This window comes from Zootoca vivipara, chromosome Z1 (assembly GCF_965207765.1).
Source record: "Zootoca vivipara chromosome Z1, rZooViv2.hap1.1, whole genome shotgun sequence".
Taxonomy (NCBI): Eukaryota; Metazoa; Chordata; class Lepidosauria; order Squamata; family Lacertidae; genus Zootoca; species Zootoca vivipara.
In genome coordinates, this window is record NC_142583.1 from 29,013,933 (window position 1) to 29,158,111 (window position 144,179).

At 42.8% G+C, this 144,179-nt stretch overlaps 4 protein-coding genes across 6 annotated transcripts; 2 read left to right on the forward strand and 2 right to left on the reverse strand.

Annotated features, from left to right (window-relative positions):
* Positions 1-21,323: 21,323 nt before the first annotated feature.
* On the forward strand, positions 21,324-34,582 carry SCRG1 (stimulator of chondrogenesis 1). Its single transcript, XM_035113200.3, has 3 exons — positions 21,324-21,459; positions 27,524-27,794; positions 34,378-34,582. Exons 2-3 carry the CDS (start codon positions 27,559-27,561, stop codon positions 34,430-34,432), a joined length of 291 nt encoding a protein of 96 aa, XP_034969091.2. The 5' UTR covers positions 21,324-21,459; positions 27,524-27,558; the 3' UTR covers positions 34,433-34,582.
* A 9,868-nt stretch (positions 34,583-44,450) lies between these two features.
* SAP30 (Sin3A associated protein 30) lies at positions 44,451-50,790 on the reverse strand. Its single transcript, XM_035114022.3, has 4 exons — positions 49,814-50,790; positions 47,606-47,728; positions 46,380-46,478; positions 44,451-44,746 (listed from the first exon to the last, which is right to left on the reverse strand). The coding sequence occupies exons 1-4, from the start codon at positions 50,150-50,152 to the stop codon at positions 44,624-44,626; spliced, it is 684 nt and encodes a 227-aa protein (XP_034969913.3). The 5' UTR covers positions 50,153-50,790; the 3' UTR covers positions 44,451-44,623.
* Positions 50,791-61,078: 10,288 nt separating this feature from the next.
* Positions 61,079-65,196, forward strand: HMGB2 (high mobility group box 2). Of its 2 annotated transcripts, none has more exons than XM_060278707.2 (5): positions 61,079-61,145; positions 61,683-61,866; positions 63,163-63,305; positions 63,433-63,607; positions 64,082-65,196. In XM_060278707.2, the coding sequence occupies exons 2-5, from the start codon at positions 61,717-61,719 to the stop codon at positions 64,247-64,249; spliced, it is 636 nt and encodes a 211-aa protein (XP_060134690.2). In that variant the 5' UTR covers positions 61,079-61,145; positions 61,683-61,716; the 3' UTR covers positions 64,250-65,196. The 2 variants fall into 2 exon arrangements, with proteins under 2 accessions (XP_060134690.2, XP_034967558.3); XM_035111667.3 differs by having other exon boundaries at positions 61,103-61,246.
* Positions 65,197-67,765: 2,569 nt separating this feature from the next.
* Positions 67,766-116,353, reverse strand: GALNT7 (polypeptide N-acetylgalactosaminyltransferase 7). Of its 2 annotated transcripts, none has more exons than XM_035111666.3 (12): positions 115,938-116,353; positions 91,428-91,888; positions 84,433-84,599; positions 82,526-82,656; positions 82,201-82,280; positions 80,195-80,377; positions 77,916-78,033; positions 76,278-76,400; positions 75,467-75,685; positions 73,810-73,908; positions 71,879-72,007; positions 67,766-70,377 (listed from the first exon to the last, which is right to left on the reverse strand). In XM_035111666.3, exons 1-12 carry the CDS (start codon positions 116,061-116,063, stop codon positions 70,240-70,242), a joined length of 1,974 nt encoding a protein of 657 aa, XP_034967557.1. In that variant the 5' UTR covers positions 116,064-116,353; the 3' UTR covers positions 67,766-70,239. The 2 variants fall into 2 exon arrangements, with proteins under 2 accessions (XP_034967557.1, XP_034967556.1); XM_035111665.3 differs by lacking the exon at positions 80,195-80,377 and adding an exon at positions 79,859-80,041 and having other exon boundaries at positions 115,938-116,318.
* Positions 116,354-144,179: the final 27,826 nt, after the last annotated feature.

The window sequence follows — 144,179 nt, forward strand, 5'->3', positions numbered from 1 at the left end:
CTCTGGATAATATGAGTTAATCAGTCTTGTAGAGAAGAGTGCCAAACAGGTGTGTGTTTAAATGGCCTCAGTGTAACTACGATATCAGCTTTGTTTTGTTTCCAAAAGCACATTATGTACACATTTTCACTCCCTAAGCCACTTTCCATCACCTCTAAAGCAAACCAAAAACAGCTGAATGTTTGTCATTTTCTGCCCTTTTACAAGTTCCTGGCCTCACATTTGCAAGTTGCCCCTATAATAGAAATACAGTCCTTTACTTGTATGCAGTTATGATGTCAGTGTGTGTGTGTGTGTGTGTGTGTGTGTGTGTGTGTGTGTGTGTGAATTAGGCAACAATCCTTTACCCACTTACTGGGAGTAAGCTCTGTTGAACTCCACAAAACTTACTTCCAAACTGAAACATACAGGGTTGTATTCAGCTAAGTCCTGTTCACAGTCTACCCACTGATATTAATAAACTTAAGTTGGCCATACCTATTAATTTCAATCGGTCTTCTCTGAGTCGGACTAACATTGGATTCAACCCACAAGGCTGAGGAATAAAGTTAACAGTGAGGATGAACTAAGATGGGGTGGTGAATTTGTAGCTCTCCAGCTGTTGTTAGAATCGAGCTCCCTCAGCCCCAGCCACTCAATGGCATGGACACTAAGTATGGGGGGGCTGTGGGGGCCAAGGGTCCCCCCAAATTCCTAATGAGGCAGGGCGCACTGACATCACGCACGCACATCATGGGGTGTGCATTAGGGTGATGACTTTTTCATTCTCCCCCCCCCCTCAAAAATTATTTCCTGTAGCACAAATGGATGAACTTTTGCCTATTAATGACTAAAATGAGGTATATTCCATTGAAATATTTAAAAAGGTTACGCACCGACCGTTTTTAATTTTTTTGTATGCCGTTTTACCATTTCATAAAATTATATTAACAATTCTATATATATTTCGTATCAAATTTGGACACAACGCCACATTCCACAATGGGGAATGTTCTTAGCAACACAGAGTATACAAATGTCACACCCATGCAAGGTAAAAGTCCCTTTTTGGGACCTAAAAACTCAGCCTGCAGACCCTGCCAGACATGCTAGGAAAAGAACCTACAAGAGAGGTAGCAAAACATTGTCGTCTAGCGGTGTCTATACTGTTACTGCAGCTAAAAAAAAAAGCTTCCTTGTGTGTTTGATGACCCTATATAATGTTGTATATATGTGACTCTAAAGCTTGGGTTCAATTTTATATCTGCTTACAGTGACTTCAAAAATGGTCAAAAAACAGATAAATAAAAATTTTAAAATCATTTTGTGCGTGAGGTTTTTTTTATCAAATCCCTTTGAAAGTAATATTTTATCTAATCTTTAATGAAAGCTCATCAAATTATGATACAGGGAAATGAGGTTGTAAAAAAGTCATCACCCTAGTGTGCACGTATGGTGTACTGACATCACACGGCCCCGGGGGCAAGGTGGTGCGCATGTGCAATGGTGAGAGATAATGGGATATCGGGAGGGTCAGAGGCTCCCTATTCCTGAATTGAAGCTTTCACCAGAGATTAACATCTATCTTCCCTGCTATCCAGCAACAAGCAATGACTCTATGGACTTTTTCTAGAGTCTGTTACCAGGCAAGCCCACCAGGAGGCACACTTTTCTGGAGGCTTCTTCAAACCTCCAGCCAGCCTAGTTTGTTACAGACCCTGCACATTTTAATAGTCAAATTCAGTGGCTTTCTATAACATTACTGACAACTTCAGATCTCCAGGGAAGTGGAACCAAAACGTTAGGGCTAAAAAAGGATCTCTCTCCCACCACTTTGAAACTGACTTGTAGTAAACAAACAGAAAAAGATATTTTGTGTATCATTTTTTTTAAATGTTTACATAATTGTCTCTGCCTCGACAGTTTGCTCTGCTACATAAATCAGGGAGAACCGGAAGCCAGATTCTCCCCAATCTGCCACTTGCCTCTGTTCACACACAGAAAATGAACTAAAAGCAAGCAGAACAACACACTCACACCCAGCCAATTCCTGTGCAGCAAGGAATGCAGAGATTCTCCTCTCACCAGTAAAGATGGGGAATAAATTCAAAATACCGTAGCTTGCATTTAAAGGCAACCTACCTAATTTGCACCTTAAGAAACAATGCAACCTTCCTTGGAAATTCATGCTTTTCTGAATTTCCTCCAGCCAAATAATGTGTACAAGTCCAGCCATGCATATACCAGGGTACAGTGAGCATAAAAATGAATATATTCATGAAAACAGCATGTCAAATGTGTTATATTAGGAAAAATGGCTTTAAAATGTGTATATTAAGCATTGCATACAATGTGTATATGAATTTTCATTAGGACTTTTTTTAAAACAACCACGACTACGACAAACTGATGTCGTATAAATGTGGAGAACTGATTTAAGATTGGAAAAAAGAGAAACCTTGCTGTCTGGGTGGATTTGCCAATCCCTACGCCCAAGGAATCTCCCCTCCTAGATGTACCTGCATGTACACCCCCAAGTAAGTGGCAATGAATAAAACAGAAACTTGCTACTTCACTGGTACTCACAGAACAACTCCTTCCACCTTCAGTGAAATTAGGAGGGAGGGAGATGAGGTCCTTGCTCTTCTTCAGTCTTATCAGCCAATGCCAGGACGATCTGTTGGCCACAAATGGAGCAGGATGCTGATCTAGATGGGACTTTGGTCAGATCCAGCAGCACTCTTCTTCCAGAGATGTGGGGGAAATAAAAATGTGCCTTATAGCTTGTTTAAAGGTGGGTGGGTGTCGTCCCCCCCCCCAGATCTGTTGTTTCTGAATGTATAGAGGCCCTTCAATCTTTTCAAGCTCCTGCAGGAGGAGTCTTGTCTTGTACCGGTAAGCACTGGACCTTTTCCTACTCTTTGTTTCGATTCTCATGGTGCTTCCTCCCGACCTGTCTTCCTGCACATGTGGCCAGTGTGGGAACAGGATGCCGGACTAGGTGGTCCCCTGGCCTGTTCAAACAAAAGCTAACAGCGAAGCTTAGAAAGTCACACACACACACACACACACACACACACACACACAAGTGCAGGCAGTGTGCTTTCCTTCTTGAGGACTTCATGGCCAAGTGGAGATTTGAACCCTGGGCTCCCGGGTCCAAGTCCAACACTCTAACCACTAAAACCACACTGGTTCTCTTCTGCCTTACCAGTCCCAAAAAGCACCAATAAGTATCCCTCCCCCCGCCCCTGTAATCTGTGAAAATACAGTAGATACAGTTGTGGTAACCCTTTAATTTGAACGTTCAGAATCATTTGGTTTGGTATGTTGCTATTATAGCCATTTTGGTATGTTGCTATTATTGGCAATATTCCATCTTTCCAAGTGTTATGAAAAATGAATGATTAAAGATGACTTTTCCTTCTAGCAGTGAATGGCAGTTTCTGGTTATGAAACTATCTTGCGTATTCCTTCAGGATCCTCAAAGACAGGCCTTCAGTGTGGTTTTGCAATATGCACATTTTTTTTCAAAAAGGTAATAAGTGAGTTAATTGTCTAAATAGGTTAGAAACCAGACAGTTAATTATCTTGGGGGAAGGAATCTTCAGTGGATTGAATTCAGGCTAAATTAGTCATGGCTAGCTTGCCCCATTAGTTTAACTGGCAATGGTGCAGCTAGTTTATTTTAGACCCTGGACTTACTGGCCTCACAGTGGGGTGGGTGGGTATTAGGTGACCATGTGTATTATGTATTAATTCAATTCCAAAGCACACAGTTAACCTTTTCCCTCCCCCCCACACTTCCGTGCTTTACAACCGCTTCTACATTCTTACTATATTAGAACAACAAATGAATAAAAAACAATCAACCACCCCAATAACAAAAAGCATGTACAGTTTTGCATTTTATGCTCACTTAAACCATAGCACTGCTGTGACCGTGGGAATCGAACTGGGTTTGCTTCTGCTATCCAGACACTAAACACATTTTACTTGGCAAGTATCGCTTTGTTGTGGAGAAGCAGTGTGTGTGTGTGTGTGTGTGTGTGTGTGTTCTGCCTGACTATAAAGTATTTTTGAAAATAAGAAGAAAAGATACCGTAGCAGCAAGAGCCAGGCCCCGTGTCACACATCATGCCCATGCCCATCTAGGTGCTGATTGGGGGGGGGTCCTGTTTGCCACTGCCTTCATAATCTACATCTCTTTGGCTACCCATGTGAGAGACCCTAGGCAGTGGTGACCTGGACCCCTCAGCACCAAGGTCTAGGTCTAGCTTCAGCACTTTCAAGGTCCAGGTCTAGCTACAGCTCCCAGTACGTTTCCGAGCACAATTCAAAGTGTTGGTAGTGACCTTTAAAGCCCTAAATGGCCTCGGTCCTGTATACCTGAAGGAGCGTCTCCACCTCCATCGTTCAGCCCGGACACTGAGATCAAGCGCCGAGGGCCTTCTGGCGGTTCCCTCACTGCGAGAAGCAAAGCTACAGGGAACCAGGCAGAGGGCCTTCTCGATAGTGACACCCGCCCTGTGGAACGCTTCCCATCAGAGGTCAGAGAGATAAACAACTACCTGACATTTAGAAAATACCTAAAGGCAGCCCTGTTTAGGGAAGTTTTCAGTTTGTGATATTTTAATGTATTTTGATGTGTGTTGGAAGCCGCCCAGAGTGGTGGGGGAGACCCGGCCAGATGGGCGGGGTATAAATATATTATTATTATTATTATTATTATTATTATTATTATTATTATTATTTCTTCAAAGGAGCAAAGGCTGCATACACACTGTATGCTTAAAGCACATTCCCGCCCACCCCCCTTCCAAAAAAACCAGGAAACCTGGGGCTAATTTGCCATATATCCTGAGCTCCTGTTTGAAAATTATTGGGATTCAGTTCTGGTCTGAGCTCCCTCCGTTTTGATATCAGTGGAGGTTCCAACTGAAAAACAAAACAAAACCCAATGCCAGAATTTATTGAGCAGATCAAGTTGCTTTGAAAAGCCTCAGTTGGTGTTTGGCCCAGAAACAATAAGAACATAAGAGCTTGCTGGGTCAGCCCAATGACCCATCTCAGCCAGCTTCCTCTTCCCACAGTGGCCAACCACTGACTGTGGGAAAGCAGCAAGCAGGATTCGAACACAAGAGCACACTGGTATGATGTGAATGGAATATAATAAGGCATACACAGTGCCTCCCCCCCCCAAAAAAGGTGCCGGTACTCACTATGAAGTTGTTACAGTAAGTGTCACACTTTTTAACAACAAAAAAGAGGTATTGGACACCCTTGAGTATCCTCTGGAAAAAAGCACTGGACACGCAGCCCTCAAAAGCTGGAAGCAGCAAGGTTTCTAAAAGGGAGAGGGATCTGAATGCTCCTGTGTATCTAGAGAACAGCTGTAGAAAAAAAAATAGGAACTTGCCCCTACTCCCAAATGTTGGAGGATTCTGATTCCCACTTCAAAACAGCACACTAATTTGGCTAGTCCTAAAGGTCAGCATGGCATTGGTCATCATAGGGTGAAGTTTGAGAATGAATTAGAATTCCAAATAAGGAAGAATAGGTGATAAGCAAGGGTTGCATATAAGAAAAGGATGCCATTGCATTATTTCAGAACCATCACTCGACCCCAGAGGCGTGTATACGGTGCTCTCCCAGTCTTTCTCCAAAAGGGTTCTCTGAAAGGTTCTCTAGATCTTCTAATCTAAGACTCTCCGAATATTTGTACTCACCAGTAGTGTGAGTGTGGTGAATATAAATGTTGGGAATGAATGAGATCCATGTCTTACTGAATGCTATTTGAAATGAAATGAAAGTTTCATGGATAGTTGTTGTTGTTTAGTCATTTAGTTGTGTCCGACTCTTCGTGACCCCATGGACCATAGCACGCCAGGCACTCCTGTCTTGCACTGCCTCCTGCAGTTTGGTCAAACTCATGTTCGTAGCTTCGAGAACACTGTCCAACCATCTCGTCCTCTGTCGTCCCCTTCTCCTAGTGCCCTCAATCTTTCCCAACATCAGGGTCTTTTCCAAGGATTCTTCTCTTCTCATGAGGTGGCCAAAGTATTGGAGCCTCAGCTTCAGGATCTGTCCTTCCAGTGAGCACTCAGGGCTGATCTCCTTCAGGATGGATAGGTTTGATCTTCTTGCAGTCCATGGGACTCTCAAGAGTCTCCTCCAGCATCATAATTCAAAAGCATCAATTCTTTGGTGATCAGCCTTCTTTATGGTCCAGCTCTCACTTCCATACATCACTACTGGGAAAACCATAGCTTAAACTATACGGACCTTTGTCGGCAAGGTGATGTCTCTGCTTTTTAAGATGCTGTCTAAGTTTGTCATTGCTTTTCTCCCAAGAAGCAGGCCTCTTTTAATTTTGTGACTGCTGTCACCGTCTGCAGTGATCATAGAACCCAAGAAAGTAAAATCTCTCACTGCCTCCATTTCTTCCCCTTCTATTTGCCAGGAGGTGATGGGACCAGTAGCCATGATCTTAGTTTTTTTGATGTTGAGCTTCAGACCATATTTTGCGCTCTCCTCTTTCACCCTAATTAAAAGGTTCTTTAATTCCTCCTCACTTTCTGCCATCAGCATATCTGAGATTGTTGATATTTCTTCCGGCAATCTTAATTCCGTCTTGGGATTCATCTAGTCCAGCCTTTTGCATGATGAATTCTGCATATAAGTTAAATAAGCAGGGAGACAATGGACAAAGACAACAGGCATGGATAGTAGATAATGTAAAAAGTTGTGTCTGGCTCTCTTTGGTCATCTGGGGTGTTTCAAACAGCCAGAAGTTCCCCTTGAATTTATGACACCAGAGAAATGTCCTGGGATGGAGCAAGAACTGGAAATAACTACAGGGCGTTGTACCATCCAGCACATGCTTTGTGAACTTCACCGGACCAAAGCACTACTGGACATGGACCATTCCTGAAACCTAAAGTCTCTGGGATGCAGTTGCTCCTGCTAGGTACAAACAGGAACGTGACAGGCAGCTGAAAAAAAGGCGGCTTGTGAGGCTGAGCAGCTTTTGGTATTTGGCCGGCACCAGTTTTGTGGACATCTGCCCAAACCAAGTGGCTAAAACTAATATATCACAGGAAGAAAAGTAGAAAACAGAGCCACTCCATTAAAAGAAGGAGAAACCAATAGTACAAGTTACACATTTTTATTTGCACAGAAAAATCAAAAGTATTCCTGGTTCTTCCTGCAGGGATCTCACTCTCTGCTCTGTGTGTGTGTGTGTGTGTGTGTGTGTGTGTGTGTGTGTACACAATATATGATGTAGCAATACCAAATACAGGGAATGTTTGGTTTGTTTCCACTTGTTGGTGACCTTTGATGGCCTCCTAGTAAAATGTACAACATTTATGACCATGATAAATTGCTCTTGAGGGAGCCATTTCCTCACCCTCCCTGCCGGCGGTAGAGTTCTGCAGTTAACAGAGCAGGCTTAAGGAAAGATACAGAACAATAGGTAAAAGAAAATGGAGCCTGACCTGAAACAGAGTGGGTGGTATGAGAAAAGTGAATAATGAACTGAAAGATGATTTACTGCAAACCGGAATCAACAACGGCAATCGTGGTAGGACTAACATGCAATGAAAGGCCTCCCTGGCCCAAAGTCTTCTCAACTTCCTTTTTAATAGATTGTCAACCCATGAAGGGGGCGGCCAGGGAAATATACTCATTCATAAAGGAGAGGTGTTCTTGATCAAACACATCCCCCCATTAGTGCACCTATCACAACACAATTAGGTTCCCTGCCACCAAGCTCAATTTCATTAGGCCTTTCAATCAATAAAAATGAGGGCACATAGGAAGGGAGAACGGGAAATAGAATTCGGCAAGGGGAAGGGGAACTTGGTGTGTTACTGGCCAAGCACTTTGTAAGTTGCTGGCCAAGCATTTTGCAAGTTGCCTGCAAAGGGCATAGATATAGTTACAAGGAAAAGACATAGCAAAACCTGAAATCAAGGTCCTTAAGAAGTTTCATCATTTTGGACACTATCAACAAAACAAAATGTCATCTTCTGAAATAAATTGTCCTTCCTATCCAGCTTTTGTACTCATCAGTAGTCCAGAGATTGGAAGCACAGTTGCCAGGTACCACCAGCAATTTCTCCATAGAGAAATAAAAGGCAGCCCCTCCAGAGGACCTGATGTATTGCACATGATGGTTTGTGCTCATGATGGTATTGGGATGGTGATATGTGAACCTGCTTTCAATAGTGTTTGTACCTGCAAATATATTTGGGGGGCAGCTAAACTGTTTCATTTCCAATTGCTGCATAACCTGTAGCTTGCAACTGAAATCCTGTCGCTTTTTATAGCAGAAATGTTCCAGGGTGGGCAGTTGTCCTGCTTTTGTTGCGCTATAGTGCAAGAACGCCCCTCCAGATGGCGATAATGTCATTAGACTGAGTAAGCATTGCAGAGCAAAAATCCAAGCAGAATGATCAGAAACATCAGTTGCAGAGCTGTGAACTAGATGGACCATTGATCAGACTTGGGATAAGGCAACTTACTCTCTTCCTACTGCTTAACTATGCAATACCAGGAGAGGAAACACAGCACAAAATCCTGCTGTAGAAAGAGCTCCCTCTTGTCGAAACACGACAAGGGCACAGCCATAGAAATAAAGCAGCTCCACATAAAAATGCCCTATAAATAGAAACAGGCAGAGATCCAACTGAACTGTCAGGGAAGCAGACATCTATATCCCCCTGAATTCAATGGGAACTATATAATCTGATTAAAGTTTAAGATGCTTTGGAAATCAGCTGCTAATTAAAGCTTGGCAGAAATGCCCTGCAATAGAATCCAAGTCGGGGGGGGGGATTCAGAGGGCTGGTGCCTCATGAAACGAAAGCTCGTGCTCGCAGCAACCTCTTAACCTGTCTTTAATAATCTGTCTTCAGGGAGATGTCAAGCGAGTGAAATTATCTCTTTTATGCAACCAACGATTAGCTGTTTAAAAAGTTACAAGCTGTCACGCTCACTTGTTCTGCTTTAAGACACAGGTCCTGGGCAAAACAGGAGAGGAGGGCAGTGACACAAGCAGGGCAAGGAGGGCACATCATGGAGCAGCTTTGAGGGCATCAACAACTTCTATGTTTTAGAACCAAAGCTAACCTCTGCCAGGCTGATGGCAGCCATGTTGAACCTATTGGGGAAAGGATGGGTAGGCCCCACACAAGCATGACCCCCATGAGATTGGGGGTTTTTGTGGGGTTTTTTGCATATTATAATTATGGAAATTTATATTTTAATGTATAATTTTGGGATTAATTTATTGTGTGCTTTAATTGTGGCACATTTTTTAATTATGCTGTAATTATTTGAACATTGTAGTGCAACTGGTTTTCATCATCATTCTCTTTTATTTATTTGCATGCCACTTCTCCACAGTTGCTCCCAAAGAGGCTCACAGCAACATACTAAATCCACAAAACATTCTATAAAACAATAACAGTTAACCTAGTTTAACAGCTTGACACTAAACAAGGGAGAGAATAACACCCAACAAAGAAATAAGATGTTTTGTAAGCTGTTTAGAAACATAGCTATCAAGTTCTCCCTTTTTAAAAAGGGGAATTCCCTTATGCTGAATAGGCTTCCTCGTGAGAAAAGGGAAAACCTGACAGCTATGTTTAGAAGTCTATTTTGACTAGGAAGAGGAGGAGGAGAAGTATAAAAGACTTGTCTCCAAATGAGGAGTCCCTGAGAAATGTACTTGGCAAAAATAATTAGGGCCCCATTGTCCAAGCACTACGCTGCTTTTAAAAATGCAGAATCAAATATAACAAACTTGGCGTATCACCATTTATGCTGGAACACATATCTGGGTGGTTGTTTTTTCTATACACAAGAAATTTAACAATGAAATTGGGAATATAGACCCCATTTCACCATGGCTAAATCTCTATGCATTTTTTAATAACAGCCTAGTCCTTAGACACTGGGGACAAGAGAAGGTGTTGGAGAAAATTAGAACATGAGATAAAAGGTTCATATTTTATAATAATAAATAATAATACAAGAACTGGGAAGAAGTGAATGTGAAAGGTCTAGGGCTGTTTGGGGATCCCCCCCCCCCATTGCTAGTTCACTACAATAATAGAATGATAGAGTTGGAAGGGACCCCAAGGATCATCTAGTGCAGGGGTCAGCAAGGGGTCCCTTAGACCTTGTGGAGGGTCGGACTATATTGGGGGGGGGGGAGAGAACGAATTCCTATGCCCCACAAATAACCCAGAGATGCATTTTAAATAAAAGGGCACATTCTACTCATGTAAAAACACGTCTGCGGGCCGGATTTAGAAGGCGATTGGGCCGGATCTGGCCCCCGGGCCTTAGTTTGCCTACCCATGATCTTGTCTAGTGGATCCCCCTGCAATGCAGGAACATGCAACTGTCCCATTTGGGGAACCAACCTTGGCATTATCATCACCACATTCTAACCAACTGAGCTATCCAGTTGGTCAGCAAGTTTTTTTGTTTGCTTATACTTGTGCAAAGGAAACCATTGGGTTTCCCTGAGCCTTCTGAGACCTCTCTTTCATGCACTCGTAGCACCATTTTAGCTACATATCCACTGGCACTTACCTCTGAACCTTAGAACTTGGGGGAATGTTATAGTAAGATGAAGTACAATATGAGATAGACAAAGAGAAATGAGCAATGTATTCTAGCAGTAAGTCTGTCTATTATCGGAATAGGAAATATGGTCAGACTATTTATTCAGAAATATTACGTTGCTGATGACTGTGAAATAATGGACAGTGAGTATTGCATATCTTGCTCCTTATCATATACATGGCTATAGCTATCTCTTCAATATACACGTCTGTCTACATCTCATTATTATCCACTAGGACACAAAGATGAAGCTTTGCAAATATCTCTCTTAATAAAAACATCCTTCTCTTTTCCATTTGGCTGAAACCATGGACATAATTCTTACCATGCCTTGATTTAAATTTGGTTTGGCTGCTTTGCAGCTGATGAATTGTATGTTTGCGGTGGAATTGTATGTTCTGGTCCATATTCCTGCTATTCTGTTTCAGATTCTTCTCACATTTTCCATACTACTTTCACTTTTCTTGTTTCCTTCCAGAAGCCGCGATTCAATCTTAGATTGGGTTCCAAAAACGTTGCAACTCCTTTGATATGGAGAAAATGTGTGTGTTATTAAGGCAGATAATAAGGTTTCCAGTGTTTGCTAGGTCCAGTGGTAAAGAGCCGCTGTTTTGTTCTCCAACTCCCAGCAAACTCTATATGCCAGCTAATTTAAAGATACTTATAAGGGAATTCTATTTTGCTTAGGTTTTTAATTTAAGAAAATAATAATAATTGCAGGCGTCCCAATGCTAGCCTTGCCTTTGTGGAAAGCCCTTGCCCCCGTGCAAGTCACGACATCCAGTTTTCACTGATCCCCTTTACTTCTGTGCCATATCTCCATCTGTTCTGGAAGGCTCCCTAATAATCCGGAGCAGCTTTTTAGGGTGGGAATCAACAAAAACCAGTTGCCCCAACTTGGGTGAGCAGAAGTGGTTTTGATGGACCTAAGCCCAAGTCCGGATCTCAGGAGCAATGGAGTCACACAGAGAGACAAAAGTCAATCAGATTATAACAGGTTTATTGTCAAGCATATGCATGGCAAGGTGCAGCGCAATAAGCTTGCAATCTGCACGCCTTCTGGTGGGTGCACGATCCTTTTATACACAGTTACAAACAAGCATCACCTGATTCCCCCGAAAACACATGATTTCCAGGAAAACGAAACTTATAGTTTACCTAGGAATTTGAAACTTAAGTACAAAAAGCACATACATTCCAGAAATCCAAACTGCCACACTCCCTCCTCCCTTCTTATCTCGTCCTGTGAGCCTAGCTTGTACTCCCCTCCTTGCTTTTTACCCGGGGACTAAATGTCTAACTGTCTTCCCTCTTTGTTCTCAAGTAGAAATTACAGCAACAGTTAAAATACATACATAGGTGAAATAACTGTAGGAACTTAAAATGCTCATGTCAAATGGCACAGGCTGTTTGATACATTATAAAATAATACTGTAGTTGAATTGTACTTTGTAAGACAGATGTATGATATGAACAAAGCTTCAGTGTGGCATCCTGGAGGTGTCTGTTTTAACAAACAATAAACAATGAGCTTCTAATGCATGACTATATAATAGCAAGGCTTTTATATGCACAAAGATGGAAAGACTTATACTTAACTTATTGGACAGGAAATCATTATTTTGTACAGAACTCTTGAATAATAACCGCTCTCTGTCATGGGCCTTCATTTTCTGCTAATGCAAAGCCACCACTGAATACAACCCAACAAATTTAGAACTACTGTACTACTACTAATTTATTATTAACTATAACTGCCCATGTATATGAAAAAACAATGATGCATAAAGCTGCTGGCCTCAGCATGGAGCCACTTGGGTCTGTCTGCAGCCCCAGTACAGAACTGCAAGGAGTAAGTTTGATGGAGGGCAGACACGTGACTCTCTTTCCTCCATCTGACCAGACACACGCTCTGTTAGGAGGAATGAGTCCTTTCAGTGACAAATCTGGTGGTGCTCTAGGGCAATGTAGGGGACAAGGGCGGTGGCTTGGATATTTCTGTCTTACCTGCCGCTGAGCAATGATGCCAGATGGGGTCCTGAATGGTGAGGAGTCACCATGCAAAAGCATGCTAAATCAGAATATATATTTCTTAGCAGGAGAAACATTCTGATTATTCCATTGATTCATAATATTAGTCAGCTGCCAAAAACTAAGCAAACATCTAAGTGCTTTTCTGGATTGGGGCCTACAAGCTGAGTTTGCAAAAGGCCCTACATTAATCTACGGTACGTCGGTGAGTGTTTTTGCCGTTGACTTCAATGGCAGGCCAGCATTTCTCTGCTTTTGAGCCTTCCCCCTTGGGGAGACGTGCCGAATGCTCAGTGTTACAATCCAGTTCTATTAGTTCTTTTTTATTGATGCCGTATGATGTCTTTAGAATGATGTCATCTACTTTAGTATTCCCCATTAAATAAAAGTCATGAACTAGTAGCCAAGGCCTCTGTCAATTTGTGAATGGTGCTGTGGGAGCCAGGTTAGCCTGTTCTTCTCTTAAATCCAGCACTTGCCATCAGGGGATATGAGAACCTGGCTTGAAAAGAGGTTGGATGTGGTGTGTGCGCGCGAGAGAGGAGAGAGAGAGAGAGAGAGATGGGGAGGGAGGTTATCACACAAATGAGAACTGTGGTCACTTATCTGTCTTCACCCAATGCCCCACCTTGCGTGCTTTTTTAAAAGGTCAGACAAATCCACATGTAAAGTGTTGAGTACATACCAGCCTCCCATCCAGCAGTGGATGGCATGATGGAGAGCTATGCTACTCACCTAACCTTCATCCAGATGAGTTGCTGAAGGATACTGGCACGGAAATGGGCAGGGGGGTGGTGACTGTGAAGTTGTCGTGGTGCAAACATGCCAGCAGGGGCACTGGATTGGCTCCACCAGTGCGTTTGCACTGTCCCAACCTCCACCCCACTATAATTCCCAGAGTGGCTTAACAATCAATTCCTCTTCACAGAAACTACAGCTACCAGAATTCTTTGGGGGAAGCCACGGCTGTTTAAAGTGGTCTCATCAGGCTTTAAAAACGTATGGTGCAAATGTCACCCAGGTGTCAGTTTCCTGCATGGAATAGCAGCTTGGACTTGATGGTTTCTGAGGCTACCCCCAACTGTGTGGTTCCATAAAGAAGAGAGGAAGGAGATGTCTGGAAGCTGGGAGAGTTGCTGGACTTTCTTCCATAATCTCATCTCTTCTTCTTCTTCTTCTTCTAATTATACTGACAAAAACAAGGAAAAACGCCCCACCCCCTTTTTAGAGCCTTTCCTTTTCATCTTAAAGGTACCCATTTTATTTGGCCAAACGATAAAACCTGAGACTCAAGGGACGTGGGGCTGTTGTATTTGTGCACAAATCGAGCATGTTTTACGGAGCTGTTAATACACACCTTGAGTATCTTAAGGAACAAAGACCTGCTTAATGGCCTCCTAACACATTTACTGCTACACTTTCAAGGAGTTTTGCATAAGTCTGTTCTACTTTAAGAGTGCAGTAACAGTATGCGGGGGGGGGGGACATAAGTTGTGTCATGCTTTAAGGTATGACGGTGGTCACTAATTTAAGAATGAAATATCAAAGCATTGAAACCCCCAGGTACACACTTCTGGAAATCATTTGGAGCTCATAACTACTTGCTGTGATTCATGCCCCCTTCTCCTTCCTGCCAACATTAAACTGAGAACCAGTTTGTAGAACTGTTTCAGTGCCCAGAAGTCATAGACAAAGTCCAAATCGTAGGGATGACATTTTTGTATTTGGAAAACCCAGATTCAATTGTTTGCTTATCTAGGTCGGGGGGGGGGGCTTGTTTCAGGTGATCCCACCCAACAGGGTGGTTGTGAAACTAAAATGCCATTCTGCACTTCTTGAAGGAAGGTTATACCATATAGTGGCTAAGGAGATGACTACAATGCAAGAAGCCCCTAGACTGAATCACAGAACATTGCAAAACTGCCATTTTCTCAGTCCTCAGACCGAGCCACAGATAATATTACTGCAGCGCTGGAATTTTTACAATTAATAATAGAGGGGGTTCCCATTTTCACCAGAACCACAGTGCATGGGGAAAGGAGGTTCAATACTTCCTTCACTATTGAATAAAGCTGCCACGGGTGCCAACTTGTATTTGATATTTTGCATCCTGGGTGACTAACAAGTGTGTATTAATGTGGCTTTTCCTAAATCCACATTCTGAAGTTTGTAGGTATTCTCCTTGAAAAAAGGGTGAGGATAATCTCCATCACTGTGGTATCGTTATTCGGTGGGCATTCTGTAAATCAAAAAATAGCCGCATCAAGTAAGACAAAACTGAGAAAGGTGACAGTTTGTGTTGCATTTGTGAGTCTCTCTGTGTGGAATTGTGTGTGTGTGGTGCTGGTTCTGTCATGAGAGGTTCCATTGGTTTGTACTACACCGATTTTCAGGTCATTTTCAAAGTGATTCCAAGTGCATATATTTATTTTGGAGGGGGGCAATTACAGTGGTATTTAGAGAGTTCATTAGTGACCTCTTCTGGCTATGTGAGTGAATGGCAAGGGATGTTTCTTTTAAAAAAGAAGCCCAAATTGTCTGGCGTGATTTCTACTAATTCTGATGGCTACAGACCTGTCCAAGCCAACTCCTATGCCTTCAGAATGATTACGTACTGTTACATATTTCACCTTTCTCTCAAGTTGCTCAAGACAGTGTTTATCCTGACAACAGGTTAGACCGAAAGTGCCTGGGACCAACCCTGTGAGGTAGGTTAGGCTAAAAGCCTATGATAGGCCCTAGTTCACCCAGTGAGCTTCAATGGCTGAGTTAGAATTTGAACCCAGGCTTTCCCAGTTGAAAATTGCAACCACTGCACCCCCCCACTTATCCTCAAAAGGAGCATCAGATACCACACAGCTAGATGATAGCAGATTCCGGCTTCCTCCACCTCACATATGGGACTAGAATTAGTAAATAATTGTCCCCATCCACTATATCTATGAAGTCATCAGCACTGGACCAGGACTATCACGAGGCCAGCAAGGCAGAGGGGTGCAGGACTGACGTTTGAGGGTCACAGTTTCATACAGAGTAGTATTTCCTGTATATTACACATCTCTGGTAATATTTAGATTTTATTTTCTATTTCAAATAATTTTATCATTTTTTAAGTAATTCATACATTAAAAGTGTTGTCTGGAAGCAACTAGTTTCTTCATTTCGATTCAACAGACCTATGATGATTTACCTGCATCAACAGGGAAATAATTATTGCATTGGCAAATTCTAACTATCCATGTATCAGACTTAGGCATAAATGTTAAGCCACTGAGTGAAAGAGTAAGAGCAATGCTTTGAAACTGCCAGGATATTATCTTGGTAGCATATATGGTGCTTTAATAGAGATATACAACTACTTATTAGAATGGGAAGTGAAAGAAGAGCAAGTTAAAGCTGTAATGGTGAGATGGGCACAAGATCGTGGATATAATATTTATATGGAACAATGGGAAATATTATGGAAGGATATAAAATTCATGGTGTGCTACAACCTTAGGGAGAATGTAATGAAAATGCTTTTCAGATGGCACCACCCCCCAGCAAAACTTGCAAAAATGTATAAAGGTAGATCATCAATTTTCTGGAGGTGCAAAAAAGAGATAGGGACATACTTACATATGTGGTGGAACTGTACAGTCATCCGGGAATTTTGGGACAAATTATATAATGAATTTTAAAAAGCTATTTAGACTTACATTCAGAAAAAGACCAGAAGCCTTCCCCCTAGGAATCATGTCAGTGGAAATCAGAAAAGATATAAGACCATTGTTTATGTATGGAACAACAGCAGCTAGAATATTAGTCGCAAGAAATTGGAAAAATGAAACAGCACCTACGATAATGAATGGCAGACACTTATGATCAAATATCTTGAACTGGCAAAGATGTTGGGGGAAGTAAGCGGGCTTTTAAACCAGAAAGTATATAAAGAATGGAAATATTCAAAGATTATTTTAAAACATATTGTCCAAATAACAATCTCCTTGTGGAACTAATGATCCTTGTAAAATACAATGTGCAAATGTTAATTTATAAGAGTACACGAAAATGACTTAAGGTAATAGAAGGCTGGGCGCTAAACGTAAATAAAAACACAGGTACAATGAGAAGAATTGGAAGCTTTTTATTTAGAAATTTAATGAACGATTCCATAAGATTGTAATTCATGGTTTTGTATGTTTTGCTTCTTTTTCTTTTCATCTTCTTCATTTCTTGTTCTGATCCTTTTTTCTTGTATGTATGTATGTATGTATGTATGTATGTATGTATTAACTCAATAAAGATGATTTAGACTCAACAGAGATCTTTGATGACACAAGCCTAAAAAGTTTATTTGGAAATACTGAAGCTAAGATCCTTGCTGATACATTTTGTAAGTTTGTTGTGTCCCTTGTTACATGCTTCCCTGAAGCTGAAACACACATTAATCAAATTAAAATATGTGGTAACAGAGCCCTGTAGCAAATGGCATGGCATGCTTGTGGTTCTGAGCTGGAAGAAGTGTCCCACCTGCTTTAGCTGCTACAAGCAAATTCACACAAGCAATAATTCCTGACGGAGTCAAAAGATGTGCAAACGATTTTTTAAAAACCACAATCTATGCTCCATTATAGCACCAGGTGGCGCCAGGTAACCTGAATTGTGAGCTTCAAGCTGCACTACTAAGAGTAAACCAGGCAATTCCTCTTTCCTTCCGCCTGTGTCAGGAGGCGATCTAAAACTTTTTGCAGTTCCTGGTGACTTAAATATTACCCCAGGACCTTTTGCAATGCCACAGGCAATGCTGGAAAATAATTCTTAAGTGCATGTCTTCATCCATCCAAGCAACCAACCTATATCCTACCTTTACATTTGCTCATGGCAGCTACCGGTAACAATGTCCTACAAAAAGGATGTCCTACAAAATGCTGTTTTCCATATTTTGGGGCAAGATACCCTGAGCACCTACTGGACCAGCTCTGTAGTTTGGGAACAGGTGGCACTGTGATATGATGGTCCCACTCCTAACTTCAGGGTCAGATGGTAGAATCATGTTGTTCAGGTTTGTGGTGCTTGTGCTATAAGGTACTGGAAGGTTTAATCTTGTCCCCTGTGCTATTCAACATCTATATGAAGCCACAGACAAGATAGCCAGTAGTTTTGGAGTTGGGTGCCATCAATATGTTCGCAACACCTAGCTCTGTTTCTCATTGACATCTGAATCAAATGAGGCTGTGCAGAATGTGGACCATGTTGGGTGAAGCTGGATGAGAGCCAATAAACTGACACCTGGCAAAAAAAAAGAGAGCATGCCCTGGTGTGGAACTTAGGTAGAAGACCTATTCTGGGTGGGGTTGCATTCCCCTCGAAGGCCCAGGGGCCTTGAGTAGCCAAGTATTCCTTTCACCAGCATTGCTCACTCGGTGAAGGGCGGGCTAGAAATCCTTCTAATAAAGAAATACTCTAAGACAGCAGGTCAAACATTTCCCTTCTTCGCTTTACAGGCCTTATGAAAGGTGAACAGCACAGGACAGGAGCTGAAGAAACTCATTCTTGTGTGCTTATAGTCTCACATCCTGCATATTTTCCATTGACAGCTTTCTTTCTGATGCGGTTGTGCACTCTAGTCCAAGCATGGCCTCCTGGTTAGAGATTTGGAATCAAATCCTGTAGCTATTCTGCCCTTTGTTTGAAAGTGCAACAGACACAGGACAGGGTTGCTAGCAAGGGGGAGGAAACCTCAGGCCCATGTTACTTCAGTGACTAAAATATCTATTCACAACTATGGCTTTTCCTAGACTGGGATAGTCTGGTCACAATAATCCATGCTTTGCTAACTGTTTGCTAATTTTGTTCTGGACCTGATTCAAGTACCTTCTGGACCAAATTATGAGTTGGGCCTCAAATATCTGAAAGAAAGCATCTTCCTTTACCAACCTGCCCATACATTTAGATCTGCAGAGGAACCCTGCTTATGCGCCTGCCTCAAGTGGGGGCTGTGGTACCCGGGTGCCCTGAAGGGCCTTCTTGGTGGGAGCCCCTCACTTATGGAATAACCTCTCCTCTGAGGAGTGTCATTTCATTGATGCGTGTGGCATTGATGAGTGAAGACTCGCCTTCTTTGTTTTATTCCCTTCCTGCTGCCATGTAGATTTCCACTGAGATTTCAGTTATGGTAATGCATTATTTCTTTAAGCTTTTGAAACATCACAAATTATGGTTTTAATGTATATGCAGTCCTGTTTAATGTATATATAATGTATATATAATGCAGTCCTGTTTAATGTATATGCAGTCCCCAGGACCATTTGGTGAAGGGCGAGATAGACAAACTTGAAACAAACATACACAGTTGGGCATGTTAGTTTGGATTCCTTCTTGGCAGGTTTAAAAGAACCAATTCAAAGGACTGGTGCGTACTTTTAAAGCTCTAAACCCCATTGGGACCAAGTACCTTTTTACCATGGACTCCTGGACTTAGGACCACCTTCTTTTTTGGATTGTAAATTGCTTTAACCAATTACTTTTATGCTGTTGTATTCTGCTCAGGGACCTCCTGGTGAAGGATGGGTGAGAAATCAAATGAATAGCAAGGTCACCTGAAGGAGCCCCACCTTCCATGGCCACCTCTCTGTGCTCATAGTTCATCAGCTGATGGCCTTCTTCAAATGCCTCCGTAGAGAAGAGCCATTTTGAGCTCAACTATGGAAGGGACTTGCTCCAAGCCGCTTGCCTGATGGCACTTTCTTTTTGGTGCTAGATGAAAATATTCTTATTTATTTTACTTTCAATACTGCTCCTTTCTTCATAAATAGCTCAGGCAGCTTTTGATGTACCTTTAAGTATTCTTGACTTATTTTCATCTGCCAACTCATAGTCTGTTTGCAATTTTATGCATTTGTACATTTTGGGGAGAGGGGAACCTTGTAACCAGCTGGAATCAAAGTTGAAAAGCAATAAATAAAAATAAATGGACAAGTAGCAAAATAATAATGACAAACATGACAGCTTTCTCCAGAGACCACAACCGTGTCATTTCTTCCTGACTGGATCTATGAATGCTGAGTTCACGATTACCGTATTTTGAGCATGTGAGCACATATAATCTGTAATTTTAACATATAATTTTATTAGGATTATTTGTGTTTTATTTGTACTTTTTAGGTTATTTTATTTTATGTCTGTTTATTTTTAATGATTGGTATTCCCAGGTTTTTTTAATGAGTATTTTAGATTGCTTTACGTTAACCACTTGGTAGAGCAGTATTCTTCAACCTTTTGAGACGTAGATCCACATCTGGAGACCCATTTCTTAATTCCCCACCCCCATATTTGATGGTAGCAGTGCAGCTGTTGTGAACAGCTTTAGATCAGGCAAATGACCCAGTAGAGTGGCTACTGACCCACTAGTTGAAAACCAGTGACTTACAATACTTTTTATTGAAGTAGTAGTACAGTAAGTCCGCAACTTACAAGAGGTTACATTCTGGAGCTTGCACCAAAAGTCAATTTGGTGTATAGTCATACCTCGGTTTAAGTACACTTAGGTTTGAGTACTTTCAGTTTAAGTACACCGCGGACCCGTCTGGAATGGATTAATTCACTTTCCATTACTTTCAATGGGAAAGTTCGCTTCAGGTTAAGTATGCTTCAGGTTAAGTACGGACTTCCAGAACCAATTACACTCATACCCCGGGTTACTGGCTAGTACGCTTCAGGTTGAGTACTCCGCAGACCCGTCTGGCACGGATTAATCCACTTTCCATTACTTTCAATGGGAAAGTTTGCTTCAGGTTACGTACGCTTTAGATTAAGTACTCCACAGACCGCCTGGAACGGATTAATCCACTTTCCATTACTTTCAATGGGAAAGTTCGCTTCAGGTTAAGTACACTTTAGGTTAAGTATGGACTTCCGGAACCAATTGTGTACTTAAACCGAGGTACCACTGTATAGTAAACACCCATTTGGTTCAATGGTGGGTGGGATGGCCAAAGCCATTTTTCCTGGAGCCCCACCCCCTTTATATTTTAAATAAATATATATTTGCCACGCCCACAAAGCTGAATGTGCACCAAGTTAAATGCACGTAAGTTAGAATCATAGGGTTGGAAGGGACCTGGAAAGGAATCCTTCCCACAGCCATCCCTGGATGGGCTCAAACCACTAACCTTCTGAAAAAGTTTGCTGCATTGACCTATTGCATCACGAGGCTTCCTTACTGTATATAAATCTTCCAAGTAACATAAGTAATGGGTGGTATTCAATTAAGCTTTACTCATGGCTAATTAATGAGCATGGCTAATCTTAGTAAGTCTACTCTTGAGTAAAGCTTAGCTGAATACCACCCAATATGCCCGACAAGGGCACTATGGTCTGCTCACATTGAGAGATGATTGCACGAAGAAGCCTAAGGTTGCCTAAAGGGCACCATGGCTCTCAGTGGACTTACTTGTGAGTAAACATACCTCAGCTCATGCTTCCCAACTCTGATGCACACACGTTGCTATTTATTTGCTTTCACGTTGCGATATATTTTCCCTTCCTGTCTTTGGGAATCTTTTTTTAAGAAACATTTTGCTTGAAATTGTGTGTGTAGACCAATTGCTTTCTGTTGGAAAGGGAGAGCTCTTAGTTTCTCTTTTGCCAGCTTCCTTGCTGTTCTCTCCTTAGCGACAGTTTACCACAGAGTCAGGACAAACAAAGGAGCATTTATCCGGGATTTTCTTCCAGCCCTCCTTCCCCGCAGCATCTCCCTTTAGCTTGCTTCAATGTTTGAAAAGACACAACCGGCAAGGAGGCAAGAAAAAGAAGCAAACAAATAAGGTATGTCTCTTCCCTGCCCCATGCAAATGATCCTAGTTAATTGGTTTTCTCTGGGCTGGTTCTAAGAACTAAAACTAAAGCCACGTGCACTGAACCCAGGCAAGCGGAAAGCAGCCCCAGAAGGTGGAGGTGACCTGCACCTCAGAAGTGGTGGATATGAAGAGGTATTAATTTGCTTAACAGCCTTGACTAAGTAGCTGAGGAAAGGCAATCTCTTCTCTTTGTTATGAATCCAAGAAAGAGTTTAAAAATACAGGGTGTGTATGCAATACTACAGAGCAGTGCTGGAAATATTAAATTTCAATGTGTTTAATATAGTGAATGTCAGCAACAAATGCATTCATTGAACTAGAATATCTGAAAATTGTATGTATCGCCCTCCCTTTCAGTTTGCCAAGACAGACAGTACTGTTGTGTGTGATGGTGAGCAGAGCAGCGAATCCACCAAGAAGGGATTCCATGAATTGGCTCTTTGTGAAGGCAGACCATCAATTCCATGATTCTTTAGAGGCACTAGGGTTGTTGTTGTTTTGCATTAAACCCCATTTAATTTCTCCAAAGAAACCAGAATGTACATGGATATTCATATTTGTCATCTTCATATCCATCCTTTGCTCCATAATAATTTGCAGCACTGCTCTGTAGTATTGCATACCCTGTATTTTTAAACTCTCTTTCTTGGATTCATAAGTGGACACGGACACACACACACACACACACACACACACACACACACACACTAGAGGGCGGGGGAGGGGGAGAAGACAGCCTGCCTGCTTGAACCACAGCAGTACCAAAAATGATTAGCACACCTTTCTGATTCCAAGAAAACAGATGGGTGTAATTCACATCACATCACTTACTAGAGAAGCCTGAAAATAAGACACGAGTGACAAGATATGCACTTCAGCATTGTCAATGGACTTCCATAGTAGCTAGAACGTGGATACAGTCCAAGTCACCCTTGTTACTGGGAAACAGAACCTTTTTGACATGAAACAGTTAAAACTCAGTATTTGAAATATACCTCTTAACAGAGACCAGTACTCCAGCAGAGAGGGAGACAAGGGAGCTTGGGCAGTAAGATGGGAGGCAAAATACACTGGAAAAATATTGAGGGCAGTTTCCATTGTCCAAATTCCCACAATTAAGGAATATACAGGGAAGTTGGATTCTTCTCCCAAAACTTTTTCTTCTTCTTCTGTTACTTTGCAATCATTTCTTATCAGGGTCATTCCAAAAAGCCCTGAGAATAGACTAATTTCTGAATGTCTATTTCTCATGCTTTTATCCATCACCACAATCCATTTTCACATTAATCTGCGATTTTTAAAAAAACTATCCTATATAATAATGTCCATGTTGTCCCTGCGTCCAAGCTGTCCCGTGTGTCCCTGGGTCACTGCGCATGTGCCCCAGGGATACAGGGATTGGACGGAGGGACAACGGCCAACCGCCGCTCCGCCAACCGCCGCTCCGAAGCCCAGTCTCTTGCTGGAGGTGCGCGGCGAGGCGGCGGGGGAAAGAAGCGCTCCCCCCGGCAGCCTTGCCGCGCACCTCCGGCATGGGACGGCGCTTCCTCGGCCGAAGCGGCAGCGGGTGCCGAGGGAAGCCGGCTTTGGCTTGGCGGCGGCGGGAAGAAGAGGAATTCCTCCTCTTTTTCCCGCCGCCGCCAAGCCAGTCCCCAAGCCGAAGTGCGGCGCGGCGGGGGCTTTTCGCTGTTTGACTTCCCGGAGTGAAGGGGGAGGCAAACGGCGAAAAGCACCCGCCGCGCCGCACTTCGGCTCGGGGACTGGCTTGGCAGCGGCGGGAAGAAGGGGAGGAATTCCTCCCCTTCTTCCCGCCGCCGCCAAGCCAGTCCCGGACCCGAAGTATGGCGTGGCGGGGTTTTTCGCTGTTTGCCTCCCCCTGGGGGGAAGGCAAACGGTGAGAAGCCCCCGCTGCGGGGTTGCCGGCTCTGTCGGGTGGGGGGGAGGGAGAAGCAGAAGATCTGATCGGTCTTCGGCTTCTCCCTTCCCCTGCCCAACAGAGCCGGCATTTGGCTCTGTCAGGTGGAGGAAGGGAGAAGCAGAGGATCGGATTGCTTCTCCCTCCCCCCACCCGACAGAGCCGGCAACCCCGGGATCTGTGCTTTCTGTCGGCAGTGGTGGGAGGGGAACGAACGGAGAGAAAGGGCTGCTTTCTCTCCGTTCGTTCCTCTCCCCTCACCACCAACAGAAAGGGCTGTCGGCGGCGGAGGGAGAGGAAGGAAGGAGGAGAAAGGGCTGCTTTCTCCTCCTTTGTTCCTGTCCCTCTGCCGCCGACAGCAAGGACAGGTCCGCGGCGAGGCGGGTGTGTGTGTGAGAAGCGCTCCTCCCCCCCGCCGCCTTGGCACGCAGCGCCGGCATGGGACGGAGTTTCGGAGATCTCCCGCCCCCCCCCCCTCGCCGGGCACCTCCCGCATGAGACGGGGCTTTGGAGACCTCCGAAGCTCCGTCCCATGCCGGCGCTGCACGAGAGCAGCGTTCTAGCGCCCGTTTCTAAACGGGCTGAATTCCACTAGTATCCTATATAATAATGTCCAAGATGTCCCTGCGTCCAAGCTGTCCCGTGTGTCCCTGGGTCACTGCGCATGTGCCCCAGGGATACAGGGATTGGACAGCAGAGACTGCGCGCGCGCACTCTCCCCCCCTCTGCCTCCTCCAACCGCCGCTCCTGCCGGACACCGCCTCACTGCAGGGCACGTCAGGGAAGCGAGGGTGGAGGCCGGTGAAGGCCTCCTCACAACCCTCCCTGGCCGTGAGGAGCGGCGGTTGGAGGAGGCAGGGGGGGGGAGAGTGTGCGCGTCCTTCCTGTCGGCGGCTGGGGGAGAGGAACGGAGGAGGAGAACGCAGTGCTTTCTCCTCCTCCGTTCCTGTCCCCCTGCCGCCAACAGCAAGGACAGGTCCCAGGGTTCGGAGAAGCGCTGCGCAAGTGCTTCTCCGAACCCTGGGATGTCTCCTTGCTGTCGGCGGCTGCGGGAGAGGAACGGAGGAGGAGAACGCAGCGCTTTCTCCTCCGTTCCTGTCCCCCTGCCGCCGACAGCAAGGACAGGTCCCAGGGTTCGGAGAAGCGCTGCGCAAGCGCTTCTCCGAACCCTGGGATGTCTCCTTGCTGTCGGTGGCTGCGGGAGAGGAACGGAGGAGGAGAACGCAGTGCTTTCTCCTCCGTTCCTGTCCCCCTGCCGCCGACAGCAAGGACAGGTCCCAGGGTTCGGAGAAGCGCTGCGCAAGCGCTTCTCCGAACCCTGGGATGTCTTCTTCCTGTCGGCGGCTGCGGGAGAGGAACGGAGGAGGAGAACGCAGCGCTTTCTCCTCCTCCGTTCCTGTCCCCCTGCCGCCGACAGCAAGGACAGGTCCCAGGGTTCGGAGAAGCGCTGCGCAAGCGCTTCTCCGAACCCTGGGATGTCTTCCTGTCGGCAGCTGCGGGAGAGGAACGGAGGAGGAGAACGCAGCGCTTTCTCCTCCTCCGTTTCTGTCCCCCTGCCGCCAACAGCAAGGACAGGTCCCAGGGTTCGGAGAAGCGCTGCGCAAGCGCTTCTCCGAACCCTGGGATGTCTCCTTGCTGTCGGCGGTTGCGGGAGAGGAACGGAGGAGGAGAACGCAGCGCTTTCTCCTCCTCCGTTTCTGTCCCCCTGCCGCCAACAGCAAGGACAGGTCCCAGGGTTCGGAGAAGCGCTGCGCAAGCGCTTCTCCGAACCCTGGGATGTCTCCTTGCTGTCGGCGGCTGCGGGAGAGGAACGGAGGAGGAGAACGCAGCGCTTTCTCCTCCTCCGTTCCTGTCCCCCTGCCGCCGACAGCAAGGACAGGTCCCAGGGTTCGGAGAAGCGCTGCACAAGCGCCTCTCCGAACTCCAGGATATTCTAGCGCCCGTTATTAAACGGGCTGCAATACACTAGTATTTAAATACTACGTTAATAAATGTGTGTTAACTCAAAGCATATATTCAGATCTCTCTTTTGAAACATTTAAACTGCTGAGAATGTGTATAAAAGGGCAAAATCTGTTAAGATTGCCTATCTTTATGTGCACATCTGATATGAGAAATTAGGTTGCTTTTGTACAGGATCAAATTCTTCAGACAGATGGAGTCTTGAAGGAGTCTAACCTTGAACAGAAAGGAGCCTTGAAAACACTGCACAGGGAGTGTGTTTTTGAAGACATCATTTGGGTAGTGTACCATCCATCAGTGGACCATCACACTCAGCAATTTAAAGCAGTACAGTTGTACCTTGGTTGACGAACACCTTGCGAGTCCAACATTTTGGCTCCTGAATGCCGCAAACCCGGAAGTGAGTGTTCCGGTTTGCGAATGTTCTTTGGAACCCGAATGTCCGGCGCAGATTCTGTCCGGTGCAGATGCAGGAGCTTCCTGCAGCCAACTGGAAGCAGCGCCTTGGTTTCCAAACGTTTTGGAAGTCGAACAGACTTGCGGGATGGATTCTGTTCAACTTCCGAGGTACCAATGTAGTGTCAATTAATGCTCCCTTATAAGTTTATAGTACAAACCATATCATATTGTTTAGAGCATAAAAACAATAGGTCCTCTGCCCACACACTTTCATCTCAGGCCTCAGAAAATATGCTGGGATACCAAGAGGTAAGGTCAGCAGTAAACACTTCCAATATCTTTTTTGGTACATTATTTGGACTTTACTAAGTACATCAAAAAGCCTCCTTAGTTCTAATCCACACAATAGCTGAGGACACATTTTAAGATTTACTGTTTTTAAAAAGTGGCAACATCATGCCACCATCATCTTAAATATTGTAAATGATACAACAATAAATACCAGCACACTTGAACATAGACAAGGTACTTCTTGTGTTGACTGAGGGATCCAAGTGCTGGAGAGACACTGAGGTACATCTATACCATGGGGGATAGCTTCAATGGCTAAAAAAGTTTCTACCTGGTTCAAAGATGGGCATCAACCTGGAAACGGGGACTGACTAGCAGTTAGGGAAAAGGGTGGCTCATGAATATTGGCTTCCGGACAACACAGTGACCTGCATAGCTCTGTTAAATCTCATTGCTATGGTTAAAAGTTATTTTTTTAAAACACCCTCTGCTTTTGACAGATGTGACAATCTGGGTCAGAACGAGAATCTGGAATACTCTGGCAATGATTCATGCCTTAGGAACAGATTTTCCAATTTCATCATCTGTCTGTGCAAGTCTAAGAACACTTTCTGAAACAACCTGCTGAAAATGTCGCTTCCATTTAACATGTTCACAATTTCACTGTTTTTTCCTGCCAAACTTAATCTACAGGAGGGCGTGTGCGTGGTTCCACCCAGCACCTTGCAAAGACCATCACAACATTGTGGAGTTGCTATTTCTAGCACTCTGGATGAGATACTTCTAGGAAGAAAGTTCCATCCATTTCGGTTCTCGTTGTTTCTTGTGTTTCCAATCTTAAATTCAGTTCTTTACATTTTTGCAGAAAATTAACCAGCATTTTAATGTGAATTTCTCCTAGTTTTTGTATGCCATTTTCACAAATGTGCCCATTTCTGCGAGTAATATTCCCTAGTATGCATTTTTGTATGTACTGTATATTCCTGTGTATAAGACTACTTTTTAACCCAGGAAAATCTTCTCAAAAGTCGGGGGTCGTCTTATACGCCGACTTATACGTATTTCTTATACGGCGAGTGTATCCCAAACTCTATAATTTAACTGGAAAAGTTGGGGGTCGTCTTATACGCCCAGTCGTCTTATATGCCGGAATATACGGGTATGTTATTTTCACTAATATATGTATCCATATACACATATTCCCTTAACATATGCATATTTGTAAACATTGCTTAGGGAACTGCATTGCGAACTTTGGGCAAGTGTGAATTTCATAGGATGGCTGTGCTTCAGTTCTCATTCTTTTAGAAAGCAACAATTTGGTAAGATTTGGCTTTAAATGCAAATGGAATCAAACCTCTCCTGTCCATAGTTAGTAGAAAAACAGGGCTAAAGGGATGAATTTTATAAATAGACTGATTTTATGTTGGCACCCAGCTAAGCGCCTTTTCTTTTCTCTCGCTAGCACTTTTCGCAAACTCTTACCAAGATAACACAAAAATGATGATGCTCTCCACTCTTCTATTTCTGAGCTTTCTGCTTGGGACCAACCCAACACCATCTGGCCGCCTCTCCTGTTACAGGAAAATATTAAAAGACCACAACTGTCACAGCGTCCCAGAGGGAGTGGCCAGTCTTCGTCCAATTGATGGGCTTCTTCAAGATCACTTCTGGGAGGGAAAGGGCTGTGAGATGGTCTGCTATTGTAATTTTAATGAATTGCTCTGCTGCCCAAAGTAAGTCACTTCTTTGACTCTTGCTTTTTTTTTTCTTTGCAAGGAGAGGCAATAATAAATAAATACCCCACCCATCTGGGCGGCTTCCAACAAAATATTAAAAATACAATAAAACATCAAACATTAAAAGCTTCCCTAAAGAGGGCTGCCTTCAGATATCTTCTAAAAGTCTGGTAGTTGTTCTCTTTGACATCTGGTGGGAGGGCGGGCGACAGGGCAGGTGCCACTACTGAGAAGGCCCTCTGCCTAGCTCCCTGTAACCTGGCTTCTCGCAGTGAGGGAACCACCAGAAGGCCCTCAGCACTGGACCTCAGTGTCCGGGCAGAACGATGGGGGTGGAGACGCTCCTTCAGGTATACTGGACCGAGGCCGTTTAGGGATTTAAATGTCAGCACCAACACTTTGAATTGTGCTTGGAAACGTACTGGGAGCCAATGTAGGTCTTTCAGGACCGGTGTTATGTGGTCTCAGTGGCTGCTCCCAGTCACCAGTCTAGCTGCTGCATTCTGGATTAGTTGTAGTTTCCGGGTCACCTTCAAAGGTAGCCCCACGTAGAGCGCATTGCAGTACTCCAAGCGAGAAATAACTAGAGCATGCACCACTCTGGCGAGACAGTCAAACGAAACTTAAGTGTATGTTTTATGATGTGCACCAAGTCCCACTGAACTCAACGGGGCTTACTTGTGACTTGATATGCATAGGATTATACAGCTTTATTGAAATCAAAAGCAGAAAAACCCTCCATCTATTATTATCTAATGTTCCAAATGATAATAAGACAAATGAGCTCGTTTCAAAGCTTCAGTACCAAAATATGACATAGGAGTGCTATGGTCTGAAGACATGGCTCAGGGATCTTGCCGAAAGTAAGCAACCTTGGTCAGGTCAGAACCTGGATGTACACTGTCTTAGGGAGGCACTGTAGCTCAGTGGTCAAGCATCTGCTTTGCATGCAAAAGGTCCCCAAGTCAATGCTCAGTGACTTCAGGTAGGGCTGGGAATGATCCCTACCTGAAACCAGAGCCACTGCCAGTCTGTATAGACAATATGGAAGTAGACAGACCAATGGTCTGACTTGGTATGTCAAGTTTCATGATGGACAGAAGTTGGGTCATTCTTAATTTTATTTTTATTTATTAGATTTATATACCACACTTTGTCGTAAGATCCCAGGGTGGATTTTGACTTCTGTTTTAGACCACCACCACTCTTGTTCCTTACCTAATAAACATTCAGATATTTTGGACCTAAGGTTAGCTAACAATATGTAAGCCCACTTAAGTCTTTGGTGTAACACAAACTATAGGACATAGGGCCACTGATCCAATAGGTGTGTCCACTTGTTCATCAGGGAATTCGGGGTAGAAATGGTCATTCTGAGGACAGCACTGGTTATTACAACAGCACCTCTGTTGCTGCTAATTTCAAAGATGAGCAGCATAGACAAGAGGGACAAAGGGAGGGGGTGGTATTTTGGAGGTAGCAGTGTGTGTACCGAGGTATGGTAACTGGAACACACAACACCATGAAATCAGGTTACTGTATATGGAATAAGCAACAGGCAGGTTCAGGAGCTAGATCAGGCATCCCCAAACTGCAGCCCTCCAGATGTTTTGGCCTACAACTCCCATGATCCCTAGCTAACAGGACCAGTGGTCGGGGAAGATGGGAATTGTAGTCCAAAACATCTGGAGGGCCGAAGTTTGGGGATGCCTGAGCTACCGTGTTTCTCCTAAAATAAGACACGTCTTATATTTATTTTTCTTGCAAAAAAACACACCACGGCTTATTTTCAGGGGATGTCTTATTTTTTATTTTTATTTTAATTTTTTTATTAAGCTCTGTCGGGGCTCGGCACAGCGCGCCGCTGGCTTTGCTGGCTCCCGCTCTGTCGGGGCTTGGCAGGGCGCGCGCACTACTGCTTTTGCCGGCTCCCGCTCAGTTCAGTAGGCAGGGCTCAGCAGTTCAGGGCTCGGCAGGGCGCGCGCGCCGCTGGCTTTGCCGGCTCCCGCTCTGTCGGGGCTTGGCAGGGCGCGCACGCTACTGCTTTTGCCGGCTCCCGCTCAGTTCAGTAGGCAGGGCTCAGCAGTTCAGGGCTCGGCAGGGCGCGCGCGCCGCTGGCTTTGCCGGCTCCCGCTCTGTCGGGGCTTGGCAGGGCGCGCGCGCTACTGCTTTTGCCGGCTCAGGGGTTGGCAGGACGCGCGCGCCGCTGGCTTTGCCGGCTCCCGCTCTGTCGGGGCTTGGCAGGGCACGCGCGCTACTGCTTTTGCCGGCTGCCGCTCAGTTAACTCGGCAGGGCGCGCGCGCTGCTGCCTTTGCCGGCTCCAGCTGGGTCAGGGCTCAGCAAAGCGCGCGCTGCTGCCCTTGACGGTCCCGCTGGGTCAGGGCTTGGCGCGGCGCGAGCTGCGGATCGCACAGAGTCCTGCTGGGTCGAGGCTCTGCGCGGTGCGTGCTGCAGCTTCTCCCGGCTCCCGGTCCGTCTGCGCTCCATGTGGCGCACGTTGTGCATCCGCTTCCTGACAGGAAAGGCATCTCCCTTTTCCTGTTCCTTACGAAAGCGCCATCCAGACCTGCTCCAGCAAGGTAGGGTACCGGTACCCCAACACGTCTTATTTTGGGGGGATGTCTTATATTTTTTTGCCTTTAAAAAATCGTGCCATATCTTATTTTTTAGGCCCGTCTTATTTTGGGAGAAACACGGTAGATGCTTCACATTTTCCCTTCTCCAGTAGTTCCTTTCAATCCTATTCTATTTATCTGGCAGAAAGCCCAACATAACCATGCAGAACATTGTGCTGTTGGGGAGGAAGTAAATGGGCTTGATATTTAGAAATTGGTCAATAACCCTCATTTCCAGAGACATTAGGAATTCAAATAAACTGAGCTCTTTAAGCTCTATCTAATTCAGGGATGGGGAGCCTGTGGCTGTCCAGCTGTGGTTGGACTACAGTCATCATCAACCACCTGCCAGCATGGTCAATTAACAAGCATGATGGAATTGCTGTCCTGCAAAATCTGGAGGGCCGCAATTTTCCCATCTCGGTGTAATTCATAGGCTATAGAGAGACGGTGGCCAATATAACTAAGCATAATTGGTATACAAACAATGAACAAAAAATGGTTTGCAATAAAAAAGGAAAGAAGAACATAGTAGTGTTCTTTTAATGAAACAAGTGTTTGAATACTAATGGAGCTTATTCTGAAACACCACTGCTTTTAACAGAGCAGTTTTAAGTAAGTATATTTTAGGACCCCTATATTATTAAAACCTCACATGTGGCCATGAGCCTTTTAACCTAAAGTTCAGGTAGAAGCCTGGGTAGATTTGGATTTAATGAAATGATTTGCCTCCAGTTTCAGTAGGGAAATTGAAAGACCACCTGGAAACTTCAATTGGTCAAAAATGTGGCTGCCTGATTATTATGTCACCTCTCTCTTGTAAGATCTGCATTGCTTTCTTACTCATTTTCTGACTCATGTACGAGTTCTAACCTTTAAATCCCTAAATGGCTTAAAGTTGAGTTACCTGGAAGACTACCTACTCCCACATGAGTCTGGCCAGAAGTTAAGGTCAGCATCAGAAGCTCATTCCATCTTTACATGGAATTAAGACTAGTAGGAGGAACTCAAGGCAGAGCTTTTTAAATGGAATCATCACTGAATTGTGGGAATACACTCCCCATGGAGACCTACGAAGCCCCTTCTTCTTCTTCTTTTTTTTTTTAAAAAAATAGGCTTTATTTCGATTGTACAAACACAAAATATAACATAAAATTTAACAAAAGATCATGTTCAAACATCAACAAAAGATAACAAAAAAGGGGAAAGAAAAGACGGGAGAAAAAAAGAGGGGGTGGGGAGAACTGTATATATGTAGCCTTATAAATACACACATATATATAGTAAAAAGGTAAGCTTATAGACACTAATTTGAAATACAATTCCATTTCAAAAAACTTAAAACTTAGCATACCAGATAGTATACCTGATAATGCTAAATGATATAACATAACATAACTAATAACACAAATGAAATAACATAATATAGCAAAATCAGCACCCATAAAATGTATCAAATAAAATGTCATATAAGCTTAGGATTTGGATTACAAATCCTGAGATAAAAGATAGACAGGAAAAACGGAGAATGAAAATTATAAATTGAAAATTGAAGATTACCATAAAAAGAAAAAGAAAAAACTTCCCACTGTTCATACATCGCTTTATTTACATATTTACCAAATTCTTGCTTCTTTTAGATTATCTTTGAATTCCTACTGCTAATTTTAACCTTTTTATTAATTTTCCCCTGTTTCTTAACTTCAATTTAAGCATATCACCAGATGTATATTAAAATTTTCTTTTCTTAAATAATCTTCTACCTGTTTCCATTCCTTAATACATTTCTGTTTGGGGATGTTCCTAATTGCTGTGGTCATTTTATCTAGGTTCATGAATTCGACCAATTTCTCCTGCCACTCATATATTGTCGGCATTTTTTCACCCTTCCAGTTTTTAGCTATCAATAGTCTGGCCGCTGCACTAGCATATGATAGTATATTTCTTTTTCCTTCAGGAATATTTTCTGGGATCATATTCAATAAAAATATTTCTGGATTTTTGGGGAACGTCATTTTCAACATTTTTTTCAATTTTTCATATACTCCGTTCCAAAATTCTTGGATCTTGCCACATTGCCACCAGCAATGGTAATAATTTCCAATTTTCTCTTTACATTTCCAACATTTGTTGGAATCATTTTTGTATATTTTGGCAATTTTGGCCGGCGTAAGATGCCATCTGTAAACCATTTTAAGAATATTCTCTTTAATTCCTGAGCACGCCGTAAATTTCATTCCTTCTTTCCAGAGTCTTTCCCATTTATTACTAAATATAGGTCTCCCTAAATCTTGGGCCCAACGTATCATCGTGGTTTTTACCAATTCATCCTTTAATTCCCACTCGAGAAGGTAAGCATAAAATTTTGACATTGGCTTCTCGCCATTTTCCAGTAGTATCTCCTGGAATTTAGATTTATTTTCGGAAAAACCAATTTTCAGATGTTTAATAAAAAGACTTTGGATCTGGCCATAATGAAGCCAGCTCATGCATTCTTGTTTAAGCTCATGATATGATTTCAATCTTAATTGTTCTCCCTCTCTTTCTAGGATATCCGAATACGTCGGCCATTTATTCTGCCTGAGTTTTCTGAATAATGCAGTTGCTTCCATAGGGGAGGCCCACCAAGGCGTTTTCTGCTCCAAGATATTTTTATATTCGTACCAAATTTTTAATAAAGATCCTTTGAACACATGGTTCTTAAATTCTTTGTATCCGCCTTTTTTCCCCTCTAATAGATACTTGTGCCATCCCTGAGTGTTATTAAACCCTTCTATGTCTAATATCTCTTTATTCTCCAATTCTACCCATTCTTTTAGCCACACCAAGCCTGCTGACGCATGATACAATTTTAAGTCTGGGACCCCCCATCCTCCCCTCTCCCTTGTGTCAGTCAGCAATCTGTATTGTATCCTTGGCCTTTTTCTACCCCATATAAATTTGCTCAACCCCTTCCTCCATTTTTCGAATATTTCCTTTTTTTCCACAATTGGGAGCATTTGAAATAAAAATGATAATTTAGGTAATATTACCATTTTGATCGCCGCTATCCTTGCAGAAAACGTCATTTGTAGGTTACCCCATCTTTCTAGCTCTCTCTCTATTTCCTTCCATTTTTTGCCATAATTATTTTCGAATAGGTTTATATTTTTGGCTGTAATTTCGATTCCCAAATACTTCACTTTATTTACGATTTCCCATCCTGATTTTTCTCTCAATTCTTTTATCCCTTTTTCTCTTATATTTTTTGTAATAATTTTCGTTTTATTCATATTTATTTTAAAACCCGAGACTTTCCCATAATCATTTAAGACTTTTTTCAAATGCCCTATTGTCTCTAGAGGATCCTCCAAAATTATAATGACGTCATCTGCAAAGGCTCGCGTTTTATACATGCTTCTTCCCACTTTAATTCCTTTGATCTTTTCACTTTCTTTTATTTCCTTCAATAAACTTTCAATTGTTAGAATAAAAAGGAGGGGGGAGAGTGGACATCCCTGCCGGGTGCCCCTTGATATTTCAATTTCTTGGGAAAGCTCTCCATTTATTATCAAAATTCCTTTTTGTTTTTCATAAATTGAGTTTATACTCCTAAGAAAATTCCCTTCTATTCCTATTTCTTTAATTACTTCTTTCATATATTCCCAATTGACATTGTCGAATGCCTTCTCCGCATCCAGGAATATCAAGGCGGCTGGAGCCCCTTCTTCTTTAGTCTTCAGACAGTTGCCGAGAACTTTTATTATTATTATTTGCAGCTTCCCTTTTACATTTAGTTGCCTGCTTCTAATTTGATTGCTGGCTATAAAGTACCTGCTTTTATATGGTTGTTTAGTCTGTTTTTCATTTATTGTATTTTCATAATTCTTGTAAGCCACTTTGCATAATTAAGAAACACAAGAAAAATGAAAGTATAATACCTATAGGATACTTTCCAATTTGAATTTCTGCCCATTTCTTTCAGGAGCATCTTTTTTGGGCCAAAAATATCATTTGTGATTCCCTGCAACAAGCCATGAAGAAACATTGTGTTTGAGAAAGGACGGCAAATGCAGGACTTTGTTCATGAAGGCTGGAATAAAGCTTATGCGGTCATCAGGTCTAAAGAAGATGGACTTTGAATGCCATACGGAAGCTACTATAGGCACCATTTTTAGGCAGTGTTTTGTTTAAACAAGACTAACAGTCCCACCATGTTTATCACTCATTGAATGGGTATTACCTCCAAGGAAGTAGACTTTAGAGACTGTAAAATTAAAGTCACTAAAAACCCATATGTAGCAGAGCTCTCAAATCTAATTTGGTAGTGATGTTGATGGTCATTGACCTGACCCAAGTAACACAGCACAGAAGATACACTTTTTGGACTGCTTGGGTCTTAATAACAAAGACTAAATTAACTAAGACTTAGCTAAAGTGTTTCATATGACTGTTTTCTTTAATTCCTGGTGTTTTAACTATTTGTACACAACTTGAAGCATCAGTTGTTACACAATTAAAGCAAGATTTAATTCTCAATTCTCTCATTTAATAGACTAAGACACTGAACTACAAGTGTAGTTAATCCTATCATACTACTTTTTAAGAAGGAATTCAATAGCCATTTAAAGTGATGTAGTTTCCATTGAAACAGCTAGTGCACACTTCACAGAAACTGTTAGCACATTTGCAAAGCTAAGCAGGGTCTTACATGGTTTCAAATTGGATGGGAGACCACATGTTGAGATTCCTGCATTGCAGGGGAGTGACCAGGTGACCCTCAGGGGGTCTCCTCCAGCTCTACAATTCTGATTATATTATCTGCCCTGCCGTTTGATGGCAATTCTTTACATTTTGGTTTCCCCACTCCCTTCCTTCCGGTCTCTTGCCATCTCTCTGAAGATGGGGCTGTTGCGACTAGTGTGACTTCACAAACTTCTACATACATTTCAGTTATAAATTTTTAAATACACCTTTATGCTTTTAAGGAGACACAGCTGCTATAAAAACAGACTTACAATCAAACAGCAGCTGGTCACGCATGGACTTGAACACAACACAACTTCAGCTGGTTTAGATCAGGCCACGTCTGAAAAGAAGCAAGACATTAATAACTTTAAATGCTTCTCATCCTTAAAGGGCACACGGAGACATGAGTGCAGTTATGCAAATTCATTTTTAAGCAAAATAAAATACGGCAACGTGTTTTTGTTTTCCAGTTTATGTCCCATTTAACGCTCCTTCCTCCAGGGGGATTTTGGGCAAGTGTGGGTTAAACCACAGAGCCTAGGGCTTGCCAATCAGAAGGTCGGCGGTTCAAATCCCCACGATGGGGTGAGCTCCCGTTGCTCAGTCCCTGCTCCTGCCAACCTAGCAGTTCGAAAGCATGTCAAAGTGCAAGTAGATAAATAGGTACCGCTACAGCGGGAAGGTAAACAGCATTTCCGTATGCTGCTCTGGTTCGCCAGAAGCGGCTTAGTCATGCTGGTCACATGACCCGAAGCTGTACGCCGGCTCCCTTGGCCAATAAAGCGAGATGAGCGCCGCAACCCCAGAGTCGGTCACAACTGGACCTAATGGTCAGGGGTCCCTTTATCGGTGCTTATTATGGGGGTTTTTTTGGGGGGGGGAGCTGTGACTGGGGTTAAGCATTTCTTTCCTTCCCAAGACTCCATTTTCCCGCCTGAAACTGCTTTTCCATTTTTTAGAAAAATGGCACCAGTGTTCCATTACATGCATTTGGGTGTAAAACCAGTTAGCTTACGGAAATTGCTCACAACTCCTTGCAGTGCGCATTTTGCATGACATTGGCCATAAACACCCAGCCAGCAACAGAAGTATTTGGATATGTAGAACAGGACATGTGCAGTCTCTCTTGGTTTGTCAGCAATTCTCGTTCCAAGTACAGGATAAAAGAGAAGAAATTCTGTGCAACTGTGGAAGCACTAACAAACACAAAGCCTTCTTTGTGGAAATGATAAAAAGGTCGATAAAAAGTGCCAGGAGTAAAAAAAAAAAAAAAATTTAAAGGGAAAGGAAAAAGCAACAGATACATTTGCCAACAGGAAACATAAAATATTTTTCATTGATCTATGAAAACTCCTGAAGCTTCCAAATGTGTTTCACCTAAAAACTGCTAGGAAATCCTATATAATAATGTCCAAGATGTCCCTGCGTCCAAGCTGTCCCGTGTGTCCCTGGGTCACTGCGCATGTGCCCCAGGGATACAGGGATTGGACAGCAGAGACTGCGCGCGCGCACTCTCCCCCCCCTCTGCCTCCTCCAACCGCCGCTCCTGCCGGACACCGCCTCACTGCAGGGCACGTCAGGGAAGCGAGGGTGGAGGCCGGTGAAGGCCTCCTCACAACCCTCCCTGGCCGTGAGGAGCGGCGGTTGGAGGAGGCAGGGGGGGGAGAGTGTGCGCGTCCTTCCTGTCGGCGGCTGGGGGAGAGGAACGGAGGAGGAGAACGCAGTGCTTTCTCCTCCTCCGTTCCTGTCCCCCTGCCGCCAACAGCAAGGACAGGTCCCAGGGTTCGGAGAAGCGCTGCGCAAGCGCTTCTCTGAACCCTGGGATGTCTCCTTGCTGTCGGCGGCTGCGGGAGAGGAACGGAGGAGGAGAACGCAGCGCTTTCTCCTCCGTTCCTGTCCCCCTGCCGCCGACAGCAAGGACAGGTCCCAGGGTTCGGAGAAGCGCTGCGCAAGCGCTTCTCCGAACCCTGGGATGTCTCCTTGCTGTCGGCGGCTGCGGGAGAGGAACGGAGGAGGAGAACGCAGCGCTTTCTCCTCCGTTCCTGTCCCCCTGCCGCCGACAGCAAGGACAGGTCCCAGGGTTCGGAGAAGCGCTGCGCAAGCGCTTCTCCGAACCCTGGGATGTCTTCTTCCTGTCGGCGGCTGCGGGAGAGGAACGGAGGAGGAGAACGCAGCGCTTTCTCCTCCTCCGTTCCTGTCCCCCTGCCGCCGACAGCAAGGACAGGTCCCAGGGTTCGGAGAAGCGCTGCGCAAGCGCTTCTCCGAACCCTGGGATGTCTTCCTGTCGGCAGCTGCGGGAGAGGAACGGAGGAGGAGAACGCAGCGCTTTCTCCTCCTCCGTTTCTGTCCCCCTGCCGCCAACAGCAAGGACAGGTCCCAGGGTTCGGAGAAGCGCTGCGCAAGCGCTTCTCCGAACCCTGGGATGTCTCCTTGCTGTCGGCGGTTGCGGGAGAGGAACGGAGGAGGAGAACGCAGCGCTTTCTCCTCCTCCGTTTCTGTCCCCCTGCCGCCAACAGCAAGGACAGGTCCCAGGGTTCGGAGAAGCGCTGCGCAAGCGCTTCTCCGAACCCTGGGATGTCTCCTTGCTGTCGGCGGCTGCGGGAGAGGAACGGAGGAGGAGAACGCAGCGCTTTCTCCTCCTCCGTTCCTGTCCCCCTGCCGCCGACAGCAAGGACAGGTCCCAGGGTTCGGAGAAGCGCTGCACAAGCGCCTCTCCGAACTCCAGGATATTCTAGCGCCCGTTATTAAACGGGCTGCAATACACTAGTCCTATATAATAATGTCCATGTTGTCCCTGCGTCCAGATGTCCCGTGTGTCCCTGGGGTACTGCGCATGTCCCCCAGAGACACAGGGATTGGACGGAGGGACAACCAGGGACACAGGGATTGGACCCGTGCTCTCGGGACACAGGGAACAGCCAACTGCCGCTCCGCCAACCGCCGCTCCGAAGCCCAGTCTCATGCTGGAGGTGCGCGGTGAGGCGGCGGGGGAGAGAAGCGCTCCCCCCCCCCGGCAGCCTTGCCGCACACCTCCGGCATGGGACGGCGCTTCCTCGGGGAACCCGAGGAAGCCGAAGCGGCAGCGGGCGCGGAGGGAGGCCCGCTTTGGCTTGGCAGCGGCGGGAAGAAGGGGAGGAATTCCTCCCCTTTTTCCCGCCGCCGCCAAGCCAGTCCCGGAGCCGAATTGCGGCGCGGCGGGGTTTTTCGCCGTTTGCCTCCCCCTCGAGGGAAGGCAAACGGCGAAAACCCCCCGCTGCGGACTGGCTTGGCGGTGGCGGGAAGACCCGCCACCGCCAAGCCAGTCCCGGAGCCGATTTGCGGCGCGGCGGGGTTTTTCGCCGTTTGCCTCCCCCAGGGGAAGGCAAACGGCGAAAAAACCCCACTGCGGACTGGCTTGGCGGTGGCGGGAAGACCCGCCACCGCCAAGCCAGTCCCGGAGCCGAATTGCGGCGCGGCGGGGTTTTTCGCCGTTTGCCTCCCCCTCGAGGGAAGGCAAACGGCGAAAAGCCCCCGCTGCGGACTGGCTTGGCGGTGGCGGGAAGACCCGCCACCGCCAAGCCAGTCCCGGAGCCGAATTGCGGCGCGGCGGGGTTTTTCGCCGTTTGCCTCCCCCAGGGGAAGGCAAACGGCGAAAAGCCCCCGCTGCGGACTGGCTTGGCGGTGGCGGGAACATCCCGCCACCGCCAAGCCAGTCCCGGAGCCGAATTGCGGCGCGGCGGGGTTTTTCGCCGTTTGCCTCCCCCAGGGGAAGGCAAACGGCGAAAAGCCCCCGCTGCGGACTGGCTTGGCGGTGGCGGGAACATCCCGCCACCGCCAAGCCAGTCCCGGAGCCGAATTGCGGCGCGGCGGGGTTTTTCGCTGTTTGCCTCCCCCAGGGGAAGGCAAACGGCGAAAACCCCCCGCTGCGGACTGGCTTGGCGGTGGCGGGAAGACCCGCCACCGCCAAGCCAGTCCCGGAGCCGAATTGCGGCGCGGCGAGGTTTTTCGCCGTTTGCCTCCCCCAGGGGAAGGCAAACGGCGAAAAGCCCCCGCTGCGGACTGGCTTGGCGGTGGCGGGAAGACCCGCCACCGCCAAGCCAGTCCCGGAGCCGAATTGCGGCGCGGCGAGGTTTTTCGCCGTTTGCCTCCCCCAGGGGAAGGCAAACGGCGAAAAGCCCCCGCTGCGGACTGGCTTGGCGGTGGCGGGAAGACCCGCCACCGCCAAGCCAGTCCCGGAGCCGAATTGCGGCGCGGCGGGGTTTTTCGCCGTTTGCCTCCCCCTCAGGGGAAGGCAAACGGCGAAAAGCCCCCGCTGCGAACTGGCTTGGTGGTGGCGGGAAGACCCGCCACCGCCAAGCCAGTCCCGGCAGGCCGCTTCCTCTAGCGCCCGTTTTTAAACGGGCTAAAATCCACTAGTACAATATAAACTATAACATATTAACAGGGCTAGACTGCATTGAAAGCACATTGAATAACTGATAATCTTCTGTCCATTAAGGTATTTAAATGCTGCTGGCATGTGTTTTATTTTTGCATAGTAAGTACAATGAGCGGCAACATATCTTACCATCTTCAGCTCTTAAATTTTTAGTTTTCATTGTTCTAGGTAGCCACTATCCCATTAGTAAAATTCTTTGATACTTATGTACCAGGGGACAATCCAACAATTTTGACACTGCTTAAGAATGGGTCAGTAAGCCGCACTTGAACACAGAGGGTTATACTTCAGAGTAGATATACATAGGGTTGCATTTTACATTTCACTGTTAGTGGGACATGCCTGTGGAACTTGTGATGCCCTGAGCTGATTGTATCTCCTTAGCACCAGCCATGATTTGTTATCTTCATGGGAAGAAAGGTTGGAAAAAAATAGGTATGTTTACTATGGAGAAATAAAAGCTTTGGGTGGAAAAGCACAGAAACGCAATTTTCAAATATTTAAAAGGCTCTTGGGTAGAAGAAAATTTGCTCAATCCTATTCCCGAGATTGGAGCAAGAAATACATTTCAGCTACCAGAAAATTAATGATAAAACACTGGGAAACTGTCCAAACGTTTAAGGGAAACAAATAAATAAAGCTGCCTGTGGCTGTTGTGGCTAATCTTTTGCAGTATCTAATTAGAAGCTAGATAGGAAGCTTTCTTAGAGCAGCGAGTAGGGGGGGATTTCAGCCATTCATTCAACAGTGTGCACACCTAGCTCAATTTTCTCAATATGATTATTGTGTTTTGCATTCATCTTACCTTTTTCAATCTCAAGAGCCAATCGAAGTACTCCCAACCAAGTCTAACGCTACTGTTAAACAAAGCAGGATTAACTTCCTAAGTCTGCTTCTAGCAACACAAGAGTATTATCCTCTTGTACCACCACAACACAATTTATGATTGTTCTACATATTGAAGTATTTCACAAAAACAAATACCGCCTATGCAGTTATTACCTTAAAATTTATTTATAGGCAGCTCCTTTTTCCCATTTGTAATAATGATTTGTGTACGGTCAGTTCAAAAAGGTAATGCTTGCCTACATGCCAAGACTTATTTAAATATCGCTTTGAGCACTCATATAGTCCCCCCCCCCAAGTGCTCATTTGTCCTTCTGGAACTAGACTAGACTTTTGGCACCAGTCCATCTCTGCAGTCTGAGGTCATTTTGAATGCTGTATCTATTATGTCTGCGATTGCTCTGATTTTTGCATTATCTACAAAGTCTTCTGTCTAATCATGACGTAGTACTGTACTGTGTAGGGCTACTAGTATCTCTCCTTGAGAAAGTTTAATACCACAGTCGCATACTTGTCCAAAGGATCTTATTAACTGTATTGCTTTTTTGCAGCTGAATCAAGCAGTTCTTATTGAAGAGATCATTTAGGTAATCAGTGTCAGTGGCCACAGGAACAAACACATCTGTATAGTAATCAGCTATATTTAGGTTTCTCACATGGGGGGGGGGCTAAAAGGCTATTAAAGGAAGTCCCCACAAAAAAAATTTGGTTACATTGCAGACCGATGCATAAGCAAGTCCCAGTAAATTCAAGGGGACTTACTCCAAGCGTGTGTATAGGATTGCAGCCTAACTTTGGTAATCTATTTCTTTTGGCAATGTTTCTGCACTATTCTGCTTCTGATCCAACAGCATCCGAAAGGGCAGGAAAAGGTTTATAGGTTTTTATCTCCCAGGGGTCTCTATGTGGGTTGTTGCAATTGGTATTCAGCTGTAAGGCAAAGATTTCAAATGATAGCAAACACTACAATTTTTTTTTAAATAACTACACACAAAAATAAAAGCCTTCTATGAGTTCTCAAATTGGAGATAATACAAACTACATGTAATTCAACCAGGGTTTCTAACGTCTAAAGCTTTGCCTTTTGTGTAGTGGGATTCATTCCTAAGTTCTAAGAAAGTGTTAAGTAACAGCACAATGTTGGAGAAACTCTCGGCTGTTAACTGCTGGCTTTAATTTCAAAAAACAAGCTTTATACTCACAGTCAGATGGTAGAAGATGACAGCGTTAGAACTTCAGCCTCACAGCAATCCTATGCATAGTTGTACCTTGGTTTCCGAACAGCTTAGTTCTCGAACCTTTTGTCTCCCGAACGCCGCAAACCCAGGAGTGACTGTTCCGGTTGACAAACTATTTTTGCAAGCCAAACGTCCAACGGGGCTTCCGATTGGCTGCAGGAGCTTCTTGTGGCCAATCAGAAGCCGCACTTTGGTTTCCAAACGTTTTCGAAGTCAAACGGATTTCCGAAACGGATTCCATCTGACTGCCAAGGTACGACTGTACTGTACTTTCCTGGAAACAAGCCCCACTTAACGCAGTGGAACATATTACTGAATAAACACACATCATTTGTGCTGCATTTAAAATACAGATTTCGGTTGCTTTTCTAGTCACAAATTCAAACCCAAGTTCTCAAATTGACAAACATTGGTTGTGGTTTTAAATAAAACAGCATTTTTAGGTATCACTTACCTTTTGCAGGCTACATCTTGTCTAAACTGGAAGTGACAAAACATGAAATGTGACTTTCAGTATAGGTGATGGCCTTGAGAAGAGCAGGTGGTTTGAAGATAGTATGTAGGGTTGGGCTTACTAATATTGCACACTGGAGCACTGGCACAGAAGATAGGAAAAGGATATGCTACACAGCAGGGCCCAAGACATGGAAACAAGAGAGTGCATTAGGCTACACACTTGAAGCTGCGGTTGCAAAGACCCACTTCTATATCCAATCATCACTGTTAAGTCTCTAGGGCACCAATCACCTGTGTAGAAGAAGCTTGATCCAACCTATTTTAACTGGCAACTGGAGCATCTGCAACCCAGATGCTGGATATACACCCCCTCATCCTAAACAGAAAAGCAATTGGAAATTGCTCGTTGGACCCATGTGACAGTCCACCTATAGTGCTGAAAACCGTTGCACCACCTTCTGATAGTGCACAGTATTACAAACAGCAGATACAGTCACTTTTCACATCACACCTGTCATAATTAGTAAGGCAAAAGGAGTGTTTTTTTCTTTTCTACTACTCAAGTGCAGAAGTCAAACAGTGCAAAATACATTACTTAAGAAAGCAATAAAAAAACCCCACTATTCCCCAGTGGGAATGCTATACTATACTGGCTACAAGCCACTGAGTCCTCTTTTTTTAAAGCTATAGTGGTACCTCGGGTTACAAACACTTCAGGTTACAGACTACGCTAACCCAGAAATAGTACCTCGGGATAAGAACTTTGCTTCAGGATGAGAACAGAAATCTTGCTCTGGCGGCACGGCGGCCCCATTAGCTAAAGTGGTGTCTTAGGTTAAGAACAGTTTCAGGTTAAGAACGGACCTCCGGAACGAATAAAGTTCTTAACCAGAGGTACCACTGTACTAAAATTTGTGGGAGGAATACACCATCAATGGTTTGTCGACTATAACCTGCCCCCATAGAAGCACTATACCAGAGCTTTCCAAAATTTTCATGTTGGTGACACACTTTTTAGACATTCATCATTTCGCGACACAGTAATTCAGTTTTGCTAGCAAATCGTAGGTTAAACTAACCCATTTCCAGCCCTGGGAGGAGCGCGGGGAGTATTTGCGTGATACAAAGAGTTTGGAAAGCTCTGCACTAGACAATAAACAATTTTGCTGTGTATAACTGTGGTAGTTAATATGGAGAGCTGGGCCATAAAGAAGGCTGATCGCCGAAGAATTTATGCTTTTGAATTATGGTGGTGGAGGAGAATATTGAGAGTCCCATGGACTGCAAGAAGATCAAACCTATCCATTCTTAAGGAAATCAGCCCTGAGTGCTCACTGGAAGGACAGATCGTGAAGCTGAGGCTCCAATACTTTGGCCACCTCATGAGAAGAGAAGACTCCCTGGAAAAGACCCTGATGCTGGGAAAGATTGAGGGCACAAGGAGAAGGGGACGACAGAGGACGAGATGGTTGGACAGTGTTCTCGAAGCTACGAACATGAGTCTGACCAAACTGCGGGAGGCAGTGGAAGACAGGAGTGCCTGGCGTGCTCTGGTCCATGGGGTCATGAAGAGTCGGACACGACTAAACAACAACGTTAATATGGAACTGCAACCAAACCTTCTTTTGGAAGTATGCAAGACTCAACAGCAAATATAAAGATTCGTTTTGAACATCCTGCCAAACTGTGGATTGTGTTACCATAGTTTAGAACCCAGACTATAGTTGGAGCTTCTAAACATAAACATAAACCTTGCCTTAGAGTCAGTTGTCTGCTTTCATTTTTTCTCTTCTCAGCACTTACAATTTACTCCCCTCTTTTATGGCAAAGCACCCTCGGGCAGTAGAGCAACAACCATTCCAATAGTTTGTCAGTTCAGGCACTGTGTTAAAACCATCAAGTAGCACAAATTATTGCTTTAAAACTCATTTCAAACCATGGTTTCTGTGCCTGGTTTGCCACCCTAACCGTATATGTCATGGTCTGCCAATTCAGACATCATATCAGCCCCTAGGAAATATTTCTGTACCATGGCTTGGCATGATTTTTGAACCAAACAAAAGATGATACTGAGGAGGAAAAAGCTTCAGAAAATATGTTAAGAGCTGTGATACAGAAAGGTCTCTTAACGTATTATTCAAATATAATCACTCACCTTTGCAACTGAAGCACAAATTAATTCATGATGAAGCACAACCTTGACACCATTAGCTGTCTCCCTCCCAGCCCAGGAGATTTATAGGAGATATATTTGGAGGGTATTCCACATTTCAGCTTATTTTTACAAACTGAAAAGCAATATACAGTACAGTAACAGCCTAATACACTTGCCAGACACCATACACATGAAGGTGCAGCCACACCAATAGTATTTATTTAAAATATTTTTACCATGGAAATATCATTTATGAGCAGTATTTTTCCCAAGAAAAATATCAGAATTCTCCGTCTGAATACCAGTTACAAAGAAATCTTCAGCAAATCCAAAACAGTCTTTACACCTGCAGAGTTTCAAGTTTGCTTATTTAGTGAACACCACTGTCCATTTTTAGATCAGATTTGTTCTTATCGTTCTTCACAGAGTAGATGAAATAGGCCACAGTGTCTTTTTCATTCACTGGAATTGTCCGAAAATGACACCCAATTATCTGCAAGAAAAAAATATATATCCTTGAACATAAGTAGGTATTGTGCAGATTTATGAAGAAAACACAGCAGAATCTAGCCTTGCTTTCAAACATAAGTTCTTAGAACTTGAGCATCAGAACTTAATAGGTGGTGCCAATTGGCACACAAGGAACAAGACACCAGTATTGTATTAGCACATTTGCATTTATTTTATACAGTACTGATTTAAAGAATTGTTGTCTCACTTTCCTTGTGGGAAAAAAAACTCATAGAAAAGCTTAGGAATATCAGTGATAAAGTATTCTACCCTATTTTCCAAGGAAGACAGAATGTTCTTCTTACATTTCATCCAATACAAAAACATATCACATAAGCACTTAACTAGCCAATCCATGAGATGTTCTAAATCTGTTAACAACCTGCTGCACTCCCTATGTTTTGGACTACAACTTCCATTGGCCCTAACCAGAACAGTTACTGGTTTAAGTTGTAGACCAAAATATATGGAGGGCACCAGTGGTGAAGTCTGTCCTAAACTGTCCAAATACAGAGGCCAAAGCAGTGGTGATAACTGGGAACTCTGGAGCCACTGGGAACTATTTCCATTTGTCCATTTCAGCAAAAAGCAACTGGAAAGAGCATATCTCCAACTCACTGGATCCAACATTGGTCCCTGAACAGGGAGAGAGCTATAGTTCTACCAAGCAAGACAAAATAAGTCCATACAAAAAGGTAATGGTTGTTATTGAAAACTTGTTCAAGAGTTCAACATTTTGAAGTGATGTAGAAGAACAATGGGCTACAAAAAAGTAGTACTGGGACTATTCAATTATTCAAAAACAACCTAGAATAAAAACAGACAGTGAAGTAGCCAAGTCTGTAGATACCAAAATACTAAGAATGCTAAACTGAATGAAACATTCCAAAAGGATCTCCAAACTTCTGAAACGCCCCTAAGAATCTCTAAAACAGTGTTTGCCTTAACAGCCATCCTCCATTGTTTTGTCTACATTACAACATCCAGTAATCATCTGGTAAGCAGTGAATTCCAGGAGTTGTAGCTTTGTAGAATCTGAGATGACCCACACAATGCAACAAGCTTGAAAGAATCATTATCATACACTGTTCCACTGTTGCAGCATACTCAGCTGACATTTTCAATTAGTTTTCCACTAAGTCTCCGGACCTTTTTCTTAGCTGGTTAGTCAATTCAGACCTCCACCAGCATTTATGTGAATTAGCGCTGTCTTGTCTCATTTTGCAGCGATACCAAATATTATGTTGCCCAGCCATCAAACTTGCAGGTATCCTTTCCTTCACTGCCTGCTTAGGGCTTTAGCATCCCAAAGGATTTTGTTTCATGTGCACTCTTGGTTACATCTCATGTGCACAGTCCTATGCATGTCTACTTACAAGTAAATCCCACAAGATTTATTCCCATTTAAAATGCTCATAGGATTACACCTTAACCCTGTCAGAAAGCAGCATAATCATCAGTATGAACGAGTACCAAGGAAGCAATAGTCAGCAAAAAGGAAAGAAGAAAGTTGTCAGAATGCAAGGATTGGAGAACTCTAGTTCAAGTGAGCCACATAATGTAGCACATTGTTTATTTCTTTTTACTGAAGTATAAAGAAGTGAAATTTCACATACTTCAACAAGCTGTGCTTTGTTAAGCCCCGGTCTGGTCTGTAATTTGAAGTGCCTTTTGTATCTTCTTAGTGTGTTTACTTGCAACTGAAACAGATCAACCTGCAAGGGAATTACAAGATTCTTTTAACTCGAGAGCCATCTCAACAAGTTATTTTATAGTGTGGATGCTGCACAGAACTTTCTGGGCGATGTGCTTTCAGTGTCAGAAATCCTAAACTCTAAACATGGTAGATTACATGTTTTTGCATGTATATCTGAAGGAGCGTCTCCATCCCCACTGTTCAGCCCGAACACTGAGGTCCAGTGCTGAGGGCCTTCTAGCAGTTCCCTCACTACAGGGAACCAGGCAGAGGGCGTTCTCGGTAGTTGCACCCGCCCTGTGGAACGCCCTTCCATCAGATGTCAAGGAAATAAACAACTTTCCGACTTTTAGAAGACATCTGAAGGCAGCCCTGTTTAGGGAAGTTTTTAATGTTTGACGTTTCATTCTGTTTTTAATGTTCTGTTGAAAGCCGCTCAGAGTGGCTGGGGAACCCAGCCAGATGTGCGGGGTAGAAATAAAAAAATTAGTATTAGTATAAAACCAATGTTTCAATCCCCAGAAATTCCAGCTAAAGAACATCAGGTGCTGGGAAAAGCCTGCTTCGAACCTTGGATAGATGATGTCAAAATTATGAACTAGATGGCCTAATAGCCATTATGCAGTATTCAGCAGCTGCCTATGCAACGATCCACACTGCACATTGAGGCAGTGGGAAAATGCAGAAAGACATTGTGAAGCAGGCCTAGTAAGGAACTTCACAGCAAACGAAAGGGAACTTCAATTAGACAACTCTACGACAAGTATTTTGTACAGATCATACACTGGGGCCATCTAATTCACTAGCTTCCTCAAACTGGTGCCCACTTTAGTTGTTTTGGACTAAGTCCCATCAAGCCCACAAAGTACAACCATCGGTTAGGGAAGATGGAAGCTGCAGTCTAACATTTCTGGAGAACAGCAGACTGGAGAAGACTCGTCTGTACCTTCAAGCTCCCAACTTCTCTCTCTTTTTTTTTTTAAAGAAAGGATGAGCTTATATGTCAATACAATCAAGGCACAATAAAGTAAACATACAAAAGCATGTGGGATTCAGTAATAAAAAATAATGTCTGTATCACCTAGCTCTTTTTTTAAAACAACAACAACAACAACATTACTTTGTATACCAGGAATATTAATCTACCTCTGGAGCGTCAACATCTTGCACTGGTGAGTCACCATCATCATCACTGCCTTTTCTCTTTCTTCTGTTTCGAACACTTTGAATTAAGTTTTTGTGGAAATCACAAATATAAAGATGCCTTGCCTGAAAGTTTTTTAAAATAAAAAAGAACAACAGGTTAACATTGGGCAGCAACAACATTCTCAAACTTCACAACTCCACAAGCTAAAGGACACCAGTGATTTTCAGTAAAGGGGTCAAGTGACATAAGCCACAAACACATTCAAGGATACCAAAAGTTGCCAGAGGAATCTTGTTATGTTAACAGGCTACTGCAGTGTTAGCAGCTTGGCTCAGGAAATGCCTTTTACTATTTTATTCCCACTGGCCAAGTAAAAATAGTTATCAGAAACTCAGTAAAGCCTTTTCACAAAAGTGGGCAGAATACAAGGATAGGAAAGTGACAACTTTTTGTTACTTCTAATATGATTTAGTATGTTAATGGATGTAAACACTATTTCCACCTTCCAAGAGTATATTCTATACAAACTTATGTTTCTTTGGATTGAAAATCCAAAATTTAGGATGCTGTCACTGTGAGTTAGCAGCTGCCAAGATTCAGGGCCAAAGGGGGCTTTTTAATTTAATACATCTGTACACAAAAACTGTCTTCCACTTGGGTTCACTACCTAGAAAGTGTGTTGAAACAGCATCCTAAGCTGCAATCCTAAATATACTCCCTGGGGAGTAAATCCCCACAGAACTATCAATAGATTTACAGTAAAAACCCTGCAGGATTGGCTGAAAATCTACTAGGAACTACTTGGAACTATCACTTTCATAATACAAACTAAGGAACACCTCCCCCACCAACCCTTCAAATTACCTCCTGGTATTATATTTGCAGTCTGTTATTAGGAACCTTTATTTGCTGCCAGCCATCAACAATGCACTTTTAACTGAGTCGGTAAAAGAAAGATTCAAAATACTTGTTTGTTCCAGTTAAAAAGCGCAAGCACAGTGTTGGCCATGCATTAGGGAGCCATGAGCCGGCAGACATTTACTCCGCAGGTTAACGTGCTCCGACTTGAGGAATGTCTATTGCACTAAATGGTTTTTTTCCTCTGTCCGCCTTTCCTTTAAACATGATGGAGGGAGTAAGGGTGGGGGAAGAATGAGGAAGACAAGTGGGACGACCAGCCTTCAGGGTTCCTACGATTGCGGGTGTTTCGCCGAAAGAGAAAGGATTATAACGAGAGAGCCTGATGGCTGCCAAGGGGAAGACGACACAGTGGCAAAAGTAGGACGTGCAACACTGCAGCACGAGGCGGAGCAGCCAAGTACTGCCCTCTCTAGAGAAACAGAAACACTCCATGAAACACACACGTACACACACGAGACTGGTCCTGGGAGAAAGCGAAAGAAGACCAGGGATTTCTTACGAAGAGACGTGCACACGATCACCACCATGATTTGCAAAGGGGGTTGGGGAAGAAGCAAAAGCAAAACCGAAGGGGGGTGGGGAGAGGAGAGAGCAGCCACTTCCACCCGCACTTATAAAGAAAGACCAGTACCCCAGCTTTTGCAACGTCAGCCACGCAGCCAACTATATAGCAAGGGCACACAGAACAGAAAAAGGGGAGAAACCCACAACGGCCAGACATTCAATGACGGGAGGCGGGGGAAGAAAGCAGAGCAAAAAACAAATCCAACTGCCTTTTACTGCCTCCGTACGCCGGGAAAGGGGGTGGTGGTGGAGCTATAATCCAAGCAAGCACCTTTCATTGATTTCCTTCTTGTTAACTCACCCGGGGCCGGGAATGGATGGGCTGCAAGGGGAAAGGGGGAAAGAGATCGATGGCTATTACCTGGGCTCCCCCTTCCAGGGCATTTGCCAGGGACTGAACGCCAGCCAGGTCGCCCAGTTACAAAGAGGCAAAAGGCAAGGAATGCCGCGTAACACTGGGCTTCCCAAGGAAGACCATCTCGCCCATTCGTTTCCCCCCTCCTCGGCTCGCTTTTGTTTCCTCCTCCATCACAGCGTGCAATGTTAAGCGGGGAGATCTGGGGGCTACTGATGTTTTGTGTGCTTGCAGCGGGGCTAGGGCAGAGTGAAATGAAATGAGAGAGAGCAGGCGGCGTCGAACTGCGATGCCTTCGGGTGGGATCAGGCAGGAGGTGACAAAGTCATCCCGGCACGGAAAGCGAGTGACCTGCGCCGGCACTTACGCTCTTGTCCAGCTCGATCTTCACCTTCTTCTGCGAGATGCTCTTCTGGATGCGCTTGCTGAAGCTGGCGTTGCCCGCGGCTCGGCTACACCTCTCGCCTTCCTCCCGCAGGCAGCACAGCTGTCCTGCGCCGGGGCCCGCCGCGCCCGGAGGTCCGGCCGAACCCGCCGCCGTGGCCGCAGCGGCGGACGAAGCAGCTCCGAGCCCGGCCGGCGGCTGCGGGAGGGGCGGCGGCGGCGGTAGGACTTCCACGGCGGCGGCGGCGTTGGCCACCACGGCCGGGACGGCGGCAGCTTCTCCCCCGCCGCGGGTCACTTCGTCGGGGCCGAAGCCGTTCATCGCCTACCTCCGCCCGGGCTGCGGGCTTTCTCCGTCAGCAGCCGATGCCTCGAAAGTAAAGTACTGTACAACTCAACGGGGCGGCGTTGCTGCTGCCCCCCGCCCCGCCGCGGACGCTCAGACGCCGCCTCCGTCGCTCCTTTTGTCAAGGAGCGGAGGGGAGGGAAGGCAGTAGCGGGCGAGGGCGCGAGAGCCACCCAGATCCCCTCCTTGCAGCCGCCTGCGCCGAGCCCCTCGGGGTAGCGGGGAGGGAAGAGTAGGGGGCTTCAACCCCGCAGCTCCAACTCTTTGGAGGGGGGCGGCAAGCAGAAAACGTCCACTCCGCTGCCTTCCTCCGTTGGACACCGGGAGGGAGGAAAGACACAAACACCCCCTCCTCCCTGTGTGTGGAAAGACTGGGCAGGACGAGGGAATCGCTTCCCTTCGAGCAGCGGGTCCCGCACTGCGCGCAGCCGCCCGCGCTGGCCTCCCTCTCCTCCAGGCTACGGGCAGAGCAACTCGGCTTGCTTCCCTCTCATGTCATGTGCGGCGGACTTTTCAGCGGTTTCCCTGTTGCTACTGCAGCAGCAGCAACCTGCCGTACTGTGTGCGCTGGGGTGTTCTCCACCCCCCTCCCCATTCCTGCTCCTTCTCTTTTTACCCCCGCCTTCCACGGGCGCTCATGGGGGTTGTAGTTTTTCGGCATCGCTTTCGCTCAGGTCGCGGAAGGGGCCAGAGACTACAGATCCCGAAATGCACCGCGAAGCAAAGCACCCGCCGCCAGGGTTAAGCATATTTACCAAAGCGAGCGACGGAGAGTGCAGACGAATTTGCAAGCGTCTCCTCGCCTGGGCGCGCGCGCACCAACACAACAGGCCATTTTACTGGCTCATAGCGAGGGAGATGCTTGCAAATTACACACCAGAAAGGTCTTTCCGCTCGCCTTCCCCCAGCTCCGCCTTCTCTTAGACTCAGAGGATGTGTGCAACGGGAAAGAGTTAATGCGTTTGTTAGTTTGGCTGCAAAAAAGGAAGAAAGACGCAGTCCAAGTACGTATACGCAGCAAGCACTGCGTTCCTCCTTCCACAGCCGCGGACGTGAGGGGCGCATTAGTTACACAAGAGAGGGCGCTTTCAGTAAGCCCCTCGCAGCCGTTAGTGCATTTGAAACGGGAATGCTTCGGGAAAGTTGAAAATGGAGCAGCTGCCTTTTGCTGCTGCAGCTCAAGCCGCAGTAACCTCTCCCATTTGTGTTCATGGAAGCCCCGGCGCAGCCGAATTTACAGCTGCTGCCTTCCGGTGACAGTGCAAAGCCGAGCAAGAGCAAGACACCTTTTGTAATCGTTACCAACAGCTCCTTGGGGCCTGCTGCATGTTTGCAAAAGCACATTCAGAACTCTGTTGGGGGAGGGAGCCTTTAGACTTGAGGCTGGGCCTCAATTTTAGGAAATTTCCCTCCCACTTCATAGACATCCATTAGGGCAGACGCCTCCGTCACAACGTTCTAGCCTCGGAGAGAAACTCCTTTTGTGTTGTCACGTGTCCGGAGTTAAATACAAAACTCGGGCAGATAATCTCCCTGCTGTTAAAATGACGCTGCCTCCGAGACTGTCGTCAATGCGAGGGGGGGAGAAGTAGGCCTTGGGTACGTGAAACCAGGGAGTTTTTAAGCGGCCGTGATTCTACAAAATCCTCTTTGTAAAAAATTATTTGTGTGTACTCGAGTGGAATGACTGAAGAGGCTTCACAAAAAGAAACATAAAAACCTTATATCGGTACCAAGAGGGTGACTCATGAGATACTGGTACCCAACAATGTTTCAATTTAAAATGCGAACTAAAGCCCCTATTCTGTACATGCTGCATTTGCTACTTCAATCAGTGGACCCACTCAGATGCTCAGGCACCAGTTTCTCTCTCTCTCTCTCTAAACAAAAACCAACGAACAGCAGCAACACATGCAGATCACTGGGATTCATAGTGCTTTATACCATGTCCTGAAAAAAGAAAATGTACAATTGCTTATTTAAATGCAGGAATCTTTCACCCAATGTGCGACTTGAACCCACAGCCCTGAGATTAAGAGTTTCATGTTCTAGCAACTGAGCTATCCCTCAGGGTTGGCAATCACAAAAATGGCCTTGAAAACTTATCATTTACCATTTCTTTAAGAGAATTTTGATGGTGTTATCCATTCTTATTAGTCTGCATTTGATTCAACTCAATGCCTCATTCTCTTGAGTTTCTAATATTTTTATTTCTTTTGGTAGGCCGCTTTGCTGGGGGTGAGCCCTGAAAAGTACAGTACTGTACTGTAATTAATAACTGCAATGAATAAATAATGTGTTCAAGATGGTCATCCCTGCTCAATCTCTTCGCTGCACAAAAAAGCAACTGAAAGCACTTTCAAAAGATGCAGTTCTTAGTATTTGGAATAATGCTTTAGCCTTCATTTGACTGAAGAATTCTGTACACTGTCCAGTACAGCAGCAGCAGCAACGTTTACACAGGCAGTTGCCTGGAGACCCTCAGAAGGGCATGAAAGAGAAATGAGGGGTGACATACAAAAAATGACAACAACCCCCCCCCCACATACCAAATGTATATAATTTCCATGTCAAAAGCAGAAAGTTCAGTTAAAATTTAGGCAAAGCAATATCTAAGGACAGAGCAGCTGCATCCCAATATTCTGCAAGCATTACATACTTATTATATGTCTTTCCTTTTATCTCTCGGCATTGCATAGTGTGCTTGGTTGATTTTATCCATATAAAAGACACAGAACAGCGGAAAACTGGCTAGTTCACTTTCTGTCCAGATAACACCTCTGTTCAAGGATATTCTGGTGATAACGTGCAGAGCCTTGAATTTTCATGTTCTGCCTATCCCACTCAATAAGAAAAAAGCATTACTATATTTATTTATACTTTGCTTTTTTTTCCCTCACAGGGACTCAAGGCGGCTTATGTAAAAAAAATGAGAACTGCTAAGATTAATAATAGAAAAAGCTATCATTAAAAAGTAATTAAACCTTTTATGATATATATACAGAAACAATGTACTAAAATGAACTCACTTGCAGGATTTGCTTAAGACACTTACAATTAACAAATATAAATAGAAAATATAAATGAGGGTAAAAGGTTAATATGTCAATAAGGTATGATTTCAATTTCAACATGCAGTGTATAAGGTATAGAAAATTACATGCAGAAGAAATGAATAACTAATAAACCAGAAAGGGAAGTTTGGGTAAGCCCAGGGGGGGGATAGAAATGTAAAATGCAATTTGTGGTTTTTTTATTTATTTAGTATTGATTATGGTAAATTTTGTTGGAAAAAATTAATAAAAACATTTTTTTAAAAAAGTAATTAAATCTTGAAATAAGTAGAGCTATATACGTACAGTATATAAAATCTATTAAAACCAAACAAATAATTACAATAAAAACAGCACGGCACCAGCCCTTTATTAAAACCAGTCGGTTCCCAAAAGTCTATTGGAACAAGAAAGTCAGCAGAAGGACAACAAGGAAGAAGCCAGTCTGGCTTCTTTAGGGAGGGAGTTCCAAAGTCTGGGAGCAACCACCAAGAAGGCCCTCTCTCGCATCGCTATCAAGCATGACTGTGAGGATGCAGTACCAAAAGAAGGGCCTCACCTGAAGATTTCAAAACCTGGGCAGGTTTATATGACGGAATATGGTCTTTTGGATAGCTTGGACCTAAGCTGTATAGGGCTTTATAGCTGATAACCAGCACTTTGAGTTGTTCCAGGAAAGAGACCAGTAGGTGTGGGGATTACACGAGAAATGTGTGGGAATGACAGATCTGGTGCTGGCAAGCCACACCGATCTTCAAGAGTGTGGGCATTAGCGCGGCAAACCGGCTAATGTCAGAATGGGAAACACGTGAAGGACAGGTCAGAGGCTCAGGTCAGCAGGGCAACAGGTCACAACAGAGCTAGAAGGATCTAGGAGGATCTGGACGGAACTGGATGAATCAGGACAAACCAGATGGGTCAAGCCAAGGAGGGCAACACAATGGGAACTAGGAGGGGGTGTTTACAGAGTGACATGTGCTTGGAGCATGGACAGAGGGCATGGCAAAACAACACATGGGCTATGGAGGATGTCTTAGGGAGTGACCGGTTGTGACGTTACAGGAAACATCACCTTGTATGGGACTGCACTGCTGTAATTGGCTAGAAGTTACACTGTCGTCGTAATGATTAACTGTCACCCTGAGCTTTCAATAAAAGGAAGCGCTCGAGCTCTGCTCTTGGTCGCCTTCCCATTGAGTTCAACCTGCCTTGAGTTGTGTCGTCTTTGCCATTACAACAAGTAGGCAGTGGAGCGAGTTGTATACTTCCTATAACCAGCTCCGCTCAATGATGTCGCTGCAGCTCTTGAGCCAGTTGACGTTTCTGAGCACTTTTCAAAGGCAGCCCCACGTAGAGTGCAATATAGTAATCCAAACAGGATGTAACTAAGGCAAGCATCACTGTGACCAAATCATACATCTCAAAAATGGGCGCAGTTGACGCATGAGCTTTTACTGTGCAAATCCACTCCTGGGCACTGCAGAGACCTGGGCATCCATACTCAGGGCCGAGTCCAGGAGTATGCCCAAACTAAACCTGTGTTTTCATGGGAAGTGTGAGTGTGACCTCATCCAGCACAGGCTGAACCCTATTCCATCTTCCAAATGACCAAGAGCACCTCTGTCTTGTCTGGACTAAGTTTCAGTTTGCTCACTTGGCCCAATCCACACCATAAAAATATATTGACTGACTCTACCAAGGCCATCCTGCTCCTGGAATCCTGTGGACACCAAGACAACCTTCTATAAATTCTAATTACTCATATTTATGAAAGAGAGAGAAAACCTAATCTGACCCTCCTTACCCTCGAACTTGGGGAAGTCACACACTTCAAAGACTTAAGCACAATCTTACGTATGTTTACTCGGAAGTCCTGCTATGTGCACATCAGATTAAAGACATAGATACCATATATTTATATCTATATACAGCCATTGAAAGCCTTCTTGTAAAACCTACAAATTTTACTTTCAGGAAATTCCTATAATTCATCAGGGCTCCCCGGAACAATCACTAAGAATATATCAATACCTACCTCCCCATACACATTTGACGGTGCCATATAGTTCATTAATGAACTAACAGAACAATCCTAACCATGTCTACTCAGAAGAAAGTTCTGCTGAATTCAGTAGGGCTTATTCACTGTAAGTGGAGTCAGGATTGTAGTTTAACTTACGGTATTTTTTCTTCGGTGCACTGGCCTTCTCAGCACCTGAGCTCTTACCTCTGTCTCTGAATCTGAAGCAGAGATGGCCAGGCACTGTAATGTCTGTTTTGAGCATAGGAAGAAGGCAGGACTACAGCTATGCCAAGTTAGTTTTGTGGCCTGTCTGGGCACAAATCCTCCTTGATGAAGGTTGGAAGCAGTCTGGCAGCAGTGTCAACCTACCTCTCTTCCAAACCAAGCAAAGGGAGAGGGGAATGTGCCCGGCAGGGGAGCAATGGTAACTCAGTAAAAATTTGAAGGATGGGTGGAGACTGCACAAGTTACATCCCATAGCATCTGGTTGCAACACAAAGCAACCCATGTTGGAGGCATACAGTAGTGCCTTTTAGAATTGGCACAAATGTTTCCCTGGAAACTCCAAACCAATGTCTGCATTGGATCTGAAAGTCAACAAGAGTCAGTATACATCCTGGAACACATGCTTCCAAGAGTTTACTGTTGTCAGGAGGAATGCAAATATTTTCTTAACCAGCTGTTATATCTGAACAATTTTAAAGGGTTGTTATTAATGCAATGTGCTGGTAGGAAAATAAAAACTTGCTGGATGTCACTCAAATGTTACTTTGCATTAGGAATACTAATTTTACAGACTAGACTTTAAATCATGCATTTGCCCATGCAAGAATTAAACTCATGGAGTGCTGTCTGTTTGGGGTGGGGTGGTTAACTCTAAAAGTTGTAGCAATAAGGTTGGAAATACAAATAAAATTGAAAGTAAATTCCATTGAAGCAAATAAATTTAGAAAGTCACGTTTAGGATCAGAGTGCCAAACTGGAAGTTAAATTCAGAATCTCATTTCTTACCTCATTTAAAGGCTATACTTTGTAAGTGCTAAAAACCCCATCCCCGGCTGAGATGAAGTCTAAGTATGTGTAACAGCATTTGCTTATGTTCATCCCTTGTTTATCTTTGCTTTCCCTATTTTCTACCCCAGCCATCTGAAAGAGGAACATTCTTTAGCAACTTGTGCCCTGAAGCAGATCATTCTGCTACATGAAAATTAATTATTCTTATATTCATTTCCCATATAACTCTTCTTCCAAAAGCTACTGTGCCAAATGTTAGCTAGCACTTTCTGCTGCAAAAGGCAGATTCTTTCTGAATAGTTTACTGTCTTATTGTTACTCTTTCAGTGATGGCTTCAACTCTGCAGGGAAGGAAACCACAATATAAAGGCAGAATGAAACTATTTTCCTTAAGAAACTATCTGGCTTAATCCCAGGGCCAGGATATAAAGGGCAAGCCTGTTTCTTTAATCACAGCTCCAGGGCTGCTGTTTTGAAGTACAGTACAGCAAAGTAGAATACTTCTTTAAAAAAAAAAAAATCTGATTGGACTTCAAAAAGTTTCTTCACACATAGTCTTTAAATTCCTAGTGGAAAGGTCTATTAAATGTTACTTTTAAAATTTACTAGTGAAGGACTTGAGGACCATATACTAATAGATCAAACTCGTTTCATTATGTATCCTATGCATGTTAAGACCCACTTGTGTTTTATTGGAGCTATGCCAATTATATATATAAAGCATTGCAACCTTAGCATGTTTTTCTTTATGCCAGTGGCAAATACCGTGACAAAACCTATTTGGTTAATTTGATGTTGAGTATGTTAGTTTATTTGCAAAATGCCTGTGCAATGCATAATTATATCAATTTATATGAAAATGCATATGCTACAATCAAAACACACACATTGACTTTTGATTTTTTTAAAACCAAGAACACTAGTATACTTGGGGGGTTAATTAATATGAAACACACACAATTTATATAATTATTTTTTAATAACCCCTGAACTCCTCTTCTCCCTTCCCAGCTGCTTCTGGGAGAGGCTAATTGCTCAGCTGGACTTGATTGAGGGCAGGGGAGGCTGTACTTTGTAATAAAGTGCAGGATACATGCACATTTTGGATAACATCTGTGAACACAGATTAAACACCTGGCACTGGAAATGCAGTGAGTGCACAGTAAATGGGAGTGTGACCACAGAAGCTGAAAACAATAGTCAGAAACGTGCTCCCCCTTGCCACTTCCAAGCAGCCCACCAAACCTGGTTAACTTAAATGACAATACTCCAAAATACAGAATGCTGCTTTAAGGTCTGCTTTCTAACCAGAGTCTTAAATAACATACATGGTTTAAGATCTTGGTTAGTAAACTGATATTCAACTACCATTTCCCATTTGGGAATGAACAACAATGAATTGTTGTTTCAGCAGTTTTCAGTGAGTTGAGGAATTCATGGATCATTTCCCACTCAGGGAACACAAATCATGGTTACTTGTTGAATTAGTTTCCCTTGCTCCGCTGTTTCATACTCTATACAAGAACATTAAGTTATTTAAAAAATATGTCAGGGTGGGGAATCCCCTTGAGATTTAATGTGTACACACTATACTTTAAAAGTACATTATTTCCCTCCTCGGGGAATTCTGGACACTGTAGTTTACAGAGCTACAGTTCCCAGCAACCCTTAACAAACTATATTGCCCCAGATTCTTTGAGGGAAAGGATGTGCTTCGAAGGTATAGTGTGTATGGAAAGAGGAGGATAGTAGCCATGTGTAAGACATAGTAGTAAAACCCTCTCACCTTATGCACCTTAATAAGGCCTTTCTGTGCAACCAGCATCAATACAAGCCCCAGTCCTACCACAGTAGCATAATTTGCTTTTGTATGTAATGGATGAAAGAAATTGTCTGGTTGCTACCTCCTTTTAAAAGCCACTTAGATATATACTCTAATAGATCAGCCATTAAAATTTAAAACCACCAACTAACGGTTTTAAAAATGCTGCTTCCTCTCCTCCACCCCCTTCCAACCCAGGTGCTGTGCCTTTAAGTACAACCATAAATAAAAAATTAAGCAGGCTTGATTTCTGTTTTTCAGCAAAATCAGAACTTGTTGCAACCTTAGTTGCTCTTCCTTATTGCTGGAATTTATAGTCTTATTACACAAGATTAACACAAGCAGTGAGGTTGTCTTAGGGGAGCAGCACATTATATCCATGATCATGGGTTTCTTGAGGAATATATGCTATACAATCATACGTCAGTTTAAGTACGCTTCGGTTTGAGTACTTTCAGTTTAAGTACTCCGCGGACCCGTTTGGAATGGATTAATCCACTTTCCATTACTTTCAATGGGAAAGTTCACTACAGGTTAAGTACACTTCAGGTTAAGTACGGACTTCCAGAACCAATTACAGTCATAAAGGTAAATGTAAAGGGGACCCCTGACCATTAGGTCCAGTTGTGACTGACTCTGGGGTTGCGCGCTCATCTCGCATTATTGGCCAAGGGAGCCGGCATACAGCTTCCAGGTCATGTGGCCAGCATGACTAAGCTGCTTCTGGCAAACCAGAGCAGCACATGGAAACGCCGTTTACCTTCCCGCTGTAGCGGTTCCTATTTATCTACTTGCAGTTTGACGTGCTTTTGAACTGCTAGGTTGGCAGGAGCTGGGACCAAGCAACGGGAGCTCACCCCGTCACAGGGATTCGAACCACCGACCTTTTGATCAGTAAGCCCTAGGCTCAGTGGTTTAACCCACAGCGGCACCTGGGTCCCTTTTAATTACAGCCATACCTCAGGTTAAGTACGCTCCAGGGTGAGTACTCTGCAGACCCATCTGGAACAGATTAATCCACTTTCCATTACTGTACTTTCAATTCTTTTGTTTGTGACTCACTTGAGCACAATCTAACCATTTTGTTTCTGGAGGGACCCAATACCAAATGAAAGCAGCACATTCACATTCCACACAGTTGGGAGGAGTTATTCCCTTAAGATCACCACACAGTAAACATGGGGAATTATATTGGAACCTGTAATCAAACACATACACTAGACGGTTTTGTTTTTTAAAAAATGAGGGCCGCTTTATCAGGCATTTCATCAGAGGATGAGGAAGTGTAGTTGTGTTGTTGTTACAGGTGCCTTTGGAGTATTCCCAATGTTTTTGGATGCTGCCCCTTAAGCCCATCAACTCAAACAGAAGATCAATATACAGTAGCTAAATGCGATTCTTACACACAATGGAAAAAAATACTGCACATACACCCACACCCAGAACATAAATCTACATTTTATCCATTCTGAAACGTAACAAGAGTACTGGCAATATTTCATCTAGTCCATGTCCACTAAATAAATGAAAACTAACATGTAGGTGAGTGTGCGTACCAAAGGCCTCTTCTTTATGTTTAAGGGAGTCTGTCAATCATGGACACCTATAGAAAAAATTCAAGGTAATGTATTTTGGGGGGGTGCCTGTAGATTTTGCCTATTATCTCAGGCTCTACAATCAATAGAAACTTACTCCTTTTAAATAACAATGGTAATGAATTCTGGCAATTATGGTTCAGTGGGGAAGGTGCGTGCCTCCTCTTGCTGCCCACCCCACATAGGCAGAACTGCCTTGAAAGTTACGACGAGGGGCTGTTCTGCTTTTGAGATGTTCAAAAACCATATCCCGCCCCCCTTGGGGGCCAAAGAGGATCGATGAGGGACAGTCACGCTGGCCAGACTATGGGACAACAGCCTTTTACAGTAAAGGACAGCTGGCTAAGCGACCATGAGGCAGACGGCGTGGAAGTAGCCTAGAGAAGCAGCAACAGGTGGCGACGGCAATGCGAAAACTTTCAAGCTGCCTCAAGCAAGCAAAGGAGGGGAAAAACCCAAGGCTCGGCAGAAACACGGGAAAGAAGCAAGGCGTGCACCCGTGTTATATCTGCTATAGCAAAAATGGCGAAGAGGGGTGTGAGGTACTTCCTCAAAAGGCAGCAAATCATCTATCCGGATGATTTGCAGTCGCTTCCTCACTGCAGCCAGAGCAATGTTTGCAGAAGACAAAAGTAATTTTTGAGTAAACATGCGATAGATAAAGGCGGCCGGCGAGCATGGGCACGATTACTTGGGCGTCCAATGTCCCTCGAAGTCGACTGAATGGACAACCGAGGACAAGACTTCTCTCCCCGACCCCTCCCCCCTTTTAAAGGGCAAATGTTGTGCAGCCCTTTCTTTAAAGCCAGAGGCTAGTGCAGCTTCCAACAGATTTACAACAAAGAGCAAAGCACAAACTCATATACGCTCCCGCCCGAGCTGTTTTCCTTCCCTCTCAAACACAGGAAAACTGTTGCCACCCGCAGATGTTTCCCCCCTCCCCCCTATTTCTCTGGAGCTCTTCTTGTTTTTCTCACTTCTTTTCCCTTCCCCCTCCTCCTTTGTATTTTTAAACCACGCGATTTCACCTTCCTCGGACCAATAGCAACTCCTGGTTTATGCCTTGGCCAATGGCAGTGGTTTCTGCGGGTTTTTCCCTCCAGCTCTACCAGCCCTCCAATCGGAGGCGCGCTCTTAATCCCACTCTCTCCACACTCCCTAACCGGTTTCAACGGGTATGAAGCGCAAGCAATCCCCTCCCCCCGCCCTCTTTTCTTCCCGCCCCCTTTCTCGACCGAACATAACGACTTATGCTGGCGGCGTCGCATGAGCCCTCAGCCAATCGCCTGATTCGAAAGGCGCGGGGGCGAGGTTCAAACCAGCCGGGTAGCCAACCGGAGAGCTTGAGGGGCGGGCCCCGCCGCGAGCTTTGCGGGTAAAGGTGCTGTGGCGGGTAGGGCTGTGGAAAACAAGAGGCTATCAAGTGCGTTGGAAACGACCCATTCGACTGCGGCGAAGGAAGGTGATCTGTGCGCTTTACTTGACCCCCCTTCTCGACGTCGCCAACGGCCGCTGCTTCTCTTCCTCAGCTCCACCAGGCGAGGGGCTAAGTACCACAAACGTGTAATTTTTACCCCCACCTTTTCTTAGAAAAGCGGGGCTGGGGCGGCTTGAGCTCTGGGGCGCGGCTGAGAAATGGTGACTGGACTGTTTGGGGCTGGGGCGACCTGGGAGCCGTGGGGCAGGCTGAGGGGGTGAAGGCGTCGTGTTTTTTTCGGGCAGGAAAGAGTACGAGGGTACTAGTGAATTTTCAGCCTATCGGTAAGAAACCTCGAAAGAGCGGTTGGTGGTGAGGCGCGGAGGAGGGGGGCGAAGTATTTTGGGCGGGAAAGTGTCGCCTCAGGCCCTGGGGGTGGGGCGCGAGGGGAGGAAGGCCAGGAATGCGGACCTCGTTGTAAGCGGCCTCTTTCCCTCGTTGCTTACTCGTTAATTTTCCCTCCCCCTTTTCTCTCTTCAAACCCCCCTCCCCTTTTCTCTCTTCAACCCCCCCCCCCCCCAGTTTCCCCCACCGATCAGGGACCGTTGCCGCAGCCATGGGCAAAGGCGACCCGAACAAGCCCCGGGGCAAGATGTCCTCGTACGCTTATTTCGTGCAAACGTGCCGCGAGGAGCATAAGAAGAAGCACCCGGACACTTCGGTCAACTTTTCCGACTTCTCTAAGAAATGCTCCGAGAAATGGCGGGTAAGGAAGAAGCGGCTCGGCCAGGCCCAGCCAGGGCCCGCCTCGCCTCGCCTGGCGTTGCTCGGCTAGGCACCGCCTCCCAGCACACTCCCCCTCCCCCTCCCCCTCCCAGCGGCGTTGGCGCGCGTTGCAGTTGCTCGCGCCCGCCCAAGGACTTAAAAGGCGGGAACGGAGCTGGAGTCGGGCCTGCCAGCGGGCCCGCCTGATAAACAGCTTCCCTTCCTCCTCCCCCTTGCCGAGCTTCTTTCGGCGGCCGCAATTTCTGGCAGTGCGAAGTTGCAGGAGCGGCTGGGTTTTGTAAGCAGGGATGGAAGCAATATAGAGCAAGTTCAAAGTTTTCTAGGCCTGTGGCAAAAGCGCTAGCATGTTTTTTAAAAAGAGTAACCCCGCCCTTAAATTTGTAAGGCGAGATCCTTGAAATGTTGCAACAATAAAGGCTGCTGTGCTCGAAGTGCAATTTTAAGCTACTTCCAAACCGGGCTTGCCTAATTGTGTCTCCTGCTCCCCACATTAAAATACTTTGCTTTTCATTTTAGAAAACTATTGGAAGTTCTGAGTATTTCCATAATACTCTTTGAACTCCTCAACTCTTCGGGACAAAGTTGAAGACTGCCAGGATACCTTACAAAAGCAAATTTGCTAAAGTTACAGCAGATTGAAAATGGCCACCTACTGGAATGTCTTAATGTTTGCACCTTCTTGGCCTGTGTCTCCTTCACATTCTCATTAAACTACAATTAAAAGGAACTGTGATATGTTATCAGGAGGTTTACATAACAAGTGTAGGTTTGGCAGTGTAGTTTTACTTCAGCCTTCCCCACTTAAAAGCAGCAAGGAATATTAATAAATATTACATAAATGTGTATATTTGTTCCAGGCAGTTTCTGGGGTATTGGAAAAGGAATGTCTTATGTATGGTCTGGGAGAAACATTTTCCCCATTCTTGGACTTGTAATAAATGCCTGTGTTCATTGGTTGTATGAGAATTCAGTAAGTCCCCACTCATTTTTACAACCATTGTTTGGCAGGAATTCATTTTTTTCCTTTCTAGTGTCTGTAGCTAAACAAAAGGCTTTAAGACAAATTTGGAATAATGAGAATTAACATAGTGGGAAAAACAAATTGGCTTGTTTGGATATGGTGCCTGCCTTATGGTTGACCTGCAGTATGTTTTTGCAGCTTTTCTTAACATATATAGTATATGGAGATGCTCTCAGTATTTATTGGAAGGTTGCTGCCAAGGCCCAAGAACCTTAAATATATGTGGCTTTAACACCCATTTCTCCCTCCTTATAGACAATGTCAGCAAAAGAAAAAGGCAAGTTTGAAGACATGGCAAAGGGTGACAAAGTTCGTTATGATAGGGAGATGAAAAGTTATATTCCTCCTAAAGGGGAGAAGAAGAAGAAAAAGGACCCCAATGCCCCCAAAAGACCACCGTAAGTTTATCAAAGATACCAATTTTTTTGTCTGCATGTAAGTTAATTTCAAAATGAGTAGAACATTTCTATCACCCCCTTAATCTGAAATCACAGCAAGTTGTCTGACATGTCTTTGTTCATCTAGATCTGCTTTCTTCCTGTTCTGTTCTGAGCATCGCCCAAAGATAAAAAGCGACCACCCAGGTTTGTCTATTGGTGATACAGCAAAGAAACTAGGCGAAATGTGGTCTGAGCAAACAGCAAAAGACAAGCAGCCCTTTGAGCAGAAGGCAGCAAAACTAAAGGAGAAGTATGAGAAGGTAATGTGTTCATTTTAATTTTCTGTTAATGGTGTGCATTATGGTTTTACTATTTGGGACCTTAAATTGCCAACTGAAAATTAGTGTTGATTATTTGGCAATAGTTAATGTTGGTACAGTAATGACCTAGAGGGGTACAGTTTCTACTGGTGAGTCTAAATGTTACAGCCCCGAGAACACTACTGGAAGACCACCTAAGGAACAACTTCCTTGGTGGAAAACTAAGCAAAAGTAATTGGTTTCAGTAAAAAGCAAGTCTTCCAGTGGCATTGCTGCTGTTTTTAAGTTTCATACCCTTATATGTTGTTGTTATGGGGCATGGTTGCAAGGATGATTGCCATGGGGAGAAGGATAGATGCTGTGAGCATGTTTTGAAAGTGTTGGGAAGCGACCCAAAGAACAAATGGGAAGAAATCCCAATTTATCTTTCTGAAGGTGTGTTTTTTCAAACTAAACTTTGCATTGCTGTTGCAGGATGTTGCAGCATATCGTGCCAAGGGGAAGGGTGATGCAGGAAAGAAAGGTCCTGGTAGGCCAGCAGGCTCCAAGAAGAAAGTAGAACCTGAAGAAGATGATGATGAGGAAGAAGACGAAGAAGAGGAAGAAGACGACGAGGAGGAGGAAGATGAAGATGAAGAGTGAAGTTATAAAGCTGCTGTAAAGATTTTGTGCTCAAAAGTCAATGATTCTGCTAAGAATGTGAAATTGAGTGCAGCTCATTGTTAGCTTCAGTATAAAAACTGTACAGAATTGTGTATAGGTAATGTGATTGTAGGGAGACCTGTATTCTGATGTAAGTAGTAGCTGAATGCCACTACTGTTAGATTTTTAAAAGCTGATATTGTCATGTTCAGGCATATTTAATGGTTCTTTGGATTCAGTGACAGCTTGATTTTGAGCAGAGTTAAAAAATTGGTAGTAAAATTGGTAGTCAACCTTGTCTTGCATACTATTGCATTGTATTACTTTTTTAACAATTTTGTAATAAAATGATGTACATTATTCTTGTTACTATACTGTAGTGTTAATTTGCTTAAACAGCTGGAAATTCTAGTATATGCCTGTGGTAATTTCATAAAGGGTAAGGTAACCTTAAAGCAGCCTTCTCTAAATTGGTATGCTCAAAACATTTTGAGCTGCAACTCATTTTCCTTGGCAGTTTACTCTTGCTGGATTTAATGACATTTGTGCAGAACATTATAAGGCATGAGGTTAGAGAAGGCTGACTTAAAGGAGAAGCTATGTTAGACTTGATTCATGTTGCAACTTTTGAGACTGGAGTAATTACAAGCAACTTTCTCCTAATTTTCACAAAGCAGAAGTGGGCAACCTGTGGCCTTTCAGATGTTGGACAGCAATTCCCTTCCCTGACTATTCTGATGGTGGTAGTTCAGGAACAAGTGGAGGGCCAGAGGTTCCCTACTCCCAGTTGTACAGCATTGCAAATGTTCCTTTGCGTAACTAGGACTGTATCACATGCCTCTTAAAGTGGTACTCTGAAGTGGGGCTTGTAGTATGAAAAATCTTGTGTAAGTTCAGACCTAAAAAGTCTGTAGGAGAAAATTAAAATGTCAAATTTGGCCACATTAGAGATGAGTTGATTTATTGTGCAACAATGGCATGATACAGCCATGGGTTGGTTTTGGATGTTGCTTGTTTTGAGGTTAAGTGTGGCACATGTAGAAGGTAAGGAATAGCCACTTAACTCCCTAAGGTTCTCCCTTTAGGCTAGCTCCCATTAAGGCTGTAGTATGAAGTGCACCTTTTTGAAAATGTGCTTAGAAATATGCTGCACTGAGTTCTCTGGCGGCTTCCCATTTTAAGTTACAAATATTGCTTGTGTGTTGTTGGGTCCATAGTTATATAAGGATACTCTTAAATCCTATAAATCAGATACATGGCCTCTTGACAAAGTTGTCCAGAATACAGTATTGCATGATTAGTCTTCCAATTTTTTTTATCAAGAGGCTTTTGGGGGATGTTAGAGATTAAAACTGGCTCATTGTACCCAGAGGACCCCTCAATATAGTGCAGTACAGGAGGCCTTGCTGCATTCTTGCTTTTAGACAATCTTTCATAGGTTCTAGACTAGGATTGGGGAACTTTAGGCCTGGGATTTAAATTGCCTTCAGACTCTCAAGTCATGCTGCTGCTTTATCTGCTCCATGCCCTTCTTGAGTGCTTCTGCATGACTGGAATCTGTCAGTGAACAGAGATACTGAAATGCAGTAATACTTAGTTTGCTTGGTTGGAGACACTCTTGTGGCTGGGGAGCCCTTATATTCTGTAGGTCCTCAATAGAGCCTGGGCTGGCACAGAAAATCCTGCTTTAACCCTCATGTTATTGAATTGACACAGTAGTTACAAAGCATCCATTAAAGGTTCTGGCAGTGAACAGTGCTAGCAACATTCCCTAGACCTTGGGTGCTGCTACTGGTATGGCCGTTTTACATTCCACTTCAAAAGTTCTATGGTTTCAGAATAGCTATGCCATAGCTTTTAAGTGATCTCCAGCATATACTCTTACATAAGATCTGCTCTGCGCAAAGCTGAATGAGGTGGTAAGATTGAATTTGAGATTATAGGTGAAGGTGTGCCATATGTCAATGCTTTATTGAAAGTTCAGAACAAGTTTATCGCTGGGAACAAAGGCTGTGGACCAACTACTGTAGCTTCCTGCTCTGCTAGCTACTACTTGTTGAGAGTGATGTGTTAAGTAGAGCGCTCAAAAATGTGATCCCCACCTACAATTTAAATTCTACTGCAGGATTTTACAACTTGCATCAAATTTGTGCACAGCATGTAACTGCATGAGTAGCTTTTCAAGGGTATGTGATCTGACCTGGACTTGCAAGCAGTGTTACTGTGTGAATTCATACCTTGAATTTTGGAAGAGGAAGAGTACATACTAAAAGTTGGCAAGTTGCCTCATGACACTGGAGCAAGTATTGGTTGCTACAGCAATATATAAAGCATCGGTTGGCCTAAAATGTTCTGCTTCTAGCCTAGTTTACACATTCAAAGTATGGAAACTAGGAAAAATACACAGCTAAAAACACTTAAGAGGAAAACAACCTTTGCATGGCATATCTTCCTTGAACTCTCCTAGGAACAAATATTTTCCTTTTATGCTGATCTTCAGAAAAGGTGAATCTGGAAGCAGAATCCTCAAAGGTTCAACACTTTCCTAAAACTGCTATAGGTATAGGTAAAGAACCCCTGGACGGTTAAGTCCAGTCAAAGATGACGGGGGTGCAATGCTCATCTTGCTTTTCAGGCTGATAGCTGGCATTTATCCACAGACAGCTTTTTGGGTCATTGGCCAGCATGACTAAATCACTGCTGGCGTGTGGAGGAGTGCCAGATGCATGGAAACGCTGTCAACCTTCCCGTAGTAGCAGTACCAATTTATCTATTTTCACTGGTATGCTTTTGAACTGCTAGCTTGGCAGAAGAGTGGCGTAGTAAACCTTGCCACATCACTTAAATCATGCAATTTGCTTTTGTAGGTCAACATCTTCATTGCAGCATCCTTTTTTCCAGGAATTTCTTCATGCAGCTAACTACTTGAGCCTATAAGGTGGATCAATATGTGGTATTTATTTTCTAGTCAACAAGATAAGCAGAGCAATCCTAACCCCTGATCTGTAGTAGCATAAGGGGTTAGAAAGTGGCAGTAGTACAGTATCTCACTGCCTAATTCTGTTGCGCTCATCTGGGCTTTGAGGCTACCACTGCACCTATCAAAGACACAGGCAGAAGCTACTAAATGGTATTCCCACCAGTGGAAAGTCCTGGAATGGGGCATTTTGGGTATGGAATTGGACCATTCCAGGATCCACTGAATGGTAATCTGATTCAGGTATGGCTATCAGGACTGCTCTGCTGAAGCTGGCACAGAGGAACCCAAATTTTTTCATTACTTCCCAACCTCCCACACAGCACAAGCAGCAGACCTACAGGTGCTGCTGTGGTTCTGGCTCTGTTTAGTCTCACTGCTCTTTTAGCTGAGAGTAAGGATTGCTTACTTATGTTAGGGAACAAGCAAGAAAAATGAAAGTATTCTATTTAACAATTACGTAGGCACTACATACGTACACTCAAGGAGTTTTGATTCAATAGGAACATGATTAGAAAAACAAGTTTTGGGTGCAAATATATAATAAACCCACAAGTTAAAATTTATTTTCCTCACCTAAAAAACAAGCAACCCAGAATTAAGATATACACAAGATACCCAAGTTTTATCCCTATTAAAACTTTTGAAGATTTATACAATCTTTACAGAAACATACAGTGTATCAAAATCTGCATAAATCAAATTTATAAAATGTGTAGAAATGCATAGTGATCAACTTACAAAGCAAGGATATGGAATCTACTTTTCAAAAAGCAGGTTACAGTAGGAAAAGTCATTAGGAGTAACAGCTTATGTTGTTTTGTAAGATTTGGAGTTTAAAAATACAGATCCATATTCACATACAGTATTGGATTTTAATGTAATTGCACACAATACCCATTTGATACACACGCCTGCACAATCGATGTGCAATCTTTCATTTATGCATAGTAATGTGATTAAATTAACCTCTGTCCAACAAAGAAAACGAAAATCTGTTTTCATACACACAAACAATAAAATGTACCCACACCCTTATTGTCCTTTTTATTTCTTCCTCCATATTCTAATTTAATCACACCTTTCAGGAGGCCCCAAAAGATCAACACCAAGAAATAAAGATTCCAAACTATATGTAGTAGGCCTTTGTTAAGGCCAGAATTTTGGGTTCACTAAATGTTGTAACACACTAAGCTACACTAAACTAAAATTTGGCCTTGTAACTGAAGCATCTCCATTGCTCGCTTTTAGGAGTTGCTTGAGTGAAGATCAAGGAGATAATACTATGAGAATTTATCCAAATGACCGAATTTAATTTTGAGCTAAAAATCCTGCATAGTCACATGCATATGAACCTAGCTGATTTCAGTAGAATTTAGGTGTGCATAACTGTACAGCAGGGGCCAGAAACTAATACCAAACCTTTTAGTATCTCTGCCTTTTAGTTGGATTAAGTATTGAAACAGGTATCATTTATTATCTCTCCCCCCCTCCCCGCCATGTTTAGGGTAATATTCAGCACAAATGTTTTAAGAAACTTTCCCTTAGTTTATATCCTTTTAGTATCTTATCCATTTTCTGTTCATGCCATGACATCATTATATACTTTGGAGTCATAACACAATCCTGAAGTTTAAACATCCTAATTATTTGGAGGAAGAGAGAGCCTTTGAATTCACCTTCAATTCCCATTTGCTCACTTCTAATCTATATATGGATCTTTAGCTAGTTGACAATATCCCTTTACATGCCGAGTGCTTGTGAAATAATTTTGTAAGGCATGATACAGCAGGGAAGTTAGTGCTTGAATTTTTTTTTAGTTGCAATTTGGATTGCTCACTTCCACTGAATGCATCACTTAGTGCTAAATTTCAGTTTCAGCTATATACTGTAACATAGAAGATGTAAGCTGCTTCAATGCTATTTTACACAAGTGGCTCATGGATTTAAGTGCTATTAAGTATATGTTAACTACAACCTTCTTCCAAAAGATTCCAGGGAAGCTTTAGCATCACTATTTCAGGTTCCTCTCACAGTATCCCTGGTATGACTTGTGTCTCAATTGGTTGTCCTTAACCATATGAAATAAGGAGTGTTACTGTAAATTTGGCAAAATCTTAAACCACAAGAGCTTTACCAACTCGTCCCAACTTTAAAAGAGACACTTCGACTAACTTGTTCTATGATGATTTTTTTTCTCTTGTGAACTACAGAGGAAAAATTAAAGAGGCACTAAATACATTGAAAATTCACCTTTCAAAAAAGCAGCATGACTGTGAAAGAAGGCCACCCTGGCTAAAAAAAACCTGTGGCAGTGCTTGGTAAGATGTAAAATCAAAACAACGTACAACAGGTTGATAATCACCACGTTATAGCAAAGTCTGGTTACTCCAACCTTTTTCAAGTGTGAGTGTTTAAAAAATAAAAACTGCCTGCAGACCCCTGAGTGTAATCCCAAAGAAGACAACAACATGCTTGGATCCAACCCCCCTGGCTGTGCACAAGTGGATCACTTGTGCACACATGGGAAGCTGCCAATTTGCAGCCCTTTATGCCACTCAAAAAGCCATTCCAGAAGTTCCTTCAGCCATCAGGAGGGGCTTTTGGGGTGGAGGCTGTCACCAGAAGACGGTGCAGAAAAGCACCCTTTGCATGAGTGCAAGCAACTTCCCGCTACTTCAGATCCAAGTTGGTGCTTTTAGCTTTGCTCCTAGTGAAAGAGAAACAAAGTCAAAAGCACATTCAATTATTAACTAACGCACCATAAAACAAAAACATCCTAAAAACGAAACAAAAAGAGAGATGTAAACATCTATTAAAGTTTAAGGTAAGAGCAGTTTTGTAAACATCAACTGCAAGTTGATAAATCTATCACTGTCCATCTATGTCCTTCATCTAGATCAAGAGGTTCCAGGCTTGCAGCTGTACGAAGTTAATAGTTGCAGCAGTTTTCAGGCTATCTTCAGTCCTATATGAATTCAATTTGTCATAGGTAGGTCTGGGCTTATTTCATCTACACATTAAGGATATTGTTCATTTCCCATTTTTGTGTTGCTTTATTTGAGTCGCACTCTGAAATAAACACTTGGTGTAGAACTTCTGAACGGTCCAAACATTTTCCTGAAGGGATATGGGTAAATCTATGTAGATTCTGCAAAACAAGCAAGCAAGCAAGCAAAAAGCTGTTACTTCCCAAAAACAACCTGCCAATTTTTAAAAGTTGTCCAAGTCCTACTGAAACTACCGTTCTTATCAGTTGCTATATGGTTTGCCTTGAAAATGATTAGAATACATTTTATTTATTTATAAATGAGCAAAGTTAGCACAGATACCCTAATCATCTAATGCGTTGATATATGTATTATCTGAAACCCTTTATCCATATAAAGGGTTTCAGACAATGCATATATCAATGCATTAGATGCAGGGGTCAGCAAAAATTTTCACCAGGCAGCCAGACTATATTTGGGGGGGGGGGGATGAATGAATTCCAATGCACCACAAATAACCCAGAGATGCATTTTAAATAAAAGGACCAATTCTACTCATGTAAAAACACGCTGATTCCTGGGCTGTCTGCAGGCCGGATTGAGAAGGCGATTGGGCCAGCCCCGGCCCCCCGGGCCTTAGTTTGGCTATGCATGCATTAGGGTAGTAGTAGTAACTTTGATCATATATAAAGTGGTAAGTTTGCTCCTATATAACTAAGGGGTTTAAATTTCTGAGCAGGGTGTGTTGGGGGGGGGGGAAGAACAGTTTCTGAAGCCACAGCGTCTGGGATGGGTCATGGCAATCAGCTGCTCAAAAGGCATGGGCTGGTGATCTCTCCCATCCCCTCAAATTCCACATAATTTGACCATATCTATTAGATGTTACAAAATGTATTTACAAATGGGTGGTGGTGGGAGAGAATATCAACATTCTCTTTTCCTGGCCACCTTTCCCCTATGTACTGTAGGCAATCAGTTACTCCAATATTTTTTCCTATACCCTTCTTTGCTCCCCTGCCCCAATCATGTCTCAGACAATATATCAGTCATTCTTACCTTAGTATCATTTTAATGCCCCCTCTGTATTCCAGTTTAGCAATTTTTCTTCTTCTTGTGCCCCTTTGTTTTCCCTCTGCCCAGATCCTATTAACATGCTTTCCCTTACCCCCATCCTTCTATATGTTAAGGCTCAAGTCGCTTGGGAAATTAAATTCATAGCTGAGACAATGTGAATCATGACTCCCAACCTGAGGTGAGGGTGGAAGAGTTGTTTTCATTCAGCTGGGAAGGAAACCCACCTGATTGTATAATGAGAGATTCTGTTCATTAATTGCTAGAGCTCAAGTAAGCCCCTGGCTAGTCTATCCTGATGTATTGGATTTCTGGTGGAAGAGAAGATGAGAACGTGCCAACGAAGAGGTAAGATATATTATCTCATCTGTGCACTTAAGTTTCCATCTTTTGTGTCCTCCAATACGGCTCCTATGTTTACAATAAAATAAAGCTTGCACTGTTGCCTGAGCAGGATACTTTTGAAAGAACTTTGCCAGATATCCCCAAATCTTATTTCTCCTTCATTGAAAGGAACAAAAGTAATTAAGATTCTTCAGTACACAGATCACTCACAACAGAAGATGAAAATTCATATCATTGATTAGATACCTTGAAGTACTGCCACTCCTTGTATTCATTTAGATTGCAGTGTGTAATCATAACTTTGGTGCCATCAGGTCCTTTACTCAAGCACTGATCATACTGCATGAGCTGGTTGGCTTCATTAATTCTAAACAACTAATAGGAAAAAATATGACATTAAAAACCACTATATATTTTACACCAGTAACTACTGAAATGCTAAAGTAATAACTGACATGTTAAAAATGATACTGCTCAGAAGAAGTATTACAATTATTCAATCTATTTGTCTTTTGCTTTTTAAAATTAAGAAGTATACTGAAGAGACTTTTACAGAAAAGCACAGTACATTGTCTGCTCAGAAGTAAGTCCCAGCATGACCTAAGGATACACAAAGTCCATCACATTGCACTGTCATGTGGTCACGCTTATCAGTGATTGAGGTACAGCTTATGTCTGCAGGTAAGTGGGTCCAATATTGCTTTATTGATTTGGAAACAGTAAGCTGTGCAACTCGAAGGAGCTAAAATTGGCTGAGCATCAATAATTGTAACATTTTTACTGTATTTAACAAAACTAATATATCCCTAGATTGAAATAAGACCTCTTAGCGCTTTACAATATGTTTTGGATTGGTCAGAAAAAATGAACTATGAGCAGATGTTCGGGCCAAAAGGGGAAAATGACATTGTTCAACAGAAGCCAGATTTGGACACATGTCTTCTGATTTAAACATCAGCATCCCAAACACTGGCCTTCAATACCAGTAATGAGTTGAATGAATCACAGAGGTCAGGGCTACTGGTCTGAATCCCAACAGCACTCATCAGCTATGGCATGAAGTGATGGTAGAAGGAGAAGAAAGGGGTTGTATGTTGCTGAAACTCCCATCATGAAAGGCTGACTCGTGGGGATGTATTCATGCTCAGCTGATAGGAAGTTCCCATGAGCTGGAACAGAGAGGAACCAATTTTCAGCAATTCTCTCTTCCCAAAGCAGCACCCTGCTAAATTGGCTCCAGAGAGTTGGAGGTCTCTCTGGAGCAGATTTAGAGAAGACACAAGGAGGCTGCAGGGGGAAATGCTGAAAAATTGCTTTCGTTTTCTTTCTGCCACTGGAAACTTTTCACTGTTAGCTGGGTGACACTGATTGGAAATACGCTTACGCTAGACTCTCATATTTGTATACCCCTTGGGGATTTTAAAATATTAAGCTGTCTAGAAATGCTTTTAAATAAAACGAATAAATGTTATGAACATAGATTTGGACTTTGCCTAGCAAATATGTGTTTTTAAGTTTTCATAGATTGTTTTATCCTAAACTTTATACTAGTCATAATCACTTTATTTGTATACCACTTTTTTGGGTAATCATTGCACTCAAAGTGGTTTAGAAAACACAATATATACCCAAAATAGAATAACTTCTATTTACATCTACAGAAAGCTTTTGATTCATTTAGTGGAAGGGAGGAGGCAGAATTTTTTTGATGATTCTCCTTTCTCCCTAAAGCTGCCCCAAGTTGCTCCATAGAGCCCCTAATCCCCCAAGCAGATTTTCAGAAGGCAAGAGGCTGCAGAGGAAACGTAGGAATAACCACAAATAGTATCTAAATTTGAGCCATCAACAATGCTTTTGTGATCCGCAACAGTTCCCTATGTAAGACAATTAAAAATAATGGTTATTATTTAATTTATATCCTGTCCTTCCTCTTGAAGGAACCCAGGATGGTTCACTAACATGATTTATAATTTTATTGTGATAATGTAGTAGTGGCCTTCACACACACGACAGGTCCCAGTATGCACTCTCTCTCTCTCTCTCTCTGTGTGTGTGTGTGTGTGTAGTTGTGCTTCAACTAATTTAGTACTGTTTACAGCGATGGAAAATCCACAGGCAAAAAGTTTAATCTTTTGGCATTCCCGTAATTCCAAAGATGTTGCTTTGAGACTACTTACTTGATTTCCTCCCATTCTGTGACATGGTCCAAGTTCCACAAAGCCCCCATTGGAATGCCCCATGCTGTCTATGCAGTAAGCAGTTTCAAAGCCTCTGATCTGAAACACATGTATAATTTATATTGTAGCTAAACATTTCAAAATAAAATTAGGAAGATAATAACTTGGTTATGAAAAAAGGTATTATGTAGTTGTACAGAGATTTCTGAAATTACACACACAGCTCACCGAAGACCTCAGCATAATGTGCTGGAGTCAGAATACTGATAACTATTAGAAGGGGGGGGGAATCCATGATATCAATAGATGTCATGGGCACCCTTTTGGTATACTATACAAAAAGGTCCAGCAGAACTGGAGCCTGGGGTTCATAGCTTTCCTGTAAGTAAACATAGTTAGCAAGGAGAGTTCAGTGGATTGTATTCCACATAAAGCTAAAGCTTTCAGTTCTGTCTCTGCAAGAAGTTCTCCTTGTATGGTGGGACCTCTCCCCCCACTGCATACTCCCTAACATTGTTATGGGAGTTTCACCAAATCTTTGGAGCAGATTTAGGTATGGTGCAGTGTGCGCACCGGGCAGGGGGAAGAGAAGGGGAGAAAATCAGCAGCACTAAAGATAACCTTGCATGCATGCCAGAGCAAGGAAGATGAGTTCTCCCTGCTCTGCCGAGTGAATGAGGAGATAACGAATCTTTCAAGTGAGTCCATAGCAGATTAGCACAAGGGAAGTTATGACACTGAGAAAAATAATCAAGTAGGAGTTGGATTCTTCTTTCTTTTTCCAACTTTATGCTAGCAATTTAAACAGTGACTGTCAGGGAGTTGTTGCGGCTATTCCCGAGTAAAGACGCTCCAGTCCGTTGTGTCTTTAAAGGTTTTATTGTGCATACTATTTACAGCGTGGAGATAGCAGAAAACATGACCTCCTAGTCACTCTCAGAACCCGGCAATGGCGTCTGTTGGCTTCGGGGCCAGCATAATACCCTGGGCACCCTGAAACGCCGCCCCCTCGCCCTGCGTCTGGGCGCGTGCCTCAATTTGGGCGCCGGAAGGAGCGGTGCCCCTTCTTCCCCTGGCCAGCTGGGGCAGTGCCTGGGCTCCGACGCCTCCCTGAGCCATCCCTCCTCCACTTGTTGGCCAGAGTGTTGCCAGAGCTCTGATGCCTCGCTGAGCCTTCCCTCCTCCATTCCGCTTCCCCCCTGACCCGCTGCTAGCGCTGTTGCTGGGCGAAGTGCTGGTCAGGATGATGGGGGAGGCTCCCTGTAGGGAGTCCCCCTGACAGTGACACTTTTCTTTTTTGGCATTCTTGCAACTTTTTATCTTCTCTGTGTCTACTGTTCACATTTAACCCAGTCAAATTCCTATATTGAAATCTGCACAGATTTCACATCAACTCATTGTTTTGTTCATAAGCCCTGGGACTCTTAAGTAATTCATGCAGATCTAAACAGTTTTAGAGTTTGAATGTGCTGGTTCCTTCCCTGCATATAGCCACAAAGAGATTCCTATCCCCCCTTGCCTTCCAGCACACACTAGTCCTTCCTATAATTAATACTGGACTGGAAGAAAAAGGGGAATAGGAGTCTTTGTGACTCTTTGTGACACCTGAAATAATGACGTGTATCAAGGAATGGATCTGCAAAAACACTGCACTCACCTCTCCCCACTCCAGATTTTTAGGTGGTAAAGGATAGTGAGAAGTTATATCATAAGCTATTTCTTCCATAAACCACTTAAAACTTTTGCACTTGTGATCTTCGCGAAATTTCTTCAGGTCAGATATATCACCATATGCTAGTGCTTTTGTCTCAGGACGACTAGCATAGAAGTAATCTTTGTATTCATCCCACCAGACCTCCACAACTCGGACGTAGTTCTGTGGGGAAAAATATACCAAATTCATACAATAACCCAAACAAGAGTTTACCAGAGCATGGGTAATTGTGGCTAGGCTTTCTCTTTATCGCTTTATGTGCACAACACTTCCATTTGTGGGTGCATCTTTTGATAACCCACTGTAGTTTCATTTCCCAGAAAGTTAAAGGAAAATTCTTTTGCAACATTCATATTTATATCAACTTTAATGAAACAAAATGCTGGTTTTATGTGTGTGCTTTTCTATATTTAAAAAATAAAGACACCTTCAGGAATACAGGTAAAATTTAAAAGTTCCCAAATTTAGTAATAAAATAAAATGTTGCTCTTTTTGGTTAGGAGATGAAGAACACTGAGCCCTCAACATGGTTATCCAGTTATGAAACCATGGGATTAGTGAGTGGCTCTACAGATACACAAATGTGTGCGCACACACACATGATTAACTTAGGTGTGCTTTTTAAAAATCAAATTACATGTTTTCATTCAGTTAGAATTAAACTCATCATCTAGGGAAGAGAAAAAGGTATAGATTTGAATGTGTCTAAGATTTTTAATTTAGCAATCAAATGCTAAAGACATAAAAGCTTCACCTTTAAAGTAGGAGATGATCCAACATACGCTGGAGGTGGATTCCCTTGCCATCCCTGGAGACGATAAATGTGTCCAACACGAGAACAAGGCACAAACAGAAGCCTCCCTCCACATTGCCAAATCTGCAGGTTTTTATATGTTGAAAGAGATAAGAATGGGAGATTTACACATTCACAAATTTCAAAATCTCATAAAACATTTGTAAACATTAAATTACAGTACTAGCTATTATTATTTTTCAAAGCTTTCAGCATCATTGCAGGATGTCAATAACCACCACCACCACAGTCCTTTAGTATTAGGAGCCTTTACATATCATTTGAAAGAAAAAATGTCAAATATTAGTGCAGACCATTGACAAGTATTCACAATTGCCTAATTCCTTAACTGGATTGCATTAAATTTAGACGTTACATCCGCAGATAATATTAGGAACTAATTTCATTTAATATTACATGTCATTTTAGGGTGCCCATTAAGTTTTAAATTGAAATATTAAATAACTCACTTCAACACCTTGAGCAATTTTAACCACTTTTTCAGAATTTGTTGGTGGTATTTGTAAATACCTTAAACTGAAGTAAGCTCAGCTATCGTCTGTCTGATTTCAAACCTTCTTTCTCTATTAGGAGGCATTAAATGAAACATTTTGCTTTGCTGCATAGATCTTGATATTATTCTGGATTATTTAACAAAGCAGAACAGAAGCAAAGAAGTTTGGCTTATGGGGCAGAGCTCCTATGCTGGTTTCCCAGCAGGTGAACTGCTTTCTGGGAGAGAGAAGTGAGACGGCAGGGAAGTTGGCCAATCTCCCTGCCACCTGGTCCCTCTCCCTTCCAGTAAACAACAATGACCCATCTACCAAGAAGCTAGTGGTAGCTGCTCTATCCCACCCAGTAAGCCACATCTGGAACAGACACAGATCTAAGATTTCCAATATATTTCTTAAGATCTTCCTTGTTTGCTCAGAAGCGGGCCCTACTATGTACAGTGGTGCTTAGTCCCTAGGAATTGTGTTATAGTATCAATGTCATTTCATCAAAGCTGTAATGTAGCAACTTTTAAAGCAAACATGTCCAAACCTGAAGCTCTCTCATCTAATCTTCAGAGGCTATCCATGCTACAAAATAATTCAACCCAATTTTGCTCTAGCCTCAGAATTACAAGCAAAACTGGGCTGCGTGAATGAGGTGCCAGTGACTAAAACCTACACCCTTATTGATCTATAAAATAGTGTCTCAGACTTTACTTTAGCAACCACTAAGTCAACAGAAAATGTGAGGCGGATGTGACCTCTAGGGGTGTTGAGTCTTTGGTTCAGAGAAGAGGAGGCAAGAATTTGGCATCATTATGGCCTTGCTGAGAAAGGTACATCTGAGAATGAAGAGCCCCATAGAAAACAAGGTATAGGCCTAACAGTTTCAAAAGCAATAAACATATTAAATAAACATAAAGCAATAAACATATTAAATGCAGCAAGACATAGTTGTCTATATGGTACTAACCAGGAGTTGGCTGATGGAAAACAAGGAAAGTATTGCTGGGCCAAAGAAAAAAACTTGTAAGAACTGAGCTGACTGATGGTCACACATTTACTTGAAAGATGATAGTTATCAACTCTTGGTATGGTTGCTTACCTTGTAAGATATTTCAAAGTTTTCACCACCCCAGATTTGTAGACCTGGATCATAGAGACCCAGCTCAAAAAAGAAATCACGTTCGATGGCAAACAATCCACCAGCCATTGCAGGTGACCTAGGAACGAGAAGAGGAACTAACAGTTTGTATGCCATGGACCAGAAGGAATCACTTTTATATGTAGGAATCAACTGACAATTGTTTTTCATAGGTAGAAATTATAAAGCTTTAATGGTGTTTAATAAAAAGTTTATAGCAATTATTTGAACTCCGAAGTTCAGATAAGGCTAAAGCATTTTGGAATCCTAGGTACCAGATAAGGTACAGACTAAATGTTGGTATGATTTAGTCCCAACACTTGTTGTTCTTAATGTATAAGCAGTCACAGAGGCTGTGACCCAGAATGGGGGAAAAAGGACTGGGCTGGAGGCTTGCTTTCTCCATGACCTGCTTTCCTTTAAATGTCATAAAACAGTCTTAAAAACACTCCTAGTCTCTTTGCAGTTGTAGAGAAATGGTTCATAATACGCCCAGAGTTTGTGTCAAGTTCAGAAGAGCTGAAAGGTCAAAATCAAACCAAATGGACAGTTAACCAACGTCTCAGAACAAAGTGCTAAGATGCTGGCCTATATTTTCTTTCAGAATAAACATAATTCAATTCATTATTAAAAATATTTAGATTAACCCATACCCATGTATGCTATACTGAGCATAACAGAGGAAAGATGGGATACAAATACGTACAATGTCAATTTTTCTTTATGGTCTTTTAGGTCTTTAAAACATTCAGCATGTTCTGGTTCAGTTGGCCATCATCAACCAAACCCATTTTTTCCCCTCTACAATCATGAGGACTAGAGATTCTGTTCTTTAAAAGTGGTATTGGAGGTTTCCAGGTTTCTCTCCAGATGCCAATGTAAAAACTTGCATAACATGCATTAACCAGTGTCAATATTCCAATAAAAATATGAAAATGTAAATAAGTATAAATGTACAGTGATGAATTTCTGTTGTGCTCTGCTCTTTAAATTATTTGATTCCCTCCTTCCTAGAACTGTTTTATTAATAGTGTACAAATGCAAAAAAAATGCTCATTTCTATGGGAGGACCCACAACTTTTTATGTCAGGGAGGAAAAATTTCTGCTTATTGCCCAAAGCTTCATAATTTCTTGAAAATGATTTGGAATATTAGTTCAAAAGATACAATAAAGTGAGAGTAAAATGAAAGTAGCAGAATTCTTAAAATGGCATTATTGCATATTCAAATAATACAAAAATACATTTACTTTGGTTACAGGAAAAAAGAAATTTTGAAATGAAATGAAAAGGATTCTAGTTGCAGGATTAGTGAATCAAAGCAGAATTGCAGCCTAATTAGTTTAGGGAAAGAAGTAGGTATATTAGAAAAATCTCAGTCCTTTCTGGCCAAATTTTGTTTTTGAACAAATCATGTTATAGGTCAAGTCAAAAATTCAAAGAAACATAACATTTCCCTTCACCATTAAAATAACAGGTTACTTAGACAAAAGACACATGGACAATGCATTTTCTTTCAGTAAATATCTATAAATTATACTTCCATATGCCAGTTCACCTGGCTGGGCAGGACAAAACAGCACCTAATAAGGATACTAAGCAATTTCTAACACAATCAAGGTATAATGGCAGACCACAGGTTTTGTTTAAACAATCCAATTAGCAGCCACCCTACATTTCGCTGAAAGAACTGAGTATATAAGTACAATACACAGAAGAGCAAAAGGAATTAGTAAGGCTACGTTAGAAGAGCTTGACCAGAGATTAGTACAAAGAATGATGTATCTCCACAGAGCATCTGCTCTTGTTAGCTTTATTTAAAAGGTCTGGAGAGTTCATGCAAATATTTAATAGTTCAGTACATCCTTAGGAAAAGGAGAAATGTGTAAGTGGTTTAGTGATTACCGATACGGCTCAGTTTTTGTCTTTCTCATTTCCTTCTCACGTTTGGTCAAGGGCACCCTCTTCCAGAGCATACTCCAATCCCATGCTCCTCTAGCAAACCCATCTTCGTCACCACCCCCTTGGGGTACAATGTTATAAGTGTTGCCATCTATGACATCTATAAGCGGCACAGTGCATGTGGTTCTGCAGGATTATGGATGGTGGCGGTGAGGATGAAAGCAGGTACATGGCACATTTAAACGAATCACATGGTTCATGGAAAAGAAAGGGGAAAAATGAAAGGATTTAGATAAGCATGAGTTATAAAGATCAATAGAATGAAACAGCATTCTTTACCGATATGGCTCAGTTTTATATTTTCTTTTTGCCTTTTCCTTGTGGCTTAATGGAATACGCTTCCATAGCAAGCTCCAGTCCCAGGCCCCTCTGGCAAAGCCATCTTCATCCCCACCTTGCTGTGGTTCAATGGAATAGTCATTCCCATCTATGTAATCTATTAGAGGCACAGTGCATGTAGTTCTGAAACATTTATGGAAGGGGAAGAGAGAAGATTAAGCTGTCTAATCCAATAAATCACCTGCTATCTCTAACAATTTATTCCAATATAACTTCAATAAATATAGCATATACATACAGTGCTCCTTACAGAAGGAAAGCAGGGGAGTTGGGATTATGAATGAGCAGGATGAGGTCAAATTTATATAAGAATACTTTAACGCTGAAAGCAGAAACATTAACACACCAATCTACCTCTTCTTTTGCAGATTTCTGATAACAAAATATCAAGGTGAATGATGGAAGCTATGTGTTTCACTTTTTGCAAATATGAATGTATTTGTCTCTCTAAGCTTTGAGAGTAAGGAGGACTGTTGTCGTGTTTACAGAAGCCTTGTTTTTAAACCAGTGATTGCCAAACTTGGCCCTCCAGCTGTTTTGGGACTGCAATTCCCATCATCCCTGACCACTGGTCCTGTTAACTAGGGATGATGGAAGTTGTAGTCCTAAAACAGCTGGAGGGCCAAGTTTGGCCATCACTGTTTTAAACCCACTGGAAGGAGTTTTTGAAAGGTCAGGTATGATTTAAAACCAGGCAATAAACCAGGCATCCCCAAACTGCGGCCCTCCAGATGTTTTGGCCTACAACTCCCATGATCCCTAGCTAAGAGGACCAGTGGTCAGGGATGATGGGAAATGTAGTCCAAAACATCTAGAGGGCCAAAGTTTGGGGGTGCCTGCAATAAACCATTTGAATTTTGTAGGTGTTTCAATATTTCACAAATGAAGTTGTCTGCTTTTCTTGCTTGCAAGGTGGCAAAGCCAGAATCAGCTCTCCTACTGTAGGACCTGAACTACAGTTCTCTATTACTGAAAAAGGGGAAGGGAGGGAATAGAACCAAGTGTATGTTAGAACATCATATGCTAGAATTTACTTTTTAAATACTGTTCTGGTTTGTACTTTTGAGAGGAAATCCTCATATGTAGACATTTATCATAACAGCGTTTATTATTTTATACGTTGCTTTAAGTATCTTTGATTTGCTTATATGGTGACATTAACAACCCACAACACCTTAAAGCCATAAGGGAGGGGGGGACCCCAAAGTATACTGTTCCAGACTTTGTTCCTTTTCAATTTACTAAATTGACCAAACCCTCTAAAACTTTTCTGATTAAAAACTTTGCATAGTAAGTGTAATCTGCTGTGCATTTAGTGTTTTCAAACCTTGGCAGATGTTTACATTGGTTTTACTGCTTATAAAACAAATCAAGTTTCTTAATGCAGCTCTTTTTCTCACTAGAACAGCACTGCAGGCAAGTTTTTATCATGCCTATTCAGGCAGCCTGGAGAATGAGTTAGAACGACACGGCCCAACTTTTCATACCAAGTGGGCCACAAGAGTACTTTGATATGGAACCTGTAGGCTGCGCACAACTTGTTGTGAAAGGGGGAAAGCGATGCCAAAATTTGACCCCTCTAGCCCTTGTACTGCCTCTCCAAAGCCAGCTAAGCAAAGCTTTGGGAAGGAAGCGCAAAGCTCTGGCAGGATCTTAGAGCCTTCCCACCTCCTTCCCAAAGCTGAGAAAGTACTAACTAGGCTAGCATATCAATTACCTGGCTTTGGGAAGGCAGCATGTGGGCTGGGGGGAGCATCAAATGTGGCTGAGGGTCACCAAAAAAGGCCTTAAGGGCCATGTACGACCCCCAGACTGCATGTTGGACCACCCTGAGCTAAAAAGTTACTCACCCAGAAAGAGCTGCTACTTGCCCTGGGTGAATTACTAACTGTTAAGGCTATTGTTAAAGGCTTTTTCAGGTATAGAAATAAGCAGATTATTATTACCTGTCTTTAGCTATAGGAGCAATTAGTGCTGCATACCAGTTTACTGCCACCTCACAGTGGGCATCAAGGTAAATTAAAACCTTCAAAACAAAGAGGAAAGGAGATTTCAACTCATTTGAGATTTCCTTACACAAAACACACATTGATTTAATTGAGCTTTTTGCATTGTACGTTGACATCAGTTTATAGCTATCTTTTAAAAGACTACATATGCCATTTTGCAATTAAGAACTATACTTGAAATAATCAAGTGGTTTAAGATCTGTTAAAAGCAAAATTCAGACTGTAGGGAAAGAAGGGTTTTATTTAGCAAATGGTTTTCTACCTGTCCAAGTTTAGCCTTCTGGGCTCCAATGCTTCTAGCTTGAATTAAACCTTCTCTCCTTTCATTTCGAAAAATCTTTACAAGGCCATTCCACTGCTTAATATAATCCTCTAGTCTTTCTTTTAAGTGTGCTATCAAATAATAAAAAAGAAGTTTCCATATTTGTTATAAAATATTTAGCTTAGAGCTTACAACACAAACTAAATCTATATTAAAAACAAACTAAATATAATTGACTTAATATCTAAATACTCAGAAGTTAAGGATGTTACATAAATCACTGCCTGGCATATTTGTTGATAACAACTGTAACCTCATTTAAAAACTACTACCAACAATACTTGGATTTTTAAAATACATGCAGGGGAGTAGAAAAGATGTGTGCCCTTCTAATGTTGGAAAGGTCAGACCTAAGAAAGTGATGTCTGAACTCTGGAAAAGTTCAGAACTCATACTATAGACTCTTTCGACAACAGAAAGGCACAAACCTCCAGTAATTTTTCTACTCACTTCCCCCCATAGTTTTATAACATGAGTAAGGAAATGTAACAATGGAAGTTGTCCTGGTGTCGTAAGTGTTCCATTTTCCCCTGTGTATTCCTTATTGCTTTACACTAGGTCTTTACTAACTGTGGGAGAGTGACACATTCACAGCTCTTCTCTGACATGCCAAAAATGAATATAATCAAGTCTTTAAACTCACATAATAAAATGTCAACATTTATAGGCAACAAAATCCAGGTGGTGATGCTGGAGATGTAGCATTCACTCTCCACAATAAATATTAGTTATGTCTGAATTTGAAGACAGATGTGGATGCAAAAAAAAAGATTATGAAATACCTTCAAGAAAACACTCATGACTTTTATTAACATTTAAGGCTACCACAGTCAATTGTGGCAGGAAAACACTGCTGTGGATTATAGCATTTTCTCAGCATTATGTTATTTTAGGACTATGCAAAACACACACACACACACACACACACACACACACACACACACGTTTAAGATGCTCATCTGCAACTCTATTACATTCTGCCATAGGTGCTGGAAAGGAAAATAAGGGACAGTAGAATTCTCTCTCTATACATCAGAAATAAAGGAGAAGATAGCACAGTATAGAAGGAATATTGGTTCACATATGCATTACATATTACCCTGATTATCTGCTCCTTCATTTGTATCTACATTAACTTTATCTGTTAGAAATCCAACCCCCTACCCATATTTCAGCTTAAGCACTTCATCGTCTTGAACTTCCCATAACTGTGTGGAACAATTTGCGTGTGCAGGGGGACAGATTTCACACTATATCTAAAAGTCTCTGCTACTGTAATAAGCATTTAATGCGATGAAAATCCAAGGCTGACAGATGAAGTACCTACAGAGGCATAGGTGAAGCTTCCTACACTATCCATTTTGACAAACCCTTCAGACAAAAAAATCCATCTGTTGGAAAGGAGTGTTGATTCCTGTTCAAAATTGGGCAAATATAGAAAGTTCAAGGGAACCCTTGCTTTATCTCTGAACTGATGTAGCCTTGAATGAAAATTTGAGTCATGATTACTCTTAGAGAGGGACTGAATTTTCCTGCAAAGTCTCCATTTAAAGAAACAGAAAGACAGATATTTGCTGAATGTGATAGCACTTACGCTTCTTCATTCAATAGGCTAGAACAAGCTACATTAATGCACTAAAACTTTTTTAAAAAAACTGATCTATAATGAAAACCATGCTACCGACTCTATCCACAGATCAATATTCTTAAATTTGCAGGCTGGTTTCTTATTAAGAGCAGAAACCACTGAATTATCAGCACAGTATCTCTTTATGTTGGTTCAACTTCCCTGTATAATGACAGATTCAGCTCTTACTGGGTTTAATATTGATATTAAATGCATTTACCTTTATTGCTAAAGTCATCAATTAATACAATTTCAGCCAGGTATTTCCTTGGAGTTCTTTTAATCACACTGTGAACTGTCCTCATGAGTGTGGACCACCCTTCATTATGGAAGACAATGATAACGCTGGAGGTGAGCAGGTTTTCATCATAATGCCAGTACTTGCACCTGCAATAGATAATTGTGTTATATTTTAACATTTTTGAAATATCTACAATCAGAACATGGTTGTTATCAGAAGCACTATCAGTGAAAAAACAGAATTAACTAGAGCACTAGTTATGGCTGTAATAAAAAAGACCATTTGGAGAAAATTCTTTTATAATACCTCTTTTGTACCACCTAGTTAATTAAAGTGTCCCCCACCCCAAAAGAGGACTTAAAATATACACAGTACTCGGGATAGAGTGTGATTATGAAGCCAGTTAAGAAGCTAAGCTTGCAGTAATGACTGGAAATTAATTATTGCTGCTTCTTACTTTTTAAAGGATCTTGAAGCAGTTTTCAGAATGAAAACCATGTTTAAGACATTCTTTTGTTCCATGAAAAAACAAAACCAAGGACAAACATGAAAGTTGTATGTACTGTAATTTAAACATTTTGATGTTACATTGTACCTTCTAGGGGGAAAAACAAATCGCAATGTTTTCACATCATATAGCTAGAAATCTCTGCAGCCTTCTCCTTCATGTAGTTTTTCAGAAGGAAAGGTTATCACGTGGTTGTTATAATCACAACAGAGTAAGAAAATTTTAATTTGTCAGAGTGTTCACTCTTCTGAATTGTCGTAAGCTTCCCCTCTGTTGCAACACTCTCTCAATAACCTGCAATTACATTATGATACCCATTCTGCTCCTAACTGCTTTCTGCGTTTGCCTGTAGAATTGGGGCCAATTTGCATGACTCTTTCAGCCCATGGCAGATACGATTTTCTGCCAACTTGCAGTACCAGGTGCTTCTGTCGCATCAACTAGTCTTAGCTTTCTGTACCCCACCCACTAAGAAAAGTTTTGGTGCCATACCAAAATTATGGCTAAATTTCCCGTTTTATTGCTTTTCAGTACATTATCATTCAGTACACTTGTCCTAAGAGACAGCTCAGTCGGTAGACCATGATACTCAAACTAGGGTTATGGGGTTGAGCCCCACATTATTGGGATTGCAGGGGGTTAAAGTAGATGATCCTTGTGGTCCCTCCTAACTCAATGATTCAAGCTTTAAGCTTCAAGATCCCATCACTTGCAAGCTGTGCACACACAAAAACATTACAGCAGAACCCATGTGTGGTTGGTTTGTGTGTTTAGGTGTGGTACACACACTTGAAATACAAACAAGGTTGTTGTAAACCCTCTGGGATGCTAAAGATATATACATGGCTTTCTCCCCTGAGGTACCTACAATAAAAGTATTACCCAAAAAGGAGTCTGAATCTCATGCAATAAATTAGTAACAACTGTGCATTTATCTGATGAATCTCCATAAATCTAATGCATCCCTTTTGGGGCAAGGATAAATAAGGAAGAGAAGTGCATTAAGGCACAAACAAGTGTTTCATTAGCAAAGAAAAAAATCAGCTGAAACACACAGTTAGACCAGCCCTTTTTCTTTTCAGGGAGGAAAGGTTGAATTCCCCTTGCTTACACATAATGCGGGAAGTATATCAACATACAAGAGGCATGTGGTCAGGTCAGAGAGTGAGAGCACATTCCGCAATAACCTCTAGTATCAGATTCTAAGATTTTTGGGCCTTTAAAGCCAAAGCTTTCGCATGGTAAAGAAAAATTAGTAACATACATTTTACACATTGAAAAATCAAAATCAGTATAGCAATTAAACAGGAACAACTAGCATCAATAAAAATATAAAGGAAGTAATAAAAACAGGATACAGAAATAAAATTGCCCACTAAAAAGCCTGGGAGAGTAAAATGTCTTCATTTGGTTCTGAACAGCGTCAGCACTGGAGAGTGCAGAGTATTCCATAACTCAAGTGGGACCAATAAATGGACATGTCTCTATTCACTACCTACAACAGTTCCGCATGGAGTCTGATGCAGATCTTAATCAATTGACTAGTTTATATGGAAGATGATTGACCCATCAGATATTCCAATTCCAGCCATACAGAGCTTCAGAGAGTTAAGTTAGAGCCTTGGATTGTGGCAGTCTCCCCCAAAGGAAGCCAGTGCTTCAACAGTAGCAAGATATTGGTACTGGATGCTTGGAAAATAAATTAATCTAGTGACCTAGTGTACTCTAGATATTTTGCACTACAACACCCTTTAATCCTAATCAGCAGACTCAAGATTCAATTCAATGTGCATTTTTTTTAAAAAAAAAATCACCACCACAACCCACTTTTATTAAGGGTGCCATCTATTATCTGTTTTAACAAAGCTCAACAACCCCCTTAAGAGCTTGCACTTCAAACTCAAATAAAGCTCAAGCTTTTCAGAATTTTCAGAAAACCCATAATTTCAATGCTCTATTAGTTCATCTTAAATAATAATAATGGGACCCAGGTGGCTCTGTGGGTTAAACCACTGAGCCTAGGGCTTGCTGATCAGAAGGTCAGCGGTTCGAATCCCTGTGACAGGGTGAGCTCCCGTTGCTCGGTCCCAGCTCCTGCCAACCTAGCAGTTCGAAAGCACGTCAAAATGCAAGTAGATAAATGGGAACCGCTACAGCGGGAAGGTAAACGGCGTTTCCGTGTGCTGCTCTGGTTTGCCAGAAGCGGCTTTGTCATGCTGGCCACATGACCTGGAAGCTGTACGCCGGCTCCCTCGGCCAATAATGCGAGATGAGCGCGCAACCCCAGAGTCGGTCACGACTGGACCTAATGGTCAGGGGTCCCTTTACCTTTACTAAATAATAATAATACAAGTCTTCTATGAGACATGATATTCAAGTCTGATTCTCCTTCAACAAGGAGTATAAATATACCTTTAACAGTAGTTATCCAACAGTAATTGCTATGACCTACTGTTGTTCCAAAATAGGTTCCCAAGCAGACAGATAACTACCAGATAAAACACCAAGTGCTATTGCAAAGAACAATAGTGACATCCAGTGGTTCGCTAACTAACACCAGCAAGCAAATATTAAACATCAACTATCAACTAAGCACTGTCCTATAAAGTTACACCAGCAACTTTTCCACTAAGGATATAGAAATAAGGTTAGCCATCATTCAATATACCTTATTCTAAATATGTTTAAGACTGCAAAATAAGATGCTGGAAGCTCAATTACGTTTCAGACTGAACAATTTCAGTATTAAAAATGATGATAAATTATGTTTTCCAGGGTTGCCACTCTTTTTCTTGCTCTTTAAAAATTCCACACTGGGCAGTGGGAACAAAGGTAGTGCACTTTATAGAGCACCTTGTCTGATACTGGGAACAATATTGAGCTACCAAGTGCAGAAAATCTCCACCCTTGTGAGCCCTTGTGTTACAGCACAATTTTAAGATGCTGATGCTATTCACTATTATTTACTGCCAGGTACTAAAGGACTCAGATAAGCTTTTCTGAAGATGGACCTCATTTTGTGTTTCGGATTGGGTTCAAGCTTCAGAAAAGATATTAAATGTTATTGGTCAGTAGTGAAAATTCTCAAAGCACTTCCAATGTATATTGTACAATGCTAATAATTAAGTTGTATGAAGAGGACAATGATTCTAATTGCACACAAGGAAGCCTTCATATATATAAGATACATTTTAAAACTGGGTTTTGCTTTAAAGCTAAATGCATCCTGCCACCTAGTGCTTCTACTTGATTTTTTTGTTCTTCTACTTGATATTGCAAAGCTGCCGATTTAGCAGCACTTTAGCTCTTATCTTTATAGCTGCCAGAGCAAAGACATTATCAGATATTCCTGTCTCCATACAGCATCTGTGTTGTTGTTGTTGCTGTTTTGCAACTCTGAGAAGATGAGAACATCTGCACACCAGATACCTCTTTCATTTTGTTATATAGGTCACGTTAAGATACCATAGTAAAGAAAGCTTCAATCACAGTCTCTCACCACACATATAATGGCACGAATCATAGCTGATCCTAGCCTAGCAACCCTTTAAAACTGCAGCTACCATTGGGTGGTATTCAACTAGTTTTATTCAGAGTAGAGGCATTGAAATTAACTTTATCATCATTTAAATGGTCCTAAAGCTTAGTTGAATAAGACCCAGAGCCTGGAACCCTTCGCCAACACAAAACAATGTACCCAACGAAACATTTTTGATATGTCAAAATTAAGTTTGTAAGTACTGTATAGGAACCTGTCTTGTGTGGATTCAGACAATTTGACTACCTAGCATTAGAAATGGGAAACATTTTTCAGCCTGACAACCGCTTTCCCTCATAAGCAACTACTGGGCACCATATGATGGGGGCGGAGGGGACGACGACAGTCAGAGGCAAAAGTGGGACAATGGATGTGACTACTTCTGTAGGCAATATCCAGCCACACAAAATTCAGAGGTTTCTACGTACCCAAAGCACATATCTCTTCATCTTCCCTAAAGGCAACCAAGAGACATCACAGTACAAGGACACATTCCAATGATGTAAGAGTACTTAAGAAGGGTGTAGATTAGGACTGAAGAGGGGGGCACGTGGCCTGGGGAGAGTCCTGAGGGCGAGAAAGAAAGATCTGGAGGGCTGCATTTGATTCCTGAGCCTGAGGTTCCCCCATGCCTGGTCTTTTCCAGTCCTAGATAGAGAGTCTTTTCCAGTCCTAGATAGAGATAACTGGGATCAAAACAGGAACTTTATTTGCAAAGTACAGTGGTGCCTCGCAAGACGGATTTAATTTGTTCTGCGAGTCAATTCGTTTTGCGAAAAATTCGTCTTGCGAATCGCGGTTTCCCTTAGGAATGCATCGAAATTTCTTTTTTTGCCCATAGGAACGCATTAATTAAATTTCAATGCATTCCTATGGGAAACCGCGATTAGCAAGATGAATTTTTCGCAAAACGAATTCGTCTTGCAAGTCACCATCAGATTGCAAGACGCATTCGTCCTGCAAAAAATTCGTCTTGCAGGGCATTCATCTTGTGAGGAGAACACCACATTTGCACATAATCCTGAAGTAGATCAAGTCACACATATCTGAGCATGCTCCTCTATATTGTACAGCATTTACTATTGTTTTAATATTTTGATGGGGCAGTGTCAATGCTATGTGTCTGAACACATGAAGGTGCCAGCTTCAATCCCGGCATCTCAAGGTTAGAAGTACTGTACCTTAGGTAGCAGAGCTACAACAGGTCTCTCTCTACCTGAGAGCTGTTCCTAATTATAGAGAGCTACACTAGGCTAGATGGAACCATGGGCTGGCTGGGTCAAGTCAGCTGTTTCTAACAGTTTTCTCAAAATGGACTTTGCAAGAAATGGAAGGGTTCTCAACTTCTTCTCGCATTAAAGTACCATTTTCCTCAGCATACCATGTTTCTCATGTTACCTGAGCTCCATAAAATGTTTGCTATGTTATTTCAAAGGGGGGAAAGCCCATATCCTTGGGAAATCAGCCAAATATTTCAGGAACAGCTGCCATGGTCTTGCTTGCTTATTTAATCATCAAATGTGCTTCAGGGTCTGCAGCATTGTTAGAATTAGAAGCAGTGGGACAGTTCTGATATGGAATAAATGATATTCATCACCTGTGCTTCACAGATATACAAAACACACTGCTGAAAAGGATTGTGCCTGCAAATAAAATTGACTGAGAATAGAGTACAAAGGTATTGTAAGATATTTCGGCAGAGGCAACAAAGGTTGCTTTAATCAACCCATCTAGATGTAAAGCCAAGATCAAGCCATCTACAGAAAAAAACCCCACCTTATTGCTACCACAATCTAATCACATTAATGCCAACATCATAAGCACCTTTTATGTAGTCAAAGAAACTGATGGTGAAAATGTACTGATCCTTCAATCTTATTACTTCCAAAAAGTTCTAAAGTAATGACAGAAGTAAGATATAGAGGGCACAGAATTCTCACAGACAATTATGCACAGAAAAAGTGATATGGAAATCACATCTCCTGAGGATAGGGTTTTCTCTCCTTGTCAACAAACCCCTGTGTCTCTTTGGATTTATGCATTTTAAGGGCAGAGAAGCAAAGAACTCCAATTCGAAGGCTCTTAAGTTATTGATGGTAAGAGAAAGTGGGGGAAACCTGATGATTTACATCAAACACTCGCACACAGAAAACACAAAATGAGAACTCTGTACAAAATCTTTGCACAACACAATTACGTTTTAGTAGTTACCACAGAAACATGAAGGGAAGAATGTTTTTCATAACTGTTAAAAGGAGCCATTGTACTGTTCTCCCCTGAATTCACTCAGAAAGAACACATTCTGTAACAGACAGTAAATGCAAAGAACAAAAACAAGCAGAAGTACAAGCTGGTGAGTTCTGTTCACAGATCACATAGTGGAAAGCCTGCCTTAGACAAACAGCTGAGTTGCAACAGCTAACACATTGGTTCAGACGAAGGCAATATGGTCATCTGAACCTGGCATCATGCCTTATTGGAGAGTTAAGGGTCATATATCAAAGACCCAGCAGATCAAAGGGGGTTGGAAAATTGCATAAGCCTTTTGAATATCAGGCTAAATCCCATCTACCCACCACAGAAAAATGTTTTCTTATCAAATGTGATCAAGGTTTAAGCAACTGTAATTTATTACTTATTATCTGAATGCCTGCTAGAACACTTCAGGGAACTGAGTTTACAACACTTAGGTATGACCAAGCTAGTTATGCTTTTTTAAAGTTCTGCTAATTTCAGTAGGAGTGTCACGCAGATGATTACATGTCAGCTAAAAAGAAAAAGGAAAGCTCATTTTTAAAAGAAGTGCTGAATTGTTTTCCTTTACTATCGCTAATATATATTCATATAAAATGATTGTCATAGTGTACAGATCGCATAACAAAAACACAATTAAAAGAGGGGGAAAGAAGAGGCAGATCAGGTACTTACTCTTTTTGACGCAAGTCATTAATGCTTCGATCTAGTGAGATCATATCACTTGCTACCATGTTAAACCCAAACTCCTTAATGCTGCTTTGAACAGATTCTTTATACTCTGGTCCTAAAACATATGGCTTGGCTTCCTCACCAGGACCACCGACAACTCCATGAGGCTCAGGTTCTTTGGGTTCAAAATTACCAAGAATTCCAGGTCGTAATACAGGATCACGGTAGATCAGTGTCTGTGGCTTAAATGTGAGATACTGTCGCTGCATGATGTTCTGCTGGTCATTATTGCCACCAAGAGGATTCCCTTCATTTTTGGCCTTATTCCTTCGCCGAATTGATTCCAAGTCTACTTCCACACCTTCGACGTGAGGCCAGGGTAACACAGGCTTGAATTTGTCATTTCCAGGAACCAGGACATGGTCTCCATTGTTTGGCAAAGGATTGCTGGCTTCCTTGTTATCCTACATAAGAGGGAGAGATAAAATTATAAAACAAAGAAACTGGAAGAGTTGCTGGCCCAACTTCAGCTTTCCATACCCCTTTAACTAACAATTCTGTAACTCTAATCTCTGTGGAATTTGTTCAAATCAATGTATTCTTCAAGCAACTCGATACATTTTAAAAAAATTATCTGTAAATGTAAGGTTAAAAACAAATGTCAATATTTGAAACCCACCTGTGCAGCTGCTAATACTGTTACATTTAAGTCTTGCTGGCTAGTACTTGAAAAAAAAAGGCTGTGTTCTGATTTATATATGGACATTTGTCAGTATTGGCAGAGCTGTATCTCCCTTTAGAGACAGTAACAATTTATCCTAAAGCTATGAGACTTTCCCCACTGTTAAGGTATGGAACTAATCCTCCTCCTCGCTCTTTGCTCACCATGTGGCCTTCCATCTAACCCAGGGGTAGGCAACCTAAGGCCCGGGGGGGGGGCTGGATGCGGCCCAATTGCCTTCTCAGTCCAGCCCGCAGGTGGTCCGGGAATCAAGTGTGTTTTTACATGAGCAGAATGTGTGCTTTTATTTAAAATGCATCTCTGGGTTATTTGTGGGGCATAGGAATTCGTTCTTTTTTTCCTTCAAAATATAGTCCGGCCCACCATATGGTCTGAGGGACGGTGGACTGAAAAAGGTTGCTGACCCCTGATCTAACCCTACCTTTGTCCATTATAAAATATGAAACCACTGTACTAAAAATACATTAAAAACAACATAATTAAATATTACACATCAAAAAGGGCACACTACAAAAGTTCCATAAATTCCATAAATAAACTGTTTGAAGATTATGATTTGCAACTTTTGTGATAAGTAAAGTCCACACACATCATCAACACACACAAATATAACAACATGTCTGTGAACAAGAGAGGCATCAGTAGGACGTCATATAGCACCAGCAGCAGATGAAAAATGTAAGGCTTATGAAGCCAAATATGATCTGGAGCCCTGAAAAGCTCTATTTCCTTAAAAGAAAAAGAAAGAAAAAATACATACATAAACAGATGCCTTAAAAAAAGATTTTTGGTTCTGAATCAAAGACAAAAATTCTTAAACTGGAAGTTATGAAAACCAACGTGTCTCAAACTTGAATGTCTAGCTAATGTTTTTGAACATTGGGGGGCAGCAACACATGATGCTGAGTTATCATACTTTCTCACAAGCCAGAACTACTACTGAAAATGAAAAATAACACGCAAGGCAGTGTCTGATGAACAGCTGAGAAGGAGAAACTCCAAGGGAGGTTTTCAAGGGAGGTTAACGCATTACTAAGAATGAAGATATCGCTACTGTTTACTAATCATTTCGGCCTTGTCACTTGAAAATAGAAAACTGCAATTGGTGAAGAGGTTCTTACCCACCCGATTAAAATGATCTACACTGCCAATGCAATCTCAGCAACTAAAATTCAAACAGTCAAGGGGGTTGCTACATCACCGAGGCAATATGGTGTTTTTATTTGCTGCTCCTTCCTTCCCAAAATCAAAAATAGCTAAGCTTGCTCCAAAATGAAGTCTTGTTCAAACTTTTAACAATTCCAAGCAGGCTATGAGCTGCAGAATCAGAGACTCACAAAGCAGCACTCTGGAAGACTGATTTTCACTTCCATTTCCAAAATGGCTGCCAGGGCTCAATGCAGTGAAAAACAACTCAGAGAAACCAGAAACTTCATTCGACACAGCAGCTTTAGTTGCTCTAATTAAAAAAGAACTGTCTGAGGACTGAGGTAAAGCACTAAAACCATTGAGAGAAGGTATTTTAAAACTCACTCAGTATGAGACATTTCCACCACACAATGGAAGTGAGCATGAAGAACAGAACTAAGATTAACAGAATCTGCACCTTTGAGTGGCTTCGGAGAGACCAACCTACATGAGGCTATTGTGCACTAGATAAAGGAAATACTTCCTGATGCCTGCCATATCGAGAGGATTCACAGCACACTCTGTCCAAAACCCCAAAATGGTGAGCCCCCAAGAGTCATTGTTGTTTGCTTTTAGCACCTTCATAATTAAAAATGACTTATTTCAAAAGTTCAGAACACAGTAAAAAAACTTAACAGAAAACTCCACCATCCTTCCCTTTTCCCTCCACCTTGCTGTTCTTAGCCATATCCCTTCAATCACAGAATAAATGTCACATCCAATCTTTTGATGCCCTTTGACACCTGTTTGGCTGGACAACCTCTATGGTAGGAATTGTGTGGATCAACATGTTAGTTACTTTAGATTAAAAGAACTGAATAAAGCTTTGCTGGATCAGACAAAGGGCCAGTCTAATCTAGCATCTTGTTTTCATAGTGGTCAAGCATATGCTTATGGTAAGCCGGCAAGCAACACCCGATAGCAATAGCACTCTCCCTACTTGTGATTCTCAGCAACTGGTGTTGAGAGGCATATTGCCTTGGATACAAGAGACTGAACACAGCCTATCATCGAAGAACATGCAAGAAAGATGCCATATTCCAACATGCTATGTTACGCAAGCTCACATACAATTGCACACTGATCAAGTTACCTCTTCCCAAACCAAACCTTTCACACTGCAGTAAAATACGGACTAGAATGTTGGCTCGTGGACATTCTTGATTTTTTTACCACCCTAAACTGAAAAGATAGCAATTGCCTTTTTTTCATTCACACAGCATATTGCAACCTGCATTTCAATCAGTGATGGATAATAAAGATACTGATACTATGTGGGCCAATTTGTACTTTCAGATTTCATTAACTGCATTACAAGCAGTGTGGTAACACAAACAAAGGTATCTAGCTTGTATCTGGGAATATTTATCTATTCAACAAAAGGAATTTGGAGGAAGTTAATGGTTTATTTTTGTTTTTATTGTGTATTTTGTGCTTTTTTATCTTGTATTTTTATGTTGTGAACTGCCCTGAGATCTACAGATGGAAGGCAGTATACCAGGCACAGGCAAACTCGGCCCTCCAGATGTTTTGGGACTACAACTCCCATCATCCCTAGCTAACAGGACCAGTAGTCAGGGATCACAGGAGTTGTAGTCCCATAACATCTGGAGGGCCAAGTTTGCCTATGCCTGCAGTATACTAACTAAGCAATCAATCAATCAATCAATCAATTAATTAATAACAATACTTTCCACAACTTGTCTTAAAGCTAAGAACATGTTACTGCTCCTTACATGGTTAGCTGCTGAACTTCATGACAACTCCAGAGGTTATGATATAGCTCTCAACTCATCAAAAACATAAAAATAAGAGACAACGAAGTATGGCAAGAATGCAGAACAATATGACCAGAATCAACAGATATATAAGAGAATCTACTCAGCACACACAACTGCAATAGTGGGAATTTCACTTATAGCATAAAACCTTCATAGCATTTAATGTACAGAGCAATCCTATCATGTCATGAGAGGCCACGTCAGGTGAATTGTCAATCTGGGGGAAGGGGGGCTGCATTTCCTTTTCTTAAAATATTAATGATAATAATAATTCCCCCTTGTTCCAATGGGAAGAAGGAAAATCCGGATGTCAGCTCCAGGGCTCTTCTTCAACACTGGAGGCATGCCAAGAGAACAGGAGGGCTTGGGATCCAGCCGACCCAAAGCATTCCCTGATCTGCTCCAACATTTTACTTCTTTGCTGGGGAGAATGAGTTCTGCATAATCCATATTCCTTGGGCCACCCTGCTATTTTATGCATTTTACCGTTTTTTTCTGAAGTTGTTTTGGAGTTTATTTTTTTAAAAGCAGGGTGTAAATTTTTAAATAAAGGAATGGCAAAGTTGAATTATCACAGACTTAAAATATGAATGCAAAACGACAAAATTAAAATTGGTGCAAGCAGCAATGTAGACAAGTCAGTATATTTTACCATCCTCCACACGGGCCAGCCAAATCTCCCAGTAAAGACTTGTGTGGAAATCATAGGCACAGCTGAATGGATCCTATGAATTAGAAACACAAAAACAATCTACACATTCCCTTGTGATCATAGGGAAAGCTTTTATACCTTTGATGTTCTTGTTAAGATTTTTAATTTATAAGAGTACAATTTCACTTTTATTTGATATGATACTGAGCTACAGTACAGTATTTAATACCTTGGGCTGGAATAATTTTACATTAACATTAGCACACTCATCAGGAAGAACAATGAATCATAAATCACTTGTTTATTTGACTGGTTTGATTCCCAGGCTTATGATGATTCCCTTGACTGTCCAAGTGAGAACTGAGTTCTTACAAAATTGTAAAAGAAAATCACTTCATGTAATGTATTTCATTCTTATCTCAACTGAGGGAAGTGCTTCACAGAAGCCTCTCTGTTACACTTCTGAAGTAGCAATACAGGGGGGGGGGAAATAGAATCATCATGAATCTTAATGGATGAGTATTAGTTTCTTCACAAGAGCTGTTGCTGTTTGATATACAGACAGCAACATGGTAGAGCATACAGGAAGTAATTAAAATATGCAGAGCCATTTTGAATAATCTAACACGTAAAGATGTAAAAGAAACATCTTTAGACATGCACATCAAAGCATTCATTCTGAAATAAAAGCTCTGAATATGGGAGGCACTGGCCAGCAAGCTATTTTACTGGGCAGAAGTAACTACCATGCGAGATTAGGAAAACAGATTTTGACCAAGTTGCCTCTGATACTGATTGTAATATCTGCATTGCCAGCAATTAAATGGGTATAAAGATCATTGTGCCAGTGTAGCTATATTACTAGTTATACTGGGTCACTCACATAAGTCAAGGAGGCTGTCACTGGAGGCTCAGTAGCTAGAAGTGCCTTTTACCAACTGCAACTGGTTTGACAGATATGGTCATTCTTTAACCGGGAAAGCCTCGCCACAGTAGTTCATGTGTGAAAGATTTATACGATCTGAGGTGAAACCAGAGTATCATGTGTTGGTTGCTGCAATGTGCTCTATGTGGGGCTTCCCTTGTGCTTGATTCGGAAGTACGATTGCGGACAGGAGTGAGGCTTTGTCAGAATATAACAGCATCTAAGAACAGCGCATACACTTTGGAACTCGCTGCCTGTTGAGATCTAGCAGGCACCTTCACCGTACTCTTTTCAGTGCCTTTAAAGCACTTTTCAGTGCTAAAAACATTCTTGCTTAGACAAGCCTACCCAGATGCTTAGAAAGTTGAGGTAATTTTAAACTGGTTTAGTGTTCATAGCATGGTTGAGAATTTTTCTTGGTTTTTTTAAATAATCAAGTGGTGTATAAATTTTATGAAGTAATTTTATGAGATTTAATATTTTGTATTAATATTTAATATTTTTAATATTTAATATTTTGTTGGAAGCCACCCAGAGTGGCTGGGAAAACCCAGCCAGATGGGCGGGGTATAAATAATAAATAATAATAATAAATAATAAATTATTATTATTATTATTATTATTATTATTATTATTATTATTACCTGGAACTGACTATTTGGTGCATTTCATGCTTTAGCTGTTTTTAAGATCTTTCTCCGCCTCAAAATGGCTTATACTGCATGGTGGGAAGAGACTTCTTTACTGTGTTAGATGTATTATTGCAAAACTGAAGGCAGGAATCAGAAAACCCCAGTTCTTCCACAAATAAGCCACTTTCATCATGCCGAGTTGGTAAAACTAGTAAAACACTCATTCATATTCAGGCTTTCCTAGTCAAGCTCTCCCTCCCCAATCAAATTGCTGTTCCTTTTTACATAAGCCTCAGAAATATATTTGCAGGTATTTTATTTAAATGTTGAGGCTTGCCTGTTCCCTGCTGTTTGCAGGCTATATTTCCCCCCCCAAGCTGAATCTTGGGAAACCTATTTGCTAGAAAGCAAACTAGGAACCCTCGGCAAAACACTTTAACAAGTAATCCAACAGAACATGCAAATTGATTTGTAGAGATTTTAAAAAAAAACTCAAACAGTGCAGTTTACTCAATAAGAGTTTCCTCTGTGCTCAATGAAGCTTGCTCCCTTGTAAGTGTATTCAGGACTGCAGCCTTAAGCTTTGTTCTTTTCCTGTCTTACTTCACGAGGTTTTGTAGAATCTAGCCTTGGGAGACTTAGTTGGTGCCAATAAGTCAAACATATCATTGCTTGCTACTATCTATTTGCCTGCAAGGAAGAGGCTTATTACTCAACTCTTCAGCACTTGCCTGTCAAAAAAAGAAGAAAAAAAGGCGTATGATTGTGTGTCTCATCTCTCCAAAAGACGGCCCTGGCATTATTTTTGCTCATTTTTCAGCCGCTCTCTTAAGGCAGCTGCTAGAATCTGCATCTTAAGCTTTCCTTTCGGCAGTACTATTGAAAACATTATGAGGAACATAGAGCACATATTTAATGAATGTGACATATAACAATCCATTTGTCATCCGAAAACTAAAGCAAGTTGTGTGAGATTTCAAAGTTGTACATGCTCAGAAGGCTTACCCTTCAACTAATTAATTCATGTGATTTTAGAGCAGAGTAGAATCCTGACACCTTAGACATAAAACTGCAAGCCACTAGTTTTGCACATCACAGGCAGCTGCCAAATCTAATGTGGCTGCCTAGACTTTAGTACCATAAAGGAAGAGATTGAGATAGCAATAGCAAGCCATATGAAATATGATGTAACAAAAGTGATCTACTTATCCTGCGTATTATTTACAGTACAGGCCACAGATAACCTTGAATAGAAAAGGGTGAGAGAAAGAGCAGTTGGGCAGTAGAAAGAAGGAAGTGTCTGTGAAATCATAAGGTTACAATAGAATGCAGCTATATTAGAATCAGATCAAATTCCCAAAACATCTTCCAGAAATACAGTTATGGTATTCTGGACAAGTATTCCAGAAATACAGTTATGGTATTCTGGACAAGTACTAAATTCTCCAATCTTTACAGAAATATTTCATACCACATGACTGAATTACTTGGGGGTGGGCTCTCTCTCCTTCACTGGAGATCTTGAATCATTGGCTGCACAGCCATCTCTTGAGTATACTCAACTCTTAATTTCTTGCATCCAGCAGAGGGTTAAGTTAGATTGCCAATGAGGGCCTCCCCAACTCTTGTGATTCTATGAATATTTTTGATGACTACCAATGACTATATATGAAGCATCATAATTATGTAGGTAGGTTATTTTATATCTGGCCTTTCTTCTACAGAACTCAATGCAGCTTACATATGATTCTTGGGCAGTCTCCCACAAGTGGAGATTAATTTATTGTTTTTTAAAATATATTTTTATTAATTTTCCAATTAAAACCAATTATATCACATATGCCAAATCGTCTAGAGAATTTTTTATTTGGGTTCCCATGCTTCAAGAAATTGGGGATTCCTCGCAACCGTCCACTGCCGTCTTTTTTCTAAAGTTCAAATCGTCCTCCAAGTTCATAATAATCCAGATCTTCCCCTTACAGTCACATAGATGTTTTCCACTTTCAACCGATTGTTTCCCAGCTGCTGAGATAAATATCAAACAAGGTTTCACAAATGTTCTTTCTCCTGTGTGGGTTAATCAGTCCAGCCTCCCCATAAATCTTCTTAGTCTGGAGCTCCCTGTTGCGTCGAAGCAGCGCCATCTTAAAAAGCTCAAATCACTTTCGTTTTCTCTCATAGCCATGAAGATTAACGATCTTTATAAAATTTACAGCTTTTCCAGGCAGAAGACCCAAACATCAAACCATAAACTCTTGGTAAATTAATGGATCTCCTTGCCCTATAGCTGAACTTAGCTTCAGGTCGCTGCTCCAATTCAAAGTGCGTCACAGCTCATAAATCCTCCGAACGCGTCCAGGACTCCTTCCGTCCGACTAGGGGGGGGGGGCTTTTCTCATCGGCAACTCCACATCTTTAAAAAATATGCTCAGTAACAACAGTTTATAAAGTTCAACTCACACAGTCTTTTGCTTCTCTTTCACTCCAAACAAGCCAGGACATCGCGTCTGGGAAGGTACGAAGTAACTCATATGAAGAAAAATAAAAAAAAACTCAATTCCCTTATCGCTCCGTCCCCATCAATCCTTCTTCCAGATGATATACAGCCTTTGACTCCTCTCCCTCAGCAGCATAAATTTCTCAGCAGTAAACAGCGCTTCTTCCCCTCCTTCTGAAGTATGTCCATAGTTTTAAGCCTAATTATCTTCTTTAACCATGGAAATCCCCGCCATGCAGATTAGCGTCCGGGAGTCCTGGCCCTCGTAAGTGCTTTTCAGCCCAAGCTCCCCCCACTCCATAAACAGTCGGAGTGGGTCTGGGGGCATCGCGGGCCAGCGGCCCCTCTCCGTAACCCCCGGAGAGGGTAGGGGGTTGCCATTTACTCCCCTAGCAACCGCCAAATTCCTTACGAAGGTCAGAGGGATGGAAAACAGGTCCGCCATTCCTGCCGGCGGAAACCGGAACCGAGATTAATTTATTGTTAAGTACGGTAATGTGTTTTCTGTCTGTTTTCAAATACATAACTTAAAATATCTATTTGTGCGAGAAGTACTTGTGGAGGTTTCAGTTCCCTCCTGAAAATAAATCACCCCTTCTACAATCTTCCACGTGCGATAAGATGTTTTCAAAGCTCTACACCAGTGGGGTTGGAGGCGGTGAGCTGGAGAACAGCCAGTTAATTAAGGCAATACTGATAAGGGCAAAAATTGGACCCAACCCCCAACAGCCCACACAACAGAATTCAGATTTCAAATCAGTCAATCAACCTACTTTATGTAACTTCATGAAAAGTTAGAATGGTAGACTAGAGAACAAGTGACTGAGAACACAGCATGCAGTCATGCTCAAGGATTGCAGAAGAAATAATCAATTTCTACTTGAATACACTTCATATGCAGTTTGACCTAGATTTATGCCTTCTAAGAGAAATACATGACTGAAAGTTTGTCATTATTGTCTGTATTGTAGAACCAGAAAACATATCTACCCTCATGCATCCAATTTAATAGAAAAAAAAAATTCTGGTTTGTCAAACCAGTTTGCTATGACATCTGAACCAGCAAGCTGGAATTTCCGCAATCCCTTCCAACAGATTGCAGACCAGGACTGATTCCACGAATATTCTGTAGCATGCGTGCATCATTTCTGGTTTCTTATTTATACACGTATTTGAATTTTAGATTTGCCTTTTGCTCTAGTTTTTGAAATTTCTGTTATTTCTCCCAATCCTGAGAATGCAAAGTGTTCAGACTATTTAAAAATACATCAGGCTTGAAAATTACAGTGCCCATTTATCTCAAAAGTGGTAACATTCCCAGTTGTTGTAGTATACAGAAAACTGTGCAGTATCCATTATTTCCATTTTACAGGTGTCGAGTTGAGTACTACTCAAAACTGCTGAGGTTGATGAGGCTGGAGGTGAACTCAGGGCCGGTGCTAGGGTTTTTTGCGCCCTAGGCGAGATCACCTTCTGCCCCCCCCCCGGCACTTTGAGACTCCTTCGGGTAGTGATAAAGCGGGATATCAAATCCAAACTCTCCTCCTCCTCTTCTTCCTATACCACCCTTCCTCTGAAGATCACAAAAACACAAAAATGCATACCGTAATAATAAAAACATATATATATATCTCTCTCCTTCTCCCCCACCCTCCTTAAAAGGCCATAGATTGTTTGACTAACCAAAGGCCTTGGAGAAGAGTAATGGTTTTGCCTGGCACCTTACATGCATCAAAGCCCATGAAATAAATTCCTTGATTTAGGTTTGCTCTGCTAACAACCACAGTTTCTTGGTAGAATCACTCTTAGCAGCAACCATGCTTTCAAAAGAAAAAAAGGGAAGAACAAAACTAATAAGGCTAAGTTGCATTAGAGAAATATAATGCATAGTGTTCTTTTGCTTGCCATCCCCACTGAGAATTGAAATCACTGTGTAGAATAGAAAGGTACTATGATGATCACTAGGCATTATTGACCTGCTTTCTAATTATGGATTTAATAGGTAAACAATTTTAAAAAAGCACACCAGTTCCTCATGATCTTACTGTGGTTAGCTGGAATCCTTTTTTGCCCCACTGGTGGCAAAATGGTAAATACCATTTTTAAATCAAGTGAAAACCAATCCAGCTAATTTATCTGTGCTGTTTTGCTAACTGCAAAGGAAACTGCTTGCAGTCATGCAAGCAAGTCCAATTCTTTGAAGGCTTTGGCATTCTTAAGTGATTTAATTTTCCCCTTTGAATGTTGGAAGAGGAATTAGTTCTTGATATTTATAATGCTTGCTGCTGCCCACTCCCAGCTGCCTAACAATATTTTTTTGGGACGCCCTCCCTGTAAAAGGGTCAAGCAGAATTTATACCTCAAGGAAGTTCTACCTGTGACTAAAGTAGCAGTCAACAAGTCAACAGCTGAGCTGGGAATGGAGCTATGAAGATTGTGTGTGTGTGTGTGTGTGTGTTCCACTTTTTAAAGTGAAAAACATACCGATATCTTCCCAGAGTCAAAATTCATGTCTCTCTCTGTGTAGTCAGTGAGACGAGGAGAAGTGCATTCCACTCCCCAGAGAAAAGGTGAGGTATAAATGTAATGTTATAAATAAAACAAAAAAGTACCAATATAAGAATGGGGTGTGTGATGAGGTGGCACTGAAAAACAAGAGGGAAGAAAGCATATAGGGCCGGATAAATATATTTATATGGGGAAATGTACAAGTTAAGGAAAGGGGGTGGGTGGGAAACAAGTTACATTGATGAACAGAAAACTGATGCAAAAAATCTGCCCCCAAAGAAGAGAAGATGCGGAAAATAAAAACAAAGTGAGAAAGAGAGAAAACATTAGAAAAGGGCAAAGGAGGAGAAAGAAAGTGGTGAAGAGAGGAAAGGAGGAGAGGAATCAATGAAGGAGGAAACCGAGAGGCACCTGCTCAGTCCACGCTGCAAGTCTCCAGGTCGAGGGCCACTGGCAGGGCAACCTCGGAGGTGGCGGCGGGGGGCTCGGGGTCTCAGTCGAGGCTGGGGTCTGGCATGCCTGCTGCCGGCGGGCCGCATCGGAGGCAGGCGGGCCAGCAGGAGGCCCAGTCCTGGAAGAACAAGGAGCCCCACCAGGTTGACGGCGAGGCCGAGCGCGCCAACTATAATGATGAGCTTGGCGTCGCGGATGGCCTGGGGGCTGGCCAGGCGCTGCATGGCCTCCACGAGGATGGTGAAGGAGAGTGTGGCCAGGAAGATGGCGTTGCTGAGGGCGCCCACCACCTCGGTGCGGCCGTAATCCAGCGGCACCCGCCAAGCATTCAAATGGCCAGCTGGTCTGGCCCCTTCTGGGCGGGCTGGCCTGCGCCGCCTCGGACGGGTGGGGCTGAACTCGAGGGGCAAAGAGCGCCAGGGTGCCCCTCGCCGCGGACTCTGGGGTTGGCAGAAGGGGAGAGCTGCTGCCGCAAGCGGTAGCGGCGTCTCCTAGGCGGCTGCCGCTGAGCGTTGCAGCCGCTGAGGAGCTCACAGCGCCCCCTCCACAGGCGGGAGGGCATTGAGCTCTCCTTTTGGCTTGCGCGCCTCCCGCCTATGGAGGGCATGCTGTGAGCTCCTCAGCGGCGGCTGTAGTGAGCAAGCGGCGGCAGCAACAGCGCCCATAGCTGAAGGCTTCAGCTACGGGCGCTGCCGCCTCCACCGCTCACTCGTTGCAGCCGCCGAGGAGCTCACAGAGGCGTCCCCTCCAAAGGCAGGAGGGCGCTGAGCTCTCCTTTTGGCTCGTGCTCCATGGGCGGGAAGAGCGCGAGCGAGCGCCGTGGGAGGGCGGCGACGGCGCAGGGTTTTTGCGTCCCCTCCATTTACGCGCTCTAGGCAACTCCCTAGTTTGCCTAAATGGACGCACCGGCCCTGGGTGAACTGTGCACTGGGCTCAGAAAGATCTGCTTTGATTCTTTGGATTATCTTACATTTACTGATCTTTAGCATATGTTTTGTATATTCAGAAATTAATAAAACTTCGTTGACATCAACAGGACTTACTGTCAAACAGCATTTTTATTTTTAGGACTGCATCTAAAACCCATTTTTGCAAACTATGTGCACATGTCATTCTAACTCTACTACTAAAATCAGTTACAAGGGAGATTCAGATTAACACAAGCAGTTCCCTCTAATATTTGAAATGTCAACTTCCCATATTAACTGAGGAGAAAAGGTACCGGAATGTTATTTACAAGCTACTAGAGCAGCAGAATCAAGGACAGGAAGATATACCCCCTTGCAACATGCAGGCAGGGCTGAGATTAAAGATCTACTGTTTCCTGGTCCCATGTGTGAATGGGCTGGTAAGAAGATCATTCCATTGCCTCTTTCTCAACTTTATGTGGTACTTCTGCTGGGGGAAGAAAAAAAAAGTTGGTATAAAATGCACAAATAATGATATGCATAATCAGAAAGTAATTTGTTTAATGCAAGTTTAGATGCTCAGACTTGGGGACCTGGCAGACCTAATTAGTGAAAATAGATGAAGTTATGCATAGGGTGGAGAAAGCGGATAGAACACAGCAGCTCAAGGTCACCCAATATCAGATAACACTAGACTGAAGACAGACAAAAGAGAAGAGTTTGTCAAAAAGCACATATTTAATATACAGAATTCGCTGCAAAGAGGATATGAGGAAAACCGCTCTCATTTACAGAGGACACGTCTATCAATGACTATTACTACCAGGGTCAGCCCAAGACACGATTGCCTAAGATGGAAGTCATGGCAACACCTCCCCCATTCCATGTACAAAACCTGACCAGGCTAAATGGTTGAACCTTACAACAGGGTCAAAGGACTGAGTGCGGGGAGGGAGAGCACAGAGCAACATAATGCTGTTTTTAGGATTGCAGCCTCAAATCCTCACAATGTTCCCTCTTTCATACAACACTCTCAACCTGATGTGCTCTAAACCGTTTTGGACTAGCTCCCATCAGCTCGTTCTAGCAAAGCTGCCACAGTCCGAATCATCTGAAAGGCATCAGGCTGAAGAAGGTTGACGATCACTTATTTGCCTCACATAAAAAATATTAAGCATATCTCAACATTCTACACCAAAGACAGGGATTTCTGGAACAGAATGGAATTCTCTTATATCGTGTATTAACTAAGGTGTATAGGGGAGGACATTACCTCTGGTGAGGGGGACATGTTGTGCTCCTTCTGGGGTAGTTTGTCCACCTTTGGTTCCCACCCTGCACTCAGCTCTCACCTGTGGTTCCTAGAAGCTATCAGCATGTGATAGCTGCCACACCCTGGGAAATGGCTTCAATTGGCCGGCTAAACCAGGTGAGGGGGTCTCAAACCCTCAGTGAGTTTGGGATTTCCCCTGCACGCAAAGACAGGCTCTGGTGGATTGAGTGAATGAGACCAATAGTGGGTCCAATGGTCAGGAAGGTGGTTACTGCACATGCTGCAGAGGGAAGTGAGGGGCAGATGGGGCTCATCAACCTGGGAAGACACCACATCTAGGAGAAGGAAAACTCTGGTCTTAAACATCTGCTCCCTTGTGGCTATACTCATCCGTGAGAAAGGCTTTGGGGGAAAACTCCAAGGAAAAAGCTGTACTCGCTGCCTTGCCTAAGAAGTAAACCCTACACAAATCTGGAGTGGAGTCTCTAAGATGGTTGGATGGTGCTTTGTACGCCTACTTCTAGCAAGTCCTGCAGCCAAGCTGGTGCCAAACATATTGCTCTGCTTTCCTTTGAACCACATCCATGAGGCCAAGAGGGCAGTATTGTCTGGGCAGCCCAGGACCTCCATACACACTGCCCAGGCTTGCGCCCCGGGTAAGTCACTTTGGTGCTGCTAATGTGGCAGTTTTAACTTCACCCCCAAAGGCACACTCCATTGTCTCTCGAGAAAGACAGGTGTCAACAACACAGTATTAACAGCCCAAGGTCATATACAACAGCTAACTGCAATACCTACAGAGTCAGATAAAAAGATGGGGCTGCAGAATTGTTCAGAAACTGTATTAAAAAGCTAGTAATACAACAGAATAAATAAATAACATTTTGTTCCACATAGCATTACTCAAATCTCACTGTAAAAAAGAATTACCTTTCTGCATTATCTAGTATTCAATTGTTTCTAAAAGGCAATTTTATTTTTTTAAAATATCCAAACCAATATTTTAAGGTCAATAAGAATTCTTCACCAATTCTGAAACAGGGCATATAAACAAATCTCACAAAAGCAAATGAAAAGCTTTCTAGGGGGAGTTTCATCATTCTATGCTCTGACATTTTAAAACACAGTGCTAAAGAGCTTATAAATGGACACTTGGCAGCAACTTCATAAGAACAGACAGGTGCCTGTAGATTCCTTAACCTTTCTCAGAATCCAATGAAAAGAAGGTTGCTGTTTCTTCCAGATGCTGTCAATGTACTTTGAAAATATTGCCTTTAACTTATTTATAATATAGTGAAACTTAATACAATTCATATTTTGTGTGTCTAAAAATGTTATATTGTCAAAATAGGGACTGCTACTCTCAGAGAGAGGGATGTTGCATGAAACCCATGCCTTGCACAATTATCTAGCATCATAATACAGTAGTGGAATGATAATACATTAAATAACTTTTGCTGCCCATTTGCAAGTCACAAGTTTACTGAACTGAGCTAGCGCTTCTTAACGCAAAACAGGATCTGTCTCCTCTTTTACCAAATTTTAAATAATCTTTAAGATGAGCCGGTAAAATTAGAATGAGTTTAACCCGCTTGCTATGATAATAGGTGTCAGGGGGACTCCCTACAGGGACCCTCCCCCAGTCATCCTGACCAGCACTTCGCCCAGTGACAGCTCAAGCAGCGGGTCAGGAGGAGGGAATGAGGAATGGAGCGGAATGGAGAGGGGGCTCCAATATGTATCAGAGCCTCAGCACCGACCCATCTGGCCAGAGGAGGAAGGACAGCGCAGCGAGGTGTCGGAGCCTCAGCAACGCTCCAGCCAAAGGATGGGAGAAGGTACGCAGCCCCTTCCGGCGCCCACGTTGGGTCATGCACCCAGACGTAGGGCAAGGGGGCGGCGGTTTGGGGTTCCCAGACTTTTATGCTGGCGCAAAAGCAGACAAACGCCATTGCTGGGTTCTGAATCAGACTATGCAGTCATGTTTTCTGATGTCTCTGCACCTTAAATTGTATGCACAATAAAGCTTTTAAAGACAGAGCAGACTGGAGCGTCTTTACTCAAGAGTAGCCGCAACAATCCCCTGACAATAGGGATGGGTTTATAGAATTTAAATAGTGACTTTAATAAAATAACTGAGTGCCTACTCTAAAGGAAAGCTTCTGGAAATGAGCTGTGGCCCATCATTTTACCAATGTATTTAAGTCTGACCTAGTTCAAATCTGACCTCAGCCATGAACTCGCTGGATGGCCTTAGGCAAACCACTATCTCTCTGCTTCAGAACTCCAGCTTTAATATGTTGACGGTCATGGTGGCCTGTTGCAAGGATTAATTGGAGAACATGAAATACTGCAGGATTTTAGGGGAAGTGTTATATCAATACTAAGTAATATTATTGAATAATCACTTTTACTTTCCACATTTTGTTACCTACTTCAGAAGAAGCACAATGCATTTTGTCTTTGTTTGTTTCACCATTCCTCTTGGTCAGGCTTCATCTTTGCATATGAAATCTATTGCAACAAGAACCACATCTACTATTCTAAGTTCTTACTTAAAAAAAAAAATCAACAGCCAGATACACTTCTGTGTATTTGACTGGTTTGAGGCATCCAAATAATTATTGTGCAGTCCAAGCAAAAAATTTGAGAACCTGCAAGAAAATACAGGTGGCTACCATTTCGTTCAGGGATTCCATTCCTAGCCCCTGTGCACATCAGTAGAGCGCATCTAAGTGTGCCCCACACCATTCTGCCTTCTTCCAGGTCCAAAAGGACATGCATGTTGGCAATCATATGTGAACTGGATGTGCCTAAAATGGTTGCTGCCTGTAATGCAGTATATCCTTAACTCACAACCAGGCCTCACCTGTTCAAGGTTAAAGCCAGTCATTCATGCCATCCTCTGGAACCTTATAAGCTACATACTAGATATTCTAGCAAGCCAACTCCCCCAACCTTGGTTTTACTTTTCAATCTGACATGCAACAGTTCACAGCTTCTGGAGCTCCAGCACTGACACATTAGGCTTTTAGTGGGTGTGTTCCTTCTTATGGGGGTTTATTTAAAAGTTTTATTTGCTTTTTTGCAAATTTGGAGTCTTCTTGAATGTGCTGGTACCTCCCTTTTGTTTTGTTTTTTGCCTGCTACAATTTCTGCAAGTGCTCACCTCTTGAAAATTCACTTTTAGATGGAGTGATAACCTACATAAACAATGTAGTTCTGGAACAGCAAACTGTTTTCTTTACATAACAAATATATTGGGAACATATTTAATTAGTATGCTTCAACGTATGATATGTGATAGAAACGGCATGCATGCTGTTCCAGGAGTACCAGACATTTCTTCAAGTCCAAGTTATATCTGACACAATGAAGATTCACTTTTACTGATTTTGTAAGGATCACAAACGATGTTTTGCTATACAGTCCAAAATAAACAAGAGCAGTAAGAATTGGACTGACTATTCAAATACCTCAAAGGTATTTTTCTGGATTATTTGTAAAATTAAGAAACTTCAGTATTCTCATGTACAAGGCTTCTTGAGCAGCATCTAATGTAATTAGGTCATACGCAGGTGCTCCTAAAATATCAGAAGCCAATTTGTATCCCTCCATGGAACTTTTGGAAACTGGATACTAGATTTCCTTATTCCCCTGAAGTTATTATCAGAACATGTAAAATACATGCAGCAACCATTTTGCACACGCCCAATTGATGTGCGATCATGCACACACTCATTGCTGCTGACCCAGAAGTGGCCCAAACATGGAACAGGCGGAACGGGCTTATGCATGCTCTGCCACCATGTGCAGGGGTCAGGAACGAAACTCCCGTACAAAATATTTCCCGCCTGTAGGTTATTTGGAGGGACTGTGACTACCCTAAGGTGATTCATGGCGGACAGGTTGGAGATTTGCATACAGATCTCAGAATTCTATTCCACTAACACAGTGCATTTATTAGGATGGATTGATTAAGGCATATTAAAGAATGTTTTTAATCTGCAAGGAACCCCCCCTAATTTAAAGCTGTGATTTAACTTAAGTTTCCCACAGATACTTCACATTTTCCTAAACAATGGCACAAATTAACCACAACGTTACTTTACTGTACACCTCAACAGCATGATTTATACTGTTGTTTCATTCTTACAACCAGGCCTTGCATCTCCTTGTTGCACTGTTTACAGTTTCCAACTTGCCCTTTCTTTAGACCTATAAATGGAATGTCTAAAACATTTGTTTACAGTATTGTTTTTCTTACACATGGCAGTTGGTGAGGTTAAGTATGGGGGGGGGGAACCCAGAAACTTGTGCACAGGAGAATTTCCTCTTTTTGTTTTACGTAGCATGGCTCCTTTCTGTGCAATTCTGCCTTGGTCTAGCCCCACCCTCCCCAAAATAAGTGACAAACAAAAGTGAAATGACTATGACAGATAAGGTCACAGCAAAGTCTGACAGCTACTGGCCAGACTAGAGCACACACTTTATGTGTTTGGTAGGAAAAGTAAATATACAGTGGTACCTCTACTTACGAATAACTCTACTTACGAATGTTTCTACTTACGAATGGAGCTCTGTCCGCCATCTTGGATGCGGTTTAGATAGGATTTTTTTCTACTTACGAATTTTTAGATAGGGTTGCTTCTACTTACGAATTTTTTCTCCCAATGCATTCCTATGGGATTCGAGTTACAATTTTTTTTGGCTTACGAATGTGCGTTCGGAACGCATTAAATTCGTAAGTAGAGGTACCACTGTACTTATATCTGAGAAGTGCTCAAATTGATTCCTTTGTACAGAAAAACCTTTAGCTATGCTACACACCTAAGCTACACACACCCAGTGTTGATGGCTGGGGGGGGGGGTTGGATACTGTCGGGTCTGCTCTCTGCTGACTACCACTGACAGAGAGGCAAAATGCCAGTTGACTATAGAGGAGGCCTAGCTTTGCCCATTCAGGTGGCAAGCTACCACCAGCATTTCTTCTGCTGGAAGTAGGCAGCAGAAAGCCCCTAAATGGGGTGTTGATGGATGGGTGCTTTGGACTGGCTTGATCTAAAGCTCCATGAATCCCCCAAGAGGTCTGATCCTTGGGCCTCTCAGCCATACCAGACTGGAACCGGATTAGTGAAAAAAAATCAGGAAACCTACCACCTGCTCTGGGCAGCTTGAGCAAGTTAAGCTTGTGATTTGCTGGGGCTAAAGTTAGGATTGCTCAACCCCTCAACATATCTGGGAGAAGCAATGAGCCAGTGTGGAGATAAACTGCAGGGCTAACATGCTTATATCAATATTATTTAGTATTAACCTGATTATTTAAAAGCAATCTAATCTCATCATTACGTATTTTTAAAGAAAAAATTTTAATCCACCCTGGAATTTAGTTTTGTGAGATAACGTTCTTTGTCCTTCCCTTTCCTCTTTTCCTCCCATGTCCAGAGTCACTTCCAAAGAGGCTGGGAGAAAGGACAGACATGTGTCAAAGGGGCAGCTTGACCTCCTGAAAACTAGTTGCCAACCATGGCTAACCCATAACCAAGAAATAAATCAAGCCAAGTAATCTGAGAATTTGGTGTGGATGCTCCCACTCTTCTACGAAATGAAGAGTTTTTCAGCCTATGGCTAAATCAAATTATTCAAGCGACCAGAAGGCAATGGTGTATACACCCTATAAGTAACCAGAAAAAAATGCATAAGGACTGCTTCTCATTCAGGACCTGTTCTTACAGGTATTGTAAGAAAAAAGAAATCTCAGCTATGAGTAGTTGTCACACGAGACTTCTTACAAATGACCCGATATGGCTTTCACTGCTTGAATGAAGCTGAAAGTGTGCATTCAAGGAACCACATCAGTAACCCTGCTGCTTTTCTGCTTGGCACTCAAATTTATTACAGCCTTGATGCTGAAGTTAAAAAGACTTTTCAGTGTTTCATAATCAGTGTTATCATCCCCCAAAGTATACCACCCCTCACCATTCGATTTTTAGCTGACAGAACACTTTTATAGAGAAAATGACACGAATACTGAAGGCCGTTATAGCAAATATGCCACTTATGAAAATACTACAATCCTGTATTTTCTTCTCTATAATGTGTAGTGTATGGACATAAATTAGCATATATTACCTTACACCTCTAATAAACCTCATCCTAGACTTGCAAATAATTCCGTAAAAATGCTTAGCACCTTGTCTGCCAACACATATCTATGATACACCTTTCATGTCACATGATCTACCTTCAAGAAAAATAGATCCAATTCTTTTTTCAGTTTGCAAAAAAATTTCTGACTGATCCTAAAGAAGCCATTTTTGCTAGTCACCCATGAAGGAGGCAGGAGCCAAACTAGATTTTATGAAGCTTCAGAGTAGAAGGGGAATTAAGTCAAAAAATCAGTATGGGGCCAAAGGGTTAATACACAGAGATGAAATTACCCTTTACTTCTCTGCACCTTTTTGATTTTTTTTTAAAGGAAAAATCTGTGGGGAACTTCAAATATGAAATTCCCATGGTAACATCGACTTTGCCCTGAGCACTAGTCATAAGCTTACTTTCAGAGCCACAGATAGCTTTCAGAGAAACACTTTTTACTCAGAAAACATTACACCTACTTAATACCATTGGCAGAGATCATAATTTCTTCCCCCCCACACAGTACAACTTACTAACACTTTTAATAAGCCCTATTATAGAAACAGATTTCAGCTACTTTAAATGGAAATGTCATGAGTTTATAGGAACAGATCTTCACACTGAGGGGAACAGAGATAAAGCAAGATCCCCTAGGGTTTGAAACATGAATTCATGCACAAAACATGCTGCAGTTTCCTTATGCCAAACCCTCTTCCCCCTTCAGCAGCCCTTCCACAATCCTCCTTAACAGCACAATTGGGAGATCAACAGCATCAGCCTTTTAATGTGGTAGTTGCTTTATTATTCTTCCTTTCAGTGTTCTCACAACTTGCAATTTTATTTTAAAAGACCTTTTCTACTCTGAACTCTAACTTACTTGAGGCAGTGACTACAACATCCAGTCACTATGGTGAAATAGCTCTTTTCTTGCTTAGAATGAACTGGCTTAGTTTAATATAGATTCTAAACTAGAGAGATTCTCTATAAAAGTTCACAGAGTTGTTGAACCTGCAAATCTGTTTCTTTGGCCTGGCCTCACAGAATGCTATTTTTTACAAGCTACTGGCAACAAACGTTTAAGAGGAAATTCTGCAACCAAGGTGTCCAGGATTTCACAAGCTATACAAGTGTCAGAAAGCTGTGATTTATGGCCATGTTTGAGGCTTGTTCTTCCTTCCAATTTTTCATATTCTATCAGCAATATTTTCCATATACAGCTGGAATTGCACCTCTCACTTTAACAATCTGTGCTCTGTCCATATGTATAACACATTGGTGAGAATGTTACTTTTTCACTGAACTACATGTAAACCAATTTCATGGCACACTGCCCCAAAAGCAGACAGTTCACTGCTAAACAATTATTGTTTAGAAAATAGTCTTGTAGCACTGAATGCTTATTTACACAAAGTCTATAGTCCAGCACAGACTACAGTCCAATATTCGGCTAAAACCCTATTGTGTGGGATTGCAATTACAATCAACAACAATAAAAGGAAGTTTCTCTGCAGAATCCTCAAATTATAGTTTTTGTAACATCCATACATGCAGAGGGTCCCAGGTTCAATCCTTGGCATCTCCAGGTAGGGCTAGGGAAAATACAGCAGTCTGAAACCCTGGACAGCTGCTGCCAGTCTGTGCAGAAAAAACAGAGGTAGATGGACTACTTGGCCTGACTCAATATAAGGCAGCTTCCTATGTTCCTGCCTTTCACTGTCCTGCTGCACTTTATACAGTCGTACCTTGGATCCCAAACACCTTGCGAGTTTTGGCTCCCAAATGCTGAAAACCCGGGAGTGTGTGTTCCGGTTTGCAAACATTCTTTGGAACCCGAATGTCCGACGCGGCTTATGAACGTTTTGGAAGTCGAAAGGCCTCTGGAACGGATTCCATTCAACCTCTGAGGTACCACAGTACAGTGAAGTTTGGCACAGAGCAAAGAAGACAGAGGCCTGGCAATTAAATCCCTTGCTCTCTACCCTATAGGTCTCAGTATTATAAAGGCAGAACTTTATAAAGATCATGGTTTTTGCAATGGTTAAAAGGAGCATTTAACATTTTGAAAACAAAGTCAGAACATTTACTGGCTTTAAAAGCAAAAACATGTTTATATTGAGGACCCATACCCAATTTTTTTTAATTCCACTGATGTTAAGGGTTATGAAAATTACATTTAATGTGCAAATTCTTGCATTAAGGAACAATACATGATAAACAATGGCACCTATAAATTGTTGCATGCAATCTTCTCTAGAAACTGATTTCCATACTTACTTCAGCCCTAGAGCTCATTAAGTGTGACCTCACTTTAACTGTTCTATGCTGTAAATGCGGTACTGTCACTTGCAGCAATATCCGGCTGGGTTCACTCAAGCAAACAAAACTAACCACCACTAAGTACTTCTTTAGGAACTAACAGGCAGTGAGGCCAAAGATGAGTGCAAGAGCATATGCAGAAAGCCTTAGGTTTTTCTTCTGTCCCTTAGCTCCTTCAGTCTGAATAATGAGGCAATGGAAGTACCTCCTCACTATAATTCTTCTGCCAGCAAAACTAAAGTCACTGCTCAAACAAACATGGCCTATGAAACTTTAGTCTTTAGAATCCTAAGACTCTTGAGTTTTCAGGTAGGTTTGCAGATCTCATTAGTCAAAAGCTTGAAAATTCATCCACTATAGGTCAAAGAGCAAATAAAAAGATGGGCCCTTGAGCAGCTCCAATGTCAGAGAAAGACCTGTTGTTGAATTTCCTCTCCCCACTAGCAAAGCAATTTCAAATCCATCATCATCAGGAAGGCACTACTTTGGCTATCCCTGAACTAGAATATTTTGTTGGTGGAAGGAAACTCTCCACAGCTGGCACTTCAGGAAGAACTGTTTATTGAAAATGAAATGCCTCACAATGCAAGGTCAAAAGCATTGTGGTTCATGTGGCATCAGAGCACTGCACGTGTATGGTTGCTCCTATATTCTCATAAATGATGTGCTACTAATGTGCATGTGTTATTAAATCCGTATTTCTGCCCTAGGTTTACGATACAGTTAAATATAAGTCTTAACTCAGACATTATACACTAATCTGAAAACAAAGCAAGCTTTAAATCATTAAGGAGTCAATCGGAAAAAGGCCAGACAAAAGAAAGTGATGCTTTACAGAACTCTTCTACACTTGGGGCACTTATATACAGTACATTTCCAGAGGGAGCACATTCTAGAGGTGCTGGAAAGCAACCCTGGGGCTGATGTATCAGAGTGTATACCATTAGCAGTTAAATGTTGTGTTAATTATGTTGACTGCATGTATTTGAGTCAGCGCCTTGCCATTAAGTTTAAAAATAAACACACACTGCCACCTAGTAACTAATGTGAAGAAGGCTAAATCTAGCTGATGTGGAAATAACCAAGCACAGTTAAGGAAGTGCACTGCTTATACTACTTGATTCAAGAAGGAACATTTTCTTCACCCATATCATGCAAAGTCACAATGTAAGGAGAGAACTGCATCCTACAACATTACCCAAACCTAGGCATGGTTACTATCTTGTTTTATGGCCCTTATTGTATGCCTTTAACAGCAACCCAACACACAGAAATTCAATGGCGGAACTTTTTCTGACTTTGAGAAACACGTTGCAATAAGCTTCACTAGCTATTTTTTTTCTGGGTTCGGCAGCAATAAAAGGAACAGATGCTGGACTTTTAAAAAAGAGTAGCAACTCTGCAGTGTTGGCATTACAAAATTTATATTCACTGCTACTTAACACCACCAGGCCTGTTTACACAGGCTCAGTTTAAGCGTGACACCACACAAGAAGAACTTAGCTGTGAAGCTCATTTGGACGAGGCTCTCAACCACTACAACTGCACACAAGTCCCCTTGAACTCATGTAGACTTCTGAACAAGTGCACAGGACTGGACTGCCAGCTGGCAGTGTTGGATGCCAATGTAACACCTGCTGAGTTCAAATTCCCAACATGCTGCAAGTACACAAGCAGGTGAGATGACCTGGTTTAAATGAGCTACCGAAGCATGCCATGTTCATATCTGCCAGGTATGGCATTTACACAGGGCCTCACACCACAGTTAGTCCAAGAAGTTTCAACTATCCTTGCGGTAGTTATGGCGGAGCTCCTAATCCGTGATAGTTATCGGCAGTATGCATCTTTTGGAGAGTAAAATAAACACACAGAAAACAGAATATAAAGTAGACATTAATGTGAAAACAGGACCTCCACCACCACTCTACTCCATGGGCAAACAGTACACTCTCCCAGACATTATAGAAATGTCCACATCTCGCCCTAGCCACCTTCTACTGCGAGTGGGTGAAGCAGTTAGGGGGTCAGTCCCAGCCACAGTTCACCGCTTGCTCGCCTCCCCACAACCAGCTCACACAGGAGGGCGCAATTAAGCGCAATTGAGAGGTCAAAGGTCTGGGGCGAAGCGGCAGCGCACCTGAAGGAGCCGGGACTAACTTACGGCGTGTGTCGCCGCCTGCCCACCTGCTTCGGGAGCCGGCGCCAGGCAGCACTTCCCCTACCAGCAGGCGGCGAGGGGGCGCCCGTGGCTTACGGCAGACCACCCCGTCCGAAGCCGCCCGAGTCCCCCTTTCTCAGGCCTCGCCAACGCCACAGGCCTCAGCCTGGGCAGGGACAGCCGCCACTGCCGCCGCCCCCTCCCGGCCCGCCGGCCCAGGCTGAAGAGGAAGGCAGCGAGAAAGAGGGCTTCGGCCCGGGCGGCAGGCAGAGAGGGAAGAAGGGCCGCCGGGGGTTGGGGGTCCGCCCGTCGCGACCCCTCGGCCGGGAAGCAGCGACTCACCCGGATCCTGCCCCCCGGGCTGGGGTCTTCGGCGCGGGGCGAGAGCGACGACCAGAGCAGCAGGAGCCCCAGGAAGGAGCCGAGCAGCAGCACCGCGCGCAAGAGGAAGCCCAGCTTTAGCCGCATCCTCAGCGCCAGCCCCTCGACGAGCTCCCCGAAGCCGCCGCCGAAGCCGCCGCCGGGCTCCCCGCTGCCGTTCCCACCCCCCTCCCGGCGACTGCTGTTGCTGCTCCTCACTTGTGCCGAGCTGCGCTCTGCGTGGCTTCCCTCCCTTCTCTCCTCCTCCTCCTCCCTCTTTCACTACTGCCGCCTTTCTCCTTCTCTCTTTCTCTCTCCGAGGCAGAAGGCGCCTGGCGCCGAGCCTCGCTCGTACTCGCGCTCCCTCCCTGCAGCTTCGCTTCTCCTCCTCACTCCTCCCCTCAGCCTTTTTCGAGCTGCTGCTGCTGCCGCCGCCTCCCCTCCTTCCTCGACTCCGGCTGCTCGCTCTGCTCTCCTTGCAAACCCCAAAAAACTTTTTGTTTTTTTAAAGAACCTCTTTCCCCCCCCCCCCGCACACGCCCCGCTTTCTGGTTTTTCCTGTTCTCTATGTATCTCCCGTGTTGAGTCTTCACTCTCTCTCCCTCTCCCCCCCCCTTCTCTATTCTTCCTTGCTAACGTTCAGCCCAGCTTGCTAAAATGAAGCAGGAAGTCGCCACCGTCGCCACCCCCAGGAGCAAAGGCTCCACGTGGCTACTTTACAGCCCGAAGGGTTGCTTCAGGTTGACTTTAGAGGCGGCTTTTCGTGTTTGTGTTTGTGTGTGTGTGTGTGTGTGTGTGTGAGAGAGAGAGAGAGAGAGAGAGAGAGAGAGAGAGAGAGAGAGAGAGAGAGAGAGAGAGAGAGAGAGAGAGAGAGAGAGAGAGAGAGAGATTCGTCCCCATCCGGAGGTAGATTTCGAAGAGCAAACCCAGCAGAAGCTATGCAAATACGAGGCTTGCTTGCTCCTGGCTTTGGCAAGGTGGAAACGAGGATCAGTGTGGGTTTGCTTGCTTGCTTGCTTGCTCTCTCTGCTCGTCTTTGGACTGGCACAGGAGCAAATCCAACGGTAAAAGGTGTGATCAAGAATTGCAATGTGGAAAAGAGTAGCAATGCCCCGTGATACCCTTCGCACAACGGCGATGGCCGTCACAGAAAGCCCAAGATCTCTTTATGGTGTGCATGCATGTACTGTATGAATGCATGCATGCATCTGTCTCAAAGGAAGAAGGTAAAGTCACCTTAAAATTAGCTCACAATGCGTTTGATCTGCCTCCCGAATGTATACCTTTTTTTGTCACACAGCAATACCCATGGGAGAATACAGTAAGCCACAATTTACATGGGGGTTACTTCAGGGGATCGTGCCTAAAGCTAAAATCTCGTATAGTCAAAACACATTGGGTTCAACTGCAGGTGGGATTTCCAAAGTCTTTCCCCCCCCCTTTTCTTTTTTTCTTTTTAAAAATTTGCCAAGTGTGTAAAGCTGAATGTGCATACAAGTTGTGGGCTTACTGTATAGTGTAGTAAAAAGGCAGCTGCCCCAAATTGATGTTTACTCACCTTGAACTGGTGTAAACCATCAGTGGTAGCTTGGAAACCATATACTGTACTGTATCATCTTGCAAAGGGGAGTAAGGATTCTCCTACACAGGCATATTTCTGCATTGCAGGTGGTTGGACTAGATCAGGCACCCCCAAACTGTGGCCCTCCAGATGTTTTGGCCTACAATTCCCATGATCCCTAACTAACAGGACCAGTGGTCGGGGAAGATGGGAATTGTAGTCCAAAACATCTGGAGGGCCGAAGTTTGGGGATGCCTGGACTAGATGATCCTCAGGGTCCCTTTCAACTCTATAATTTATGATTCTGTGATCATAGGAAGGCAGCCCATCATAATAAATAATAGCATTCAAAACTACTGCGGGTTCCTTCCTCTGTTTCCGTCCTTCCTTGTCCCTTTTTTATGTGTGTGTCTTGCTTCTTAGACAATTCCTTGGTCAAATACCTGTGAACTGAGTGAGGTGGCAGCAATTTGTAAATAAATTGTTTTGGTGCTTGAAATATCTGTGCTGTAGTAATGCAAATGGGCAGGTTGGATTTGTATATGTTAGAGTTGTGCTAAAGAACAGTTACCCCTGTCCCATGATGTAATCGTATATTGCGGGGGTAGTCAACCTTTTTATACCTACCGCCCACTAATGCATCTTTCTTGATGGTAAAATTTCCTTACCGCCCACCATTGCTCAATGGGAGGAGGATTCAGTTTGTGCCGTAGAACCCCCTACCGCCCACCTAGAATCCTGAAATGCCCACTAGTGGGCAGTAGGGACCAGGTTGACAACCCCTGGTATATTGGATACACTTGCATTACAGATGAATCTGGCCAGTGTGAAAGTGTTTTTATGGCATCAAGGTCAGCATTGTGGTTCTGTGCCATGGACTTAACAAATTTCAAAGGTTCAGCTGCAAGCACTTTGACTCGGGATTAAACCTTACTGATATCACTGCATTTTATTTCTGTATAGGATTGTGCTGTATATTATCGAACCTTACAAACTCTTCAGTTTCCTGCTGTGATGGACCTGGGGATCCAACAAATCCCTCCCCCATTAACTTAATATTTGCAGTCTTTACAATACAGCAGCATGGCATCAGAACTCAGCAAGCTCAGGCTGAAGCAAAATTAAACCATTGCTCACTTCTTTTATTAAAGACTACTTTTTTTCTTTTGTAGATTAACCTAATACTTATTCTTGGCATTTTGGTAGCAATCTCCCCAATAATTCATAGGCAGTATTTTAGAAAAATCTATTTTCAGAAATGTAGCTATGCCAACTTATTATTATTGCTCTGTTGCTTCTGTGTTTTTTTGGAGTAATATATTTAGCTTGCATTATTAGAGGGGTAGAATACGGTATGTGCTGTAATTTTAAATCCTATGCACCTTGCAGAAATGTGTGGTATCTGATACACCTGAAAATCCCTTCCAGATTATATTTTATTTTAAAACCAGAGTAAGTTTTGTGTGAAGAACAATATGCCCTGTAAAATAGGTTTAAGATTTCAATAATCTTAAATCTCTTAATGATCTTAAACCTCAATAATGATAAGAAGTTCAGCTTGACACACCTGAAAAGCAAAGTCTTAATTTGTTTTCCAAATCTGGCTGAGTTCTGCCAGCAATGGGAGCTATTTCTGCTGTCTGTAAAAATTGCTGTGTATCTCTCCGTAAAAGGTTTAAGCTGCTGTAAAGTTCTCCACAGAGTACAAATACCCCAGATATTGCAGGTGATCATCTTTACATGAGTTTACTGAGAGTACAGATTATTGAATACATATTGGGTTGAGATAGATAATAAAAGCATAAATCTTCACAGGCTTCATCTAGTGAGTAAGCCCCAAAGAGTATAATGGGACTTGCTTTCAAGTAGATATGATTATATTGCAGTGCACATCAAATTTTTCCTGATTCAGTTTCTCACACTGTAATTTTACTCAGCAGTCCATGACAATGTATCTTAGCACAGCATTATCTATTGAAAATCTATCTATCTATCTATCTAATCTATCTATTCAATAGATGAAGGTGAAGGGACCCCTGACCATTAGGTCCAGTCGTGACCGACTCTGGGGTTGCGAGCTCATCTCGCATTATTGGCCGAGGGAGCCGGCGTATAGCTTCCAGGTCACGTGGCCAGCATGACAAAGCCGCTTCTGGCAAACCAGAGCAACACATGGAAATGCCGTTTACCTTCCCGCTGTAGCGGTTCCTATTTATCTACTTGCATTTTGACGTGCTTTCGAACTGCTAGGTTGGCAGGAGCTGGGACCGAACAATAGATAATGCTGTGCTAAGATACATTGTCATCTCAACCCAATATGTACTCTCTCTATATAAAACCTTAAACAGGACCACTTCTATTAGGAGGTGAGGTTACATTGCAATATTTTGCTGTAGGTCCCACTTGTTATGATTATCTGCCTTTGCCATATCCAGAGCTGTGTGTTACCCTCAGCCTCTGTTGTATAGCTTTAAAAATTACAGGTTTGGCATTAGTAGCTGTCTAACATTATGCAAAGGCTTGTCCCAATACCTTTTGTTGCCTAAGATGGAGCAGGAACTGGTGCTTCCCCACCCTGCTCAAGGCAAAGTGCATGCTATCCAAGATTGCTCAACTTAGTTTGACACCAGAGGCAAATGATACAACAGGCAAACCTAGTTGCAGCAGTAGGTAGACAACATTATTCTAGTCAGCGTTGGGTATCCCTAGTGGCAGTTCGGTGGCTGCAATATAAATTTCCCATGGTGCCCCTGGTAAAGTAGAGAAACAGTGCATTGGGAAAATTAAATTTGGGGCTCCTGACTGTGCCACTGACCACTAGGGAGGAAATGGTTTGAAAGTGGACCAAAGGGCTGGCATCAGCAAGTCATGGGCCTTGTTATGGCACAAAACCCCAGACGGCTGCTGATCACAGGCCTGCCTTGTCCTTAACGTTGTAATGCTACACGGTTGGGCTTAGTCACAAAGAAGCAGGTAAACTAGCTATCTAGGCTAACTCTGTCCAAACCCTAACTTGGTATTGTTTTCAATTTATGATATATTTGGAAGGCAATTCATTGGTTACCAATCTACTAAATATTTTGGAAAGCTGTTTTCTGTACATTTTGACACCTCGTAAGATAACATAACCTAGGGTTGCTATACGTCTGGAATTTCCTGGTCATAGCCAGTATTTAGCCCTTGTAAACAGTGCCTGGGTAGAAATAGCTGAAATGTCTGGGAAAATCCATACACAAAAAAGCTCAATAACTTTGGGCAAAACTAGAAAAGCTCAACAATTTTTGTGTGCGGATTTTCATTTTTTGAAATATGGCAACCCAAATTTTGTAGAACTTGTCCTGAGATCAGTGGTGTCTATGGATACAATTGGACACCTTTTGAATGATGGACTGAAACTTTCAAAACTGCACTTATTTTTGGTTTCTTTGCATTCTGGAGTGACACCAAGTAAAAGGTTGCTATTAATTAAGTACAAGTTTTGTGCTGGTTAAGTATATGGCTAAGATGGGATGCAAACACACATTAATAATTTGCAGAGGGACTAGTTGTGTTAGTTGCTTGCAGCAAAAACAATAAAGAATCTTGCCGCATGACTCTTTGTTGTATTAATAATTGTGCGTCTAGGCCAAAATATGGAAAATTGAATGCTGACCTGCTGGTTTTGCTTGCTGTTTGATACAGTCTAATTGATGGTTTAGTCTTATTATATGGCTTGCTTGCTTGTTTTTAGCTGTATGTACCTGCCTTGAGACAGCATGGTGAAAGGTAGGCAATCAATCAGTAAACCTAGCAATAGGAAACTCTGTCAAAATTCTGTAAACAGAGGCTTAGCTAATGCAGCCTAAATAAACTTTAAAAATGCTACACATCCTCTTCCTTGAGCCAACTCATGTCATGGAATTATAGAGTTGTACCCAACTCTAGTCATCTAGTCCAACCCCTGCCATGCATTTCATTTTATAACTGTCTATATAGGCATCGTACAAGTTGATAGAAAGAAACCTCCCACAGGACCAGTTTGACATAAAGAATAAGCAGATACCAAGTTGGACTGCTTTATTTACAGAAATTTAAGAATGTGTCTTGATGCAAAACTGTGAATAAATAGACTACGTGTTCATTCTGTCAACATTAGTATGAAGAATTGCCAAATGTAGAAACTCAGTTACTAACTAATGTAGGTGGGTTTTTTTTGTTTTTGTTTATATTTGCTACTGAATCATTTTTAAATGGCATTGTAATAGCACACTGGTGCCTTAGCTGAACTGGTGAACTGTTGTAACCTGAAGGTGGCATATCCCATTACGAATCTCATTAGCCATTTAGGTCACTTTTCTGTAGAAGATTTAGGGCTTGTATCTCCACTAGGGCTGCAGGAACACAGGCTCTCTAGCTTTGCAAACAGTGAATTGGATCTCACTGTAGATGTGATGCTATAGCTTAAAAGGCCACTGACATCTTTGGTGGATTCAACAGGAACACTGTTTTCTAAGACTCAATAAATTATTGTACAGATCTACTCAGCACTGGTATGACCTCATTTAGCTGCCTATTTTTAGTTCTGGGCATCTGAGGAGAGTAGTAAAGATACTGAATAATTTCACAAAGCAAACCCTATGAACACAGGCTGAACAGATCCATTTAACACTGCTTCCCCCTGGAAGATTAATGTTACAATCCTATAATACTTTCCCGTGAGCAAGTACCATTGAACTCAGTTGGACTTACTTCTGAATAAACACACTTTGGATCGCACTGTAAGGAAATAGGGGAGGGTCTGCTTACAGACTTTAAATACTTAGGAAATTAGAAAGAAGATAAATGACAATAGTTCAGAGAGTCTTAAGAACAGAACAATTCACCAATGCAACATTGGGCGCATGCTGTCAGTGCAGCCCTTGTTCTTCCATGGAACTTCGGGAGGTAGTGGTGCAAGCGTTTTCTATTTCTTTGTGTCTTGGTACGACCTCCCTCAGCAAAAAGTTCAGTGAATACATTTATAAGCTTTTTTTTAATAAACTAGGGGCTGTCACACAAACTTGTTCTGAACAAATATTCTGAACTTTTTGAAAAAGACATCATTGATGTTGACATGCTTGAAAGTCAGCCGAGTCATGTAGTGGTTAGATCCAAACTAGGACCTAGAAGATCAGGTTTCAAATCCTAATTTTGCCATGAAGTTCATTGGGTGACATTCTGCTAGTTTCCATAGCTCAGTCTCATCTACTTCACAGTGTTACTTTCAGGATAAAATCAAGAGGGAGACTAACTACCCTGAGCATCTTGGAGGACCAATGGGAAGTTTTGTTTGTTTGTTTTTACAATCAGTCATATTAATTTTATGAAATAAATAAAAATAAAGTTAATGTACCGTAATGTACTATTTATTTTTTTGCAGATAATGTGTCAAGTCCACTAGCTGCACTGAGAAGCCCAGGTAGGGAGATTCAGCAGGTTTCCTTGCATGTCATAGAATATATTTAACAATTTATTCTTCTTCTTTGTCTTTTGGTTAATAAAGAAAAAAGGAATCTGCCCTAGCAGTGCAATTAAATTAACTTTATATGGTGTAATTAATTTCTGGACTTGTGGTTGCTTTCAGGTAGTAGTGTTCTTGAGGATGCTGAAGCTTCAGCAGGCTCTTACTGCTTCAAACACTTCTATTTTTAGTGGCCAAACACATCCTGTATATAATAAATACCTTAGTGCACCCTTTGCTAGCCTGGTGCCAAATATGACTGCATATTTGTTTGTTTTCTAATTAACTAGATGAAGGGATTTGGTTTGGTACAGCAATGACTGAAACCAATTTCTCATCCCAAGACATGCCTCAGTTTCAGTCACGGTGATATAGGGTGCTATAATCTACAAAAACTGGAAAAGAAAACATTGTTCTCCAATTCAGTTTTCAACTCTGATCCAACCAGGGGGTGTTCTTGCTTTCTGTAGAAAATTAATTTGCCTCTTCAAATTTCAGCCTATTTAGTTCACTCTCCTCTTCTGTCAATATTGCCAGTCGTTTGATTCACTGAAATTAGGCTCAAGAGGCTTTCATGCATTATTTTGCTTGAGGAGATAATAAACTATAGGATTTGTAGTCTTAAGAACAGCATGTCTGTTTTACTCAAAGCTATACCTGGTAAGGGCTGGTGAGATTGCAGGAACTGGCTTGGCATCAAAGGGTTAACTTGTTAAGATACAGCTGTGTTGGCACAAAAATGTCTAAATGATGTGGAAGTGCAGGTATCATAATGATTGCAGATGTGTCAACAGTTTTGTTAGAAAGGCCAGGATGAACAGGTGGTGCATTGATAAAAGGATGCAGGATTTTGGTGTGGCTATTGGAATACTCAGGGCAAGATTTAGAATTTATGAAGCTAAAGAAACACAACTGTCTGCCTTTCTTTCCCCTTTTCCATTGTTTGCTAATTTTGCTAACAAATATGTGATATGATTGCCTTACTTTGAATTTGATTCATTTTCATATAACACAAGCAAGTAATTGCCAACAGCTAGATTCAGACTTGTTTTTCTAAGCAGCTGATTTCAGTATTCTGTTTACCAATTAGTGCCTTTTTTCTTCATTATTTATTATTGTTTCCCCTGTCTTGACATGGGGATTATAATAATTTCAACATGCTAATAAATGATTGGGAAGTTTGTCTAGTTTCATTTTAACTTCCATTGATTCTAATGATGGCTTCTTTTGTTAAGATAATATTTTAATTTGCACTTCAATACAGCCTCCCTTTTGTGGAGCTCAAATAGTTCTGCAAGTATTAATAAATTCAGTCTCAGGAGTGGAGAGTAAAATATTATTGTCCTCATTTTACAGAGAGGAAAATTACTGATGCACAGTAAACTGTCCAGGTACAGAAAATCTATGACACAGAAATAAGGTTAGAATATTAAAGTCTTCCCTTACCAAGCATCAGTTACATCATATGTACTCCCTTTTGTGCACTTAGCCTTAGGCTGTTATGAACATGTCGACTCTTGGGGGTTCAGCCTTCCACCTGGCACCACAGCAACTGAACGTGAACAATCAGCACATTTCACTAATTCAGGCTTCCTGCCTTTCCTTATTGCAAATTGAAAGACTTAAGGAATAAGGAGAAGAGCTGTGTGCAGCAGCTGACTGAGAGATGCAATTCACACATCTGTTCTTTAGGCTAGAGGAGAAATAGATTACAAACTGAACCTTGAGTTCCCTGCATGCTCTGGTGACTGGTGTACATAAAGAACACATGTTGAGGATCCCATTTATCTCAACGGAAATAGCCAGACCTCATGCACCAAGGAATGGGAGCATTTTGCCTCCCTCAAATTAAATGAAATGAATGGAATGCTGTATACACATAGAACAGATCATTGCAGCCTTCGTCTCTATACAATACGGAATCTGAGAGTGGACTGCAGTTTAGGCATGGCAGAGGACCAATGCAAAGAAAATAAGATTATTATTATTATTATTATTATTTTAAAAAATACATGTTGCTGGTTCAACATGAAAAGGAGGCTTTAGTGCCATTGCCCCAGCTCTGTGGAACACTGTTCCAATAGAGATTCAGCAGGTGTCTTCTATATTGACCTTTAAACATTCACTGAAGACCTTTCCTTGCTTCCTTGCTTCTGAAGACAATTCAGATAAAGAAAAAATACTTTCTGTAATACTAGGTGGTGATTTGCTTCAATGTATATTTTGTGGTTGTGTATTTTGTATATATAATGGTTGACATTTTGTATGAGATTGTGGCACACATGTATTTTTTATAAATAAAACCAGTAAAACCTACACAGGATCTTGTGGCACCCTAAAGGCATTATACTAGCAAATTTATTGCGGCACAGGCTTTTGTGTGCCAATGCTCACTTCCTTAGATCCATGGAATGTTGTCTTCAGTTGGCAAGTATAGGTACAGTGGGGATTAGAGAGAAGAAAATGTCAGCACGTTGTCATTTCTTCCTGTTTCTTTTCTGAGGTGTCTCTTATCTGTTCCTGGGCTGTTCTTTGCATTCCTAGAGCATGTGGTCTTAGTTTATCCCTGTTGACTCTTCTATCTCCTGCTCCTAAATGTGTAGATTTTGGGTCTCAGATAGACATTTGATACATTTCCATTAAAAAACACAGCAGAGGCTTTGCCCTGATTTTTGTACTGGAGAGACTTTTGCGTTCCTCTGCCTGCCAAAAGGAGCCACTGTGATTCCTTTACTTGCCTCCTAATATATCTTGACATATGCTCCCTGCACTTCCTTTTTTCTTTTTTTTTCTTTTTGGGCCTCCGTTTTTTTCTTCCATGTTCTTCTATGTTGACATTCTTGTCATGAAGTCCAGCCCACTAAATTCTTTCATGACTCATACCTTTTCTCTTTCTGAATTCCCCTCCTGCAACATCACCTCTAGCTCACCCCACATTTCACTGTCTGTTAAAAGCAATATGTATTTCTTCACTCTCGCCTCTCTGTAGACTGCAGGCTGCCAATCTTATGATGTGCTTTTTTTCACAATATTGTGCCATTGTTAAGACTTTTTATTGGGAGGGGTGGGAATGAAATAGAAAGAAATGTCCTCCAATTTCATTTTTAATTTCTTTAAATTCATTGGATTGCTGTCCTTTGCCTAATGTTAAGCACTGATGCTTAGCATCACTATTATTTTTGTAATTAGTATCCTGATTTTTAGAGAAAGTGGTACCATGTTATTTGCTGACTTACACTTTAAATTGAACAGAGCATTCGTCTTTACCCCCTAATAGAGGTGTAACCAACATGATAAGCAAGATACAACAATCACTAGGACTTCATACCAAATATTTTGCACTTTATCCACTACTGCATAAAACTACGGTTAATTGCATATTGCTGAGGACCGTGTGTAAATGCAGGGTTGCGTTGGTAAATATTGTCAAGTGAAGCACAGAAACTTCATGGGAGTTGTGAAAGAGTTATTGGAATAGATATAATTTATAGCAATTTCCCCCCCCCGCCCTTTTAAAGCTGAAACTGCTGCTTCAGAACCAACATGATGCCCACAGAGGCCTTCCCGAGTATCCACAGAGTCACCACCCCCAGCCCCTCCACTGCTGAAATTCGGCTTGAAATAAGCATTTTATTCTAGCCAATAGACTAGGTTGTGCTGTGTGCTTGGTTGCAGTGTGTGCGTATGTGGTTTCCAAAGCTGCCCATGGACCCCCAAGGGTTGGCAAACCCTGTCCCCCCCAATAATCCATGCTTACTTGAAAAATATCAGTGAACAGGACATTGCAACTAAAAGTGGATGTGGTATTCCCACCGTGAGTTTCCTTTTCATCTGCTTCTATGACTGGTTCATGTGTTGCTCTGCAGACAGTTCTAGTCTGCCGTAGGAACATACGTAGCAAACCAGCCTAATGCTGGGTCAGACTATTGGTTCATTTGGCTAAGTATTGTCTACACCGGTTGGCAGTGGCTCCCCAAGATTTCAGACGGGAGCCTCTCCCATCCCTACCTGGAGATGCCGGGTTTTGAACTTGGGATGTTCTGCATGAAAAGCAGGTGATTTACTGCTAAACGTTAGAGGGGTCAAAAGTTGGGCTTGCCTTCAGTAGCAAGGTTGTGAATCCTGCAGGGGTACCACTCAGACCCACAATAATGGTTTCCCATTGTTTTTCTCCTTCCTAATGAGGTTCCCAACCTGGGTTGTGTTGCTACCTCCTATGAGCTTGGTGTTGAAGGGTGCATTTGGCCTTCTGTTGGAAGCTCCTTTGACCATCACAGCCACACCATACATTTCAAAGCACATGACTTCTCCTACACTACAGCATCCTGGGAACTATAGTTATTTAAAAGTCCTGGGAATCGTAGCTCTTTGAGAGGCTAAACTACAGTTCCCAGGATTCTTTGGGAGAAGCAATCGGCTATAAAACCATTTAAATATATAGTATGAATGTGGATTGTTCTTGTTTATTTGTTTAAATGTCTAAATCATTCTTCTTCCAGAAGGATCCCAGCTTGGTGTACAACAACAACAAAATGCCATATAAACCAAAACGTAATAATCCATCCCATGAAGGTAGAAATTAAAGAAACAACAACCAAAGCCAAAAAGCAGCCACCAACAAATGTAATGCCTTTAAAATGTCTGAGCAAACCCCAAAGTCTTAACCTGGTGCTTGTTCTACCACACAGACACCAGTACTGTACAAAAATGGTGCATGCAGTGTATTCAGCACTGTTTGTGTGGAAGTGTTTGTAACGTTACAGGACTTGAGCCCTTCTTCTGGGAGGAGCTGCGGCTTACAGGTTTGATGTGCTGCTTCCTAACTACTGCCTGGTTGCATTGGAGTGCAACTGCACATTCTTCCCAAATGTTCCTTGCCTTTTCCCTGGCAACAGGGTGGTTACTGCTGCTATCTGTTTTGGGTCTGCCAGGGAGCCCTGGAACTTGTGACGGCATGGGCTGTTGTTCCTCTGCTCACTAGCCTGTGGTTTTAGCTGTGCTGTGGGCGCTTCCTGACTCTGCATTCATCCATTGTGTGGGAACATGTCTGGTCTGGAATAATTTATGCACCATCCCGTGAGCCTTCCCACATTCAGCCACACGTTGATCAGTGCCTTCTGTGCTTGGCTATTGGCAGGCTTCGGCTGGAGTTATGTCATGATTGCAAAAGAGTTGTAAGGATGCTGTGAGAGTCCCTGTTACTGCTCCTGTATCTCATTTCTCCCATTGCCGTTACTGTGTATTTGATGTTGCTGGTGGGAGAGAGCAGCATATTCCTACGCCAGCTTAAGCTTGGGTGTAGGGGTGGCCACAATTCGACCATAGAATTTGTTTACCCAAGTGTTGTGTTTTTGGATGTCACTAATACATCTCCCTGTTTCGCTGTACTCACAGTCATTCTTACTCTGAAGGAGTGTCATTTTTTGGATGAGTCAGTAAACACACACCCGTTTTCCTGTTGTCACATTAAATTTTCATCATGTTTTCCATTTAGACAGAACATTCCATTTTTGAGCTTCCACCCAAACATTTACTGGGTGGATGTTCCATCAGCATGACCTTATCCTGCCATTACTTTATACTGGCACTTGGATTCTAAATTAGCCTGGATGAAAGTCTGATTGATTCAGTAGAGCATATTTCCAAGTAAATGGACTTTGTATTACAGTCCTAGAGTTCACCGGGCTTTTCCTAAAGAGTTGATTTTTTTAATCAAAGGTTCTCATTTCAACTAAAGTTCTTCCTGCTTAAGATTTCAGGTATGGATGGGTGCCCATTAATGACTTGTAAGTAGGTCTCATTGGTTTCTAGAACTTACTTATATCTGACAGTGTATGTGTTACAGAAATTGAGCATACATTGTTCATCTTTAAAAAAACAACAACACATGTACATTGTATGAACAGGTATACAGGTTCAGCCAATGAAAATGGATGCTGGAAGCTTCAGGATGGACAAAAGAAAATGAATAGTTAAACTTTGGAATTCTCTCCCATAAGAGGCAGTGATGGTCACCAGCTTGGAATAAGCAAGAGGTTTACGCAAATTAATGGTGTATAAAGTTATCAGTGGCTACTCTCCACAATGCTCTCTGTTCAATATCAAAGGCAGTATACCTCTAGATACCAGTTGTTTGGAAGCACAAGAGAGAGAATGCCATCACACTCAGGTATTGCTTGTGGGCTTCCCATAGGCCAGGAGTTGCCAACCTGACATGCACAAGCACTATACAACCCACAGTGTCCCATGGCAGGGCCCCCAGACCTAGAGCTGTCATATATATATGTCTGTAGCCCTCCTAGAAAGATAATTATGAAATGAAATGTGCAGATAGCACTCTAAGCAATTTATTTGAAATGAATGAACCTGGTGCTCCTCTTGCCTTGTGACTAGTGCCCTCAGCATCTCTAAATTTCAAATGTGCCCCCAGGCCCAAAAACGGTGGCTATACCAACGCTATAGGCATTTTGCTTGACCACTGTGAGAACAGAATGCTGGACTTCATGGGCTTTGGTCTGACCCAGCAGGGATTGCTTTCTGTTCTTAATATCTAATTTCTATAATGTATGAACTGGCACAGCATGTGCCTAAGATTGTAGCCTCTTTTCCCTGTGTTTCAAAGACAAGCTAGTATTGCAAGTGCTTTGTTGTTTTGTCTCATAGTCAGGATAATATAATATGTGGCTCATAGATCTAACGGGCAGATTACCTATGAGGTTGTCAGCAAGTAAATATCAGTAGGGATAGGCTGCTGGTATTGAAGGAGAGAATGAAAAATCTAAATCTGTTTTAAAGCTGAGGTTTAGAACAAATAACAAAAGTATTCTTCATGCTTATCTCTCCTTTTCCTTCCTTACAATGCACCATGGCATTGACAGATGTATCCTAACTAGGCTCACTCAGATATTTGTTCCTTTGATCCCAGTGGAAACTACAAAGTATACCTGGGATTGCAATGGGTCTATCTAGCCCTACAGATTGGCAACAATAGGAGTGGCATGTTTCGCTTCAACTGCTGCAGCATCCTAACCGGCCTGTAGTGCCTCATCCTCATGTGTCAGTTAATTATGTGATGAGGCAGGGGTAAAACAACACACACACACAGTCGTAGCAGCCTTGCCATGTTTGGGCTTGTAGGTTATGAGGAGCTGGAACCAGGAGATGTGACTCAGGGTCCCATCCCTCATCCCAAAGGGGAATGTTTCAAAGGCATCAATACACACGCCTGCTTGATGCACAAGCCAGGGTGGAGACCTGGAGAAGCAAGGTGGAATAAGAAGTTATACAAGAAGCATGGTCAAATCAGGGTCAAACTACATGCTCTTAATGTATAGTGTGCAGCTATATAACTTCTTTTGATTTATTTGATTGGTGTGCTCCATTCTACTGAAGTCCTGCCTGCCTCTGATTTTCATGTTCTTTGGTCAGCCTCCAATAGGGATGGTGAAGGGCAGTGCCAGATTTACGTATAAGCTAAACAAGCTATAGTTTAGGGCCCCACTCTCTTGGGGGCCCCAAAAAATTTTCAAGGGGAAAAAACCTGAACGTACAAATAGGCTCCTATGATGTAAGTAATGGGTCCTGCCTGCTAGCCTGCTCCCTAAATATCACTGGTTTTAGGTACCTATTAGGTCCATAAACTACCATATAGCATATATTCAACACAAAAAACAGTGACAATGAGTTGTTGACAAAGGACAGCTGGACATATAAAGGGCCCCATCAGTAGCTTAGGGCCTCATCAAACCTAAATCTGGCCCTGGTGAGGGGTCTCGATGGAAAGCTGAGGCAGGAATTTTGGCAATTACAGATCCAAACTGGAGTGGGCTTGAAGAGTTTGGGGTCCAATCCACAATGGAGCAGAAGGTAGAACCTAAAATCCAGAGGCAAATCTCTCCCCAACCCATTTTTGGAGTTCATTGCATCGAAATCAATATTTCATTGTCTGCAAGATAGCACTTATTTTCAAAGCAGAATTGTAAATAAGAGACCCGAATGCATTATGTATAGAGGTTTATGACTGCCTCCATCCTCTTTTAAAAGGGACTTTTAGCAGGTTTTATTTCAGTCTTCAGATTCCAGTTCCAAAGGTTCCTTTGGAACTGGAATCTGAAGACTGAAATAAAACCTGCTAAAAGTCCCTTTTAAAAGAGGATGGAGGCAGTCATAAACCTCTATACATAATGCATTCGGGTCTCTTATTTACAATTCTGCTTTGAAAATAAGTACAGTGCTTGCCCATGTGCCATAAGGTCTTTTCATCAAAGAGATTGCTGAGAAAAGGATTTCAGAGAAATAAATACAGCCATGAATTGTGCGTAAAAGGTGAACAGGGAGCTGTTATATGGCTGTACTTAGATAAAAAGAACTAGAGGGCATATCAGGCAAGATATTTAAGACAATGCTTGATGGGAATGAATGACATCACATCCACCCTCTGATTTCTAATGCTCTCCATTGCCAGAGAGACGTGATAAGAAGGCTGAGTGGCCACTTGGTGTGACATGGTGCTATTCCATGTGAATGCAAACATAAATGCAACCCTATATGCTTTCCTGAATTACAATTCAGAATCGGAACAAAGTATGTGCTTCTTGTGGACGTCAAAGACTATGGCTAGCAAAGTGAGTCTGAACTAATTTCACTGGTGGGTGAATCTGTTAGTTTTCCTTCCTCTCTGTTCCTCATTTTCCCAATCTTAAATTCAGTTCTCCACATTTCCACATCAATTTGTGAATTTTTGTGCTAATTTCTCCCGAGGCACCCATTTCTATATGCAGTTTTGTCCAATATACACATTTTTGCAAAGCAATTTCCCCTAATATAATGCATTTTAAATATTATTTTCAGTAATACAGTGGTGCCTCGCAAGAAGAATGCCCTGCTAGACGAATTTTTTGCTAGACGAATGGGTTTTGCGATCGGAGGTTGTCTCGCAAGACGTTGAGGTTTTCTATGGCCGCCGCTTTGTCTTGCGAAGCGTGAACATAAAAACCTCCGATCACAAAACCTACAGGGTATTCCTCTAGCGAAAGGGGAACCAGCTGTAGTGTGGGAAGAAGGCAAAGGAAGATGAGCTGTCAGCGCCTGTCAGCTGATCTTCCTTTGCCTTCTTTTCGCGCTGCAGCTGGTTCCCCTTTGTGTTCTGCTGGTCTCTGCCGGTTGCCACGAGCAGTGAGGGGCAACCAGCAGAGACCAGTGGAACACAAAGGGGAACTAGCGTGGGAAGAAGGGGGGGAAAGCGGAGGAACGGATCCCTGCCGCCTCGCCCGACAGAGCAGCATTTGACGGGGCTTCCAAATCCCCATCAGATGCCGGCTCTGTCGGGCGGGGGGTGGGGAGAGGAACGAAGGAAGAGAAAGCTGCCCTTTCTCTTCCTTCGTTCCTCTCCCCCTGCCGCCGACAGCAAGGACAGATCCCGGGGTAGGGAGAAGCGCTGCGCAAGCGCTTCTCGGAACCCCGGGATCTGTCCTTGCTGTCGGCGGTGGGGAGAGAGGAACGAACGGAGAGAAAGGGCAGCTTTCTCTCCGTTCGTTCCTCTCTCCCCACAGCAAGGAGCTTTTTGCTTTCGCACCGCTGCGCTTCGGCTCTGGGGGACGAAGACAAAGCGCGCTGGTGCGAAAGCCCCTGCACCGCCACGCTTCGGCTCTGTCCCCCGGAGCTGAAGTGCGGCGGTGCGGGGGCTTTTCGCCGCCTGCATGGCTCGGGGAAGGCAGGCAGGCAGGCGGCAACAGGCTGTTGCTGCCTGCCTGCCTGCCTTCCCCAAGCAAGCGCCCTTCCCCGAGCCGAAGCGCAGCGGCCGCTTGGCTCGGGGAAGGGCGCTTGCTCGGGGAAGGCAGGCAGACAGGCGGCAACAGCCCCGGAGCTTCCCTGGGCTGTTGCCGCCCACCTGCCTGCCTTCCCTGAGCTGAAGTGCAGCAGCCACTTGCTTGGGGAAGGCTGGCGGTAGCAGCCCGACAAGGCTCTGGGGCTGTTGCTGCCTGTCTGCCTGCCTTCCGCATTAACTTTTAATGCATTCCTATGGGAAACGGAGCCTCACAAGACGAATTTTCCGTAGGACGAATTGACCGCCGGAACAAATTAAATTCGTCTAGCAAGGCACCACTGTATGTGCATTTTTTGCACACAGTACCCTAGTTTATACATTTTCATACATGGCTGAAGAACTGCACTGCAAAATTTGGAGAAGTGTGACTTTTGAAGAATGGCGCTGTGTTTTGATTAACGTATTGTTTCAGAAAATGCAAATGAGGTAAAGTTTGCCTTTGAATGCAGACTAAATCAAATTTCTGCCCTATCCCTACTCATAAATGCCACTTTGTTCAGAATTATTCATGGGAAACTGTGCATAGGATTGTAGCCTTACTTTGCAATCCTGTCCATATTTATACAAAAGTAAGTCCCACTATGGCTGCATTCACACAGCAATTTATTCTGTTTTCCTGATGTTTCCCTAATTGCTAATTTTCACTTTATATTTGAGCTTCCACAAGTTGCAAACTCCATATCTGGAGATATAGCAGAATGTGTTATTTGCTTCCAGAAAAAAAGTTTGCAAATAACAAGGAAATGAAGCATGAAGTTCGAATTATATCCCGCTATATTCCTGGAAGTGGCTTTTACAACATGTGAAAACTCAAATATAATGCGGGAATTAACCGTTAGGGAAATGTCAGAAAAACAGAATAAACTGCCATGTAAAGGCAGCCTATATATCATGGTACTAGACCCCTTGCCCCTGTACAATTGATGTATGGTGCTTACTTCCAGGAAAGTCCGCATAGGGCACAAAAGGGCAGGACTCCAGACCTCCCCAAACAGTGATCTAGAACAAATGCTTAGATAACTTTGGTGGCATCATTTCTGAGCAGCCAGCACATTCAGTTCAAGCAGTCAATCAAATTATACTAGCTGCCCTTTTTTGTTTTCATAAAAAAGCTTGACACCCACAAATTGACGTGCTAAACCAGAGCATTTGCTTATGTCTGCTTTCTGTGAAGCTACAGCACTTCACCAGCACATCTCGACTAAAACATAGTTGTTGGTGTTTTGTTTTGTTTTGTTTTTAAAAAGAGGATTCATGCATGTATTCACTAGCAGGAAAGTCTTGTTTATGTTGAAAAGTTGGAAGGAGCTCAGTAATCCCCATCTCTCTCTCTCCTCCCTGAAGTATAAACCTGCCTGCATTTTCTTGTTACAAAGCTGCTGAAGAGACAGATGAATGATATGGTGATAGATTCTCCATGGAGTGACTAAAAGCCTCCTCCAGCTTGCAGGTGACCCTCCTTTAAAAATTACTGGGATAGTGAAGCCACTGCAGAGTTACTTGTTTTTGGTGTGTCTTTCTGTGTTGAATGGTCTGGCACACCACAGACAAGCGGAATGATTGAAATTCATGTCCTGACTCAACTCAGGTAAACAGTAGAGAGGGAAGGAGGCTTGTAAAGGCGTCTCAACAGGCTAAAATGGAGTTTGGGAGCCTTGGACCTAGGGGCCAAATGCCATCCTCTAGGCTTCTTTATTTGGCCCCCAGGCCACACCCTCCTTAAATGCTTTTGCCCAGCTAAAATTGAACTGCGACAATGCCCCCTGGTTGCTGAAAGAGAATAGGGATATATGAGTTATAGAAACCTTTAGATTTTGCATGGCTGTAGTGTAACCTCTTGTACAAAGGTAAGAGTCACATCTATTGCTCTGTCCACTTTTGAATCTGGACCTGCCCACCACTGGTATGCAGCCCTTGGAAGGTTGAGCATAAGGGAATGTAGCCCTCAGCCTCAAAAAAGTTCCCCATCCTTGAACTAAAGTGTAGGATCCTAGCTCCAATGAAGTCACTGCCCAGGTTACACACGGAGTCTAGAATTCCAGCTGATCGCATTTGTGCAGTTGTGTGGGTGGGTTCTCAAAGAATCTGTCTGGAAGCTTACAATTATCCCTGTTCTCATGATGAACTCATTCTTGCTCTGGTAACCCAATCCCAAAGGCAGATGGTTGGAAACGAAAGCAAGCCCCCTGCCTTGCTTCTGCAAAAACAAATAGGCATCCATTTGCATTATTGCAATGCACTATCCTTGGTCCAGATGTTGCAAAATCCTGTGGCTACTAGAATGAGGGGGACAGACTATCACCACTGGTGCTCAAAAGCTTACACTGGCTGGTGATATGCTACCAGGTTCAAGGTTCTTGTATTCATTTACAAGACCTTTAACAATGTAGGTTCAGGTTGCCCCGAGGGAGGGCCTAATGTCACTGTTAGTGCCTCCCTGGCTCAGATGCATGGATCATATCCACCAGGGCCAATCACTCAGGATTGTGGGCCCAATTTTGTGGAACTCCCAGTTGAGATCAGACAGGCCCCTTCCCTGTAGAACTTCCAGCACTTATTACAGACTCCCCCACCTTCCAGCAGGCATTTTAATTGTAGTTTAATGTTATTGTTTTAACGAATTTTTACCTTTTCTGAATGTCACTTTCTACACACCACTTAGACATGGTTGTAGTTTAACGGCACATAAATTATTTCAATAAATACATAAAAGTATCACTACAGACCCCTCAGTCTTCACTTATTTGATCATTGGGCCTGAAAGCAACCTGGCAAGGTGCCAGTGTGATGTAGTGGCTAGAACATCTTTCCCTGGCCTGACCACAACTCACAGGACTGCTACAACGACAAAATGGCACCAGGGACAGGGTAGAGACTTTGGAGGAAAGTTTGGGTATAAATGCAATAAGTCAATAAATACAAAATCCTTATCATGCCTAGCCCTGACTTTGTTCTGAGTCCTCAGAAGGTGAGCCAGAAACACCACAGGTCAATGACCTTAAGGAACAGGCAGGGCCAATGCGAGGATCCCCTTGTGGGGTTGATAATTTATGAAGAACCTCTGAAACTCTGGGAAGATGAGGTGGAGCTACAAATACCCAGTCCTTGAGAGTGTCAGCTCCAAAACTTTGGGCCCAGGCCAAAGAGCAATGACACAATATAGCTCTACAGATCCAGAGGAGTAGGTCTATCATGAGTAAGAAATTCCTGAGACTTGTCTGTTGACTGTGGTTGTGGATAGGGTGTGGTTTTAGGAGGGCAGAGTAGATAAGGCCTCCCTCTTGGGCCTTACAGTTGCTGCTGGAAACAACCTAACTCTCTGGTTCCTGTGTCAACTTCTCCCGCCTTGCTGAATTCCCTGTGACTTTGAGCTATTTCCTGACCTTGTTTCTGAATCACGTTTTTGACCCAGCTGCTTCTTTGTGCTTGATGTGGGCTTGTTGAGGCTACACTGAACTTTCATAGAATCATGGAATTGTAGAGTTGGAAGGGACCCCAAAAGTGATCTAGTCTACCCCCTGCAATGCAGGACTCTCAACTAGATCATACATGACAGGTTGCCATCCAACCGTTGCCTCAAAACTTCCAAGGAAGAAGAGAGCACAAGCTCCTGTGGGAATTTGCTCCACTGGCAAAGAGCTCTTACTGTCAGAAGGTTCTTCCTGATGTTTAGTTGGAATCTCCTTTGTTGTAATTTGAATCCATTGATTTGGGTCCTAGCCTCTAGAGCAGGATAAAACAAGTTTGACTCATCCTCCATGTGATAGCCCATTAAATATTTGAAGATGGCTATCATATATCCTCTCAGTCTCCTCTTTACCAGACTAAACATACCCATTCCTTCAACTGTTCCTCATAAGGATTGGTTTCCAGACCCTTGATCACCTTGGTCACCCTTCTTTGCACACATTCCAGCTTGTCAATAGCCTTCTTAAACTGTAGTGCCAAGAAATGGACAAAGTACTCCAGGTATGGTCTCATCAAGGTAGAATAGGGTGGGACTATTACTTCCCTTGAGATGTGGGTGGCGCTGTGGTCTAAACCAGTGAGCCTAGGGCTTGCCAATCAGAAGGTTGGCGGTTTGAATCTGCGCGACGGGGTGGGATCCCGTTGCTCGGTCCCTGCTCCTGCCCACCTAGCAGTCCAAAAGCCTGTCAAAGTGCAAGTAGATAAATAGGTACTGCTCCGGCGGGAAGGTAAACGCCGTTTCAATGCGCTGCTCTGGTTCGCCAGAAGCGGCTTCGTCATGCTGGCCACATGACCTGGAAGCTGTACACTGGCTCCCTCGGCCAGTAAAGCAAGATGAACGCTGCAACCCCAGAGTCGTTCGCAACTGGACCTAACGGTCAGGGGTCCCCTTTACTTTATTACTTCCCTTAATCAGGACACTCTACTTCTGTTGATGCAGCCTAGAATAGCATTAGCATCCACCCCCCACCCCCCCCGCTGTATCACACTGTTAACTTAAGTTAAAATTGTGGTCTACTAAGATTCGTTACTTGTTTTTGAGAAAACCATGCTTTGTCTTAGTAATCACACCATCATTTAATAGACAGTAGAGCACGAGAGGGCTATTTTCTGGCACTAAGTTTGCCCTACTTCTCAACGTGTAAAAAAAAAGCTGCCCCTCCATTTTCATATAAATATGTGCACATTTAAAACAGTTCCTGATATTGAGCTAAGTGGTGGGTAAGGTGTCTGGGGAGGGGAGATAATCTGGTCCTTTTTGTCATCTTAACCAGGTTAACTAAAAGCAGCCAGAAGGTAACCCTGATTGCTTTATGTACCTTTTTATATATATATTTTAAAAAATCATTGATTTATGAAAGCATTTTATTTAGAAATGTTCATCTTTTCCTGTAAGGATGAAAAAGCACCTGTTTTTAATGTCTATTAATTATGGATCAAAATAATAACAACCCAAACATTTTTGTAGCATGTGTGATTTTTATATTTCCGTGGCACCTTCTGTTTTGAGATATATCAGGGAAATCTCGAGAGTTATTTTTAATCAAAGGTTTTTGTTGCATGTTAAGCAAGTCAGTTGTCGGGGGGGGGGGACCCTTTAAATAGCTTCAGCCGTTGGCTTTTTGAATGGAAAAATATTACAAATGTAAATGGGATGCAGATTGTTTTACAGACTACTTAGAGACAGGAGAAGCGATTAAAATATTCAGATTTCATGGCTGCATTTCTTTACCTGTCAAATGTCAGGAGCACTGTGGAAAAGTGAGAGCAATCTCACTACAAAAACATTACAATATTTTGCCTAAGTAATTAGTGTAGCTGAACTTGAGTTTTGGTTCATGTGCCATTTTGCCTTTAACAAATGTTATTTAAAAACCTGGAAATATTTGGAAAGTAAAAAAAATCTGCACCTTGAGCTGAAAATACCACAATGTAGGCACCAAGGAAGGGTCTCTGGGGAGAACATTCTGCAACCAGGGTGCCACCACTGAAAATGCCATCTTTCTGGTAGCCGCCAATTGCACCTCATTTGGTGGGGGGACCTTTTTCTTCCTTTTTATCCTATGCATGTTTATGCAAACACTTTGTCTAATTGAGGCTGACTCCCAGTGTGCATAAGATTGCAGCCTTAAATCACAGCTGCTTCCTGCAGTACCCTGTCAATCCCTTTCAATTTTCTTCTTAACATCTTAAACTTCTATAATTCTTTCCTGGCAAATCCTCTCAAATCCTTTTTGCCTTTAAAAAAGAAAATTAACTAATGGCTAGAAATGCTTGTAGGCCTTTGATATCGTGCCTCTGACTGTTCTTTGGTATGTTGACTTGGAGGGCTAAGCGGCTTTTTCAAATAACACGATTTGCATACAAGGCTTCCATACATTGCTTTGAAGATTGCTTTGAAAAACTTTCCCCAAGAAATCAGTTCCTTTGCAATGGTCTCTCAATTGAGTGAAGGCTTACTATGAGATGAGCAGTGTGTGTGAATATATATATATATATATATATATATATATATATACACACACACACACAATGATGTTAATTGGAATAGTGTGTGATAGATCCTGTGGCGTTTGGGAACAGACTGCCTTCTTGCAGGGTTTGCTAGCGAAGTCTCTGTGGGTGCCAGTGTGCCTGCTAACACCTCTTAAGGCACCTGTGAAAGGACTCAGTTAATATCTTCTCAATAATCTATGTGCAAGATAGTAGGAAAACCCACACCTCTCTCCTTCTCCTAACCTGGCTAAGATGTATTTTTCACATTTAACCAGATATTCATCCATTACCCCCCCTCCTTTTTGGCTCATATCTTGTGACGGTGTAGCCACAAAGGATCCTTCTTATGGCTCATTGTGAGGAATCTATGGGCTCCATAAGCCATCGTTGCCGACACAAGGGATGAGCATAAAGTTGCAAAGCTGCTGAGGTCTTTGTGTGTACATGGTTGATTTCCCTGCACCCTTTCATTTGTTTACTTTATGAGTTGTTCACTTCTTATTTATCTGCACCACTGTGGGTGTGCTTATTTCACCCAGAAGGACTGGCTGGCTGAGGCACCAAAGATCTCTCTGTTGTGTTGCTGATTCTTCCAGCTGGTAATTCAGCAGCTGAGTGGTCTTTATTAACTCTCTCCAGTGTGACCATCTGCAGCTTGCTGCAGCACATAGATTTACCACAAGAGCAGTAAATTTCCAGTGGAGCTTGCTGCTGATTGAAAATACAACTTAGGCTCGAGCAATATTATCCCCGCATAAAATTGTCAGCTTTGAAATAGTTGACCCGACATTCAGATCTCTCTGCATGTTGAATATCAACATTCCTGGATAGGCAGCTGGCAATGAAGAAGGTGGATGCAAATGCAATGCCTATGTTAGACCTCTGCCTGAAATCCTGGAAAGCTGCTGTCAGCCACTGTAGACATTACTGAGCAGGATGAACCAGTGGTTTTGGTATAAGACAGTTTCCTTTATCCCTGTTCAAGTTAACGCAGCCTAAGGGAGTGACCCTCCATCACATCCAAGGTTGCTTCCAGACAATTTGTTTACTGGACATTCATTCTGATTTGTTTGCAGGGTAGTTAGACCACACTGCATCAAGCAAATGCTATATTACACTTTCCAATGCATTTCCTCTTCACTTACCATATAAAGTCCATTTTTGAAAGGAAGCAGGTTTGTTGCTCAAGAGCTCCAAATCGATGTGAATTTTGCAGTATGTGATTGAATCCTGCCTGAAAACAATGACTGTCTGGAAGTGCCCTTAGACAATGGTACAGACTCCGTTGAGCAAGGCTTTAAGAAGGTCTGTGCGGTCCTCCACATGATCTTCAAGATTCCTTTGTTTGAGAAGGGATTCACTGGCTGCTTTAAAACGCCAGTCCTTAGTGAAGACAACACCATGTGAAAATGCTCTCATTTTTCAAGAAAGGACAGGTAGCTGGCTGACGCTTTGTTAGAATGTTTTAACAGCAGGATTTCAGGAGTCACCTCAGGCCTGTGATTTGCAGGCAGACACTTGTTTCTACAAATCCGCAAAACGAGAGACGTTCAAATTGGGGGCAAGGGAGGCCTTGCACATCCCGTTTTTCAGAAAGAGGGAGAGACAACAGGAATAAAGGAAGTACTTACCTTTTGTCTGTTTTCTGATATTGTAACTATATGTTTTTTTTCAAGTTTCTAAGAGCAGCCCTCCTAAGGCTGTCATGGTGTGTATATATATAAAAGACTCATATCAAGCTGTTGAAATGTGTAACTTGTGTAGCTCTTTTGTTCTACAAAGAAAAGTCGGTTAATGAGGGCACCCTGTTGGGGAGGGGACAGATTGTAATTTGGGTTCAGGTGACAAATGAGTAAGGATTGGTTAGAGGCCGTAGCTCAACAGTTATACATAATGTGCTTTGCATGCAGAAGAGCCAAGGTTCTAGGAAAATACTGTTTTCTGAAACCCCTGGAGAGCCACTGCCAAGTCTGTACAGACCATGCAAAGCTAAATGGGCTCAATGGTTTGTTTAGTGTAAGGCAGATTCCCACGCTGGCCCTATTTACATGTGTACTATCAACACTGACCTACCTTATAAGGTTCTTGTAAAGATTAAAGACATAATGTAAGTGAAGCACTTTGATCACTTAAGGGGGAAAGTGCTATGTACTACATACTTACTCTGGGCTGTTGGATTGCTGTGGATGAGCTGCCAGCTCTTGCCCTGGCTTTTAAAAAGTACGTACAAGCAAGAATGTAGGCACCTGGCTGGCGTTAGAGGATTTTCTTCCCCCTTGTGCCCCAGGATTTGAGCCTAAAACATGGGAGAAATCTGTTAAAGGTCTTGAACCCATTGTTGTGATTATTAAAAATATTATTATTACTACTACATTTGCACAGTGCATTTTGTGTGTTCAAAGTATGCAACTTCCATTATTCTCCCATCAAAAGCTGCTTTGCACAGGTTTCTAATTCAACACCCACAAGCTGTGCAAGCAGAATGCCTTCTCCCCGAACCGACTGCAGATTTATTGGCCTTCTGATGAACAAAGACTATGGCAAGAAATGAGAGGATAATGATGGGACAATGACTGCGGCAGCACAATCACCTTTCTGCAGATGTCATGGAATCTTTGCAGAACGCTCTTCATCCAAAAATAAGCCTCCACAAAGGAGAAAGGAACAAAACAAGAAGAGAAGGAAGACAGATATGGAAGCCTCAGTGAGGGCTGATTTAAGGCAGCTCGGGTAGCTGTGGCCCATTTCCTTTATTTGCTTCCTTCCCACTCCGAACCTGTGACAGTTGTGACCTCCTTTTCTTGTTAAACAGCAACAGTAGCTTGGTGATCTTTTCAAAATACCTTTAGGATTTTTTAATCTGAGGGCTAAAATGAATTGTGGCAGATGCAGGAAGCTGCCTTAAACCAATCCAAACCAACCGTTCACCTAGCTCATTATTGCCTACCCTGACTGGCAGTGGCTCTCTAGGGTTTCACACAGGCCCCCCCCCACCTGGGGTGGCTGGGGATTGAACCGGGGACATTTGGCACATAAAAGAGATGCTCTCCGACTGAGCTCCCTCCCCCCTTTTTACCTGTCCCTATCTTTTCCCCATAATACTTTCACCTTAATTTTCACTAGAAATCATCAGCAAATTCACTGATTGATGCTCAGATTCCCAGTAACCTATCAGCCTAGGAAATTAAGTTTGTGAAGTTGAGAATTTGCTTTAGCTGCACTGAGCAACCTGAGGTTTCCTGCTGCTCTGCAGCTAAACTAAGCACGGCCACTGGCTGTGCCCCTCATGCTATCATCCTTCCCACAACACGTTCCTTAAGCTCATTAAGCTCACAGTGAAACTGTTATAATAGCCCTGAATCTGACACAGTATATTTCTCTCGGATCTTGGTTAGAAGAAAATAAGAAAGCTTGCTGGATCAGACCAAGGATGCAAGCTAACACATTGTTTTTCACAATTGGATGCTTCCAAGAAGTGTTGAAAGCAGAGTATACAGCAAGGGCAGCCAATGTGTTCCCTCTAAATGTTGTTGACTTACATTTAGACCGCTCAGACCGTTGAGCATGCTGGCTTGGGCTGATGGGAGTTGCAGTCCAAAGCATCTGGAAGGTTGTTTACCCCTGGCAGCTGTCTTCAGGGTTGCTCCCAGGCAACTGGTAGACTGCTTCTGAATAGGCAGGATCCATATAGTCATTATGACTAGTAGCCATTGTCAGGACTTCTCACCATAAATCAAATTCTCGTTTGAAGCCATTTAAGCTAGGGGCCAATCTTCTTGGGTTTACCGAAGTCGCCATTCATGCCCCCAGTTCTGCCCACAGGGTGGGAAAGGTTTTTCTGCCTGAGCGCTGTATTTTCTTCTGGTCAACTTTCATGAGGCCACATGCTAGTGGTGGGTTAGGCCTGAGGAAAACATAAGATGAGCAATGCATGCATGCGTGTAGCCAGGATTTTTGCTTGGGGGGGGGCAGGCCTTTTATTCGGGGAGCAGGCCTTTTGTTGGGGGGGAGCAAAACCTCAGTTTGCCATGTATTTTTATTGATTTAGGAGGGGGGCAGCTGCCCCTCCCTCCCCCCGCTACGCCCATGGATGCATGTACATTTTATCTTCGTACAGTAGGCTAATATGCCCACCCTCTTTGTCCTCTATCCAGATAAGCAAGAGGCATCAGCAGAATTTGAGGGCAAATTTGAGTCAGGCAAAAACATTCAAGGAAGTTGCAGAGCAGGTCTGTTGAAGGTGATGGCCTGGGAAGAGAAGGAGAATCTATAGCCTAGGGAGAGTTTTAGGCCAGATAGGCCAGGGGAACACATTTGGTCCCTGGGCCTGAGCTTCCCTACCCCTGGCCTAATACAACCTAACTATGCACGATATTAATTGTGTGACCTGCAGCCAATTCAGGGGATTAAAAGAAATAACCCTAGGTGTTCCCCAGACTGCAGCATGCAGGCAGGTGAGTTTCTCCTCTTCACTCTGCAGCCGGGATCCCGATAGAAATTGCCCCTGTTCCACAACTGGTGATGGGGCGGGGGAAATCTCCTGGTTTCTATGTTCTTTTCCAGCAGGGAATATTCCTATCAGGATCATGGCTGGAGAATGGGAAGGGTAAAACTTCCCTGTATGTCCAATGGAAATCTGAGTTTGTTGGTTTGTTTTAAACCCTGATGTGGCTTCAAGTCATACAAGTACGGATGAGTATTGTTGTTCTTGCCCTTGGATGGGATGAATTGGAAAAACACAAGGGGATGTTTGAGATCCCTGGCCCTGGAAATTGATGCTGAATCCTGGGAGCTGTTTAAGCAGCCTGTAACTATTCCTTGTAGAGCACAAGAATTTATTGCACATGACCAGCTGTTATCTGATACGACAAAATGTGCCTTGAAAAAGTGAGTGTGTCCTGGTTCCTATTGACACTTCCGTGTTGGAGTTCAGCAAGCAAAGGTGTGTTCTGTGGATAAAACATGCGCTTGCTTTAACCTTTGTACTCCCTTTAGCATCTTACACAGAGGAATAAGGCTTATGTTTTTTCTCTGCTAACACAGTGAACAAGATAGTGAAATTTGCTCCTGTGTAATAAACAGCTGCCCTCCCAAATTTCTTTTTCCCGAAAGGTGCATGAAAAATGTAATGTGCCGTCACACAGAGCATTCAACATTACCATGTCTGTCTGTGCATACGTTTTTTAATTGCTGCTCCTGTGTTCCTGCATTAAGTGAGGATCACAGCCCCTCTGTAAAGACAACTCCCTACAATTCCTTGTTATAGGGCATAGGCGAAATGACTCTATTTTCTGCCAAAGACCACATTCCATCAGATGTAATCTGCTAGGGACTGTATCTGAAGCCTCCCCTTTTCTCTTTGTCATGTCTTCTCGCTTGCTCTTTCCCTTTCTG

Bases quoted from the DNA above. Each gene is read 5' to 3' on its own strand.
- SCRG1 (XM_035113200.3), top strand. From the start codon at position 27,559: ATGATGATGCTCTCCACTCTTCTATTTCTGAGCTTTCTGCTTGGGACC. The intron at 27,795-34,377 runs GTAAGTCACTTC...CATTTCTTTCAG, and splicing joins GAATTGCTCTGCTGCCCAAA to GAGCATCTTTTTTGGGCCAA.
- SAP30 (XM_035114022.3), bottom strand. From the start codon at position 50,152: ATGAACGGCTTCGGCCCCGACGAAGTGACCCGCGGCGGGGGAGAAGCT. The intron at 47,729-49,813 runs GTAAGTGCCGGC...AAAAACTTTCAG, and splicing joins AGATCGAGCTGGACAAGAGC to GCAAGGCATCTTTATATTTG. The intron at 46,479-47,605 runs GTAGATTAATAT...ATTCCCTTGCAG, and splicing joins AAGATGTTGACGCTCCAGAG to GTTGATCTGTTTCAGTTGCA.
- HMGB2 (XM_060278707.2), top strand. From the start codon at position 61,717: ATGGGCAAAGGCGACCCGAACAAGCCCCGGGGCAAGATGTCCTCGTAC. The intron at 61,867-63,162 runs GTAAGGAAGAAG...CCCTCCTTATAG, and splicing joins AATGCTCCGAGAAATGGCGG to ACAATGTCAGCAAAAGAAAA. The intron at 63,306-63,432 runs GTAAGTTTATCA...TTGTTCATCTAG, and splicing joins AATGCCCCCAAAAGACCACC to ATCTGCTTTCTTCCTGTTCT.
- GALNT7 (XM_035111666.3), bottom strand. From the start codon at position 116,063: ATGCGGCTAAAGCTGGGCTTCCTCTTGCGCGCGGTGCTGCTGCTCGGC. The intron at 76,401-77,915 runs GTAAGCAACCAT...AAAAACCTGCAG, and splicing joins ACTTTGAAATATCTTACAAG to ATTTGGCAATGTGGAGGGAG. The intron at 70,378-71,878 runs GTATCTAATCAA...CTTGTTTTGCAG, and splicing joins AGGAGTGGCAGTACTTCAAG to AATCTACATAGATTTACCCA.